The following is a 141,983-nucleotide window of genomic DNA, read 5'->3' as shown; positions in this document are numbered from 1 at the left end:
GTGCCAGACATGAAAATGTACTTTTTACTTAGAAAAATATAATGTACAGCAGTTAGAGCCACATAAAACAAGAGTGATTTTTGAGGTGCAGAATTCCTTGCAAAAATACTGTCATATTCTGCATATGTAATTTAATAAAACTATTTTGGTATTATTTTACAAACATCAAAATATGTTTAGAGACTGCTTGAATACAACAGACAATATTGTATAGTGAATAGTGAAAGATTCACACAACCAGATCAACCACATAAAGAATGCCTAAATGGGCTTTAACAGGTCCTATGTAATCAACAAACCCCCAGCCTTAACTCTCTAAGAAGACGAGAGAAAACTCCCCAAAAACTTTGCAGGAAAAAATGTTGGGAAAGGCAATTCAAAGAGAGGCCCTCTTCTAGATAGGCTAGATGTACAATTGGTGTCAAAGCACGAGGGTAAAACTCAAGAGAGGAAACAGAATGCAAGTAGTCCTCTTCTCAGAGCTAGATGGCAGGAACAGTCTTTGGTCTCCTGTCCGTAGTTCTCGGTGTCCCTTCTAGTGTTGGCTCCTGTCTTGTCCTCTGTGCTGCTGAAATAGGCTCTGTCTCCGGTAAAGTAACACTTGGTTGCTTTTTACCAGGAACCCAATGGGTTTTTAGGTGTTACACTTCATATTGTTAGGACTTTACAAAGTATGTGAGAAGTTCTGAAGAAGATGATCTTCTCTACTTTGGCAGCACTTGCTTTAACTGTCAGTTTGTCAAGATATTTTTGGAGACCTACTCAAGCAGTTCCAAGTGCTCTCACACAAACCTTTTGATCCATAAGCATGAAATGTTAATTTCGAGGTCTTTGTGTTTCTTTAACTGAGACGTTCACATCATCTGTAACAACAACACCGATGAGTAGATATTGCTCTTAGCTTCTGTCATGGAAAACGATGTCTGGTCATTTGTCTTCAAGGGTAATATAATGGTGTTGTTTTCCACCTTGACAACTTTTTTAAACTATGCCAATGATCAGGCACAGGGAGGCCACACTCACAAAGCATTCACCAGTGCAGATAGCTTACTATCCAAATGTGATGATGAGTGCATTCTTTTAACACATGAGCACTGAGTATCCAGCAGCAATATGACTGATGTGCTCTTCTTGTTGCTGTCATTTTTCTGCACTTGCTATTAACATTCATCTTGAGAATATTTTTCTGATGATAGTGTGTGTTAAGTGCCTGATCCTGAGATGCCATGATGAGATTCATGTCTGACCATTCAGTCCATAGCAAAGGTTAGTTTTGTTACACATAATTGTTTGATGTCAGTCTGTGTAATTCACCTTGGAGTGGTTTTAACAAGAAGTTGTTGATTTTTTCATCAATTAGTGAAGTTTTCATCCTGCACTTGATGATCTTGAGATTAGATGCTGTTGTCTGGGGACAAGTATCAGGCTTGAAGTATCGGCACTTGATTTCTTTCTTGATTTTGACAAAATAATTTTTTTGTTTTTCATGTCTCATTATGAGTCTAGTATATTTGTCAGTTCCAAGCTTGACGTATTCGCTTATGTCAGAAATTACCATGTAACTGGATTTACAAAGACAATGTTCAAAACTAGGATACATTACAAATGTTTACAGATACATTGTAATGTCCCAGGAAGGGGGGTGAGAGAAGAAGGAATGGATTCATCTCTCAGACAACCCTGCTTGTATGTGTCCTTTAAAGAAATGTTTATTATTCTGTGTAAACCAGCCTCATCCACTGCCTGCATATTTACACTGCTGTCTCCTCCTTGCACCACTCACTTGGGGTCAGAGGCAATACCACCTGCCTCTCTTTCCTTAACTCCACGAAGTTATCCAATGAAGATCTTTCCAGAGATTTCACACTGGCTGCATACCCTGGCCACTGGATTTTAGCAATGGAGAAGTGCCTGAACAGTTCTTCCAAGTAAGTGCTCTCCATCTGAGTAAATCCACCGCTCCCCTTCCCTCAACTCTCGTGTGCTCCCTTTATGACCAGTTTCTCCAGGTGGCTCCTCCAATTCTGATAGTCCATTGACATTACAAAATATATGCCAAAGAAAAGAGAGAACACAGGAAAAGGATTGGGGGCACTACAGGTTACCCCATCTAATGTCCTGTGACTTCCTTCCAAGGTGGAGATCCTTTCTAATCAAAAGCCAGGTTCAGAATGACATTGCACCTTGCCTTGTACCCTGTGCTACCTGGGATTAGGCTCCAGCCCAATCCCGTGACCCCTGGATTAACCAGGTTAGAAAATGACATATACATATATACATATATATATATATATATATATACAGTATATACATATATACTATATGCCTCAAAGGGGCCGGCAGTCTTGGGATTCAATATGTACATAGGATTCATGACATGCATAAAGCTCAACAACAAAAATGATTGCAGTGTTTTAAGAGGAATTTTTTTATTATAAAATGAGTATTACATGCAGTATGTGCAAAATTGTGGTGTTAATCTAGTAAAACAGAAAGAAACGCCGTCTGGAAAGTTTTTGAGACAAAATTCTTCCTTTCGTGCTTTCAGATAATTCACACAGCCTGACAGAAAGAGATTTAGCATATGCAAAGTAGCAAGGGTAGCAATGCATTTTAGAGAAACAACAAGTTAATTTCCCAAAAGAGTGTAAATAATTTATGAATTCCCTGAAACAATGAAATAAAAGATATTTAGAAAAAAATGGTCCGTGGTAAGTAGTAACTAAACACTTTGTTGACACTGTATGTTGCACTGCTGATACAGAACTGCACAGCAGCGCGACTAGAGACCAAAACGCTAACAGTGTCGCTGTCCTAAGCAACCATAGCAACTGAACAAGTTGCAAACAGGCAGCAAACACTAGTTTCCTCGTTACATTTGGGTTATTTTCATCAAGAGAATCCGAGAAAAGAAAGTATAATTACATATAAAGTTACAACTAAGTGCCGTAAGAAGGTAGTAAAAATATATTTTTATTACGGAATTTGAAAATGAACTATAAACGGGACATTTGGGTGTCCCTGAAAGGTCTGTACAGGGCAGGTGACAAAATGATTAAATATGGGACATGTCCTGTATATAAGTGACATCTGGCAACCCTAGTCAATGTGGTTTACCTTTAAGACAAATCTTTTTGCCCTTTTGTCTTTTTGCACATTTTGTTATTTTCTCCATGTTTTTGTCAATAAATCCCTCTTTTATAAATATTCTCTTTTGGTACAGTCTAGAGGTTGATGGTTATCCCTTCCCTTGTGGGAAATTTTGATTAATTTGGTACATTGCGTATATATCTTTGAACTTTTTAAATGAAAACCCCATTTGGCCCAATTTAAGCTGAAACCAGCCTGTAGTTTAAGAGCTCAGACTACCTTGGAGTGTTCCCTTCTTTGGGCAGGCTGGCAAGTAGTTAGCCCTACTTTATGGTTCTCTTTTTGAGGCCTCACACCTTTTGCCTTTTGTGTGCTGCTGAATCATAATATCAATATACTTTTCAAAATAGAAAAACATATTCTCATTATATTTTAAAACACTAGGAATAACATACTGTAAGATACATTGTACCAGATATATCAAAAACATTTTTAAATATACTATAAATTTGAATAATACTATACCAAATGCTTTAAAGCATATAGATATTTTGATATATTTTAATTTACAGTATTTTTGTTATAGTTAAAAATAGTGTATGTTTAGCGGACATTAAAAATATTAGATGGTTTGCCTCCAATCTCACCTGCTTCACAGAAACTATAGTAGTTAAAAGTTAAATACAATGAAAAGAAATTAGTATTTTAGTGACCATTAAAATGCTGCGATTAAGAGGTCTGTCTAAAAGAGAAGCAGTAGTGACAAACAAGCCATCAAACCAAGATGTTCTGCCACAGATGTAACTGGCAGGCCACAAGAGCAAAAGGAAATAAAGGACTAGATGATAAAATATCAAACCAGAGGGCTTAAACAATTGTGTGACAAAGCCCAATACACAAAAAAAAATCAAAGTCTCAGAGAATTTAGCCAAAAATGTGTCTTAACCAGAAAGAGCTACAGAGAAAGTAAAATTGAATCCACAAACTTGGACAGAAAAAGACACACAATTAAATCTAAATATTATTACACTGAAGACATCATGCAGGTTGACCTCCAGGACTGCACCTTCTAAAAATGAATGTGTACAGCTAGAAATTTGAGCAGCATGAAATGAGAAATTAGATTGGGAAATGAGTCAAGGTCAAAATACCGGAAAATGGTTGTTATTGAAAAGTTAAAACAAGAAACATTAAGTCAGAAGAACGCTAGCAAAACTAGAAGTTCACAAAGAGATTTCGTGTTTATCCAAATCACAGACAGTAAGTGGAGTGTCATGACGGTATTTAAACTGTGGTATAGATGATGGTAGGCATCATAACAAACAAACAATACTCCCCAGCAGCCAAGAGACACATCTTAGCAACACAATCTGTGAAACGGCGGCATCCATAACCAGAACAAACATAGTATCATGGTACGGTAATAATGTAAAATCTAAAAAGTAAACGCTACTCCTGATTAGGGAAAGAAATAATAAATGCCTCATGTATTAGTCTAAAAATAATATTGCCATGAACAAATTTCACAAAAATTGTTGCAAAAAAATAAAAACAATTTCCTAAGAAAATGGTGGTGCCCACTAAAAAAATCAAACAATACAAAAATCATAAGAATACATTTTAAAGTAATAAGTTCTGAATTAAAATACAAGTAAAAAATGAAAGTGAAGCTGAATTCTAAATGTTTCAAAAGGTATTAAGCCAGGAAAATGTATAAAATCTCAAGTATCATAAACAAGGCTCCTATAACAAATGATAATGTTGTGAAGAAACTTCAGATTCCAAAGAACTCTCCTTCCATGACTGCCTACAAAGGGAGCATTTGTAAACTGTTTAAGTAACCCCTGTGGCAATGAAATACCATCAGCCTTTTTTTCACTTCAAATCACGAAATGAGCTTCCCAAAACAGGCAGCAGATGGATCACTGCCCAATTATTTTTCTTGTGAAGCATCCTTAATTCTCCCTTTGACTGGATGTCCTTGATACTTCCACAGGGAATTAACATTGGGGATGGTCAGTGCCAGCCGTACAGTCCTGAAGTGCAGCCATGCAGAGAAATAGGATGGCTTCTAACTCCTCCAGACCAGAATCTTTTGTTTAGTCCCGCAGCCTAGTAATTGTAGTAAGTATTAATATTGTTGTGTGCACCTAGTACATTGAAATATTTTCTTGCATGTCCAAACACCATGCAACACGTCACCACTCACTGGAGCCAAGACATACACAAATGTATTAGAAAGCAATGCATTAAATGAAAGCACAAATAGGTTTTCCTGTTGTACTCTTTAATCTTACTTCTGTGCTAATAATGTCAAAGTTTCTTTTGTCTTTTGGCAGAAGATGCATTTACATATAACAAACTATGTCATAATCTAGTACAGAGATGCAATTCAGGTCTCCATTCCTGGTCCAAGTATGTTGCACTTAAACCAGTGACTCCTAAGTGGTATTCTCTTAAACACGCTATTGGATCAGGTCCTTTCTCTGCCTGTATTAAGTATTTCCGTTAGGCCTCCATAAGCCTGGCTATAATAAGCATTTGGTTCAACTTTTGGAATTATAATTATAAGGACTGTTGACAAAAGATAAAGTTGCCACTGTAATGTACTGTACTGCATACATTTTGCAATATCATGTCAAACGTATTGTCATACGTACATAGTACAATGAAATACATGCCTGTCTCGTCAGAACAAAAAATAAATAAATAAATAAATCAAAAGCATACATATCCTGGAACATATACTGTATATATACTGGGTGTGGTGGAAGAACTGTTCTCCAGGGCTCAAAGGCAGTTGTAGCACTCCCTGGCAGCACCTTTGGATCCCAACAGGGCTGCACCAAACTCCAACTCTCATGAAGCCCTGTGGGAATCCAAGGCACCACTGCAATCGGGATTGGGAGGGGGCTGCCATCTAGTGTTCCAGGGGAGGTAACATTCTGGCCACACTTGCTGTCTCGGTCCTCCCAGTGTGGAGGCGTCCTGGCCGGACAAGGACTCCGGCCATCTGCCACAGTATTTATATACTGTATATATTTTATATGAATTGGCTCCAGCAGGCCCCCGTGAACCTGTGTTCGGATTCAGCGGGTTGGAAAATGGATGGATGGATGTATAAATTGTAAGTGCTACACGGGATGGACAGACAACCAGGAAAAAAAAGATTCCTTACCCGGGCAGGTAAACAGATATGAAACAGAAATATGGAAACCTCAGAAGTTCTTAAATACATAAGATAATGAATATGCCAAGATAAAATGTACTATGTGTTTACTATTTTAAAAACATAATGTACACAGTAGTCTGAAAAAGGATAATAGATCAGCCTGTCTATATATACTTACTGCAGCCTACCCATTGAATTCTCACAACTGATAAAAAAAAATTCACCTGCCCTAAGTAATCTCACAACTGAACAGTTTCCATTCAACAGGCTACAATTTAAACATTCATGTAAACCTGAATGTGCTTGAACAAACTAGATCAAATGCCATTCTAAATCACTATGTGCCACAATCAGTGATAAGGAATTATTTGCTGCGGTAAATTTCAAAATGACTTTGTATGTTCTCAATAAGAAGTCACGGTCGTGCATATATAGTAGAATGTGGAGCTGACAATGGAGCAGCATCTCCTGTTTTTCTCAAGGCTGCTCTTGCTGTTTACTCCCTAGGGCTGCTTCCTGTAATTCTTTTCCTGGTTTCCTGACTGGCATTTGTTAAATAGAGATATTTTACATGAACACTCAGTTACATACTAAACAAATAGCTGCTGGAATTCTTAGCAGAAAGGTTTGATCAAAGTCCATTTCTATCTTTATGCAAGCTGATCTAAAATGCTTTGCTTTTTGCAAATTCATTCACTTTGTATTCATTTATTTATGTAGGCTGTGTAAGACATGTCTTAACTTCTGTTTGTTTTCTAAGTTACACAACATTGGTTGCATTTGTCCCAGCTTGTAAATTTATTAAAGCTAATATATTATTAAAATTCTAAACATTTTCTTGGTCAGTTTTCATTGAAATTCTTAGAGAACATAAAAATCTGAGCATTTCCATGGAATCAAGTGTACTCCACATCACAGAAAGGTTTTAAGGCCTCTAAAAAACATCTGCAACCAGGCCTCACCCCAGGTAGCCATCTCCCAAACTTGGACTACACTGGCCTAAAGTGGAGTCCTGACTTTAAAATTTCAAAATATACTTTAAAATATCAAAAATGTTCTTTAAAGGATAAGGGTAAACTGTGAAAAATACTGGGGAACTCCATCCATCAACCCATTATCCAGCCCGCTATATCCTGAAACCAAAACCAAGTGCAGAAGTGAATAAATCCAAGAAACAAGAAAAATCAAATATATACATTTGTGATGCTCTATGTACTGGCACTTCTACAGAGACCCTCAAGTTGGGGTCATCTGTAGGTATACCCAAATAGACCAGTGATGGAAAAATGGATTTACAGACTCAAGTAAATGTTCAAAAAACAAACATTCTTTATTTATGGTGCCAGCAAATAACAATTCATTGTCATGCACTCCAAGAAATCAAATGTAGTCCCCTGCAAAGACACAATAAACAAAAAATAAATGATGGTGAATATGTATGGTATATACTGTATAACTGCTGAAATAAAAAGTAAAAAAAAGAACAGTTCTCAAAAGCAAAAGTGAAAAATTGCACAAACACAAAATATAGGACAAATCAGTATACTGTATACAGATTTAAATTGGGCAACAATTTTAATATTTTTATAAAAATTAAATCAAAAGAAATAACTAAATTCTAAAATTAGTTCAGCAGCCCATAGCTCTGTGATAAGTGTATAGTACTGCAAAGAAACTTGTTACAAGAATGAGGGAAAGAAATATTATCAAAGCACAATCACAGCATTGGCAGATTGGAACCTTCCTACATTATAAACTGTCTTTAAAGCGATTTAGTTCCATTCTAGGATGTCTAAAGCAAGAGTGAATTGCCATCTCTCTCAATTTCCCTGCCTTTATATTTTCCCTAGAAGAGTGTGCAACAGAAAAAAATCCCTGGATTCACAACTCCTTTTCCAATAGTTCCCCAGAGTTATTCTGCACACATATCACCCAAAAAAGCATGTATTTTAGACCTATTAAATTTTGATTTTAGAACACCCGAGGAGAACAAAATGGTGATATGTAATTCACTACTTGATAAGGCGGAAATCAGAAATGCACTTCATTTTCAACCTTGGGACCATATGCTAATCCTTTATCATTTTGGTGGACAAAATATTGCACCCAAGGAGAAGTTAATTATGGTGCCCTGCAGGGCTCACTACTGGGAATTTTACTGTTTTCACTTTACATGCTTCCTTTCATAATTATCATTAGGAAATATAACGATGATTTTCACATACATGCAGATAGAACCCAATTATACTTTTTTTAGACCAAATTATGTATCTCTGATGCTGCCCTTAATTATTTGTGTTAGTAAGTTAAAAGAGTGAATGGGTATGAACTAGTTGTTTCCAAATACCAAAAAAACAGAAATGTTATTTATTGGGCGGAATGATGCAGATCACAACAGCATTCTGTCACATTTTGACTTATCATTACTGAATCAGCTGGCAATTTAGGTGTTATCTTTGACACAAAGCATCTTATTTAAAACACACATAACAAAACTATTCAAAACATGTTTTTTCCATCTTAGAAATGTTGGAAAATTAAGATTTTATCTATATATTCAGGATACTGAGAAATTAATTCATGCATTTATTTCTTGTATAATTGACTACTGCAATGATTCACTAGATGTTCAAATTGTTCTTTATGCAGCTTTCAGTTAATTCAAAATGCAGCTGCAAAAGTTATTACATGAACCAGAAAGTACAAACAAATAACTCCAGTTCTCAAGTCCTTATACTGACTCCCAGTTTGGTGTTAACGTGAGAGATCCCAACCATACCAATCCCAAAAATCCTCAAAATGCCCACTGGGGAAATGCAACCTTGAGCAAGTCACACAGAAGGCAACAAAGAATCTTTAGAAATACAATATCTGTTTTCAAAAAGGCACTATTAAACAGTGTGGCAGATGGCTGGAGACCCTACGCAGCCAGGATGCCTGGATGGTCCACGAGAGGGACAATACCTTCCCTGGGCACGAGAAAGCAGCCATCCTGGTCTGCTTGGGGGCCACCAGAACAGAGCTGGGAAGCTCATCCCTGTGGGAGGATGTGGCCACCGCTAGGGGGCTCCCGGATAGTCATGGAACCCTAGATGGCTGCACTTCCGCCACACCAGGAAGTGTCATTGGACAGATCACCTAGAGCCCTTCCGGGTAATTATAAAAGGAGTCACCTCCCTCCAGTAGACGAGCCGGAGTTGGGAGGAAGGAGACGGAGCTTGTGAGGAGGGGAGTAAAGGTGACAAAGAAAGAGAGAGAGAGAGAAAGAAAAGAGACAGCTGGTGGAGAAGGCATTTTGGTGCTGTATAAAAATAAACGTTTGTGTTTTGGACATTCTGGTGTCTGTCTGTCTGTGTTTGGGGGCTGGCTTTCCAGAACAGTGAAGCTCTAAAGATCACAAAAAGCACAACAGGAAATACTTGCTAAGACAAGGCAATCCAATGCAAATACCGTAACTCACCAACTCCTAAGCACATTAGAATGAACTGCAAGGGACTGTGAGTTGTCCAGGCCTTTATAAGGCTGAGGGCAGCCCCTTGTGGTGATTTTCATGTGGCCCCACCTCTTGGGGAACCACCCACAAAACACGTGGTACATAGGACAAGGTGCTTAAAAATAAGGAAACTACATAATCAATAATGTTAATATAAACAACAGAATTAAAAATAAATAAGACAGAAATAAAAGTGGCATTTGAAACCCAGCCAGGGGAGGAACTCTGGCTAAAAAACAACACAGTTAAGCTTTTAGTTGACTTCAAACTCCTCCTTTCGACATATAAAGCCTTAAATGGTTGAGACTGTAAAAGAAAAATTAACTGCTTGCAAGCTACTTAGGGGTTAATAGCTGACAAAGCCGTTTTGCTATAACGGCAGGTTATTCACACAGGCATCTGTCATAAGACAGGGTGCAGTAAGCTGACCTAAGACAATTACCAGTTTCTTTAGGAACGCGTCTATTTGACACAGGAAAGATGACCTTTCTTTCCTTAGAGTCTATCTGACAAGTAAAAAAATAGAACAGATGGCCCATTAGTGTAATAAAATAAAATGCTTAAGAAAACAATATTATTTTTTTTGATAAATAAGGGGAAGGAGGAGGAAGGAAAAAATTGTAAAAAGCCAATCAAAAAATGGAACTTTGCTCTTCTGCCTTGCAACGTAGAATCTATGTACTCATCTGTGACTGAATAAAAATCTAATTGATTGAATTATTCCTGCCTCATTCTGAGGGTTCCTTTCACAAGACCCCATTTACTTGTCTGAACTTACCATTACTTACAAACACTGAGATCTCAAGGTGCTGGCCTACTTTTGATTCTAAGTCTTAATAGCATAACAGTGGAGACAGAGCTTTTAGCTACAGGGCCCCAAAGCTGCCAATATAAGATATGCCCCAGCTCTCAGCTTTTAAATCCAGACTAAGGAGTCACTACTTTGGTCTAGAATACCTCGACTAGAGCTGCTATATAGCTGTGCATACTGCATCACTGATTTTTAGTGATTTGTACAAAAATATATGTAATACAACATTTATAAACTGTCACTATCCCTCCTCAATTCTATTTCTCCTTTACTATAGAATGCCAAGGAGAGGGGGGGTAGGCATCAAGTTGGCCGAGGTCTGCAGGACTGTGATTGTGTCTGACTTCTCTTTTACAATTTTAATCTCTTCAAATACAAATATGGTTGTTTTTCATTTATGCTAATCAGTTTCTCTTTTATTTTATGTGTGTTTTTACAAACCTGTATCTTTATATGTATTAATTATGTGCTTAGTAATTAGGATAATCTATACTTGCATTCTACCTGAGAATTTGTTCACAGCGCTCTGAGCCTGCACTCAATGAATAGCACTACATAAAAATAAGTTGTATTGTGCTGTTTAGGCAGGCACTGAGTCTATAACTAGACGCGCCCTTGATTCAAGCACCAGAGGCTACATCCTCTCTTAACAAATCTATCTACATGTCTGACTCTTAAGAGTGGAGGCTGACCCCACACTTTTGGGAGCAAGAAATTACTTTCTTTGGGCATGGAAGCTACTCCCAGTAGAGACCTAAATTAACTAAAAGATCCACTCCTTCAAGCCAATGCTTTACTTCAAGAAGTCAATTTCAGTGCCTAAACTTTTGTGCCAGGAAGAGTTACCCATTTAACTATGAAGGTGCAGAGGACAAAGCAAAGATCCAAACGGGGAACTCAAAAAGACAACACCACAACACGTGGGAAAGACATCGCAAGCAAATACATTACTTGAAACTGGAGCAACGACACGCAGTTCCACACAGCATTCAAATCCTTTTACTATAAAACTGTACCGACATAATTAGAATCCTAATCAGTTAGTAAACAGCCAGCAACAGATCTGCTTCCTCAGGTTTGATTGTGTAACAAATTCATGACTGACAGTGTCAGGTAAACTTCAAGCATTCACAGCCTAAATTGGAAATCAAAGGTTTGAATTACAACATAATTGTTTAGTGCTGTCTTACCCAAGCCTGTTCATTACTCTAAGGATAAGAAGACTATAACATAATGTTCAAATGTCAAAAGTGAATCTTTAAACTGAAAAGCTTGTAAAACTCAAGAAACTCCAGAATATCTTGAAACAAATGATCTTCTGTGTTAGATACACAGCATATGTGCATGTCTGTCCCATCTGTTTTAAATCCTATCTTTCATGTCGATATATAAGCAGTTATCTTATTTGTATGATCTTTGTGTTCATCAACACTGTGCATTATTCTGTTTCTTAAAACAAATGTGCTTCAGTTGCATTGATACAAGTCCAGTGACTAGTGTGATAACACAGAGTCCCTGGATTTATTGTGAGTGACAAAGGACTGGGAGATAATAACATGATCTAGAATTGCAATCAGTGCCAGACAATGGTCAAAGTCAGAGCATCAAAAACTAAAACAAGCAACCAAAGCACTGAGACAGACCAGTAAATCAAAAAAAAAAAAAAAATAGGTTGAAACCGATGCAAACCTGGTGCTTGGCCTACATAGCATTGAAACTAACTAACTCTAGAGACTGTTTATTGCTTGAGCTGGATGACCTGTTAATCCGCACTACAGAGAGTTCAAGAACGGTTAAATTAAGAAGATAAGATTTCCAAACACTAAATGAAAGTCAGTCCAGAGATTTCCAGCATGAGACTATCAAAACGTTTGTTGCTGGGGATGCCAAGTAGAATAGCCTTTGCTGGAAATGAGGGGGAGGAAGATTTGTGGCCAAAGTAGGAAAGTTAATTAACAGGACAGAAGGCAGAAAACTGGAAACTGCCGACCAGCAGACGCTCCCAAAACATATGTAGAGATGTCCCAAGGGCCAATTCTGGCCATAAGAGACAACATTGGCTAAAGGGGAGAAAGATATAAATGATGCACGTAATTGAATTGCACATATTGGTGGTTGGGGAAAACAGACAGATACCTTTTTAAACAGAATTATGAGATAACAAGGATGCTGAAGATAGACCACACTTCCAACTAGAGGTTATTGGTAAGTGTTTGTAAGCTACTTTTGACACAATCTTATGTAGTACTGCCATGGGCTTTAGGATAAGAGGAAGTCCAAGACAAGATTAAAGGATGGAGGAAGAAGACGATTGCAAAACCCCAGACATCTTCACAACAAATCCTAGCTGAAGATGTAAAAAGAAGGAGGAAGAGGAAATACCTAAACTAGTCGTTAAATATCCAGAGCCCAATGCCATTGAAAATGTCCCTAAGTGTTACAATTTGATTACGGAGGCTAATGGAGATAGGATTGCCGCCAATGCGTACAGCTAACTTATGGAATAAAGATGTAGAACTATGCATGAATCCACAATCAGTACTGAATGTTGTTTTTAAAGCAAATCTGTAAGAATTTAACAGGGTCTGGTTAACACTAATGAAATCTGCCCAAAAAACAATCAGATTTTCATTAAGAGATGATATACTAAGTTCTGGAACATATACCAATAATAATCTCACAAATATTGCATTTGGAATTACTAGGGGGCTTTGCCCCTGTTTGCTTTGTTCACCAAACCCCTGGCCAGTGCTATGCACTAGTCTCTTTGCAGTTCTGCTGCTCGCATATGGGGATGTGGATGTACAATTTAAACATTTTAATTTTTATGTGAAGTGTTACATTTGCATCCACGCAACGTATAACTACCCATGATTGAATTTTGTTTCTTTCTCTTGTGGCAAAGGCGCTATATAGGCGTTGACCCGACACAGACTGACACCGGAGGCACGTGAAAAGGACAACAAAATATTTTATTGTCTTCAGCCATGGGACACATCTTCCCCATGTCCCACTGGCCCTACACAGTCCTCAAAACCACACCAAAAGAAAAAACACCACAAGATCACTCTTCCTTCTCCTCCACTCCTCCCAGGCAGCTTTGTTGTTGTTCTCGTCGTCATCCTCCTCCCGACTCTGGCACCCTGAGTTGTGGCCTCAGGTTCCTTTTATAGCCCTCCCGGAAGTGCTCCAGGTGGTAATTGGCCTAGTTAGGCTGCACTTACGGGTGTGGCTGCATTCCAGCCCACACAGGCTTGGTAAGCCATGCAGGTCCTCTGGGTGGTGGACATGGAGACAAACAGGTCTGAGCCCTGAAGTCCCACGCCTGTGGACCCAATGTAACCCAGGAGGGCTGCCACCATGAATTCTGGAGGACATAGAGTGTATCCCATGGCTGCTCCCCCAGTCTCAGTGTCAAAGGGGCATCGGTAGGCCATGGGTCCCAGCCAGCTGCCACACTCTCTATTAAATAAAATAACTTTTTCAAATGTTTGGCTCTGAGATTTGTTAATTGTCTTTGCAAAAGCTATTCTAACAGGAAACTGTTAACACTTTAAACGAATGGCATATCAAGATTGCCTAATGTTATCCCCTGAAGATGTACTACATTACCTTTCTTGGATACATCTTTCTTTCAACAGTAATTTGTGCGGTGGAAGACCAGACAGTGTTAACGGTTATAGATATTCTTTGTGATATTGTAAGTTGTTGTTTTTATCTACTGCAATGATCACCACCAACTGTTTCAGCAAAGTCTATTGATACGCATTTAACCAATTTGCTGTGTTACCGATTGACATTTTTGGCATAAATTCATTTGACTTCATCTTTTCTAGGTGCTAGGATTGCCTGTGTACTCATTTCTTCTGTTGATTTCCCTTCATGATGAAATTCTTCAATAAGATTTGGGCATAATATGTCTTCTTTAATTGGGATCTTAAAGTGAGGAAAACATTAAAATTTAATAGAGCTGAGAGGGCAGGAACTGTGTTTGACAAAAGCATTCACCAGACTGAGAGGTGTGGTTGTGTTTGAAAATGGTTGCTAGGAGAGTGTAACTTTTAAAAATATCATGACAATAGTCTCGTCTCGCAGGACTTGAAAAAATCTTTTCCAAAACATCTCATCTCCTAAAAAGTCTCGTTGCGTCAAAAAAATTTTTTTTTAATAGAGAGACATTAAATGTAAAAATAATTATTTTTCAAGCAATTTTAACAAAAAGTTGTTGGGTCTGTGATACAATTTTTTTTTGTTCTTGAGACTTCTAGTGAATATGAACATAATAAAATGAGAAATTTGACAAACAAAAAGAGACCCTTTAGTCCATCAAACATGTTCCTTTGGCTAATAGCTAATATATCCTAATATCTCATCCAGACGCTTCCTAAAGGTTATGAAAGTTTGTCCTTCAGCAGTATGGCTTGGTAGTTTGTTTCAGATTCCCAGGAATCTTTACGTAAAGAAATGCTTCCTGGCTCCAGTTAACTGCACATCCCCTTATTTCCCACTGATGTCTTTGAGTATGTGATTCACTTGTATGTTTAAGTTAAAATAATTCTGCTTTATTGATGCTTTTGAGGATTTTAAATACCTGGATTAGGTCCCCATGCAGTCTCCTCTGCTCGAGACTAAACACGTTTAATTCTCTGAGTCTGTCAGAGTAGGACAGGCCCTTACGTCCTCCTGGTTGTTCATCTCTGTACATCTTCAAGTGCTGCTATATCTTCCTTATAGCGTAGACACCAGAACTGCACACAAAACTCCAGATATGGTCTTACAAGTGCATTATATAGTTTGAGCATAATGTACTTTGATTTATAGGTAACAGTTTTTATAATATAAAATAGCTTCTCATTACGTCTGCACATTACTTAGATGATGAAAATACTGTGTCAGCATAAACCCCTAAATCCTTTTCAGTGGTTTGCTTCCTGTATGGCAGTGTCTGCCATCTTATATTCATAACTGGTGTTCTTTCTGCCCATATCTAACACTTTGCACTTTTCTACATTTAACTGTATCCTCCAAGTACATGCACAATTCTGAAGCTTATCTAAGTCTTAGTGAATTGCTTTAGCTGCATCCTCAGTGTCTACCGTTCCTCCAATTTTAGTATTATCTTCAAAGTTTACTAGCTATAACAAAGATATATGTCAATATTGTGAATGAGAAAAAGTAACAGCCCAAAGACAGACCCCTGAGGGACTCCACTGATGACCTCAGTCCATGTGGAGCATTCTCTTCTTATCTGTACTCTTTGTCTCCTGCCGGTTCACCAACTTGAGATCCAGTGTTGTAAGATACTTACTGATGCCTAAAGCACCTAAACTTAAAATGATTCTTCGTCCTGGGACTGTCTAAGTAAAATATGTCATATGTTTTGCTTTAGTCAACTATTGCAGTTTCCTGCTTAAAAAATCAATTTCAATGATTTCTCCTTTTGTGTCCCTGAGGGTTCTTAAATTCTTTTTTATCGTCTTTTTGCTACAGTAGTTCTCACAAAATTGCTTGCTGTTTGTTTTGCCTTCACTGGCAATTTTTTTTGGCTTCTCTTTTGACCTTTTCAATTCATTTTTTTTTATCTCTTATGGTGGTGTTTTTTATAACCTTTTAAAATAATGCCTCTATTTATCCATGTCTACTGACTTTTTTGGTCTTTTTGCTTCATTGCTTTTTGGAATGTACTTATTTTGAGCCTGGATCAGAAAGTCTCTGAAGTGACACCATATTGTCATTTATAGCTGCTGAGACTTTACTTTCCCATTCTATGTTTTGTAAATACTTTCTCATCCCAATGAAGTCTGCTTTCTGCAAATTATAAGCCTTTGTCTTGGAATATATTGGGCTGTTTTTTAAGATGACAAGGGGGCCACATGCCGGTCCTGTATGTAGATTTCACTTTCACCAAACAACAAATCTTTTCATTCTCGTGGATACGCCTCTTCATTGCTAAGAAACACTACTTTTCTGATGGCAACACAAATTAGACGATCTACAAGTCTCCGACTTAGAGTTTAAATCCGAACAATATAATGCGATCTTTACTATTATTTTCTGAAACTTTCAAATTTTAGTACTTTCATTATCTCTAACCTGCTCTGTATGAGTTTTGCGCCAGCGTTTTTGAACCTCTTTATAACGTTATACTTTGTCATCTACTCTTTGTCTTTTATTTCCGGCCCCAGGCGTGGTTAAATCTCTTGGCACAAAGTCTCGTCTTGTGGGACTTGAAAGTATCTCTCTGAAAAAGTCTTGTCTCATCCCAGGATTTCTTTTTATATAATAGAGAGATATCAAAATTTATCATGTTGTGGTCAGTGTTGCTTAAAGTATCAATAACTTTTGTTTTTAATTACCCTGTCGTTATTGTTCAAAAAGATCAGATCTTGATAAGCATCACCACATGTTGAACTTGAAACAAACTGAGTGAGAAAACAGTCATTTGCCTTCAGGACTATTTCAGTATCCTCTTCTATATTCCCAATAGGGGCTTCCCAATCAATGTTTAGAAAGTTAAAATCACCCATGACCACTAAATCCTCTTTCATGCACATATGTTTTATTTGATTGAATGATATGTTATTGCCCAAAGTATCAGAATCAGGCAGGATTTATCAAACTCCAATAACCTAACCTGACTTCCATCTTTTCTAGCTTAACTCATTGTGATTTTGACATGTTCCCTTCTTCCATCTTGATGGGCTTGAATATTATCTTTCGCACATACCGCCACACCTCCGCCTTTCCTTCCTGGTCTTTTTCTCCTAAAGCATGTGTAGCCACTAATATTATAGTCCCCACCATTCCTCTCAATTAGCTACATCTCTGTAATTCCTACAGTATCATTGTCCCAAGTCAGTACTGTCACCTCTAGGTCATACATTTTCTTTGCAATGTTCCTATCATTAAGAAGTAAACATTTTAAATAAGGAAAATTGCCTTTTGGGTCAATATTTTTTAGGTCAGGTTGGCCGATTTTTCTCAGTTTCCTCCACACAGTGTAGTTTATACAGTATGTTTGCATGCTTCTCTGAAGATTCTAGCCCATAAAATATTTTGGTCCCTTCCTCTGGTAGATGTTTTTCATCTCATCGGTAAAGGAAATGTTTACAGTAAAATGACATTCTAGTGGCTGAATAGTTCACACTATTCCTTCATTTATGCATTATGATTGAATATTAAATTCTGTTCTTGTGTATTTTTTTCCTGGTACTGGAAGGATTTCATAAAAAATAAGCAGCCATATGGTTATTATTGTACAGGTACAGAATACAGTGAAATTCTTACTTGCAGGTACTAATCAACTCTCCATTGCTATGATCAGAATATTACTATCTTACCTTGAATCTTCTGTCGTCTTTACCTTGAAGCCTCTCTTTCTTTTTTACCCCATCTTCATCAATGCTACATTACAATGAAATAGGAATACCCCAGTTTGTTTTTCCGCATGATGCTTTTTTTATCCATTCTTTTAATGAATAAACTAATACTTCCCCCACTGAACAAATAACATAATACTTATTTTGTTCACTTACTACGCAAAAGTGAGGTAACCTTCACTACCCAGTTTAAATAGGTAGTCTCATGCATGGTCTCAATGACTGGCTCTGCCAGCTTTAGCAGGAATAACTGCAACCAGATGTTTCCTGTCTTTCTTGGCCAGTCTATCACAAAGCTGTAGGAGGATTCTGGCCCTCAACCTCCCAGTGTGGTAGAGGTCCGGGGTTGTTTTCCTTCAACTTGTCTGATGCAGACTTCCTAGTGTTTTGAAGATCACTAACTACCATTTTGATCCACCTGCAGTTAAGCTGACTCGTGGATGTCTGACATTTTCTCGAAAAATACAGCACTAAGAGAAGAATGCATGTTTCCTTCAGTGATGCCAGCTTATCCAAGCTCCAATGCAACAAACATATTCAAATACCTGATTGAAAGTATGGGGCATTTACTCAGGGATACAGCAGTAGCTTTTCCTCCTGGCATAATAGAATGCACAATGGTAAAAACATTCCACTTTTGACTTCTTTTTCTTTTAGAATTTGTTTCTATTTGAAAATTGAGAATAATTCCTATGGATTTTGGCAAACTGGCAAAACACACTCAGGTCGTTTTAGTGAGCAGCTGTTGATAACATTTTTACCCAAAGTCTTCCTCCTCAAGTGACTCGGAAAGGCAAAGTACTTAACCACTCTTAACATAACAAAGAGGTACTGGTAGGATCCATTAACAGACTTTGTGAAGGCCAAAACAGAGTTTAGCACCCCTAATAGACACTGTCAATATCAGGTTCTTCCTTTTGGATTGCATGGGGCACCTACCACCTTCCAGCATCTGGTGGATAAAGTGCTATGGCCCCACAATTACTATAGTGCCGCCATTTGGATGACTTGGTCATCTATTCTGACATCTGGATGAAACACCTAGAGTAGGTTCAAGCTGTGCTCCAGACACTTGGAAAAGCCAGACATATCCATCCTAAGAAATGTTTTTTTGAATTACATGAGGCCAAGTATTTAGGCTACCTGGTGGGTGGTGGTTCAGTCAAACCTAACCTTAGCATTACATGTAAATGCCATATTGAAGAGGCCTGATACGAAAACCAAGGTGCAGGTCCAAGCCTTTCTTGGTTTGGCCAGATACTACCGCTGGTTTGTCCCCCAGTTCTCTGAGACAGTGGGGCCCTTGACTGATTTAACAAAGAAACAGGCCCCTAAAAACGTGGTATGGAATACTAGTGCAGAAGATGCATTTAGTGACCTAAAGCAGGACCTGTTCTAAGGGCTCCTAACTTTTCTCTACATTTTATCCCCCAGAACGACACTTCGGACAAAGGACTCAGTGCCAAAGCATCAACGGTGTCAAACACCCCATCATGTTCCTGAGCTAGAAACTGCTGGACTGGGAATCCTGGTATGTGGCAATGGAAAGGGAGGCCCTGGCAATCAAATGGGCAGCAACAGAACTGAGATACTACCACTTGGGCCATGAGTTTACCCTGGTCACTAATCATGCTGCTCTACAATGGATGGCAGGGCACAAAGAGTTTAACCCACGTGTCACTTGTTGGATTTTAGACATTCAGTCTTATAAATTTTCTGTCCTTTATCGTCTGTGTTCTCTCCAGGTCAACATACCTCTCAGTTTGGCCTGCCTAACTCAACATGTCTGGGCTGGGTTTGGGGAAGGCATGTTACACGCGTGCATATGGGGGGTCAGTTTACAGACTCAAATAGTGTTATTTGTCAGCCAGACCAGGGTTTGGCGTTGTCACCCGATCCCGTTGTTCCTCTGCAGTTCAGTGAAAGACCCTGCCTCCCAATGACATCACCACTGGTCCACCCACTATTGAAGTCACTTCCAACAATTCCTGATGACATTATTTCCAGTACCCAGAATCCATCTTCCGGCCACATCAGTCTCTATTCCGGCCGCCCTGATTCCACATCTTCCTTTAATCCACCATATTTATAAGCCAGAATCAACCTGTTAGTCAGTTCAGTTGTGAACTCCACTTCTGTAAAGACATGTTTCTTTTATTGTACTGATTTTTTAGTACACGGGGTGGCCATCCCCAAACCTTTTTCTGCCTGCTGCTTATTTTTTAGATGGTTAGATTATTTTTTTTAGATAGATAGATAGATAGATAGATAGATAGATAGATAGATAGATAGATAGATAGATAGATAGATAGATAGATAGATAGAAAAGTAGTTATCAATTATAGATAGATAGATAGATAGACTTCTACTTTTTGAGGCAAGGAAACTGCAGCTGTGATGCTGGCACTGTATTAGTGCAGTTAACTTGCTTTTGGGTTGATACCTTTAATCGTTCCCTATGTATGTTCCTGAATTGTTGACACTTAACAATATATGACCTTTGTGTCATTTGCTGAATCTTTATGAATTCAGCACATTGCTAACACCTATGAAAAGCAACAACAGCCCACTGGAGATCCTTTCGGCTTTGTAAACCCATTCTCAGGCATAATCCCAAAACCTTGCTGAACTGACTTTCTTTTCTCAGTGCCAGCAGGAATTTGGGACCATGTGTTTACATATCTCTGCTACCATCAACAAGGATGGAAAAGCAGGTCAGTCCAAAAAATGTTTTTAAGAATTACAATTAGCATCAAGCAGATAACCCTGGTCTACAACAACCCCCACAAGCTCATTTCATAATGGATGGATTTTCCCCCAAGATGCAAATGGAAACTAACATGGCCTGATTCAATTCAGCTTAGTAATTAAAGAGACACAGTGTCTACTCTGGCTTCACAGAATTCTTTTATTTCCATTATATTAATCAATACAACTATTTAGCAGCAGCACAGCACTTTTGCATTGGACACGATTCAATATATGTTTGATCAACTCTTATGCTGAATTTTGTTCTCTTTCATCCACAATTTACTACCTAAATAAGATTACTATTTTTAATATATTCTAAAACAAAGGATGCATATGAATACTTAGCCATCTAACCTGATAATATCTTACAATATGCAAAGCTAATATTATATGTCATTTTGGGAAAATACTCCATTTCATTTGTGAGGTAGAGAGAAAAGTGTAAACCTTCCATTGGAACATTATTTTAATTTTGACCAGAAATCCCGAGTCTTTTTTTACTTGGACCAAAGCCTTTGTTTCAGCCTCTCGGCTGGCAACTTGATTGTAAACCATACTGACACAACCAGACCTCCACCTAACACATGTACTGTCCCTGATAAGTGAACAGAAGGTCACATTCTGTTCTTATACTTAATACCATTAAATAAAGTGTCTCTGGTTAACTCACATTTTAAATTGTCCCAATGCATAGCTACAAAAAACTTACACAACATGTACAGATTGTCTGAGAAAAAGAATTCTTTGCTTCACACTTTCAAAACACACGCTGAAAGAGAAAATAAGAAACATGAGGTAATTAGGAAAAACTGTCATGTTTTCTGAATGTTTGCCCACCGTGGGACATTGTAAACGGACATCTGAGAAATGCTAAGATATAAACAGTGAAAATTGGGAAAGACAATATAAAGTTAAAATGGAGGAACGAACAACACTGGTAGCCAACAGTTTTCAACTAAAGCATTCTTATACATTAGGCATTATTATAAACTAAGTGACATATAAAAGAGGCTAAAATCCTGGAAGAAAAAAATTATGTGAAATAGTCCAGGTGTTTAAAAGTTGGGAACATTACACTTAATACATTATTAGCATATTTTAATTGTTCCCCTCTAACTTTGATTCAGCATCTTAAAGTACACAGTTATGTATGTGATAATGCTGCTGTCTATACAAGTACTGATTATAAGGAGCTGCCAGAGAATGATCTGGAGGCTGCCCAGCCCTTTAGATACAAGCCTTCTCATCCAACAGAGGGTGTTAAAGACCAAGAAGAAGATCCATGAACCTGCTTGCAGTGTACCACATGCCACATCCCCTTCTGGAAACCATAAGATAAAGCATTACAGCTATCACAACCCTCTGTCTTTTCAATGGACTGACCCTGATTTTGCCAGCAGTAGTCCTGATGCAAACATTTTACTGTTTTGCCAAAAAGGCAATAAACAGAGCTTCCTGCTGCCATGAATATCAACAGTTATAAATTTCTGTGATTGTTTTGTTCTTTTTAGGCGTATATGCAGAGTTCATGTTTGTAATTGGATTTCTTATCTTGAGGTATCAGTATTTTAAATTTATTTGGAGTCTTGTGCGCCATTATTTGTTTTCCTTATGGGTGCCGCCACCTTCCACTGTTTTGCATGTAGTCTCTGTGGTACCATGTGACATGAGTGGTCATAACAAGTGACGTCACTGGTACGACAGTAATAAAATTGTCACTGTTGATCATTCATTGTTCAAAATTCTGGATTTATAGTTGCTTTTTTCAGACATTTTGAGAGTGATTATTTCCCAAGAAGTTCTAGTGTGTTATTTTTGTCTTTGATGTCCTGGTCCTGGTATTTAACTCTGTTCTGTCTCTAAACTTTGTTTTAGTGTTTTTCTGTCTCCCAGTCCCATTCACAACTTCTTGGCCTGCCTTGCTAGAATCCCAACCTATTTTACATTTCTGTGGTCATAATTTTGTTACTGACTGACGTAGTCAGTAGGATAATGGCCAATCCAGTGGAGAAAGGAACTATAATATATATGCTACAACTGTAGCTAATAAACCAAAAATATATGTTGATTTAGTACATGCAGAGTTATGAATCTCTTTCCAGGTACTGGAAAAAATACAAGCATGTAAGCCATTGCACAGCCTCTAAATCTTTTCCTGGTGTATACTGTACCTTAAATCAGTCCCCATAAAGACACCATTATGATCAGAGATTTGATAACATCTTTATGCAACAAAAGTAACATGTTGGTTTTCACACCAAAATATATCATCTTATCCGGTGACAAAAAGAAGGATGCATGTATCTTAGTCATAATTATGATATACTGTATCTAAAACTAGTCTGTCAACCAGGTCATTCACTATTTATTAATATGGAGGCCATTTTCATTCTTCTACATCCATCCTTTTTGTATGGATGTGGGTGTTCCTAAAGCAGGAACCAAACCTGAACAGGGCCATGCTGAATCACACTGAGCAAATGTAGTATTATTAAGGTATGTGTTTTTGGAATGTGGCTGGAAGCCAGAAGACCCTGAAGAAAAAAAACAACTGAATTGCTATGAAAACTCCACATAGGTATTGATCTGACTAAAATGTGAACCCACTCTCCAGGGACAGTGAGGAATTAGAGCTAACTCCTGTCCTCCTCACCACCATGGGGCATATTTGTCATCTGAATATAAAATGTCAGAATAGCAAAATAAATGTGTGATTTTGAGCTCCTAGTTACTCGGTAGATAAAACTGGATTGATTTTGGATTCACAGCTCAGACCAAAGGTGTCCCGGCATTTAACATCATTAAGACAGACCTTACAAGAAGCAAGTAAAAGAATTCAAATCATACTGCACATTGCCATAAGTCATAAATGACAGATGCAGCAGTTTCACAATCTGTTTTAACAGTTCATAAGACAAATGCTATTTGAAACACCTTTAAGGAAAAGGGTATTTTATCTAAAAACTAAAGCCAAGGGCAGTTCTGAGTAGTATTAGAAATGTATCAGGGCTGCTAGGATAGGTTTTTGCTCCCCTTGACTCTGAACTAGAGTTAGCATGTTTGAGTTACTTTTGTTCTGAATGCCTTTAAACACATTGATTGGTTGTAGCAAATGTTAATGAGTCTAGTTAACTTCATCTCTTTGTGATTACATGTCATGCTTGCGATGTACATGGACAGTAAAAATGAAGGAAGGCACTGAGGTTTTTTTACTATAAATTATGCTTCTTCATGATGTCTTCAAGTCAATTTAGGCCCCTGAAAAGAAAAACAAGAATTAGATCACTTACATCATAAAATGGAATTTAACAACAATGCATAGACCTCTTACAGAGCTATCCATAAAGTCTTGCTGGTACTAGGAATAAACTGGCCTCATGTTATTAAGTCTGGGTACATGTGAGTGGGCCTTTTGTGACAGACTGGCGGTCTGCCCACAGTTTGTTTCTGCCTTGTGACCAACGTCATGTCATATCATTTTCTAACCTGCTAAATCCAGACCAGGGTCGTGGAGGGGTGGGGGTTGGAGCTGGAGCCTTTCCCAGCTGTCACAGGGCTCCAATCCATCACAGGGAGAACACACACACACACACACCAAACACCCAATAGGGCCAATTTAATGTCGCCAATTCACCTAACTTGCATGTCTTTAGACAGTGGGAGAAAACTGGAGCACCCCGAGAAAACTCATGCTGATTTGGGGAGAACATGCAAACTCCATGCAGGGAGGACCAGGGATGTGAACCCTGGTCTCCTTACTGTGAGGCAGCAGCATTACCACTGGGTCACCATGCCACTCCTATGGTCAATGTTGCCTGTATATTCTCCTGCCCTTCCATACTCCAAATTGGATTAATCATATTTCATAATTGATGGATGCATATTTAGATGTGGACAGTCTATTATCATGATGGTACGTCACTGGAATGATATGAGGGTGACATGTTACATCTAGCAAATTACTTATAATGGCAGAGCCAACAAGAAGACAATAATTGATAGGACACAGAAGTTGCTGCCCATGATTTACTCCACTGTGGAGACCACTAGTTCTATAAACACACCGTTTACTGAATATCTAAGGAGAATATTTTACATCATTCTTAACAACACAGGACATGTTCTTCCAATAAGCCCCTTTTTAAATTTTGAAGTCGTCATATTACAAAATGGAAATTATTCTGTAGTAAAATATAACACACATTTAGTTTAAATAATGAAGTTTTGAATTAGACATGGTGAAGCTAGTGCCTCATCACAGGATGAATGCTATAATTCAATAATTTATTATTTCTTTGGGCTACTCCAATGATATAATCCATATCAAATTTTAAAGCATGAAAAAAAATCTGCCCTAAGTTACTTGACCAATGAAAAGTATTATATGTAGTATTGAAATATCAAACACTGTAGCAGTAGAACTATTAGGGCAGGGAAGTTCTTACTTTGATGTCAAACTGTCATGCAATATATGCAGGTGGCACAACAGCACACCATTTAGTGCTGCTACTTCACAGCTCTAGGGACAGTCCAGTCACTGTCTACGTGGTTTGTCCCAGTGTCTCCTTAGGTTTTCTCACAATATTTTTGACTTCTTCCCTCATCTCAAAAGATATAATTTATGTACAAAATTACATGAGTAAAGGCAGCATAGTGGTGTAGGGTTTGTGTCTTGGCCCTCCCTATGCAGAATCTGCAATTTCTCACCATGTCTACATGAATTTCCTCTGAGTGCTCTGGTTTCCTTTCACTGTCCAAAGACATGCAGGTTAGGTGAACTGGTGACACTTAATTTTACCTACGTGTGTTGTGAGTGTGAGTGTGTGTTCGCCTTTTGATGGACTAGCATCTGGTTCAAGGTTTGTTCTTGCAATCTATGCCAGCTAGGATAGACTCCAGCCCCCATGCCGGTATCCTGGTCTAAAGTGAGCTAGAAAATGACATGACATAACTATATGAGTGAATGTGGATATGAATGCAGGTGAGAAGGTGGGTTTTGATATCATCAGGCTTTAGTTCTTTCTGTAACAATATCAAGGTGGTTGTTCCAGGGCCTTGGATGCAAGGCAGAAACTAATTATTGAATAGGAAACCAGCATGTAGCAGCACACTCAAAAATACAGCTAAATACTTGACCTTATTCTTACTGTGCCAAATTCAAATGTTTTTGATTGGGACAAAAATGACAAATTGAAAGAACAGACTAAACAGTGATGAAAGTGGGCACAGAAGGGTTTTTGCACATACAACTGATCAACAATCTACAGTTCATGTCATGACTGGAAAAATGAAGTTAATCTGCTCTACATAATACTAGAATTTCAAAGTAAAGCTACCTACAGAATTAGACTTACTACAGAGATTGGATTTCAGAACAGCTATTTTTCATTAAAAAAAAGATAATTTTAAACAGATTATTACTGACTTTCAGCCAGAGCTGCATCCTCAGCAACCTCTTGTGTTATGCTTTCTTCCTCATAAGCGATTTTTTCTCTTCAGTGTCTGTTTCAGGAGCTGAAAAGAATACTTAATTTACTCCTTCAACATTAAAAGACAAGGGATTTAAATCAATGTCTTGATTGTTACATCAATGAAATAACTCACAAGTATTTTGCCTGAGCAAGTAAACAAAAAAACAAATAAACAAGTAAACAAAAAAGCCACTTCTACTTTATATTGCACCTGTGGCAGACCCCAGCCGGGACACCTGGACGTTCCACAAGAGGGACAATAACTCCCCTGGGCCACGAAAGGGAAGCCTCCCTGATCTGCTTGGGGACCACCGGAACAGTGCAAGGAAGCTCATCCCTATGGGATGACATAGCCACCGCCAGGGGAAGCCCAGACGATGATGGAACCCTGGATGGCAGCACAAGAGGAAGTGCTGCTGGAAGAAATCCCGGGGCAGCCGGAGTGCTTCCGGGTTCTCATCTGACACTTCCGCCACACCAGGAAGTGTTGTTGGACAGAGCACCTGGAGCCTATCCTGGTTATTATAAAAGGGGACGTCTACCTCCAGTAGAGGAGCCAGAGTTGGAAGGAAGGAGACTGAGCTTGTGAGGAGGGGAGTAAAGCTCAGAGAAAGAGAGAAAAGAGAAAGAGACGGTGCTGCTGGAGAATAAGGCATTGTGGTGCTGTTGATGAATAAAGGAGTGTGTTTTGGACATTCTGGCATCTGTCTGTCTGTGTCTGGGGGCTGTCTTTCCACAATGGTATCCCAGATGGGACTCTCGTAAAAATAATTTTGTGGAGGCAGCCCGCACAGCAGACGAAGGTGCACATGCACCGCAGCCTGCACAAATAGGCCAGCAGCCGGATCTATGACGCTCTACAAGGTCCACGGATAAGGTTGTTCAGTAAGATGGGGAAGACGAAGGGCAGACGTACTCTGAAGGTAGCGGCGCCTACATCACATGTCATCTTCATGGAAGTGCAGGTCGGCGGAGCAGCAGAAGAAGCCACCCGGCCGAAACACACTCGAGAAGATGGGATCCGGGAGGTAAGTCTTGCGCACAATGGCAATACACCTGGCAGGGCTAATCCTGCTGTCCCATGGTCTTGCTTTTTCAACAGTGACTGCCCAGTTCCGCGTAGTTCCTTCCTAGAGGCAGGCAAAGCATGGGACGGGGTGTGTTGTGTTCCTGCCGGTGATTGGTTGAGGGCGGGACCAACGAACATCAATCCTGAGACGGACGATTACCCAACTGAGTGTATGCAGGAGCTCCGTGGCTCACAGCCGGCCGGGAGGACCGAACAAACTGTAGGTCTACCACCAGCTGATGTTTTGGTTGTGTTGGAGCTGGAGGAAGCCCTTCAGCTCGTACAGTCACTCTTTAAGGTCCTGCGATTGATGCAAGAGGTGATCGACTGGTTGGAGAAGAAAGCAGTGACTCCCCTGATGGCCATAAAGGAGAGTTGGGAGTACAGTGTGGAATTCTGCAGCCAAAGCGTCGATGCATTACAGGTGAATACTACCGGTACCGTAAAGGAAAGAGGAAGAAGCCCTAGCGAAGGGAGCCAAGACATGGGTGACCGGACTCAAGTAGCAGGGCGTCCTACAGTAGATCGGGGGACAAGTACCGAGCTTGCAGTGGGAGCTGAGGCATGGGGGTGGTTCCGGCTTGTATGTGTCGACACACAGATCGCCCCGCTCCAAGAAGTCGTAACACTCGTAACCCGATCAAGAGGAGTGCAAACAGCACAGGGCCCCTCTTTGTCCCATAAGGGGATCCTGGCTGTTGCAGCACCACAGACTAAAGGGAGGCCCCGGAGTAAGAAGGGTGGGTCTCCCGACAGAAGGAAACGTGAGCCAGAGAGCTCACATACGGAGAAAGAGCACTCTCCACGGGGATGGAGAGAAGCCCCAAACCTGGCTGGGCAGATGCGGGTACAGGCATCCCCATCCTGTTTTCAGGTCTGGAGTGCACTGGAAAGACAGGGGGGCCGTCAATGTTACAAGTGCCATGGGGCTGGTCATCTGTAGAGACGTTGTCCGTACGGAATGACGGAAGACGTCAGTAGGTGGCGTTGGGACAATGTCCATCCATCCATCCATCCATTTTCTAACCCGCTGAATCCGAATACAGGGTCACGGGGGTCTGCTGGAGCCAATCCCAGCCAACACAGGGCACAAGGCAGGAACCAATCCTGGGCAGGGTGCCAACCCACCACAGGACACACACAAACACACCCACACACCAATCACACACTAGGGCCAATTTAGAATCGCCAGTCCACCTAACCAGCATGTCTTTGGACTGTGGGAGGAAACCGGAGTGCCCGGAGGAAACCCACGCAGACACGGGGAGAACATGCAAACTCCACGCAGGGAGGACCCGGGAAGCGAACCCGGGTCCCCTAACTGCGAGGCAGCAGCGCTACCACTGCGCCACCTGGGACAATGTCTCTCCACCCTATTCTTGTTGTTTTACAGGACTGGACCGTGGACGAAAGTATGTTGGCACCCCACTGTGGGAGAAACCCAGCCCTCACAGGACGGGCCGCTTTGCCCTACGGACTCCAGCTGGTGATGGGGCAGTGTGGCAGATGGCCAGGGACCCTGCCCAGCCGGGATGCCTGGACAGTCCACAAGAGGGACAATACCTCCCCTGGGCCACGAGAGGGCAGCCGCCCTGGTCTGTCTGGGGGCCACCAGAACACAGTTGGGAACCTCATCCCTATAGGAGGATGTGGCCACCACCAGGAGGTGCCCGGATGGTCATGGAACCCTGGATGGCAGCACTTCCGCCACACCAGAAGTGCTGCCGGAAGAAATCCCAGGGGCACCCGGAGTGCTTCTGGGTGCTCATCTGACACTTCCGCCACACCAGGAAGTGTCGTCAGACAGAGCACCTGGAGCCCATCTGGGTTATTGTAAAAGGGGCTGCCTCCCTCCAGTAGGAGGAAGGAGACGGAGCTTGTGAGGAGGGGAGTAGAGGTCAGAGAGAGAGAAAAGAGAAAGCAATGTCGCTGTTGGAGAATAAGGCATTGTGGTGCTATTGATGAATAAAGGAGTGTGTTTTGGACATTCTGGTGTCTGTCTGTCTGTGTCTGGGGGCTGTCTTTCCACACACCCCTCTATTGTAAGCAAAGGGAACTGATTATTGACTTTGGACACTGCAAAGTGCCTCTATGTTTGATTTCTATTCAGGGAGTGGATGTAGAGGTGGTCCACTCCTACAAGGAATTGGGATCCACATTAATGACAGTTTGGACTGGTCTCGGAACACACAGGAACTATATAAGAAAGGGCAGAGAAGGCTCTTTTTACTTAAGAGACTGCATTTCTTTAATGTAGGAAGTGACATCCTTTACATCTTGCATAACTCTGTGAAAGCCACTGTAACCTTCTACACTGTGGTGTGCTGGGCTGATAACATCACTTCAAGAGAGGCCCACCGAATCAACAAGCTAATTAACAGGGCAAGCTCAGTTATAGGACACACTCTGGACCCCCGGGAGGTAGTAATGAAGGAGAGAAAACAAAACTGAGTTCCATTATGAACACTGCCACAAATCCTCTGACACACTAACACTGAGGACTTTCAGCCAACAGATTATTCTGCAGAAGTGTGTCAAGAAACGCTACTGGGGCTTTTTTATACCAACAACAATATGTCTGCATAATGCCTCACTGGGACTGTGAAAACCAAGTCAGAAGTTTTTTTTAATTTTTATTTTTTTCCTTTGTTCAGACCAAAGTGTGTGTATATTTATCTACTTACTTAATTATCTACCTATTTATGTATTTATTTATTTAAAGAGCTTCTGTAAAAAGCCACATTTACCCTGTGGTGACAAATAATGTTCTATCTATCTATCTCCACTACAAAACTAGAGTTGCATGCATACACTTCTGTCAGTTTTGTCAGCATAGGTGGTGTAAATATCATGTGACACTCTCTAGTAACCTACTTACTCAGGAAACACCTTGAAGGCCAGACTATACAAAAAGATAATATTTATTAAGATGAATCAATAAACATAAGGGAGGGAGGCATAAACACATGGAATATATGAAGTACAAAATAAAAAGGACAGTACTCCAAACCCTAGAGCCACTCTTAGCATACATGCACAGGATCAAGTCCTTGTCTGCTAGGAGGTTTGGCTTATAGACATGCTTATGTCAAAACACTTCAACAGTTGTCCCTTCTGCTCCTTCCGGTATTGCAGCAAAGACAACTCCTGTGCTTAAATCCTTACACTGGCCTTCATTCAGGTTTAGGGTTGACTTTACAATCCTATTTCTATCTTAAAAAGCTTCAAATGCCCTAGAACAGTGGTTCTCAACCTGAGGGGATATGGGGTGGTATGTGGGGGAAAGTCAGTAGCATCAAGCTGGAGCAAAGAGAAAAAGAGAAATAGAGAGACACAAAATAAAAAGCTGTTGCAGTTGTACTTACACTTCAAGAAGCATAAAAATCCTGCTACATTTTCAGATAAAAAAACACTGATTATTAACTCTTTTTTACCCATTTATGGAATTGGTTCAAAAATAAAACATACCCAATTTGTTCCTGTTTTGACAGGACGAGTTGCTATTTTTTTAACTTGAGGTACTTGAAGTGATGACCAGATTATTAATACAGCATCATATTTAGCACTGATAAAGAAATGGTGGCTCCACATTCATAAATGTTGCAACAGTTGTGCGTTCAACCTCCCATCTATTTTATAACCAATTTATCCGATGCTGGATCATTGGGAGCAGGTGCCTATCTCAGCTGCACTGGGTACAAGACAGATGCCATTGAAAAATGGCACCACCCTCACATGCATTCATCTACAATAGTGGCAAAATGAACAGCTCCATATATTCATTCCAAGATAAAATGCATTTAGCTAATATTTCAAAATGCCCACATTGCCTAGACTTGTGTGTGGCTCAGCTTGTAAAGCAAGGCAAATCTGTGAAAATATGACATGTGATCCTTCAACAGAAGTGCCTCAGATGCACAACTAAGACTACTCCATACTACAAGACTTTTCCAGTCATTTTCAGCCATAGCCTTCATTTTCATAATTTTAGCGACTCAGAGGTAGTCGGGCAAAAATATCTAATTAGAAGTTTGTGATATTTGAAATTTGCTATTTGACCTTTTCCATTAAACATTACTCTTTTGTAAGTGTTATTGTCCAGCTAATGTCTCATCCATAAACTCATGAACAACAGCAAATTTCACAAACCTAACAAAGTGATGTTCTGAGAGACCTGGTGTGAAAAGGTGCTGTTACTAAAGCAGATTTAAAGAGTTTGTATAAAAGAAAATATCAAGAATTATCTTGGTATTCACTACAACATGGCAATGATATAATTATGTTTGCATTTTTTGTATTGACTTTAAACAGTGTTTAGTTTTTAGTTAATAGACAGAAACTGTAGCTGAATACAATTAATATGTGCACTTGGTAAGATAAATCAGGCAGTCTGTGATGACCAAGTCATCATCATGTTTATATACCAAAAGCCAATAAACCCCAACCTTTTGTTGTTAGCCTGGGGGGGGAAATCTCACATGAAAATACATCTCCATATTATGTTTTGTAAATGAAAAGTATGAAAATGTCAGACTTTCTCATTTTTACTTAATTTTAAACCATGCTATATTCATACATTAAAAAATAATTTATTAAAAAAAAACATTAGATGTACATAAGTAAAAATACACCAAAAACAACTAGTAATAGCTTATTTAAACATCCCCAAATACAATTTTTGGGGTTTGTCACCGCATTAAGAAATATCACATTTAGATTTACCTAATAAGTGTTCAGTACTTAATAATTTAAGACCTAAAAAATGAAAAATGTTACATCTAAACATTTCAATTCCTGAGTGTGGTACGTCAAGGAAAATGGTTGAGAACTTCTCATCTAGGCCCTACTTACTGGTCAGAATTTCATAATGTACTGGAATGTAAATTATGATCCCAAGGTGCTAAAAACCGCAAAAATAAAAAAATGTTTTTCCTTTATATTTCCTCTACCTTCCCATTATGTAACTATCCATCCATTATCCAACCCACTATATCCTAACTACAGGGTCACGGGGGTCGGCTGAAGCCAATCCCAGCCAACACAGGGCGCAAGGCAGGAAACAAACACTGGGCAGGGCGCTAACCCACCGCAGAGCACACACACACACACAAACAAGCACACACTAGGGACAATTTAGAATCGGCAATGCACCTAACCTCCATGTCTTTGGACTGTGGGAGGAAACCCACGCAGACACGGGGAGAACATGCAAACTCCATGCAGGAAGGACCCGGGAAGCGAACCCAGGTCTCCTAACTGCGAGGCGGCAGCGCTACCCACTGCGCCACCGTGCTATCCATTATGTAACTACTGGATTAAAATGTTTTTTAATACCAGATGCAGATATGAATGGCGACAATTGCTGTCCTAGCCCTGTACAGTGCCCCATTTCATCTTAGATATAGTCACTAACAACAGGCCAGTTAAAGAGATCAATTAATTTTGCATTTCAATTCCAGAAAATCTTCTTCCTAATGGGACTGAGCTTTTGAAGTAAACACCCACCTCTCCTGCTGGTCTCGAACAGCAGTGAAATTACCACACTCTGCAATGTTGATATCATGTGAAGCACCAATGCTAATGAAAGACTAGTTACTGGGCGGGACTCTTGGCCAATAGAAAAGAGAGGAGGCGGGTCTTAAATTCAAAAGCTTGTTCTCGTTTTAGTATGCTCCACTTTCGTGCCCATCTTTAACTGGGGGGCAGAGGGGGAATAATGAAGTACTGCTTTAATAACCACTAGACAAACCTTGATGCTCCTGGGCATCTTCTTCATGGCCATCAGCAGGACTTTCTTGTTTCTCGACAGATTTTTCCTCTTGTTTTTCTGAGACAGAATTTTCAGCTACACCTGTGGATTCTGCAAAAGAGGGCTTTATTAGCGATCTCTTGGCCACTTAGAAGAGCCTGGAAATGACTGCTGAAACGAAAGAAAAAACTCTGTCTGCTATGTTTTCCTTCAATTGACTAACTTATAGTAAGCAGGGAGCCCAGCGGCTGTTGGGTTTCATTCCTGCCCATTTCATAACCAAGGAGAAATTCTGTTGAACATTTGCATAATTCTTTTCTTGCTTACAGTGTCCATTTACAGAATTACCCAACACCATGAATATTTTTTAGAGTTATTTGTATGTTTAAAAAATTCTTAGACTATGCAGAGGCCACAAGGAAGCAATGCAAATACCCGTTGTGCTTCAGGAGGAAACAGCGGAGTTGTAAGGGATCAGGAGATATGAGAAGTCATAAATGGAATCAAAGGTTGAAACTAACATACTAACCAGCAAAGACAAAATGAAACTCTAAATCCAAGTCAAGGAGAACAGAAATTGGTTGGAAAACTTTTAGAACACACAAACACACTCACAAACACTTTGTTTTTTCTTTTTAAGTTTTATCTGTAAACTCAGACAATCAGGAAGCCGGGGCGGCCTTTTCATCTTGCAATCCACTCCCCGTGATTGACTGCCCACAGAGCGAAATAACTAAGACACCCGCTCCTCGATGCAATGATGGGGGCTCCCTACCGCCCTACATAATGAAACAACTGAGTCACCATGCGCAGCATTCACCAAGAATGACAAAGCTGGATGAAATGACCATGTGTCTGTACGAAGAAATTATTAGTCAAAAGTAGGATCAACTCCGTGTTAAGAAGCTCTTTGTAGTCACCCAGGGGCGTGTGGGGGTCTTAATCCAGCCTTGTACAAAAGTCTCACCCACAAGTTGTGAGATAGCAGGTTTGTGGCATGTGCATTTTAAATGAATACATAATACACTTGCGTTATTGGACGGGGCGCAGGTAGTGTGGTGTAGCAGCTCAGGTATGGCAGGTATGGGGAACAGTGTTCCCGCATCCACATGAGCATGCATGGGATTGACATTTTCCTTCATTAGCACTGGAGCCTTGATTGCCACACCTGCATCCTACAGAGATTTAAAAGGGAGTCGAAGTGCAAGACAGGAATAACAAAGACAAATAACAGAACTGTGAGTGAGCACAGTATTGGGTGTCTGAGGAAGAAAAGGAAGAGCACTCGGTTCGTCCTGCAGAATAGTGAGTGATTGGCACTCCATGGGGTGGATTGTTCCCTGCTGAACTTCTGGAGTGTTGGGTAGGATGGTGGCGGAATCCTTCCTAGGATTCCAGAAGATGCTAAGAGTGCATGGGGGAAGATGGGAGGAGAGCTGGCTGTGAGCGGTGTGGCAGATGCCAACAGAGGCAACCAAGACAAGAGTTGGAAGTGAGGACGCAGCTGCTGGTGTCTCTGCCTTCTGTGCAATCTGTTGGGTGAGTTTGGGAGATAAGGGAGTAGTGGATGCGATAAGCTCAGATTGAAGGTTGGAGAAAAGAGAGGACCTGATTACTATGTAGTTTTATTCTGGTTTTATTATTAATGTATTTATTAAATTTTAAGTCACAGATTATCATGGATTTTATGGAAATATTTATTTATTGAAGATTTTTTAACTAAATTTTGGGACACTTTGTTTTGTTAAATAAAACAATAAGTACGTGCACCAACCCCTTGCTGACTGTGTGTGTCCTCACTTGTTGCAGCTCATCCTTGGGTACGTTATCGATGATTCCAGGTTCAAAAGACACCCAGAAGCATCCAGGGAGGGTGGAGCAGACCCAGACTGACACACCCGCACCTTTAACTCTGAATATCACACTACAGAGTATCATCCATAGTAACACCCTGGCAACCATCACATCAAACCTGCACAAAATAGCAGTGCTCAGGAAAAACAAAATGGCTTCGCTGAACAATGCAAATCTGCTAATCTGGCTGAATCCAATAAAACAAACAGAGAAATGAATTCAAGGCCTCAGAAAAACATGAAAAGGAGTTGGAAAAAGCAAAAAATACACAAATCATAACAATCCCAGTGTTACTGGGCTCAAGATCATGAAAACCCTCAACACAAGATGACAGTCCATCACAGGGTACATATCCGACACGTTTACTCTTTTTATACTGTGTAATAGTCCTGAAAAGCTCATGCCAGAAACATACAAACTCAACACTGTGACTAAGTCAGGAATAGAACTCAGGGCAATGGAGCTGTGAAGCATCACCGGCCCTAATTAGTGTAGAGGCCTCACTAGGTAATATTACACTCTCTCTCTGTATTCACTGTAGTATTTTCAGAATAATTGTGGTAGCCTTCTACTTGAAGTGACAGTGTGTGCTGTCACTTCTGGCACATTGTTTTTCTCTCTTTCTCTTTCTCCCTTTTAGGACCTCATCCCTCTATTTGTCACACTTTTACTGTCAGGGTATTATGTAGTCATTAGCTAAGCCACCGAAATTTAACTCCTCATTGTAGATTTATGACAAGCAGGCTACCTAACCTAAATATGCACCAACTGTAAGCAATACTTGTGAACAACTGCAGTGAACCTCTATGCTTGGAGACCATAGCCACAATAGAAAGACATTCTGTAAAATAAGCATAATTTGTTTGTTTCTGCATGGCAATCAACGACACATTACACAAATAGCATGTATTAGAATAGAATTAAAACAACATCTTCAGCAATACTAAAGTCATGTTGTTAAACAGTTTTATGAAAGCAGTAAAGACATGTGCTATAATGGTGCAACTGTTTAATCCTAATAAGCTCATAGACCCCCAACTCCAAGAAGCTTTTCAGCACTGTAAGTCAATGCCAATGTTTGCAGTTATTTTAAATATGTTTGCTTTCTTTTTACTGAAAGCTAAATGAGTTGCTTTGTAATTTACAATACAAGCTGAAAATGTTACATGGTAACCCAGATTACTTGATTTGTTTTGATGTGTGAACATTGAAGCCCTCTGCCTTCCCACATTGGCATGCCAAGTTGCTCTTTCCTTGCTGGTATAGATATGGCTCAGGACTTTCCCTTGCTGTATGCCACCCGTGTAATTCTATGCCAGTTTTTACTGTTCACCTACTTTCTGATCCTGGCGCTGGAGAGCATTTTGGTTAGACGTGCATGTAGAAATGTATAATTATTTTACATTTAGGTGACACCTGTATCCAAGGCAACCTATAAGGTTTAGGATACATTAAAACTGGTATCAGATATTTTTTAACTTGGAGTACAGGCAGGTGACTTGCTCAGGGTCTCACAGTGAGTCAAAGGTAGGAGCTGAACCATCAGCCACGGGAAGTCCAAGGCCATTGCCACCATGCCACAGTGCTGCCTTCCAAGACAACTTAAAAGAATAAAAAATTATAGAAGACTGGGAATGAAGTGTTATTACTAAGGGACTACTGAACTTTCCTTTATTGAAGACTTATTTCAGTAATCTATTTTACGGTGGCGCAGTGGGTAGCGCTGCTGCCTCGCAGTTAGGAGACCCAGGTTCGCTTCAGGTCCTCCCTGTCCTCCCTGTGTGGAGTTTGCATGTTCTCACCGTGTCTGTGTGGATTTCCTTCGGGTACTCTGGCTTCCTCCCACAGTTCAAAGACATGCAGGATAGGTGCAGTGGCGATTCTAAATTGTCCCTAGTGTGTGCTTAGTGTGTTGATGTGTGCGTGCGCCCTGTGGTGGGCCGGCGCCCTGCCCAGGGCTTGTTTCCAGCCTTGAGCCCTGTGTTGGCTGGGATTGGCTCCAGCAGACCCCCGTGACCCTGTAGTTAGGATATAGCGGACTGGATAATGGATGGATGTTGTAACACAAAGTAATGAATCAGTGAAGAAGCCAATCCTTCTTCCCTTCCACTACTACTTGCAGGGTTGGATCTACTATAAGATTAGTGAAGCTAAAGCTTCAGGGCCTCAGAAGCAACTTTTGTCCAGATTGCTTAAAAATGTTGGATGTCTACTGTATGAGGAGGAGGGGTTTTTAAAAAATAACATGAATAATTTAGTTTTATTTATCCATCCATCATCCAACCTGCTATATCCTAATTACAGGGTCACGGGGTCTGCTGGAGCCAATCCCAGCCAACACAGGGCGCCGGCCCACCACAGAGCGCACACACACACACACACACACCAAGCACACACTAGGGACAATTTCAGATCGCCAATGCATCTAACCTGCATGTCTTTGGACTGTGGGAGGAAACCAGAGTACCCAGAGGAAACCCACGCAGACACGGGGAGAACATGCAAACACCACGCAGGGAGGACCCAGGAAGCGAACCCAGGTCTCCGAATTGCAAGGCAGCAACGATACCCACTGCGCCACTGTGCCGCCCCTAGTTTTATTTAAAACAAAATAAAAGTTAAAATAAAAATATTAGAAGGTTATTAAAGTATTATACAGTATAGGATAACTGTAAACAAAAAAAAAACATTTAAATTCAGGATGTTTTATTCTAAATATATTTAATATAAAATAACTATAAATAATTTAAAATGCTATTAACATTTATGACAGAAATTAAAAATAGTATTAAAATTATTTATCTTAGGCTAGCCGTAATCGAAAAAATGTAAGCATATTTCATTGCAAAGGACAACATTTCGGTAACTTTTTATTTACATGAATCTTATAAAACCTTAAAATATGCTAAAATGTAAAACTATTAAAATAAATAATAACAATTTTAACTATGTGCAATTAAAATACAGTAAAATGTAAACGGTAATAAAAATATCTTCTTCGGTAGAAACAAACAGTAAATGAAGTGCTGTAACAAAAAGGGGAGCTGTTGAAAAGGTATGTGAATCATATTAGCATTGCGTTTGCCTTTTCAATGTTTTAGCAATCATGACAGCAATCTAGACAAGAATCTATTTCAATAAACATTTCATAAGGATACAATATTTTAAGTACCCATACTCAAAAATAAATGTTATTTTTAGAAAAATATGGTAAGTAATAAAGGTGAAATAGTATTAGATTAGCCTAAGCCTATTGTTTTTATGAACAGTGGTTATCCAGATCTCGTTGCTTGTGAAGGGGTCCTCTTAACAGTTCAAGCTTCAGGGCCCCAAAAATGTAGGTCTGCCAACGTATACTTGAATAATCTTTTCACATAAGTATCTGAGAACTGGCATCAGATTGTGCTGAAATCTTACACAGTTTTAATCTCAGTTCAGTACCCGACTAGGATGCCATGCCTCTAGCTTTTGGTGTGCATGTGCCCTTTCCTTCCACAGTCCAAAGTTTTAGAACTCAGTAGTTAGGCAGATATAAAGTAACCTGGTGTGGTTGAACGTGACTGTTTGTGTTAGGGCATACACTAATGGACTGATGTCTTGTTCAGGTTTAGAGCTTCTGTGTTGAATATAGAGTTATACAATGTCAGAAGAACAGTGAAACAGCAAACCTTATGTTGAACTGTTCTCAAGATCAGGTACAGGCTGCACATCTTAAAAATATTTCTTTGAATCTTTGCTTACATAATGAGACCACACTGACTTTTTGTTCACATGCATCTTTACCAGAAAACCTAAGCTGAACCAGTATTAGTGAGTATTGGTGTGTGCCCACAAATTAAATGACACTCCACCAAGGCCTTATTCCTACAATAATATTTAATGTTCAGAAAGTTGATGGAGCTCTTAGCCAAAGTTATGTTTTTTTTTCGTAAAAAAGATTCAGAATTTTTAATTATATCCATGCAAACCTTCAAATTCCTGAGCAGTTTCTTCCAGTATTTCTGCTGAGTTCTCGACAAATTCCTCTTGTTTTAGCGTGACCTCATCAGTAGTTGATGAAACCTGGGCAACAGCATCTATGACATCTGAAATGCAGAGATAAACATATAGGAAAACACTGAAATCATGATCCTGAAGAACCCAGTACATGTACAGTTCTATACCAATCCCACTTTATGGATTCAGCATCTTGGGTTTGAACAACAAGCCTGGTCACTGACTTTGTGGAATATGCAGATTCCTTGTATGTTTTCCTCCCGCATTCGCCAAGAAGCATGTGTAAGATTGACTGGTAAGTCCATATTTTCCTTGTGAAAGTTTGAGCATGGTTGGGTGTGTCAGAGGTGCCCTGTCCAGCTCTATTTAGTGCCTTGTGCTGCCAGAATAGGCACTGAACAAGACTAAGTTGGTTTGAGAATCATATTATAGTATGGTTTTTGCTTTGGATTATCCAGTTATGGTCCACCACAAATCTGACAGTTCCAGAAAACAGTCTCAGCAAGTTTTTAGTTCAACCACTCTAGGAAAGCTCTTGATACCTGACCTCTAAGGCCGATCCATGCTTTTGCTGGTTAGTTTCCTTATTAACATACATCAGAGCTAATGAAAGTTGCCTGTAAGTCTCAAGGGGATAAATGCAATGCATAGGGTAAGGTTTGTATAAATAAAACTTGTGTGTATATGACAGGGTTTTCTTTTCATGGCAGGCATCATTTTCCATGTTGTCACCAACCTAAGAGACTGACTGTAAGTTATCATGTCCAGAATTCCACATTCTGAAATCTGAACAGCATAAACTGCTGTCTGAATGTACCCCTCTCCACCTTCTGGTCTGGCCTATGTCTTTAAGTCCTTCTAAATTACTACTTTAATTTTTCAACTATTACCATATCTGGATTTTACAACAAAAGCTGTCTTTGGAGCTGTGCAGAGGAGAGCACCTAAGTGCACCCTGGGAACAGGGGTTTAGCACAGAACACTGGGCCCTCTACATAAGCAGTCTCTGTGGGCCCTCTCCTCTCAAAAACAAACTTTTCATTCCAGGCTTCGAGCCCCCTTCCCCAGTGGGCCCTGGGTAATAATTACCCCACCCAACTACAACACTCATTCTGGGACTAATGGACTTGTCCTATTATAACAGACTCAGGTACTTAAACCTCTTTAGTCTTGAGTAGAGAAGGCTGCATGGGCCTTCAGTTTTCTTAAAGGCACCAATAAAGCTGATCCAGAGGAATTCTTTCCAATAAATAGTGAATCACATATTCAAGGACACCGGCAGTAAAAGTCAAAACCATCTTAAGAGACATATAGCTGAAGTGGAAAAAATGGCAACTTGCAAAAAATATCTGGGGGAGATATTTGAAGAACATAGGTATTAGCAAGCCAGATAGACTGAATTGTCTCTTCTCAATTTCATACATTTTATTAGTGAATCTCACTGCGCACTGTTTCATCTTCTGAAGCTATATTACAGCATGGAGCTCCTTAAATACAGGCATGTGCGGTCAGGGAAGGCCTATCATTATGATATTATTAAGTAAAAAAACTAATAATTATAACATAAAATAAATTTGTCCACTGGTCTGTGCTATAAATTTATTTTCTGTATTATTCCAGTAATTTTGATAATTTTTGTAGTCAAAACCACTGAATTGGCGCATTTCCTGTTCAAATACAGAGGAGAAACGTGAGGTGCAGCAGCGAGGAGCCTCACCTCACCTCGGACTGTGCTGTCCCTCGCACACTGGGTTGATGCATGCAATTGGTGCTTGTCTGTTGCTGTCTCTCTGTATGTCGCCAATATAATGTTGTGGACACGTTTATTATACACCCTGACTTTCCCCAGTCTGGCTAATATCTTTAATGAATGTGTGTGACATATTTAGTCTTTCTGATCGGACATAAAACCACAGTGAAAAGCCACAAGGTGAGGCAGACAGTACCGTGCCGGCCTGAAGGGGACGGATGTGAGCCAAACAGGTGATCGTTGCTGCCGTTCTAAGCAGAGGCTCTAGACACCAATAAGTTTGCGATATCAGAAAGTCAAGCGGTGCACCGCAGCGGTCCGTTTATTTTCATTTTTCATTCTGACTGACTGCCAAAATGAAAGATTAAGCTTTTTAAAACTAAAGGAAAATAAGGAGGACTTTTACAAGAAAGTGAGATTTTCATGGAGAAGGATAGGCGCATGAACTTCATTTACAAATAAAGGTAAGACCGTAAACGATTTTCAATTTTGTAAAAAATGGGATCAGACCAAGAAAAAGAAACAATCCAATACTTAAAAACTAAATTTTGACCTTAAAATATTCCTTAGTTTTTCTTGTTATCCCTTTGTTGAACAGTCTGTATTAAAATTGATTAAAGCATTTGAATTAAAAGCTTTTAAAAACAACTAAATATTTCAGTTAAGGTCAAAATTGAAATCCGTTTTTTTTTGCACACCTCTCAATACTTTTATTTGTATTGAATGAGTATGAATTGTGGAATTCCAATGGCAAATTTAGAACACATGGAGAGTAGAGAGCAAATGTGCTCTCTCCACTCTCTCTCTCATCGCTATAAATGTAACGTTTTAGCTTAGCCAAACATGTACCTTACCTATGTGTGTGTGAAGAATGCTGATGAGATATGAAACATAACCAGTAGTCAATGTGCATTATGGCTGCCAAATGAATAGTGAATAAGCTACTCTTTTGGGTTCATGTATTTGTAAATCTGACTCTGAAGGAGTCAGTGCCTCACCAGCCATGAACTTCACCACACGTCACTGCTTATATAATGCACCTTACCTTGCAAGACGGTTTCTTCATCAGCAAGCTGAGTGTTGGGCACAAACTCTCTGTCTGTTGTAATCACTTCCTCTTCCTCTAGTGTTTTTATTTCAATGGGAAGGACAGCTACAGAAGCTTTGGATAAAACATTTGGTAATCATTCACACCAGAGTCACTGACTCTACATTTCATTTTAATTCAAGACCATCGTAAATTGATTAACATGATAATTAACTAAATAGTGATTGATTACCAGTTCTCCTATACAAAACACTGACAAACTAAAATAACTTTTAAAAAATATGGTCCATCATTTATTTCTAAAGACCAGAAGTGGACTTCAAGAGAAAATGTGTACCCAACAATGCCATGCAGGCCAACAAGGATTCAGATATACAGTATAGCCTCAAAGGTGAGAAAGACTGATAACTAATAACAAGGATGTGAGTGATGGGTTCACATGTGGGTGATAAAGCAACTGACCAATTCATAGATAAATTGCCAATAAGCAGATTAAACTAAAAGTGTTTTTCATGATTTGAGAGTTTACTTATGGGGGCTACATTGGTGGTGCATGAGTACAGACTGTTGCCTCACTGCGGTCAGATCCTGGAACCTCAACTGTCTGTTTGGAATTTACAGTGTTTCCTGTGTTTATATGTATTTCCCTCAAATAAACTGATTTTATGCCACATGGCAAAAGTGCACATTGCTAGAGTAACAATACTGTCATGTGCACACAATGTGAAATACTTTCCTGCATGTCCAACTAATATGTTGCAACTCAATGTATTATAGTGATAAAATGTGTTCTAGGTTATTTGGTGACTCTACACTGAACCTGTGTGAGTATGTCTGCATTGACTCTGTGATGTAGTGATGCTAGGTCCAGTACTCTTTCTTGACTTGAACCAAGTGCTGCTAAAACAGACTCCAGTTCTTTGCATCCACACAATGTAATAGGCAGGTACAGAATAATGGATGGATGTAATGGTTTTGTACCTGGTATGTTCTTTCCAAGATAAACTACAGCAAAATGGAATTAGTATTTGGGGGACCTATAGATTGCTAAGTTACTGGAGAGAGGTGATCAAATAAAACAATGTAATAGCAGACAGATAGAGGGAGTGGGAGAAAACTTTAGAGAGGGAGAAGAGAGGGCTTTTGGTGAGTAAAGTGGAGTAACATCTTCAAGTGCATATAGGAAATAGCACAAATCTAGCTTCAATTTGTTTGCTGACTGTGATGTTATTGTACTAACCCAGTTCTCCATCTGCTGCAGGTTCTAAACAGATAAATGCATAGTGAATGTATTGGACAGGTTCCTTAATTAATAATGTGAGAATAGAAGGTTATGATTACACTTTACAGAAAGCCTTTATCTCCTATCCCTTGCTGACAACCAGTCTGACAGTTTGTATGTAGCATCCCAATTAAAGTTAAAGTTAGCTTTGGATTTAATAAGACATAGATCAGTGTTTTTCAACCAGTATGCCGTTGAAATAATAGTGTCGCACACTTGGGTCTGAAACTGAGAGGGGCAAGCTCCTCAGGTGGTCAAGACCCGTCTAAGAATGACAGGACTACCTGGAGAAGCTGGCATAAAGGCAGCTCTGCGAATGTGATGTTGCAGGCACAGCAGATGCATCTCCTGGCTGCTAGAGTCCATCTGCTTGGGTGTGTGGTTACCAGTGATTCTCACAGTGCCAGTGAATACTGGGCATACAAGTTGCCTCTGAGGCAGATAGGGCTGGGGCAAAGGGACAAAGCAGCTGGGAATGCCAGCAAAGCACTCGCTAAGTGCTGTGTCTGCGAACACTGATCTCTGAGCTGGTTAGGAAACACTGACATAGATAATATATAGTATACTGTATATTGTAAATGGGATGTCAGGTCAGGACTAGTACTGCTGCCAACAGATGGCGCTATATCACAGGGACAGTGCATTTTGTGGCTTTAAATAGCTAGCTACACACAGTATGTGAGTTTACATGTGCCTCAAACACATTAAAGGTAATGTGCATTACATACTACAATTACTTCTAGAGCTTTTTTAAAAAGCCAGATTACTCCCACTGGGGACAAATAAATGTCTATCTATCTATCTATCTATGTTCCTTGTGTTTTCCCTTGCTTATTTTTGTTAACCAATCAGTCTTTTTTTATAACTTTGGCCAATTTTACATTTATTCTGGGTTCAGGGGAGTGCATGCATCATTCTCTCTTCCTCTATCTAGCTGTTAGTATATACTACATAAATTTTTTATATACATAAATAAAGCATATAAAATATATATTGTTACCTACCTTTTCTTTCCTGGGTAGCATCTTCAGCTGAATATTGGTCAACAGATATATTGCAGTTGTCCAAAGGTGGCGATACCACTGGGTCTTCAGAAGTGGCCAAGGGCTCCTCCTCCTTTATGACTGCTTCAGAATTAACTGAAGTGTCTTCAGTAATTTCCAGAAATGGAATGGCTTCTATAGTAGGTTCTGCAATAAGCATTTTAGAATGGCTAAAAGTCAATAAGCAGACTGTCCCATTAAAGTCGATTTTTTAAAATGGTTACCATGTACTCAGCCTTTGCTTTTAGTTTAGTGGGTGCAACACCGGAGCCTGTTCCTACTTTTTAAGTGTTATTACATGTTGAAAAAAACAAAACTTAAATAATACCCATTTCACAGACCATAAAACATGCATTTCCCATGACCAATACTAAAGGGGAAGACAAGTCATGGTAGAGTTTTTGATCACTAGAAATTGAATAACATTTTCACAGATGTTTATGCAGAACAACTACATTTAGGGACACTTACACAAGAAACTCAGCTCATTTTGCAATTATAATAATTTTAGTTCTAGGACTGGGGTCTCCAACCTTTTTTCCCCTGAGAGCTACTTTTACAAAATGAAAATGGCCGAGAGCTACTCATGTTTTCTAACGTTTATTCTCATAGCTTATTTCAGCCCAAACAAACTGAATAATGTTGGTGTCCACAACTCACATTTTGCATTAAAACATCACAAAAATATTTAGTTCACCTGCAAGTGCATTTTGTATGTCTGTATGCATTTTCTAGTGTAATCACACTATTGAACTAAAATATGAATGCTATCAAAACAAAACGATGCAATTACAAATATACAGATATTACTTATTCATTTGTTATTTTGTTACATGTCACTGTTTCACTTCACAAGAGTACTTACATGTCCAGTTGCATGAGTGATGTGTTTTTTATTTAGTGAGATGACTTGCACTGCATGGAGTCAACAAGAGAGATGTAAGGTGGAGTGTAGCCACTTAGGTTCACTCTTATGGAGTCATTCAAATGTTCATCCGTCAGTCTTGTTCTGAACTTTGTTTTCATGATATTCATGTCAGAAAAGGCAGACTCACACATGCACGTAGACCTAAACAGAGCAGACATTTTCAGAGCTGCTTGGTGAAGATTCTTATAGTTATCTGGCTCTACTAAGCTCCAGAAATGCTGAGAATGCTGTCCTTATGTCAATAAGGCATTCAAGCAGGGGCTGGACAGAACACGGACCTCGGCGCTTCAGAGGGAAATAAACCTGACAGTCATCTGCATACATCTTGGCCACCATCTTGCATTTTGACTGCTGTCATTTTGGATACTTATCGTTAGGACAGTCGTGAACTACGGGAAATCGATGCGCCAGGTTTAAAGGTCGGTTAATAGGCACTTTTAATTTGAGTGGCAGATTCATTCTGTGTCCTTTGCTGCAAATGTTTCTTGCTTTGTGGTACTGACCTTTTTACTTAATTTTTTGACTATGGTTTTTGTCTCACATCTTGGCTCGATGACTCTGTGTCTTTTAATCTCCCACTTTTAAACCTTTACCTGCCTGTTGTTCACTAAGGTTACTTGTCAGCTTGTTGACATAACACTCACACAATTGCAGTGCAAATAATTTTTGAAGATTCTTAAATTTGTCACTTAGTTACCAACCAACTGACTTTTGTCTACGAGGGTCTCATTTACAGTATGTATAATCTGACTGCTTTGGATTAGTTTTTCATATTGATAATATTATTTTAATGTTATGCCTTCATTATGTTGTTCGCAGCAATGACGTTCATTTGCCAGTCACGTGGTCACCAGAGCTCACACATTAGAACCACTGAGACAAAAAAATGCAATTCAGTTCAACAAGCTTGCCAATTCTGTTCACCTAGATTCTCAAAAATAACATCGAGATTTGAAGGTTCCTCGACACATGATGTCATTAAACTTACCTTTAAAAAGCTTTCAACTTGCTTACTTTTCATCTGCTTATTTGATTGAAGATAAAACTTTTGTTTTCAAATATTTTTGTATTAGGAGGGCATACACCAGAGATCAAGTAATTTGGGTTTTGACTTTTGGTTAGCATTTTGTACATTTGGAATACTGTATTTTACTCTTTTTATTATTATTATTATTATTTTGACCCCTGCCTGTTTTTTAACTATTCTTTGTCTTTCTCATTTAATTTGTCTTCATTTGCCCAGTCCATCTAATTTAGCCTTTATTTTGACTACACTTGTTCCAACAGTCGTAACACTGCTTCAGTACTTACACCTCAATTAGTCAAAACTTAATATTAACCAAAGCTATTTGCCAACCAGTAAAATATTTTCTGTCCTCTTAAGAAGATAAATGTACTTGCCTTTTAAATGTGTACTAAGCAATTTGTTTTTCAAATGTTTCCACCATAGAACATTAACAGTGGGCAGCCTGCTTCTTCCAGAAGGGGCCTGGTTCATGTGGAATTCATTAGAAAGTGTCTGAGGTGTCCTAGTATCCCATCTTGTCTATTATTACAACACAACAGAATGTCTATCGCTGCTGAATTTCTAAGAGGCACTCATACATTGTGATAACATCAGCTTTTGGTGGTATAACACCTCTTACACCTTGAATAAAGTTTTTTCTAGAAATACACCACTCCATTTTCATAAATTAAATGAAATGAGGGAATTTGATTACAGGGCTCTAGGCAAAATGGCTTTTTAAAAATTCTTTTCATAACTGATACATTCAGAAAGCTTCCTCATAGTTAACATACTCTATATGTATACGGTGTACAGGTATAGAAAAATGTAGTACAGCAGAACAAAAGTATCAGCGGGTGATACATTCCAAGACTACCGCAAATGTACAAAACTGTGGAGAGTAGCAGACACAATTTATCAGTCATTTTTCATTTACATACATACCTATGATAAAGTTTAACTGATAAATTACACACAAATAATATTAAAATACATTGTACATTTTTATATTTGTTCTTTCTCTCTCTTGAATGAACAAGATTCTGACATTTTATCTTAACCCTCAAGGGACAATCAAGCAATGAAAAATATCTTGTACACACACACAGTTTAAACACATTTTTACATGTACTTTTAAAAAAATATTTTAGCCTATTGTAGGTACCCGTCCTGGGTATGACATTAATCTTCATCCAGCCCTGCATGTAGGCCCTCCAACCTGCAGGGAAGAACCTGGGGGTCGGTGGCAGAATTGGCACTCCAGTCACCATAAAAAAAGCTCACACTGTTCCATTCCATCTGAACTAGTGTGGTGCTGAGGTGTCACCTGTTTCATGGCTGCACTCGGGTCCTAATCTGGGATCCTGAGTTGGTTTGTCATGTGGAGGGTGCAGCAATTTCTGTAGCAGTGCATGCTCCTAACCTCCTCCTCTTCCTATTGTGGGTACTCACTGGCATCTCCATCCTTCGTTGTTTTCACCGATGGGAAAAACGTCATGGCTTCTCTTAGGCTTTGAAAAACTATCAGCATCACTACATGTACTTTGACACTTTTGGGCTATTAAGGAAAATTAAGGTTTTATTTTTGTAATAACGTGATCCATGACTTCATGGCAGCCATGATAAATAAGATGGCTATTGGCATTAAGCAAGTGCCTGAATTATAACACCTCTTATTGTGAGGACCTGCAAGAGATTAGTGCTCAATCAAAAAAAATATTTAGTAGGGAACAGCTTACAGCAGGGGTGTCCAATTCTGGTCCTGGTGGGCCACAGTGGCTGCAGATTTTCATTCTAACCCTTTTCCTAATCAGCGAGCAGTTTTCACTGCTAATTAACTCCTTTTCCCTTCATTTTCATAGCCCTGCTTTTAAGGATTCAGTCCTCTGATTTGATTTGTTTCTTCATTAAATGGCAGCCAAACAGAAATGAGATGTGAAATGAGCCAACAGATGACCAGCTAAATTAGAATGTCAAACTCCATCCAGTTTCACTCCAACCAGTTTCTTAATGAGAAGCCACTTCTTGCTGTTAATTAAAGCCATTATTGAATATCATGACTTGTTGGTGCTCTCATTCTGCCACAGCAGACTGTTAATTTTTTGTTTTTTCTAAGACCACTGTCAAGATGTTTTGGTGACCTGAGCAGACCAACATGATTGAGACCTTCACTGTTCTTTATTTTCAGGTTAGCTGGTCATGTGGCGGCTTGTTTTGTGTCTCATTATTGTTTGGCTGCTCATTAAAGAAAAAGAAACAACTAAGGGGTCTCAGTCATGTCAATTAAAACTAAGGCAAATCAGCAGCAAAAACGGCTCACTGATTAAGAAGATGGTTAGAATGAGAACCTGCGGCCATTGCGGCCCACCAGGTCCGGAGATGGACACCCCTGGCTTACAGGATAGCACTACCAGATTGAGAAACAGCTTCTTCTTGGATGAACAAATACATCATCACTAAATCCGACTGTACACTCTGTGCGACTTAGACTTCACTTTGTATTTTGTTTCAGTAGTCTCATGTACTAAATTATTTGCTGCTACCTTTTTTACTTGCTGCTAACTACAGGCATGTTGGAATAATACTTTTTTTAGCTATAGTTATCTTACTTATGTATAAATGTTATTTCATTTTATTTTATTGTGTTTTTCTCTTTTACCTTTATCACAACGTTTTGGGGGTTAAGGGGCTACTTATAGGGTACTTTTTATTATGATTTTTTTTATATGGGACTAGCTAATTACCCAGTTGCTTCGCTCACTGAGTGCAAGGGAAAAAAATAAAATGTAGTATATAAATTATTAAACAGTAAAACATTAACATTTAAGAAGTAAAGATACATTGAGCACTACTGGAGTGCTTTAGGGTAAAGTACATTTTAAAGGCACTATAACACAACAGGTAAATAGTACTAACAGCAGCTTAAATGTATTTGGATCATCTCTCTGTAGGAGATCCTTTGTGAAAGGCGCTACACGACCGGTGTGGTATAAAAATTACATTTTGTATGCGATCCTCCACATTTCTGCTTGACAACCTTGCACTATGTGCCTGTGATTTAAGAGAAAAATTATTCTGAAAAATGTGGACGCTGCCCTTCCGTGCTTAACAGGCAGAAGGTTCAAACAATTCCCAAGTCCAATACTTTACATGAAGAGGTGGGTACATCTTCTTAGATGTAAACCCAACATGTTGTTAACAAGAATTTATCACAAAAGCAACCTTGAATGTTGTGGGGTTTTAGTGACCCGAACTCACCTTAAGAGACAGTAAGTAGTCATGCAGCACAATTTACAAAGAGAGTCTTGCTTCGATGGTGCCGATTACACTCATTCACAAAGATTTCCACTCTCCCAGGAGCCGACGGGGCACTCGAAGTGTCACAAACAGTGCGAGAAGAGAGGATGCCGCCAGAAACTGCAAAGTTCTCAACTTGGTGGAAGAGCCTGACATTCCACGCCTTTCAGCGTCCTCTTTGTTCTCACGACCCATCACCGTTGAAGGTGGTCTTGTCTTCACATTGTTTACAGCTCGGCGCAGTTAAAATGTAGAAAGACGCAAAGCTGTTTTCCTCATCTCTTCTACTATCAAGTACTGGCAATTAAAAAAAAGTTACAATGTGGCAGTTTCCGCAACAGTGACATGGACGAATAAATAAAACTTCTCTGTCAGAATGCGCCTGGTGGTGGACGGCTCAGCGCTGGTGTCCAGATAGGAGGGCTGGGAGAGGGCGATGCGCAGCGCACTTCTATGGGATAGATCTGCATGTTTATATTTATTTCTTTTCAATATCAGTAAAATAACTCTCACACAAATAATAACAATTTGTAAAGACGATATAAAAATGGCGTCCACAAACGAAGTGATTAATTTCTGTATTATAATATGTTCTGTGGTCATATGTAATTTCCGTTTCGCATGGTCATAAGTAATTTCCATTATTCCAAATGCAAAAAGAATTGTATATATATAGATTATCATGGGCAGTGTTTAATTACTGGAAACTGAATACCAAATTTCGTTTCTGCATATGGATGTTGAAATGACAATTAAGATCCTTCATCCTTGATAAATGAAAGCTTTGTTGGCTTATTCAGGGGGGCAGTGTTTAGCACTACTGCCTCATAGCTCCCTGAAAATTGGTCCAAATCCCAGCCTGGAGGCTGTTTGTTTGGGCTTCTTAGTACACATCAGTTCATAACATTGCCTCTAAAAGAAAAAAAAAAACAAAAATTGCTACTGTATTAAGAACCCTGGGTTCGCTTCCCGGGAAGTCCTTGCGTGGAGTTTGCATGTTCTCTCCATGTCTGCGTGGGTTTCCTCCGGGTACTCCGGTTTCCTCCCACAGTCCAAAGACATGCAGGTTAGGTGGATTGGCGATTCCGAATTGTCCCTAGTGTGTGCTTGGTGTGTGGGTGTGGGTGTGTGTGTCCTGCAGTGGGTTGGCGCCCTGCCCGGGATTGGTTCCTGCCTTGCACCCTTTGTTGGCTGGGATTGGCTCCAGCAGACCCCGGAAACCCTGTGTCCAGATTCAACGGGTTGGAAAATGAATGGATGGATGGATGTATTAAGAACTTATCCAAATGAAATGCCCCAATGCATATTTAAACTGATCAGTTGTTGCAATGTAGATGTACTTAAAAGATAAAAGTTGCTTTCAGTGTTTCTGCTGTCTTATTTACAAAACTTCTTTTAGTTAATCTTATCAATGTATAACATTTTGGAAAAGACAGGCATTTAGATATAGAATGTGAGTATTTTACTTTTAATATATAAAGCATATTCGATGTATGTATGTTTGTTTGTCCGCCATACAAATCTGCACTGGGCGTCCGATCGCCACCAAACTGGGCATGGGGCACCTTTGTGACCAGGAGGAGGTCATGGGGTATGTTTGGTTGGGAAAAATGTTCGTGGTGAAGTGCGGGGCACCTTTTCACCGACACAACATTTGCCACACGTCCCCGTACTTATCATCAACAAGATGGCCGCACGTTGCAAAAGATGTTCACGGCAGCGCCATCTAGCGGCACGTTTGGTCCCTGTCCGTCGCTCTTTACCCATGTTTCTTTAAATTGCCAAGAGATCGCAGAAGTATGAAAAGGTCGACTGATTTGATCGAGTGAAGGGGAACTGCCATATGAATATAAAACGTCAACGACCCAGTATGCGTGACCGGCTCACACACCCGCATTTCCGCGGGTCACACTCCCACACACACTGATATTGCTGTATTTCATTTGCCAACGTCCGTTATATCGCAGCACGTTTGAACACAGACTCACCTTAAAAAGACAGCATCCTTCCCCCATCATTTTCCCCACACGCACCAGCGGTTGTATGTCACTTCTCTCTGTAGTTTCCATCGCCACCGTCCATTATTTTAGCTCCCAAGAATGAAAGTGTGAACAAAATAAAGATTCACATCCACCAGATGATTCCAGGCAGCCCTGCAAATTACAAATCTATCGACACTGTCACAGACCCTGCTCAAACTGTTTTGTTTCCAATAGAGATTCTGAATTCTCTGGAACCAGCACCAGTTCCCCCGCACAATTTCTGTCTTATCACTAGACCACCTACCATGCTACTTCACAATCTTGATCCTCCAAAATATGCAATATGACTCGCCTTTGTGTCAAGACTATCCAAATATTATTGAAGCAACTATCATGACAGGTTCTGCAAGACGTGAGCATGTTTTTATAACAAGAATACCGCTGATTCCGAATGATTTACCCCTTAATTTCAAACAACTACAATTTCCTGTTTGTTTGGCTTTTGCTGTGTCAATTAATAAAGCTCAAGTGCAATCACCGCAAGTTCCAGTCATCAATTGGGAAAATCCATGCTTTTCACACAGACAACTCTACGTAGCATGTTCTAGAGTCGGCAATCCTCAGAATTTGTTCATTTTCGCACCATAAGTGAAGACAAAAAATATAGTGTATCCAAAGGCTCTAGTATGACCACTTATATTACCTACTATTACAATAAAATGTGACTCTCAAAACTGTTTGTTCTATTTCTATGTTCTGTGTCTTTCATTTGGGAAATTCACCGGTTATAGATTCCCGGACAACGCCGGGTACTCCTTCTAGTTCTTAATAAAGCTCAGTAACGCTCTGCTTTTAGTTCAAGTTGTTTACTGGGCTGACTTTCAAAGAGCTTAGCAATAAGAAATCACTCCCACAAAGATCTAGAGAGTGCGTCTGCTTTCATTGGTTTGCATGACATCTCCAGAGTTTGCCTATGTGACTCATACTAAAGATTTGGACGTATGTATTTGGTAGTCACAAGGATTGTGCCACCACTCTGACTCCATAATTTAAACACAGATCACATACTTAGATTTGCTGCACAGAGTTTTTGCTAAATGTTTAGAAATATACAAATTCTTCTTAATAGATCAATGAATTCAATTATTTAATTTATGACTACTTGGCTCAGCCTTTGCTACCTAACTATGTCATCCTAGCTGTACATTTAGACAGCAGAATACTTCTTTTGACTTAGAATTAATCCAGTTCTAATAAAACGTAGCATCTGTGTATCAGAAAATTTACCCTGAATACTAACTGCACTTAAAATAGAGTCCTATTGTATTGTGTGCAAGGTAAAGCTCATCTGAATATGGAGGTGAGCACATAAATGATACAATGGTATCCTGAAATATAAAATTCTAACATAGAAATAGGGACAAAGTACCAGCCACAAAGGGTCAAAGGCCAATTATATGAATTAAAGTATACAGGTCTGCTTACACCTAATGATTTACTCTGATAACACAAGACTTTTCAGGTTTAGATAGGTGCTTGGAAGAGGAGATGTTTACAGGAACTAGATGTTATAGTTATATTACAGCCTGAATGTGTGTATATTTTATGTTTGATTGTTGTTTTTGTAATTTTTGAATTTGTTTTTTTAATCTTATGTCACTTCTGTTAGGTTTGTAATGCTGTGCGCTTTGCGGCTGGTTCCCGAGGAGGCAGGGCTACCCTGGTGTCACAGCTCCTTAGCCCTCCAGCTGGCTATTTTAAAACCAGAATAAAGGAGCTCAGGCACTGTTTTCAACAAAGTTCACTGGATTTTTGTTAAGTTTTGCCAGTTCTCTGCTTTTTGCTACGGTTTTTGAATTTTAATTTTTAGATTATTCACCGTAGGACTGTCTTTTAAGCAACTCCTTTCTGTTTCAACATCCATCCATCCATTTTCCAACCCGCTGAATCCAAACACAGGGTCACGGGGGTCTGCTGGAGCCAATCCCAGCTAACACAGGGCACAAGGCAGGAACCAATCCTGGGCAGGGTGCCAACCCACCGCAGGACACACACAAACACACCAAGCACACACTAGGGCCAATTTAGAATCGCCAATCCACCTAACCGGCATGTTTTTGGACTGTGGGAGGAAACCGGAGCCAGAGGAAACCCACGCAGACACGGGGAGAACATGCAAACTCCATGCAGGGAGGACCCGGGAACATTCTTTTTGTTATTTATTCTGTTCAAATAACTAGTTTTCATTTATAAAGCATTCTTGGGGCATTTTAGTCACATACCAGAGTTTTGTTTGGCACTTCCTCATTGTCAGGCCTTTCTGAAACATTATGTACATTTTGAACTATATAAACAGCTTCCCTGTTTTTGGGGCCTGGCTAGGCTGAAGCCTGCTGTTCCACTTGGTAAGCTGGACTGAGTGAGCATTTTCAGAATTTTTTTTGCCCATTTTTGCCATGCTTAAGACTCCATTTTATAACAGTTATCCATCCATCCATTTTCTAACCCGCTGAATCCGAACACAGGGTCACGGGGGTCTGCTGGAACCAATCCCAGCTAACACAGGGCACAAAGCAGGAATCCAATCCCGGGCAGGGTGCCAACCCACCGCAGGACATAACAGTTATTCTGGCTATAATCCTCCTTCTTTATTTTGGTACCTAACCAAGCAGATTTTACTAACATGGAATATGTGTTAATACACTTGCACCATTACATTTGTCTTTGGGGATTCAATTTTTATTTTAAGTTAAAACAATTACAAAAATTATCCAGATTTCACAGCACCTCTCATACAGCAAGGTAGGATGTGACATTTCCCATATTAAATGTTCCACCAGATAGACACATTATTCAGTTAAATGGGAGCCACTTTGACCTGTAGCTAAGCCAATGGGATTTAAAGTACAAGGTCACTAGTTAGACCCCTTGCTACATGACTCGCTGTGTCAGCCTCAACAAGCTACCTATTCTACCACTGATCAAAATATAAAGTGTGAAGTGAGTTTTGGGGCTGGAGAATCAATTTCTGACACCATATAGCTTTGAAGCCGTTTTCTAATAGTTCTACATTTTTTACATCTTTTCCTGATGCTACCTTTGTTTTCCTTTCCTTATGAAGCAACCCTTGTAGGACTGGTTTTATCACTGGACAAAAGGTCAGCACCATGCACTTACTGGAATGTGCTTGCACATAAACTTAAAGAATTCTCTGTGTAGCCATTGTTAGTGTTCATTATTAGTGAACTGGCTTTGAGTTTTGGTTTAACAGTTAGTATAGGCAAAAGAAAATACAGATTCTCAGTAACAACTGGTCATGACTTAGGCTGCAAATTGATACTTTGTAGCCTATTTCTTTAAGAGAAGCTATTTGCAAACCATTGTCAGGGTTACGTCCCTCATCTCTAGGGGCAGAGTCTCTGCGGTTGTGATCTTGCCTTGATCAACAACCGGCATATATGTTCAGCCTTTCGCTAAAACTACTTATTTTCATTTTGCTATTGTGTGCTTTCTTTTCTTGTATTGCCTGGTTACAACTTATTGCCTGTTATTCGACTTTGATTTTTGCCTTTCATCTGGGTTATGGTCGCTACTGTTTATGTTTTTTTTTTCTTTGTCTTGGCCTTTAGCTGCTTCTTTTGGGCTTTAATTTGAAATATGCTCCAGGGACACCGGCAAACAATTACAACAGCAGCAGCAATACAGCTGCATAACGCCTGACTGTGACTGCCAGGGCAGAAGTTTTCTTTCTTTTTAAATTGTTCTTCCCTTTTAGTAATTCTAACGTGTGCTCAGACCATAATGTGCATGTATATATATTTATTTATTTATGTATTATTTATTTAAAAAGCTTCTGTTAAAAGCCAAATTCCTCCTGAGAAGAAATAAAGTTCTCTATATTGCACAAAATTTTAAAAAATACAAGGTTATTGTATTATTATAATAACAGATCATGCTTTTCCAGTCAGTTCCCACTAGTAATTTTCACACCCACCACAAAGCAAACCACGCTGAACAGTGTGAGGTGTTTCCAACCCTGCCACCAACTCCAAAGTTTTCCCTGCAAGTTGGAGGACCTGCTTGTAGGGCCGAATGCAGATTAACATCAAACACAGGACGGAGCAATTGCAGGTTAAGGGCCTTGCTCTGGCATTTATGGGATTCGAACCGGCAACCTTCCGATTGCCAGCACAGATCCCTAGCCTCAGAGCAACCACTCCACTACAAGTTATATATTTAAAAAAAAATTTTCATTGGTGACATAAGACTTTTACACAATACTGTATATGCATAATGACGAATAATGTGTATATTGTATAATGTTTCAGCATTGTGTTGTTTTCATGCTGCATTTCATACTTGTATAGTATATTCATAATTATTACATAGTATATGTACATATTGAGCTCACAGGTGGATATGTGCTTTTTAAAAATAAATGAAATTAAAATGATATGACTGCAGATGTTGACCATTTGAGATACAGTATTCCTATTTATGTCCAAGCTTCTGTTATTTTTAACCAATAATTTTTCAGAAAAGTCTATTTTTTTACTTATAGTCCATGTATTTAATGAAAATAATTCACACATTCTCATGTTAGGACAGCATATGTACAGTAACTCACTCAATTTTTCCTTTTTATAGTTTGAATTCTGCTTTCAAATTGTTACTTCTATTCTCTTCTTTAAATGCACCTTTGGGAATTGTCATAAAAAGAATTTTGTTGTGTTACACGATGATAATAAAGAGCTTGAACTAGCATAAATACAGTAATTTTTGCTTATCATAGGACTAGAGAGTGATGATAGGCTGCATAGACATGCAAATAAAAATGTCAGTGTACATGTGACAACACTACTGCAGTTACTACTTTTACTTTAAAAGGGTACTTCACCCAAAATTTACATATTATTTTATATATCTTAATTATCCCTGTAGTTTGTAATGATGGCTGAGAAAGATCTTTAATCTCATCTTTTTAAGTGGAATTGTGATGTAAATAATATGGTGACAAATGCTGTATATTGCGAAACAATGTGAAAATGGAATGTCCACAGAACAGAGAAAAATAAAAGGCTCATGTTACTTGTGTCTCATAATAGACCTCAGCTATCCATTCGTATGCTCACAACATGAAAAGCGCTTGCAACAGAATTTGGGAAAAAAATTTGTACACATTATAAACAAGAAATGCAAGTCCCCTTGCGATTGCCTTTTTAAACAGAAGATCCACTCCAAACTCCCCCGCCCACCCAGCTCTTTGGACAAGAACCTTAGAATATAAAAAATATATTTCTGCGGTGGAGAATTCTTTTAAATTATTTGCAAGTTCTGTCTCTCAGTATGAACACATACTTCAGAATTAAGCAATAATGCAAGTGTACCGAAATTCATCTTGGATCAGCCAGAGCCAAAACCTTCATTTCAAACATTATTTTAATCAAGTCCTTCTTAAGTAATATGGTAAAGGTGTCAACCTTGACCTGTATACTTCACCGTATTAGGGAAATAAGAATGCTGCTTAAAAGCAAGCAGTCATCCTGTTAAGCTAAAGACACATACAGTATGCTCAGTCCAGGAGACATTCACTGCTTTTGACTGGCGTTCTGATGATTCTGCCGCACCTCATACACATTCGCATTAAGTCCTATCACAAACAAATTCCATAATTAGGTAGCAACCACAATGTATATGAAATGAAACGAGTGAAACCTGGGATATAGTCAGAGGGTAGGTAGCCTGTCAATATCTTACCAGTATAAATATAACTTTTCTTACATTGTTTAAAATAATATTGTTGCTTTAAATAACAATAAACACTAATAAAGGACTCAAGTTAATTGTAGTAATATTACTAAATACAAAATGGTTGACCTTTACGCTGTTTTCTAAACAGTGAAAAGAAATTCTGGAAATATTAAGTGAAATGAAAAAGGCAAAACCATATATTAGAGGATTAAAGAAGTCATTAATTACTTGTAATGAGAAGGTATGTGTGATCAAAGTGATCAAAGCACAAAGAAACTCTCCCTGGTATAATGAAAACACTCACGCTCTTAAATTAGAGTGTCAAAAACTGAAGCGCAGATAGAGAACAACAAAACTACATGTCTTTCTAATTGCATGGACAGAGAGTGTTAATAAATATAAAAAAGCCCTCTTTAAAGCTCGCTCAGAATACTATTCTACAATAATAGATAGCAATAATAAAAATCCTCGGTACTGTTTAGAACAGTGGCTAAATTAACAAATGGGAATTCAGATCTACAGTGCAAAATACCAACAGACATTAGCAGTACAGACTTTATGAACTTCTTCAATGAGAAAATTAAAAATATAAGATCCCAGATCTCTGCATCACAGTACAAACCAAATACTAGCTTAGCAGACCCTGTCTCACATTGCATTCAGCACTTTAGTAATTTTAATCCTGTAACTGAGCAGGAAGTCTTAACTTTAATTTCTAAAATGAAGCCCACTACTTGTTCCCTAGATCCAGTGCCAACAAAACTAGTAAAAGTGCCATGGATGTTCTTGCAGCACCTATTCTAAACATTATCAATAGTTCATTATTGCATGGCACAGTACCTGATGCACTAAAAGTGTCAGTCATTAAACCTTTACTTAAAAAGTCAGACCTAGACCCACACATACTAAATAATTATAGGCCTATTTCAAATTTACCATTTCTCTCTAAAATACTAGAAAAAGTAGTTTCCAATCAGCTTCAGTCACACCTTATGCATTACAATTTATTTGAGAAATTCCAGTCTGGTTTCACTGGTCATAGTACAGAAACGCACTAACGGGTTGTAAATGACATTCTGATATCCTCTGATGAAGGAAACTCCACTGTAATTATGTTGTTAGACTTAAGTGCAGCATTTGACACCATTGACCATTCTATTTTACTGCACAGGCTAGAAAATGATGTTGGGCTTACAGGCCCCGGCTTGGTTTAGTTCTTATTTATCAAATCGATTCCAATATGTACAGAAATGTGCTGACAGTACTCCATCATTATACACAGAAGTTCAATATGGTGTCCGCAGGGCTCAGTACTGGGACCTTTACTGTTTTCACTTTACATGCTTCCACTGGGATCTATCATTAGGAAACATAATGTTAATTTTCACTGTATGCAGATGACACCCAGTTATACCTTTCATTTAAATCAAATGAAGTTTTCCGATGTTGTCTTTAATTAGTTGTGTTAGTGAATTAAAGGAGTGGATGATGAGAACTACTTGTCTTTAAATACAGATAAAACAGAGATGTTAATTGTTTGAGGGAATGACGCTGATCACAACAATATTTTGTCATCATTTAACTCAGTTGGAATCCCATTAATTTTACTGAATCAGCCCAATCTAGGAGTTATCTTTGACTCTAGCATGTCATTTAAAGCACATATTACAAAGTTGTCCAAATCATGTTTTTCCATCTTAAAAATGTTAGGAAATTAAGGCGCTTTCTAAATAAACAGGATTCTGAGAAATTAATTCATGCATTTATTTCTAGTAGGATTGACTACTGCAATGCGGTGTTCACTGGCTGTTCAAACTGTTCTCTATACAGCCTCCAGTTAATCCAAAATGCTGCTGCAAGAATTATTACAAGAACAAGAAAATAAACACATAACTCCAGTTCTTAAATCCTTACACTGGCTCCCAGTTAAGTTTAGGGCAGATTTCAAAATCCTCCTTTTAACATATAAAGCATTAAATGGCCAAGGTCCGGCTTACTTGTCTGAACTTATCATGACTTACAAACCAGAGTACATTAAGATCTCAAGATGCCGGTCTGCTTAGGATTCCAAGGATTAATAAAATAACAGTGGGAGGTCGAGCTTTTAGTTACAGGACCCCTAAACTGTGGAATGGTCTGCCTGTACTATAAGAGATGCCCCTTCAGTCTCAGCTTTAAATCCCGGCTGAAGACTCACTACTTCAGTTTAGCATATCCTGACTAGAGCTGCTGATTAACTGTACATACTGCATCTCTGTTGTTAGTCATTAGCACTAAAACATAAGTAACATGATAGTTATAATTTGATACTAACCCTCACCTATTCTGTTTCTCTTCTCGGTACTCAAATGTGGCACTTGGTGCCATGGCCCACCTGCCAAGTTTTGTGCCTGCTTATGGTAAAGTCATCCCTGATGGAGGATCACAGGAATCATGGGAAAGAGGGTCCTTTCATTGGATTGCCTGGCCCAGCACTGTTTCAGCTGTGGAATGGCCAAATGGGGGAGGCAGCTTGATGGATGAGATCTCCAGGACTATAAACCAATCCAAATCATATTATGTGATATCATCTACTGTTAAATTCTGCTCGTACTTCTAAAATTTTTATTTCTATACTGTATTGAGGATTTGTTCTGTTCTGTGTATTGTATTGTATTGTATTGACCGCCTTCATTTTGACACCCACTGCACGCCCAACCTACTTGGAAAGGGGTCTCTCTTTGAACTGCCTTTCCCAAGGTTTCTTCCATTTTTTCCCTACTGGGTTTTTTTTTTGGGAGTTGTTCCTTGTCTTCTTAGAGATTCAAGGCTGGGGGGCTGTCAAGAGGCAGGGTCTGTTAAAGCCCATTGCAGCACTCCTTGTGTGATTTTGAGCTATACAAAAATAAACTGTATTGTATTGTATGCATCGATGAGGGTTCCAGGCACCAATGAACCAATGTTTTACGGACATAATTCCTTTTTATTGTTATTTCTACTGAGGAAGCACAAACAAATAGCATATTCTATTCAGGTCCCATGAAATGAATGTATGTTTAGTGTCACAATTGCTGAAATTCACTCAGTTTGCTCTTACAGCCCTTGAGCATGACGTTTGACTGCCAAGGTCTCTTTGCTCATTATTAAACAGACTAGTGACTCCACAGAGGCCAAGTATTGGAAGGAGTTCCTAAAACTCAGGACACAGTCAATTAAATTGACAAAAAATATTTATAAAATTAATAAACAGGCAGTGAAAGGAAAGAAATGGCTAACTCCACACTAAAATAAATCATCAGCTGTGTACCTAAACTGAATACTGACATAAACAGACGATAGATGGATGAAAATGACAGCAAAGCCAGGCAGGATGAAATAAGGTGTGACAGGATATAAAGGATATGAGAAAGTGAAGGTTACAAGGGTAGTCTAGCATTTGATTGTGCTGGAGTCCTCATGAAAGAACACAAACCAGCTTACAGTGTCTGTGATGAAGTGAAAAACTCCATAAAATAATTACAGATGAACTGGATCCTGACAGCACTGACAAGTTCCTTGAAATGATCTAAAAATCATCTCCATGTTTCACCTATACGAGAACAGCTTCAAAAAGAAATACAGCAAATAAATACATTGAATATTAAAAGATCTAAAGGTAACAAATGTAAGTGTAAAAGAAAAAGATACATACAAAATGATGGTGACAGAATATGTTCTGCGTAAACAGCAATTCTAGCTTATGATGGATGCTGCTAACAAGAAAGTTATTGTGAAGCAAAATTATTAACAGTAGAAAATCCAGAAAAGAAAAGTCTCTTTTCTCCCTATAAAATAGACCAAATGGCAAATGACCTGAAGGAAACTAAGATTGCTAGGGTGGAAGAGAAGAATAAGCAAGATACAATGGTTTCCTTCTTCAGAGGTGACTATTGTGTGGCCTTCTTCTAAACAGACCAAAAGTTATACAGTGTATCTGTCAGCAATGTGAACAGGTATTCTTTCTTGGTAAAACAAAAAATGTATCACATGCAGAGTGCTTTATTATGGAAATCAGTTTCATCTATATAGATTTCACTATGTTTGAAAAGCTCTGAAAAAGAAACACTTGCTCTTCATTGTTTTGAAAATGATGTAAATTTTTTATGTTAAACATTTGCATTTAAATTGCTCTCTCTATGTCTATTATACAAACCCTATTTAAGACACAGTCATCTTTCTTGTCTGCCACCAACAGCCATATTGAGCCAAAGAAACACTTAAGGAATGTCAAACTTAATGGTGAAGGTGAAGGAAACCTCAAGTGGACTTAATGTACCTCATGTCTGAAAATCTGGGTACACAGTAGGCAGCAGGCAGAAAGGCATACTCTAGAAAAAGAAAGAAAAAAAAAAGACTGCTAACATAATCCTTCCTTTGGATTATATTAAGTAACCTGGGGCCTCATGTAAAACAGTGTGCGTAGAACTCGCACTATAACATGGTGTAAGCACAAAAGCCGAAATGCGCTTATGCACAGAAAAATCCAGATGCAGGAATCTGTGCGTACTCCAACTTCCACGTTCTTCTGCTGCATAAATCCCGATCAGCATGAAAAGTAACTCTTGTGCATGCGCTTTATGTAACGCCCCAACTCCTCCCAGAATTACGCCTCTTTGAATATGCAAATCAATATAAATCGCCCTTAAGCGCAGCCTTCTGTGAAAAGACAATGGGAAAAGCACGGGGGAAAATACAAACCGGATTCCAAAAAAGTTGGGACACTATACAAATCGTGAATAAAAACTGAATGCAATGATGTTGAGGTGCCAACTTCTAATATTTTATTCAGAATAGAACATAAATCACGGAACAAAAGTTTAAACTAAGAAAAATGTATCATTTTATGGGAAAAATATGTTGATTCAGAATTTCATGGTGTCAACAAATCCCAAAAAAGTTGGGACAAGGCCATTTTCACCACTGTGTGGCATCTCCCCTTCTTCTTACAACACTCAACAGACGTCTGGGGACCGAGGAGACCAGTTTCTCAAGTTTAGAAATAGGAATGCTCTCCCATTCTTGTCTAATACAGGCCTCTAACTGATCAATCGTCTTGGGCCTTCTTTGTCGCACCTTCCTCTTTATGATGCGCCAAATGTTATCTATAGGTGAAAGATCTGGGCTGCAGACTGGCCATTTCAGTACCCAGATCCTTCTCCTACGCAGCCATGATGTTGTGATTGATGCAGAATGTGGTCTGGCATTATCTTGTTGAAAAATGCAGGGTCTTCCCTGAAAGAGACGACGTCTGGATGGGAGCATATGTTGTTCTAGAATCTGAATATATTTTTCTGCATTGATGGTGCCTTTCCAGACATGCAAGCTGCCCATGCCACACGCACTCATGCAATCCCATACCATCAGAGATGCAGGCTTCTGAACTGAGCGTTGATAACAACTTGGGTTGTCCTTGTCCTCTTTGGTCCGGATGACATGGCGTCCCAGATTTCCAAAAGAACTTCGAATCGTGACTCGTCTGACCACAGAACAGTCTTCCATTCTGCCACACTCCATTTTAAATGATCCCTGGCCCAGTGAAAACGCCTGAGCGTGTGGATCTTGCTTAGAAATGGCTTCTTCTTTGCACTATTGAGTTTTAGCTGGCAACGGCGGATGGCACGGTGGATTGTGTTCACCGACAATGGTTTCTGGAGGTATTCCTGAGCCCATTCTGCGATTTCCTTTACAGTAGCATTCCTGTTTGTGGTGCAGTGTCGTTTAAGGGCCCAGAGATCACGGGCATCCAGTATGGTTTTACAGCCTTGACCCTTACGCACAGAGATTGTTCCAGATTCTCTGAATCTTTGGATGATGTTATGCACAGTTGATGATGATAGATGCAAAGTCTTTGCAATTTTTCGCTAGGTAATACCTTTCTGATATTGCTCCACTATCTTTCTGCGTAACATTGTGGGAATTGGTGATCCTCTATCCATCTTGGCTTCTGAGAGACACTGCCACTCTGAGAAGCTCTTTTTATACCCAATCATGTTGCCAATTGACCTTATTAGTGTTAATTGGTCTTCCAGCTCTTCGTTATGCTCAAATTTACTTTTTCCAGCCTCTTACTGCTGCTTGTCCCAACTTTTTTGGGATTTGTTCACACTGTGAAATTTTGAATCAACATATTTTTCCTTTAAAATGATACATTTACTCGGATTAAACGTTTGATCTGTCATCTACGTTCTATTACAAATAAAATATTGACATTTGCCATCTCCACATCATTGCATTCAGTTTTTATTCACAATTTGTTTAGTGTCCCAACTTTTTTGGAATCCGGTTTGTATAAGAATTTCAGCGAATACCAAGTGGAGGCAAACGAAAAACATACTATTTGTTTAATTAAAACCGTGGTATAATCAACAAAGGGAAGCTGATCGAGTGACATAGCGTGTTGGAGAAACTTGAAAGCTCATGTTCACAAAATCGCACAGTGCCGGAAATAAAAAAGAATTTAAATTAAATTAAATTAAGATATTAAATTAAGTTTATAGACAGGCTGCCCCTGGCGTTTGTAATTTAGTGCCTGCCCATATAAGGCCGTCCGTCAGCGGCAATCCAATACAAACACTGCCGGTAAATATTCACGGGTGAAGGACTGTGCTTATGCAGAGGAAGATGAGATGGTCAGGGTGGTGTTTGGCACAAACTCATTGAAACTGCGAGAGAAACTTTTAAGTGCCGGGTCTTAGCTGACATTACACGAGATGGCACCAGCACAGCTGGGAACCTTCGATGCAAGAACACCAAGCGGCTCACGGAACTGACGCAGTGCACAGACAAAAGCAACAGTTCCAAAGAGTGCTGAACAAAACCGAATTACACAATTGAGAAGGCAGCAAAAAAATATGAAGCGTCTTATACATACAAGCATATTCATAAGTGCAGCTACTGCGGAAACAAAGCACACGGTAGAAAAAGTGAATGTCCCGCTAAAGGAAGACAGTGTAAAAAAAAAAAACCCGTGCATGCAGTTTGTCACATCTCAGATAAAGAGGAAGACGAGCTGTTTATTGATGCAGTAAGAAACTAATCGATGAATGAAACCTGTTATCTTTACAACAATTGACAAACACGGAATGTAACACATCGTACAAATACGACCCTGAATGAAAGAAATAATGATAATCAAATCCTTGATGACAGCAACACTCAATAACACTCACAAAACAATTACTGTATATTGACAATCATGTTACGCTATTTTTAAAATGTTCCCTTTTCTTTTCATAACTTCTACTTCTCCACTGCGATATGCGGGTATATATATATATAAATGTATATATATACCCCGATCTACAGTACATACTCGCATAGACAAGCCACACGCTGTGGCTAATTGTAGAGTCTTCGCCTCCAACGCCGACATTTGAGGTTCGATTCCTGAGAGGGGATGCACTGAGTATGTACGCGCGCTACCGATTCATTTTACCTTCGATCTCCTTGGTTTGGGACGTATGAAAAAATATTTGGTTAACGCAGAATCATGTTACGTTATTTTTAAAATGTTTCCCTTTCTTAGCACAGGCACAGCTGAGAAGCTTCAATGCATGTACTCCATAACGCGCTAAAAATAACGCATTTAATCACACTTTCAATTCCAAGCAAACGGAACTTTTGTCAATGCATGATTTCCTGGTACATCCATTACACTGATGCACACATCACAGCTACAAAAATGTTAGAGTCGGAATAAAGCGCGTTCCTACGACTGATCATTTCGACTTCCCGTAAGCCTTGATAAAAGCATGGTTTTGTGCACACTGAAAAGCAAGCAAAATTAGATGCATTACAGAAAGCGGACTTTGTGGCTCTTACTGGGGATCATTGGACTTCCATGACCGTTAGTAATTCTAATTACATCTAATTACAAAATGTTCAATGATCACACTGTTTTAGCCTAATGTACAAAATAATTTTGGCTAATGTTACTCAGAGTTTAAAGATTAAATTGGTCAAATTACCTTTTATGTTTCTGACTTATTTTTTTAAGAAGAAAACTGCACTTTATGTTGAAATTTTGGTTATTATTATTTAAAGACAATACTATTCTGAAAATCTACTTAAAGTACTTAAACTACCACTTTATTTTTAAGTCTGCCCAATTTTAACCAGGGATGATATTTTTGTTTCTGTTTTGAATTCAAATGCAGTTTAAAAGCTTTTTTTCAGAAATTAAAACAGCTTCAGTTTACAATATTCATGTCCATGTCTATTATTTGATTCTGTAAGCCCACTAAAACCCTTTTAAATTAAAAAAAAACATTTGCGATTTGGGTCAAATTTACGTGTGCGATTACATACGATTAATCAAGATTAATTACACAGCCTCTAATTAATTGGATTAATTTTTTTAATCGAGTCCCACCCCTAATATATATATATATATATATGTAGATATATATATGTAGATTTGTATATATATATGTGTATATACAGTATATATGTAGATATGTATGTGTATATGTAAATATGTATGTGTGTATATATATTTGTATATGTATATATATGTTTATATATGTGTGTGTGTGTGTATATATATATATATATATATATGTTTATATAGAAAAAAAGACTGCTAACATAATCCTTCCTTTGGATTATATTAAGTAACCTGGGGCCTCATGTAAAACAGTGTGCGTAGAACTCGCACTATAACATGGTGTAAGCACAAAAGCCGAAATGCGCTTATGCACAGAAAAATCCAGATGCAGGAATCTGTGCGTACTCCAACTTCCACGTTCTTCTGCTACATAAATCCCGATCAGCATGAAAAGTAACTCTTGTGCATGCGCTTTATGTAACGCCCCAACTCCTCCCAGAATTACGCCTCTTTGAATATGCAAATCAATATAAATCGCCCTTAAGCGCAGCCTTCTGTGAAAAGACAATGGGAAAAGCACGGGGGAAAATACAAACCGGATTCCAAAAAAGTTGGGACACTATACAAATCGTGAATAAAAACTGAATGCAATGATGTTGAGGTGCCAACTTCTAATATTTTATTCAGAATAGAACATAAATCACGGAACAAAAGTTTAAACTAAGAAAAATGTATCATTTTATGGGAAAAATATGTTGATTCAGAATTTCATGGTGTCAACAAATCCCAAAAAAGTTGGGACAAGGCCATTTTCACCACTGTGTGGCATCTCCCCTTCTTCTTACAACACTCAACAGACGTCTGGGGACCGAGGAGACCAGTTTCTCAAGTTTAGAAATAGGAATGCTCTCCCATTCTTGTCTAATACAGGCCTCTAACTGATCAATCGTCTTGGGCCTTCTTTGTCGCACCTTCCTCTTTATGATGCCAAATGTTATCTATAGGTGAAAGATCTGGGCTGCAGACTGGCCATTTCAGTACCAGATCCTTCTCCCACGCAGCCATGATGTTGTGATTGATGCAGAATGTGGTCTGGCATTATCTTGTTGAAAAATGCAGGGTCTTCCCTGAAAGAGACGACGTCTGGATGGGAGCATATGTTGTTCTAGAATCTGAATATATTTTTCTGCATTGATGGTGCCTTTCCAGACATGCAAGCTGCCCATGCCACACGCACTCATGCAATCCCATACCATCAGAGATGCAGGCTTCTGAACTGAGCGTTGATAACAACTTGGGTTGTCCTTGTCCTCTTTGGTCCGGATGACATGGCGTCCCAGATTTCCAAAAAGAACTTCGAATCGTGACTCGTCTGACCACAGAACAGTCTTCCATTCTGCCACACTCCATTTTAAATGATCCCTGGCCCAGTGAAAACGCCTGAGCGTGTGGATCTTGCTTAGAAATGGCTTCTTCTTTGCACTATTGAGTTTTAGCTGGCAACGGCGGATGGCACGGTGGATTGTGTTCACCGACAATGGTTTCTGGAGGTATTCCTGAGCCCATTCTGCGATTTCCTTTACAGTAGCATTCCTGTTTGTGGTGCAGTGTCGTTTAAGGGCCCAGAGATCACGGGCATCCAGTATGGTTTTACAGCCTTGACCCTTACGCACAGAGATTGTTCCAGATTCTCTGAATCTTTGGATGATGTTATGCACAGTTGATGATGATAGATGCAAAGTCTTTGCAATTTTTCGCTAGGTAATACCTTTCTGATATTGCTCCACTATCTTTCTGCGTAACATTGTGGGAATTGGTGATCCTCTATCCATCTTGGCTTCTGAGAGACACTGCCACTCTGAGAAGCTCTTTTTATACCCAATCATGTTGCCAATTGACCTTATTAGTGTTAATTGGTCTTCCAGCTCTTCGTTATGCTCAAATTTACTTTTTCCAGCCTCTTACTGCTGCTTGTCCCAACTTTTTTGGGATTTGTTCACACTGTGAAATTTTGAATCAACATATTTTTCCTTTAAAATGATACATTTACTCGGATTAAACGTTTGATCTGTCATCTACGTTCTATTACAAATAAAATATTGACATTTGCCATCTCCACATCATTGCATTCAGTTTTTATTCACAATTTGTTTAGTGTCCCAACTTTTTTGGAATCCGGTTTGTATAAGAATTTCAGCGAATACCAAGTGGAGGCAAACGAAAAACATACTATTTGTTTAATTAAAACCGTGGTATAATCAACAAAGGGAAGCTGATCGAGTGACATAGCGTGTTGGAGAAACTTGAAAGCTCATGTTCACAAAATCGCACAGTGCCGGAAATAAAAAAGAATTTAAATTAAATTAAATTAAGATATTAAATTAAGTTTATAGACAGGCTGCCTGGCGCTTGTAATTTAGTGCCTGCCCATATAAGGCCGTCCATCAGCGCAATCCAATACAAACACTGCCGGTAAATATTCACGGGTGAAGGACTGTGCTTATGCAGAGGAAGATGAGATGGTCAGGGTGGTGTTTGGCACAAACTCATTGAAACTGCGAGAGAAACTTTTAAGTGCCGGGTCTTAGCTGACATTACACGAGATGGCACCAGCACAGCTGGGAACCTTCGATACAAGAACACCAAGCGGCTCACGTGAACTGACGCAGTGCACAGACAAAAAGCAACAGTTCTAAAGAGTGCTGAACAAAACCGAATTACACAATTGAGAAGGCAGCAAAAAATATGAAGCGCCTTATACATACAATCATATTCATAAGTGCAGCTACTGCGGAAACAAAGCACACGGTGGAAAAAGTGAATGTCCCGCTAAAGGAAGACAGTGTAAAAAACAAAACCCGTGCATGCAGTTTGTCACATCTCAGATAAAGAGGAAGACGAGCTGTTTATTGATGCAGTAAGAAACTAATCGATGAATGAAACCTCTTATCTTTACAACGATTGACAAACACGGAATGTAACACATCGTACAAATACGACCCTGAATGAAAGAAATAATGATAATCAAATCCTTGATGACAGCAACACTCAATAACACTCACAAAACAATTACTGTATATTGACAATCATGTTACGTTATTTTTAAAATGTTCCCTTTTCTTTTCATAACTTCTACTTCTCCACTGTGATACGGGTATATATATATAAATGTATATATATACCCGATCTACAGTACATACTCGCATAACAAGCCACACGCTGTGGCGCAATTGCAGTGTCTTCGCCTCCAACGCCGACATTCGAGGTTCGATTCCTGAGAGGGGATGCACTGAGTATGTACGCGCTACCGATTCATTTTACCTTCGATCTCCTTGGTTTGGGACGTATGAAAAATATTTGGTTAACACAGAATCATGTTACGCTATTTTTAAAATGTTTCCCTTTCTTAGCACAAGCACAGCTGAGAAGCTTCATGCATGTACTCCATAACGCGTTAAAAAAATAACGCATTTAATCACACTTTCAATTCCAAGCAAACGGGAACTTTTGTCAATGCATGATTTCCTGGTACATCCATTACACTGATGCACACATCACAGCTACAAAAATGTTAGAGTCGGAATAAAGCGCGCTCCTACGACTGATCATTTCGACTTCAGCGAAGCCTTGATAAAAGCATGGTTTTGTGCACACTGAAAAGCAAGCAAAATTAGATGCATTACAGAAAGCGGACTTTGTGGCTCTTACTGGGGATCATTGGACTTCCATGACCGTTAGTAATTCTAATTACATCTAATTACAAAATGTTCAATGATCACACTGTTTTAGCCTAATGTACAAAATAATTTTGGCTAATGTTACTCAGAGTTTAAAGATTAAGTTGGTCAAATTACCTTTTATGTTTCTGACTTATTTTTTTAAGAAAAAACTGCACTTTATGTTGAAATTTTGGTTATTATTATTTAAAGACAATACTATTCTGAAAATCTACTTAAAGTACTTAAACTACCACTTTATTTTTAAGTCTGCCCAATTTTAACCAGGGATGATATTTTTGTTTCTGTTTTGAATTCAAATGCAGTTTAAAGCTTTTTTTCAGAAATTAAAACAGCTTCAGTTTACAATATTCATGTCCATGTCTATTATTTGATTCTGTCGCCCACTAAAACCCTTTTAAATTAAAAAAAAAACATTTGCGATTTGGGGCAAATTTACGTGTGCGATTACATACGATTAATCAAGATTAATTACACAGCCTCTAATTAATTGGATTAATTTTTTTAATCGAGTCCCACCCCATATATATATATATATGTAGATATATATATGTAGATTTGTATATATATATGTGTATATAAAGTATATATGTAGATATGTATGTGTATATGTAAATATGTATGTGTGTATATATATTTGTATATGTATATATATGTTTATATATGTGTGTGTGTGTATATATATATATATATATATATGTTTATATATGTGTCTGTGTGTGTATATATATATATACATACATATATATATATATATTGTGACGGACAGCCGGGTCCCATGCCCGGCCGGGACGCCTCTGCCGCATACGTCCCGGGGGAGCCATCATGGACATTGCAATACCTTCCCCGGGGCGCTTGGGGGCAGTCTCCCTGGCAGTGGATTCCTCCTCAATCTCCCCCGTGGCTCCATGGGACATGGAGTCCACCACAGCAGCCCGGTTGGGAGATGGGGTGGCCGCTAGGGGGTGCTGCAGAGATCCAGACACCACACTGGACGGTTTATCAGCCCCACCTGGAGGTGCAATTAAGACCAGCTGGTCAGGCACCTGGATCACTTCCAGGTGGGGCATAAAAGGGCCTGCCTCCCAGCAATCGAGGCCAGAATCGGGAGGAAGAGGACGAGGTTGCCTGGGAGGAGTGGTGGAGCAGGAAAGTGTTTGGTTTCTTTGTGTGTTTGTGTTGGACTGTGTTTGGGCTGTGTGGCACGGGAAGACGGTCACACAGCTGAAGAAAATAAAGATCTTGAGTGTGAACACGCGCTCTGCGTATTCTATGCCGGGTCGGGCGCTATAAAGCGCTTGTTTACACTGGCGTAGTCGTGCGGATCCCGGCCCGTCCATTTGGGTCGGAACCTGCGGTTTTTACATTTGCTGACCCGGCATAGCGAAGCGCAACAGCGCGGGGCACGGTTCTCGGCTCAGCGGCGTCGGAGAGCGCGCTCCCGACGCAGCTACAGAGGCAAGTAGTCAGGTCTACACAGCACAGCGCACTGAAGCGCGCACACGCGGCAGGGGCCGCGAGCCAGCACACGAGGTACAGCGCGAGGAAGGGGAGAAGCGCGACACGCGCAGGGCCGCAGCAGGCACGCGCCACCCAGCAAGAGTACCCAACCAAGCCGCCGAGGAGCTGCTGCAGCGCTTTGTCATGGGGAAGAAAAAGCCGGGCGGACACAGAGGCCAACTGGCAGACGCCGCCACGCTAGTCCGCCGCACGGGTTGCAACCGGAGGTAGGTGACGGGTTGCGGGTATGTTTTTCCGCCTGCGGGTCATCCTACCTCCTGGACGCCAAGGGGCGAAGCACCCGGTGCGGGCAGGGGGACGAGTGTCCATGGCGTGACGGCGAAGCCAGCTCGGGAGAGAACGAGGCGGAGCTTCTTCCTTCGCCTGAGCCAGTGGCTGGCGGAGGAAAGCCCGGACGAGCTCCCTCTAGCGTGGTGCCCCGGCAAGGAGAGCCGGAGCAGCTTCCAGAAGCAGGTAAACGGGGGGGGGACGTGTGTCAATCACCCGCTGAGGAGGATCGGCAGGGGGGATGACGGACGCCCTTCCCTCTCCTCCAGACTACCCGGGGCCCGTGGGGATCCACAGGGTCTTGTTGGCACGCTGGTCGGCGGAGGGCGACACGGAGAGCCCAAATCCACCGCCGGCCGCCACTATTAATGTTTCTTGGGCTGTAGGGGAGGTGAAGTCCATTGTCCTCGCCCTACAGTCCCTTTTACAAGTTTTCAGGTCCCGTCGGAGGCGAAGGAGGGGCTGGAGAAGAAGCTCGGTATCCCGTGCGGGCCCTGGCTGAATGGCTTCGCGGACGGCGGGTGGCCAGCCTCCCACCGGCAGGACAAAGCGGTGCAGGTAAGTGAAGCCGCACCGCAGAGAAAAGGGGGGCGGGACGCGACGGCAGCGGTGTTGGTTAGTACTGCCTGTCAGGCGGACCCGCCCACCACACGAGAGGCTGCTGTTATGACTGACGGCAAGGCGGATGAGCGGTGGGGAGGCAACAGGTGGAAACCGGCTGCCAAACAACCCCACCCCGACCGCCAGCCGGTCTTGCGGCAGTCTAAAGGGACGAGGCGGTGCAGGGTCCCTCCTTTCTCATAGGGGACTCAGACCGCCAGTGCGTCCCAGAGGAAAAGGGGTAACCGGAAGACGAAACCGGGAACCCCGTACATAGCACAGTGTATGCCTGACGGCTTGGAGCCGAAGGAGGGCTGCACTGCAGAGGGGCGGAACCGTCACAAGCCCTCCTCGGAGGGGCTTAAGGGCAGATGTTCCCTGCCTGCTTCGCATGCAGAGGGGCCGTACTGGAGGGGGTCGGCGGTGTTATACCTGTGGCGCGTGGCCATGTCTGGCGGGCTTGTCCCAGGGACGCCGGGCAACGCCCCAGACCTGTTTATTCTGTTTTAACAGGGCGCAGCCGCGGAACCAGGAATGCCGACTCCCCGCCCTGGAGAAGACCGGCCTCGGGCAGGCCGATGAGCCGCACAAGCCTCATCTGAGGGAGGGGCCATGTGACGGACAGCCGGGTCCCATGCCCGGCCGGGACGCCTCTGCCGCATACGTCCCGGGGGAGCCATCATGGACATTGCAATACCTTCCCCGGGGCGCTTGGGGGCAGTCTCCCTGGCAGTGGGTTCCTCCTCAATCTCCCCGTGGCTCCATGGGACATGGAGTCCACCACAGCAGCCCGGTGGTGAGATGGGGTGGCCGCTAGGGGTTGCTGCAGAGATCCAGACACCACACTGGACGGTTTATCAGCCCCACCTGGAGGTGCAATTAAGACCAGTTGGTCAGGCACCTGGATCACTTCCAGGTGGGGCATAAAAGGGCCTGCCTCCCAGCAATCGAGGCCAGAATCGGGAGGAAGAGGACGAGGTTGCCTGGGAGGAGTGGTGGAGCAGGAAAGTGTTTGGTTTCTTTGTGTGTTTGTGTTGGACTGTGTTTGGGCTGTGTGGCACGGGGAAGACGTGTCACACAGCTGAAGAAAAATAAAGATCTTGAGTGTGAACACGTGCCTCTCATGTATTCTATGCCGGTCGGGCTATAAAGCGCTTGTTTACAATATATATATATATATATATATATATATATATATACACTAATAAAAGGCAAAGCCCTCACTCACTCATCACTAATTCTCCAACTTCCCGTGTGGGTGGAAGGCTGAAATTTGGCAGGTTCATTCCTTACAGCTTCCTTACAAAAGTTGGGCAGGTTTTATATCGAAATTCTACGCGTAATGGTCATAACTGGAAGCAGTTTTCTCCATTTACTGTAATGGAGATGAGCTTCAACGCCGTGGGGCGGAGTTTCGTGTGACATCATCACGCCTCCCACGTAATCACGCAGTACATAGAAAACCAGGAAGACCTCAAAAAGCGCTGAAGAAAACATGCATTATATAATTGAGAAGGCAGCTAAACAATAAGAAGCGAAGCGAAAGTGACATATACAACCATATTCATGAGTTCTGCTACTGAAACAAAGCACATGTAAACCTACACTTTAAATTAAGTTCATAGACAGGCTGCGCTGGCGCTTGTAATTTAGTGCCTGCCCATATAAGGCCGTCCGTCAGCGGCAATCCAATAGCAAACTGCCACGGGTAAATATTCACGGGTGAAGGACTGTGCTTATGGAGAGGAAGATGAGATGGTCAGGGTGGTGTTTGACACAAACTCAGCTAAACTGCGAGAGAAAGTTTTAAGTGCCAGGACTAAGGTAACATTAAATACAGCCATGGACATAGCACGAGATGGCACCAGCACAGCTGGGAACCTTCGATGCATGTACACCGAGGCTCACGGAACTGACGCAGTGCACAGATAAAAGGCAACAGTTCCAAAAGCGCTGAACAAAACCGAATTACACAATTGAAAAGGCAGCAAAAATATGAAGCGCCTCATACATACAAGCATATTCATAAATCCAACTACTGCGGAAACAAAGCACGTTGGAAAAGTCAATGTCCCGCTAAAGGAAGACAGTGTAAAAACCCTGCATGCAGTGTGTCAGGTCTCAGATAAAGAAGAAGACGAGCTGTTTATTGATGCAGTAAGAAACGAATCGATGAATGAAACCTGTCATCTTTACAACGATTGACAAACACGGAATGTAACTTGAACACAACACATCCTACAAATACGAACCTGATTGAAAGAAATAATGATAATCAAATCCTTGATGACAGCAACACTCAGTAACACTCACAAAACAAATACTGTATATTGACAGTCATGTTACGCTATTTTTAAAATGTTCCCTTTTCTTTTCTAGCTTTTTAACACACTACTTCTCGCATGATACGCTGGTATATATATATATGTATATATATATAACCCGATCTACATACTCGAATAATGGATACTTTATTCGCCATCAATGATTGTTTTGGTAAAGCCATACTCAGTGTATTCATTAGATGAACGGTAAAAAGTAAGGGCAAGGGGAGGATGACTTATTGAGGCATGCAGGCTGTAGTGCGCGTCAACTCTATCTGAATTGCGCGATCACATTTGAAAAATATATCTTTTCAAGTTCTATTTAGTCCATATGTGTCAAACTCAAGGGCGCGGGCCACATCCGCCCGGCGTAATTATATCCGCCCCGAGATCATTTTATATACTGTATTATTGTTATTAAAGCCCGGTATATGAAGCGCTGGTAACACAATAAACTACAGATCCCATAATGCAGCGCTTCAGCTGCCTTGCCGTAACAGTTACCGCTAATCAAGTCTACCTTAAGATGCTGCAAGTTATTGCGAAGCTAGCTCACACGATGCTGAAGAGAAAAGTTGATTCTGAAAATAGAGCCTTTAAAACCGATGGGAGGCTGAGTATATGTTTACTGAACCCGTGTGTCTCATTTGTGGAGCTAATGTGGCTGTAATTACAGAATTTAATCTAAGACGGCACTATAAAACAAAACATCAGGGTAACCTGAAAGACCTGAATGCAATGCAGAAGATACAGAAAGCAGAAGAATTAAATAAGAATCTGACACTTCAGCGGACGTTTTACCTGCACAATCACAAAGTGATTTCAATTGAGCTGCTTTTATGGGAGACACAACCACTTGCCCCACTTTCCCTATTACCAAGTAATGTTAAACCAAGTCGTCACTACGGTGTTCCCAAACACGACTTTGCTGATAAACTGAGCGCACTGAGTTTGCACGGCGCTTTGGTGACTTTGAAGAACAAAAAGTCCGTCTACATGCGGCTCGAACCTTGTGCATGTTTGGTAGCACATATCTGTGTGAGAAGCTCTTCTCAGTGATAAAGACTAACAAAACAGCACACAGGAGTCGCCTCACTGATGAGCACCTGCAATCCATCCTGAGAATCTCCACAACACAGAACCTCACACCAAACAGAAACGAACCTGTGCCAAAAAGATGCCAGGCGTCCAGCTCTAAAATGACATATGAGCAAAGACAACTGAATGATTTGATTTGTTATTGCTGAAAGGAACACATTTTATTTATATTTCTAGGTTTTGTTATGCAGCATGTTCATATTTGAATTTGTATAATTTTGACAGGATATATTTTTATGGAGAGCAAAATCTTTTGGGATATTTAAAATCTAAGTTTATTTTTTATAAAATATAAAATTACATAAGAGTAAAGAAATTTGAATGTTTGTTCTTTTAATGTTTACTTTATTTCTAACTTGTATAATTTAGACAGGATATATTTTTATGGACAGCAAAATATTATAAGTTGTTTAAGGTTTGAGTTGATTTATTCAGGAATAATATTCCTGTCTAAATAAAAATTCCTTCTATTTAAAATTTAAATAGAACTTGAACAAATACGATAGTTCATAATATCCACGCAGACTTACACGTAAGAGCGGGTGTCATCCGTTTTAACAAACAGCGTATTGCACTGATACGAAATAGCTGTGTGTGTATATATGTAGATATGTATGTATATGTATATATATGTTTATATATGTGTGTGTAAATGTATATATATATGTATATATATATGTGTGTGTGTGTGTAAATATATATATATATATATATATATGACAACAACACTCATCACTCACAACAGTGACAAAACAATAACATTGACAATCATGTTACGTTATTTTCAAAATGTTTCCTTTTCTTTTTCATTGCTTCTTTAAACACACTACTTACAAGCGCTGGTATTTTGCTAGTATATATATATATATATATATATATATATATATATATATATATATATATATATGCCATCAACACTCATATCAATGACAAAACAATTACATTAACAATCATCTTACGTTATTTTTAAAATGTTTGCTTTTCTTTTTCATAACTTCTTTAACACACTACTTCTCCGCTGCGAAGCGCGGGTATTCTGCTAGTTGTATTTATAAGTACAAACGGTTCTACAAGGAGCACTTGATTGAGTGCATTTAAAGTTCTTGGGATGAAACTGTTTCTGAACAGCGAGGTCCGTACAGGAAAGGCTTTGAAACGTTTTGCCGTGGCTGAGACAGCGTGTTTTTGAAGCTGTATACCAATAATTCTCTTTCCGATCAGCTGCTGCTGTGATTCACACTCAGATACAGTGATATAAATACTCCGAGTGGTGCAGTGAGAGTAATATGGAAAAAGATGATCTGCTGTGGCAACTCCTACCGGGAGCAGGTGAAAGAAGAACAAGGCGCAGTTAGAGTAACAACGCTAAAGCAGTTATGGTATTTGGAATACTATGGCTATTCCCTGGACCATTATATTGTTACAAGTTAATTACAATCAGATGCATTACACTAATAAACAATATGAGGTTAGTTTCAGTTAATTTATAAAGCCGCGTCAGGAAATTAAGGAGTAACCACACAGGAACAGTAGCATTGCTTTGATGCTGGGTGCCGCCAGTTTGCAAAATCAAGCGGAAAACTTGCTTACGACAAGGTATGAGGTACCGTGGAAAAGTGCATGGCTTTACGCCAAGTGTAGGCTTTATATATCGCGTTTTGAACATGGAAAACTTCTTACACAACATTTCTGTGCATACGTACCGTTTATACATGAGGCCCCTGGTGCCCTAGGAAAACCACTCACATAAATAAATGGAAAACATGCAAACTCCCTACAAAAGGCACTCAAGCAAAATCAAAGCTTGCACCATGCAGCCTTCAACCAATTTATTGAAGTTAAGTGTGTTAAAACCCATTTTTGTTAAAATGTTAAATTTACAGCATTCAACAGTGTCCTGAAGGGCAGTGCAGGCTTCAGATAGTCAAGCATTATGAACAACAGAATGAAACCACAGTCCATGAATAAACGAAAACAGCAAAGGCTAATTCCACACTTAAAAAAAATAAATAAAAAAACTATATACAAAAATCAGTGGAAACATGGTGTTCATGACTTAAGATGAATGAGCTTCATGGGCCAAATTGATTCTTCTGTACAGTTTCTTACTGTATGTTCACATTTTACCATGGAATTAATTTTCACCATATAATACAAATTTCATTTAAATCAAATTCATTTCTCATTTTGCATGTGTTTACTTACCTACCTTGTTTTTTTGTTTTCAACCATTATGCCGGAGACTGGGGTTCAGAACTGCGTTTTAGTATGTGCTCTGATTTTTCTAAATTACTAATTTAAAATATACTGTAAATAAAAGTATGGTCCATATTTTTGTCACTGTTCACAATAAAATATGGAAATAGCTTGCAAACAACTTTATTTTTGTAAAAGGTGTTATATGCAGCTGTAGTATTGTAGTACTGTGATCCCTCGCTGCATCGCGCTCCGACTTTCGCAGCTTCATTCCATTGCAGATTTTAAATTTAAGCATATCTAAATATACAGTATATCACAGATTTTTCGCTGGTTCGTGGATTTCTGTGGACAATGGGTCTTTTAATTTATGGTACATGCTTCCTCAGTTTGTTTGCCCAGTTGATTTCATACAAGGGACGCTATTGGTGGATGGCAGAGAAGCTACCCAATCAGAGCACGTATTACGTATTAAATAAAACTCCTCAATGACATACGATATGCTTCCCGCGCGGTGCTTTGCACACTTAAAAGCTCCAATAGCACCTATTGATTTTTGATTGTTTGCTTTTCTCTGTCTCTCTCACTCTCTCTGACATTCTCTTTTCCCGACGGAGGAGATGTGAGCAGAGGGGCTGTTTGCACAGAGGCTGTTTGCTTAGAGGAAACGGACGCTCCTCTAAAAAATGCTGAACGACTACCTTCACATTGATCCCTTCATTGCGGCCGCTTTATCACAGTGCTTTGCATACTTAAAAGCCCAACAGCCCTATTGATTTTTGATTGTTTACTTTTCTCTCTCTCCCTGACATTCTCTGCTCCTGACACACACTCCTTCGAAGAGGAAGATATGTTTGCATTCTTTTAATTGTGAGAAAGAACTGTCATCTCTGTCTTGTCATGGAGCACAGTTTAAACTTTTGACTAAAGGGTGTTATTTCATGTCTAGAGGGCTCTAATAATGTTAAAAAAAAGTATTTAAAAGGTCATAAACAGGCTTTCTGTGCTCTAACTGCGAAAATATTAGATTTATAAATAAAGAATCCTGTCTGGAGCAGATTAACCGAGATAAACGAGGGTTTACTGTATAACTGTGCAGAGAATATTTATAAACAGTGTGGGAGAGTTTCTAAGGGCTTAAAATATATAAAAATAACCATACAAACATATGGTTTCTACTTCACGGATTTTCACCTATCGCAGGGGGTTCTGGAACGCAACTCCCATGATCGAGGAGAGATTACTGTACTGTAGTATTATATACTGTAGTTAATGTGAATAGTCAAAAATAATATGACAAATTGTAAAGAGCAATAATCCTTCAGATAGGTTTTTAAACAACTTACATTTTCTACAGGTCAATTACTAAACTAAACAGGCTTTGAATGGGTTTGTATTAATAGCTCAATAGCGAACTTTACTGTAAATCATCTGTACAGTGTCACCTAGAGGTTTAGGAGAAGAACCATAAAGTGCAAGGCCACAAATTAATTTCACACCGCTGCCACCTCTTTGAGTGATCCCTTTGAGCAAAACACCTGAATTCAGTAAGTACATCTGTATAAAAATATAACCAGTTTTAATGGACCTTAGATAGTACTCACTACGACAAGTCACAATATAAACATATGAAGTTTGACAATGCGGTAAGTTTACTAGATATTGATTGCCATAGTTGCGTTGTCTTTTCAGACTCCACAATGAATATAAATCCATTTAATAATATTAATTTAGATCAAGGGTGATGAACGTCAGTCCTGGAGGGCCACAATGGCTGCAGGTTTGTGTTCCAACCCAATTACTCCACAAAAAGTCACTTATTGCTGACGAAGCACTTATGGCTCAAGTGACATGTATCTGCTTAACTTTAGTTATCTGCTTACCTTTAGATTTCGAACTGCTAATTTTACTCTTAAAAAGCTGCATTCCCTGTTTTTAATAGGACTTTATTAGAAATAAGATGTTATTGGCAAGGATTGTTTTCTAATGAAACAACTGGGTTGGAACAAAAAAAACAAAAAGCCGCAGTGGCCCTCCTTGTTAATGTACATCTATATAATAAACATTAACAAATAGACATCACTAATCACTACAAAATTCTAGCAATATGCAAAACCAATATGAACGTAACAGGTATAAATCTGTCCATTTTCACATCCCAGTACAAATGTCACTGGAGTTAGTCCTAGCAGAACTAGGCACAAGCCAGGAACCAAACCTGGATGGCATGCCAGTTTGCCAAAGACCAAATTAACTGACAATTCCTCAGCTCTGGGATTCCAATTAACCCAATATGGGTTTGTCTAAGATGTTGGAAGAACTCTCACTATACTACGAGAAAGCTCATATGGGCATGGGAAAAACTTAAAAGCTGTGCTGTGATTTGAAATCAAATCACTGGAGCTATAAGACAGAAGTGCCAACTAACTATTCAGCTGCCCTGTAAAAGGTATAAATGAACATTGCAAACTTACATACATTGATATGTACAAAATGACGAACACAGTTTTTGCTGAAAGCTGTGAATATCGAAAGTATACAAATCCTTATTGATTTTGCAATGTCTGCAAGTAAAGGCTAAGCAAGACTTTTTTACATGTTTGGGAAGGTTTTGTAACCAACAGTAACACAACATTCTGAAATTCACTTAACCCAGTTCATGGTCAGGGGAGCTAAAGTCTATCCAAGGAGCACCGAGTGCAATGCAGGAAATAATCCTGGATGGGATTCCACTACATCAGACAGTGGCCAGAAATATGGAGTTGTAAGGCAGGAGAACTAAAAACACTGTGCTGCCCTGTTAAAAAAGTAATAAACTACAACAGTTTAGATTACTTAGTCCAATTCAGGGTTACCAGTAGCTTTAGATACAAGGTCAGAATCAGCTCAGTATGGGGCCCCAGTCTATCACAGAGCCCACTCACACACACACAAACGCTCATTGGGACCAATATGGAATCTTTGGAGATGTTATAAAACGTTGTTTTTTTGTTTAGAAAAAGAAAAGAAGGCATCACATTATTTGTATTCTGTATGCTGGAGTGAATTAGTTCTCCTGTGTGGAGTGTTAAGAGTTTGCTATTGTTTGCTGTCTGATCAGTGATCATTTTTAAATTATACCAGAATAATCATTAAAAATGTTCACATAACAAGACAAACAATCCCCTCCATCCACCCATTCTTCCCATAAGGCGGCAAAATAAAAAAAAATGTAATTTATAAAAGCAAAAATTGCAAGATTCATAAGATGACCACAGTACCCATCCCAAATGCTCTTAATAGGGATTTTGTTCTCACTAAATGGGACATCCATTCGCAGGACACCTTGTTATAGCCCTTAAACTTGCTTACAGGTACCTGGATTAGGGTATCTTTAAAAAAAAAAAAACAAGAAAACATATATAAAATTAAAGCAAAAACTGGCAGCTCTTATGTTAAAAAGGTGACATAAGCAGTGGTTTTGCTAAATAAATCTCAAGCTACACTGTAGTGTTGATTCCTAACAGCAGAAAGGAATCATCAGATTAAGAAACAGGAGCAAAAATGACATTTAAAATTTAAAAAGCTGCACTCATAGTGACCCCCTGTAAGACAAAGCTTGAGAACAATTTCATAAAGTAGAGAAAAAACAAAATACTCAAAAGAATTAAAAAGACTGTACCACCTTGTGACGTGACAATTTCCAAAAAAGCATATCAGTGTCAAGTGGCATTAAATCAGTTCTTTCCAGATCAGTGATTCCATACAACTTTTGAAATGTTAAAATGTTTGCTTGCCTTCTCACCCATCCCAACAATAAGCACAAGGAATGACTTTGTTCTTTTAATCTGTTGCTATAGCAGGCTCAGCTTTGATGATTATTCATTAAATATTTCAGGCTAAAGAAACAACCAGCATCATTCATGGTGATGCAGTACCTACAAACAGAGCAGGTCATTTGGCAGGGACTGCAGTGGTGAGCTTGTAGCTCTGTAGACATGGGACTATAAAATGAACGCTTCACTCACCTGTTTTGTGTTCTGTGCAGAATATGAACATATCAATATAAACAAAGCTTTAAGACCCAGAGGAGCAAATTAATAGTTGCGTTAGTAGAAATGCAGTATATTATTTCAATAATGTAAACAAGCAAGTGAATAATTGGTGATACTGCAGACATGGAAACATTTAAGAAATGGACTCAAATGGGTATAAAATAAAAAAATGAGTAAAAACACAAAAAGGAAATGCAAACATGCATGAGATGATAAATATTTAATGGGAAGAAGGGTAACGTGTTAGTGATAATAGATTTACACACATACACCAGGCACAAAGCAATTGATGCTGTATAGTTTTCATTAAAAAAAAAAACAACAACAACAAAAAAAAAAACAGAACAAAAAAAAAAAAAACACACAAGGCTTATGGAACACCAGGGCATTTCTTACTACTGCAATCAAGCCTTATCAGGACATTTGTATACACACAGTTGTATGCATGTCTCAGTCACAGAACATTAAAGTTATTAGAACATGTTTTGATTCTGTAAAACTGAAATATAAAAAGACCCGAATTAATCTATTCAATCTCATCTCAAAGCTAGACCTCCTTCCACTTAAAACAAGCTGGATCCATACCTTTAACCATATGCTGAAATAAAAGGCCATTTGATGGCCTGTGGTTGCTAATTTTGCATCTTTAGAATAACACTTCTAAAAATGGGATGCATCTTTCCTTTTTGCAATATGGCTTTTGTGTCAAAGTATGAAATAATTTAATTCATCAGAAGGCTCACTAGTAACAAAGTAAAACTTGTGGATTTTTTCCTCCCTTATGGACACCTTGGTAACATACAATTTTAACAAACTGCTTATCTAATGGAATATAACAGAAATAGTAGTGTATGATTCGCTTAAATGCCAGCATTGACGGAAACAAGCAGCTACGAGAGCACATAATCATACGCCTATATTTTAAATCAAGAGGGGGCACACGTTTAACAGTTGGGATGCCAGAGGCAAAGAAGTGTCATGTCAGGACTCGTTCTTGGAATATAATAGGTTTTTCAGAATTAAACATTTAGACTTCAATGGACTGCTTTTTCATGAATGAATAGAACGTGCCAGTCTGTTCACTAGTGTGATTAATCATTTAGGAATCTGCCACAAACCACAAAACAATACTTCCAAAAGCTACACTCTAAATGTTAAGGAGATAGATGGCAAAAGGGTGGTGCTTTTGGTAAGAAAATAACTTCAGACTTTAGAGGATATTGTACTGTAACTGAAAGTGTCATAGCATAGCTAATCCAGAAGCATCAGAAAGATGCCAACAATAAATGCTTCCATTGCCACTGGGTATCAGTCCCACCTTAATTTTCAATAGCTTGAAAAACAATTTTAGATGGAGAATCTTACCATCACTATGAACCTATTTTATTAATCTTAGCTTTATTAAATTCATGAACTACCAAACCATGGTCTACACTTCCTAAAGTAGCATCTATTCTCAATAGAAAATAATTAGTTTTATTTATTGTTTTTACATTGTTTCTGCTGCATATGTATAGTCAAACATGATTATTCAGCAGAAAGTGAGCAAAAATATTTAATTAGAGCCAATCTTCTACTGTAACCTGGATTACACAAAATCTGTTTATTACATTTTCATATCCCCTAGCCTTTTCATGGAGGTTCCTGGAATCAGCTGTGAAATTTTGTGGCTTATTTGGTTCCTGCTCACTATGTAGAACACCTTCAATGACGCAGAGGTGACACTGTGAATGTTACTGGCTCATGTCATCATGCAGGTGACTACACCTGTGTGTGAGCAAATTTGCCATTTGGGCAGAATAAACTGTTCAGTGAGACTTGGAATTTTTTTCCCCCACAGTAAAAAAAAAAAAAAAAAGTTTATGGGCAAATACGAAAGAAATTATAATAAAACCGGAGTTATGCAGTAAAAATGAGTAGAGAAAAAAAATAAATTACAACCTAAACCAATGTATGGAAAGGTAGCCATCAGAACTTTGGGAATGTATTTTCACATCCATAAGTGATATAAGCATTAGACCTTATGGTTCAGATTTTTGTATCAATATACACATATCAATATTCACTTTAATGACATTAGGTTCGAAGATAAACAGAATTACAGCATTATAATATTCTTTACTATAGCTGGTATGGTTCTAGGAAATATTGCCAATTGTTAAGAATTCAAAAGTAATATCCTGTTCTACAGTCTGAAACTAAAAGAATCTACTAGTGCTAAGAAAATAGGTCACACCGGAACAGATGATGCAGACTGTACAGAAATGAGCTCCTCACCACTTAGAACCAATTCCAGAAATAATTTAAAAGTAAAATATATGAAAATTAACAGTTATAGATTACTGGATAATTATTTAGAATACATTATTTCTTCTTAAAACAAATAGGTACAAAATACAACTTCCATGTCATCACCATATACATCTTTTCCAGAAATGTTCACTGTATATTGTCATAATCATCTAATTTTCTTTGTTGCCTACTTCTTGTGGTAATTCCCAATGCTGACTGCTCTACAGCACACCAACCACCCAGTCAGCTGTGTTCTGTGAACACCACCTAGTTTGCCTAAACACATTGTTGTCATATATGAAAGAAGAAATCCTAGTCAACAGTTTAAATATATCAGTATGATACTACAATTAAAACAAATGTTTAATCTGCTAAGAACTAGAGCATTTCTTCATTGTTATAAACTGATGAAATGTACAGTATACAAGGTCTAACATGGAAGACTGTGGTTTTGTCTAAAAATTATTTTTGACATTTTTACAAGTGTACATGTTTTAAAAAAACAACTCACATTAAAGTTGAACAGTAGTGATCAGCAGAGCTTAATAACAAGTAAAAGAATGTATATAATCAAATATTTTTTTACAGGTTGCCTGAACTTTGTATCAGTGTGCAGTGTGACCAAGAGAGTCACATGTGCAGTGTGTGGTTCCACTTAAAAGCCTAAAAGTTGTTATACAAACTAGAACACATTTGAAAAGCTAATAAAAGGTGATTCATTTTTATGCTCTGATGTTCACATTTCTAGGTTTATTGCAAATTTTTTTTTAGGTTTAGTAAATATTTATTTGTTTTAATTTTTTATTGACCTTGAACTGTTGTGACCTCCTCTGCACTGACTTCTTCAGGTTGCTCCGTCACAGGAGATAGTTGCTCTGTTGATGGAAGTTCAACTTCTTCAGCTGGTGCAGAGTCAGCTTCTTTTTCAGGTATGATGGATACTTCTGCTGTCACCTCTGCTGCTGCCTCTTCCAGAGCCTCTGCTATTTCCTCAACGTGTGATTCTAGCTGAGGCTCCACCAAAGGCTCTTCTGCAACCTGTTCTCCAGATTCCTCTTGTTCTAGTGTTACATTTAATACAACAATACAAATGAACAAAGTAGTCATAAAGGCACAAGAATCCTAATCTTTCATAACATGTTCCTGATATCCTGGTGTACTGTGCTTTTGGTATAATTACAAAATACTGCATATCAGCCACAAAAAAAGTTTTCCTGAAACTAGCAAAAATGAGAGAACATTTAATCATTTATAACTAATGACATTAAATACAAAATACTGCATTTTGATAGTGAAAATATTAAAGCAAAAGAACACAATAAACTGAACAATTAACATTTTCTCTGATCATCTTCCACATTTCAGAAGTTGTTTTGGGTATGGACAGCATATGCAAGCATATTAGAGAATATTCCAGAATTGACAGTAATATTTCTAATATAATTAAATTTCATCTTTATTATTGTGCTTTATGAGGGACTCTCTTTGAGGGGACACTCAAGTTTCTGCAGCTACATCCAAGTCTGTGAAGCAAGTGCATGAAGATTTTTCTGTTTCTCACATTACATTTTACATTATAAAGCAACATGTAATTTCTTACTGATTTACTATTAACCTTTAGTATTCATATTTCAACTAGCTGCCACACATATACTTTATAGGAAATTGTCAAATTACTTTGTCCCAGTTGATTAAGCCCATGGCTGAAAATTACAAAAACTTGACTGTAAAAGCTCTTTTCAGGAGTTAGCAAAGAGTAAAAATAAAGCGTGCAAGTGCAAAGTGTTAAAACAGCAGATTTACTAGGGCTCCAGATAATCCAAGAGAAATTAAAGGAAACATTCCAGGAAAAAAAGGAAATGGAGAAGAGAAGACAGACAGGAGAGAAACATCAAACACAGATGGCTTAGATTACCATCAGTTCAGCATACAGTAACCAGTATCACTGAATAACAGACAGACAAGACAGCAGGATTTTGTGCAATTTATTGCTTTGTGAAAAATAAATTTTCTGCACACATGGGTCAACAACAGTGCATTAAAGACTAGTCAATCTGAAACATGGATATAAATAATACATTGTAGCACTGTACAGCGATTCGACTTTGATGTAAAATAAAAGCAGAACTAACAGAGACAGATATTGGTAGCCAAGACAGTGAGGTATTTGAAAGATAGCGCACCATGTCCCTGCAAGGTTTACTCTCTAATGCCCTCAAGATTTGGAACGTTGGACTCGCTGGGTGTTTAGTCTGTGAGGATTAGGAGAAAAAGACACAATTAGGAAAGATTTATAAAAAGAAAAAAAGTGTCTGACTGAGCTCTTTATTTTCTATTTTCATAAAAATGTATTCAAATTCATGGAGTATTTAAATTGGAAGTGCACTGTGGCGTTGACCCTCTTTTGAAAGCGAGTTACAAAAGGGTACACAAACCAAACAGATTTGGATTTAGGACAGTGGGTCCAGTGAAATAGGTAAGGAATAAAAGTGAAGATCAGAATAGAAGAAAAAGAGCTCCTAGAACCAATAAGCAGCCAGCCAGCTAACCCCATTATGATTAACATATCGTGATGTTTAAATCAAGACTTGACACAAAAGTAGGTGATACTGTCTTATATACTGTACTATAATCCAAAGCAAAACATTTCTGTTCTAATGAAAACACTCCACATTTTTACAACAGAAGACCATCAGTTGCAGAGTGACACAGTAAGGTACTGAAGCTTTAAATTCTTAGCACAATCCTGGTGTTGATTGCTAGAGTCTCTTAGCTGCTTTCAGACCCCCAAATACAAAGAGGCGCAAAGTCTGCCTGTCCAGGTCTACAGGCCTCAAGAAATGTATTCCCTGCCACTAAAATGGGTCATAAGCAGTTAATGTCAACAAGTAAAGCATACATATGGCTTTCAACTCCAGTTTTAAAAATCATTCATGTTAATCATAAGAGAGGCTGTGCTCAGATATTTTCTATGCATTTAGCTATTTTGATTAGTGATTAGTGGACAAAGCATACATGTTTGTCTTTAATAAAAACAATCAGGTTTCAGAAAAATCAAAAATGTCATTTTGACATGTTCTATTTTGAATCACAGAAAACACTTACCTGCTTGTGTAGGTAAAGGAGCACAACAAAGGAGATTCAGGAGGAGAAAGGGGAAAAAAAAATAATAATTAAACTTTTGTTTGATGTTAGAATGTTTACGGACTTTAAATCACACTTTAAATTAAAATGGTGTATAACTTGTAAGATTTAAAAATTGAAGGCTACTATTTGTGAAATCTGTGCTAACTCAAGTACCTCATTCTAAAACAGCACATGTCGATAATTAAAGTTGATGGCAGGTTTTTCTCTTGGCAAGAGAAATTATACTTGTTTACCATTCTGAGACTATTAATCTGTAAAAGGCATTCAATGAATGTTTGTTTTTCTAAACCTCAACAATATTTCAAGCCTGGATTTCAAATTGATAAGAAGCAAGTCTGCTACCTCACAAGCCTCATATAGCACTGTAAAATAGGAATAAAACATGCTACCCCAGGCTTCCAATCATCTTCAGGGTTGACCGTTAGCTCTCAATTCGTCAGTGTGAAAGTGTGCCCTATATGCCATGTCAGTTCCTCTTTTGCACAAAATTCTTTCCAACACAGGCCCTGCTGAAAATGAAAGCAAAGTCTGATAGATAAAATTAAGATTGAAACCTCTTTACTTTTTTGTTTTACATGTCAGATCTGCAGTTAATAACAATATTTCTTCCATCTGTGAATCCATATTCAAGCCTACTTAATCCAATTTACGTCTGAGGAGGGGGTGATGCTAATCCTGGTAACAGTGGATGAAGAGCAGAAACCAGCCCTCAATACTCAAACACACGCCAAAGCTTACTCACATCAGAGCCATTTACAGTCAGCAATTAACCTAAACTGCACATTTTTGGAATGTGAAAGAAAAAGTATGGATAAAACCTCATATCCACAATATGAGAACATTCAAAAGCAAACCAGATAGTGACTGGCCATGACTTAAAACTAGGGCATTGGAGGATTGAGGTAACAGAGAGTTAACCTCTTCTTGACGGAAAGGCCCTGTGCCGGGCTGACGAAGGTTTAAAAAAAAAAAAATTTAAAACATCTTTTGCCACATCATAAGATAATCTATTCCACACACACACACACACACAGAGACATAAACAATACCTTGTTTGAGAGTCACGGAGGTCTACTACACACTCATAGTGATCATATTGTTATGGTATGCACAGTTGACTTTTAATTTGGCATAAAATCATAGGTGTGCCAAGTCATGCACCACTGCCAAAAAAAAAAAAAAAATTAAACCAGCCTAGTAATTACTCTGAACATACATCAATTGAAAGGTCTTGAACAGTAGATTTCAAACAATGCCATCAACAGTTAATTCAACTAAACACCCAGCCCACACGGGCCCAAATCTGAACAACACTGACACAATGATTGTCTGATTTTTCATGTGCTTGTGCATAGAACTCCTCAAAACAGCAGCAAAAAAATATACAAAAACCATATTACTTGTTTCAGGTTGCCGAGTAAAACAAGTGATTAAACATGTTATTCCATGGAAGCAGCAACAAGTAAACCGAAACAAAGCCACAACACAGCGAACGATGTAGGCACCTACCATCTGGCACTTCTGGCAGGGGTTGTTTTTGCTCTGTTCATCACAACACTTTAAAACTTCACACCATTGGATAGCTCAGACCATGATGTTTCCAATGACACCCAATACACACAAGTTTTCTCAAAAGCTGCCAGCCTACCATGCAAAACTTCTGATGCCCATTGGGAAAAAATGAATTTTCATGTGTTGCAAAAAAACTTCACACTGTGTGACAAACAGTTACTGAGATATTCGCTATTAAAGAGCAGGTGGGTATGTCGAGGTGGGCTCAGTGGCTGAGACGTTTCTAAAAATATATAATATGCCTGTGTTTGAAAAAAGAAATGTGCTAAAGATGAACAAAATAAACAAAAATGTTTTTTTTTTCTTTAATGGGGGTGTGTGTGCACATACATACATACATACATACATATTATATATGTATATAAGAAAATTGCTTATATTTTATAGAAATGTTTTACATTATTTTATATAATTTATATTTATTGAACACCTAGTCTAGAGGTGGGAGGGGGTACCCATGGTGCCAAATGCTGGGACTATTCATTTCTTTGTGTTTACATCATTAAACAGGAAAAGCTAACATGTCTGGGAATACCTCAATGATGAAAAACCTCTCCTGGCATTGCTTGAACCTGAAACATACTGCATTTTATAACAAAAATGTAGAAAAAAAAATTCACAGAGTCCATCTACAACTTTTTGCTATTTTGGCATCAGTTTTTGAGTAAAGGAATGTTTAAATTTGACACAGACATGATTTCTATCAAATTTGATAAGTTATATGTCAAGTTTTAGTTTTTTTAAAAAAATGTGTCCATCCTTTATTCGTTGCAAAATAAGCCTTCATTATAGTGCCCTCCCTTCAGGAAGAAATTGCTGAAAAATGACATCAGGATGTAAGAAAACCCAGCAGAAACAGGGTACCAAATTATGAATGTTCCACCAGGACCTGGTGTTGCTTTAGTTTAAAAGCAATCTTCTCCTGAGATTCACGATCTCATTAGCAAACTGCATGCCAACTACAAATTCACTGCTTTTAAACAATTGTTAGCACAAATCCTAGATTAATATAGAGGACTGTTTAGACTTGAGTTATAGTTTAAGTAAAAACTAAAAATGCAATTGCCATACTGCTTTGCAATGCCAAATACAGACTTATTTTGAGACATGATGTTCAATTAATTAGTAATATTAGGGCATTATTTAAGCCACACACCAAATCATTTTATATCCAGAAGTAAAAAAGGCAAAAACAAAACATGCTTAACATAGCTTGGACTGGGACCTTTTCTATTCAAATGTTGATCAAGTTTACAGAAAGCTGTAATGCTGTTCTGAAACACAAAATCAGCACAGCTATTAGTGTATACAAAATAAAGATGCTGACTGAGGTTAGACTTTACCAACCTACCATACTGGCAGCACTTTCAAGGCATATACTGTGTTGACAGGCAGTTGAACAAAATCACACTGGGTGTGTATAATGACACAACAAGGCATGTTACCAATCAATCTGATTGACAACCAAGTCTTTTGGCAGCTAACAAGTCAGCTTGAGCCAGGGTACTACATTCTCTTAGAAGGCACTACCACTAGTCATACAGAAAAACATTCATCCTGAATAAAAATTCAGGAATTAAAAGATGATGTGCAATACATTTTACTTAATTTTTAAGCAAATCTTACATGCATAAATAAAAAGAAAGTAGAGCTCGGTTTTTAAACAATCAATGGCTATTGATCAAAGGAGGTTCACTTTTGATTATGAAATACAATTTAAATTTCTGTCTCAAAATGTAACAAAGATAATAAATGTACATATGCATTTATTATTTAAAATTTCTGTACTATTTGTCCCAGGGAGGATCATATCAACAAGTTAAACACATTAGCCCAGCTAGTCCTTTTACAGCAACACATTCCAGATCCTCATGGTAAATTCCCAATCCAGATGAAAGATACAAGGACTGTATTGTGTACGTGTGCAATATATCCACCAAAACTCCCTCCTATAAATGAAGAGGAGAAGCAGCTCTTCTTCAGAGTGCTCAGGCTTGTTAAACCCTTCACCTTACTAAAGGGCACACACACAGCAACACCACAGAGAAACATCATCTGTTCTCTTTGCATCTGTGACTATTGAAGCTGCAACACACAACTTCCAGGTTACACAACTGCCAGAGATACAATTAAGAAATGTTCAGCTTTGCTTTTCACTTTTAAGTGTTAGCAGCTCCAGGTTAATAAAATTTTCTTTCAATAGAGTTTACCCTATTTCTTTTAACATTTCAAAGGGGCTAATTTTCTGACCATCAATCATAGTCAGTTTAAATTATAATAACAAAGAAAACAGAAATGAGTATGTGAAAAAAAAAAAGCCAAAAAGAAAATGAGAATTTTTTTTACATATTTCTTTAAAATGTATTCATTAATTTATGGGCATGCAAGTACGAATGACTATACAGATATACAGTATTTCAAACTTTAGTAATTATTTCACCAGGAACAATAGACAGCGCACAATATCACATTCAACTCCTGATAATAGGGGGTTTCAGGTGACAACCTAGCCAGCAAGGAAGAATACAGCAGACTTTCACACTGTTAAACTAACTTGCCACATTAAAATCCTAATGGCTTGTGGGAAAGAGAATCACTACCTAATGTATCCCTTATTTATAACCGTTGAACTTTCCTTTTTCCTTCCTCTGCTACAATTTAGGTTTATAGAACATGAAAACTTTATTTTTGGTAAATGAAAGGTTTTTATACTGTACTACAGAGCAATTTACTTAAAATCAACTTTAATTAAGTAATGTCTTTACAAGATCATCACATTACAAATGGCACATTTCATACTGGTCAGTAGCTACAAAGATCCCAACAATAGAAGTACCATAGTCTCATACATCAAAGCAATACACTGAACTATTCAGGTTCGTTTTGTACCAGGATCAGTGTGAATGTTTATGGTTCTGCCCTTGGGGAACATCTGCTGGCAGAACGAGCATTCCTAACCATCAGCTGTGCACAAGAAAATTCATTCTGACAAGTTAGCTTGTTTAGTATAATCTAATTTACCACTTAGCAAAGCCAATTTATTACACCTAGCTGATTTTCAAAACACTTTTCATTATTGCATTACTCACTTAATTCCCTGTGACTCTTGTCTTCTGGTGATAGGATGATGCATTAGCTAAACAAACAGGTAAAACTGGCAGACATTCTAAGGAAATATATCATTTGCAATTTCTTCTGCAACTGACAAAGACTTGAATTCTACCTAAAGATAGGTTAAACCAGTTAGATCTTGAGCCTAATCCAGAGGAAACCTTGACAACTTTTAGTATGAATCTACAGTAAATGTGATACTGGGACACTTTAGCTCTTAGCTAACCAAACAAGCCCGATGAACTTAACGGTCTTCTCCGATTGTCATAGATCTAATTGTTGTGGTGTGAAATTTTGTATATATGTTGATAAATATTTTGTATTTCTTTATTTATAAGTCAGACAAAGCAAATGTAATATTAGTGTTTTATTCATGAGAACAGCAATGCTCTGATGTTTAAAGAAATCCCCTAACCCAGTGTTTAGGACTAACTTAGAAATTTATGGCAGAGTTAGGAGATGTGCCTCAAACTGGTTTGGCAATTGACCCCATGCAGGACTTTCTCAATCAATACCTACAGGAAAGCCAAACTACCTAGCTGGCAAGCTTCACTCAACAAATTGGTTATGTGGGCAGGTGTGAAAATAAACCAGTAACTGGGGATGTGTTGCACTACGATTCCATCGGTCTAAAGTCGGCTGTTTGGTTTTGAATCAGAGGCCATTCTGTACCACAATGCCCTATTGGCGTAAGGGTTTGGACAGTGAATGTATAAATTGGCTTGCTTAAACCCCCTTTGTATCTCTCTCACATCATTACCATGAAAAGAACAGCACACTGAAGAGAACAGCTCAGCAGCCATATTGAGACAGGCATGCGGCCTGTCCTGAAGAAAGCTAGAAAATGATGACTTAACTAGAGACATTTAAAAGTAACTACAAGTCTGTGTGCCGCCTGAAACTACACATCAGCATTTATCAGGTTGTATGGTTGCCAATATCCACTTGTACTTTGATTATTGTTATTTTATGATAATTATCAACAATGCATTGTTTAAAGTTTTAACTCCTGCTTGTCTTTTACTCCATGCAATTGCCTGAAGTTATAAAGTACAATACCTTAAAAATAGTGGTAAGTCTATAGGATTTAAGGCATTCTGACAAAGGCAACAAATTAAGAATACAAAAGGAGAAAGCATAGTAATATAGAACTCTACCAAGACAAAACACCAATGTTCTCAAATTCTAAGAGAAGAAAAAGGTTGAACTGTAATCAGTAGAGTGTCTTTCATTACATTTATGACATTGAAAAATCCTTTCCACATGCAAACATACTGTCTTGTACACTAAACTCCCCATTCAGAGATTTTTTTCTAGAAATGATAAGAACAGTACAAAAATGTCTGAAATTTGCTGCCACACAACTCACAACCAACTTGAACAGAGACCAATTTATCGGAAGGCTTGCTCTTGTGGTGTCCAGGCTCTTTAAAAGCTGACAGGTTTCAATGTCAATGGGCAGCAGAAAGCCAACTTTCCCTAACCTTGCTTTTAAACTATTAGAATTAACTAGAAAAAAATAATTTTTGCCCTCAAACCAAGGATACTTAATTTCATTTTATTTTTTGTTAGTGTCAACTAAAATAATTATTAAACTATTAATAATAAAGAAATGAGTATTCATAATGTATAACAGAAGAGTGGGAAGAAGTCATATAGTTTTTGTATGCTATACTATATACTATACACATAAATGGCTGAATGACCGAGCATCAAACTGGCCAACTTGTGTTGAAATGTACCAGATTTATCAAGGTCTTTGCAAAAAAAAAAAAAAAAAATTATATAGCAGGATTTACTGTGGTCAACAAGAACAAGCTTCTTCTAATACAGCTAATACAAACAATGGTAGCTGTTATTTTGTCATTCAAAGCTTCAGGGTATTAGCCAAACAACAAGTCAACATTCGCAGCTCACTGTAAAGATCCTACTATGAAGTTTGCCTTTCACACGTATGGAAAACCTTAACACATTAAAGACCCTAAACCTGACTATTTTAAGACTTACATATTCCAATGTTATTTATGGCTATACTGTCTGTTTCTGGGTACTTGACATCTTTTCCTCAGCTATTAACATGTATTAATACTGTAAAACTTTAAGAACTGCATTAGACTATAGAATTCTTATAATTATTTGACAATCAATGATGTGCAAAGTACAATATGCTAGTATACAACCTAACATTCTAAAACACAGTTAATCCAGCTCAAGGGTGGCCATAGTGTGTGTCAGTAGCATCAGGCCCCAGACATTTACAATCACTAATCAATTCAGAATTACTAAATTAACCTTACAGTATATGCATGTTATACTTTTGAGATATAAAAGGAAAAATGGTGTACTCCAGTAGAAAATCCAAGCAGAAACCAGTAAAATAGGAATTTTTCACACAGATAGAGTGGATCTTTTTCCTCTTCACCTTTTCCCACTTCCATGTGTGTTTGATGTGCTTGATCAGCCTTCTCCAAACAACTTGGTCCTGCACCTCCTTTCCAGTCAGACCATTTTCCATCAAATCTTCTTTTACTTTATCCTTCCACCTCTGCTTTGGTCTTCCTTGCTTTTTCCTCTCTAATTCTATTCCCATCACTCTTTTGCCAACATATTTTTTGTCTATCCTCACATGTCCATACCACTTCAATCTTCTTTCCTATACTTTCTTAGATGTCTCTTCAACCTTTGTTGTACCTCCGATTGTCTTTTTTCTTATTCTGTCCTTCCGCACATCCACATCAATATTCTCATTTCTGCTAAATCAAACTTCTCCTGCACTTCCTTTACTGCCCATGTCTCAGCTCCATACATCATTGCTGGTCTTACCACTGTCTTACAAATTTTACCTTTGACCTTCTCCTTAATTCTCTGATCACATTCCATCTTAGGCTACCACTGATCACACATTTTTTAAATTTATACAGTCTTTTCAATACCTTTCCCTGCAGGTTAACTTCTGAATCCTGATCATCATTAAACCTCATATATTCTGACTTCTTCCTGTTTATCAGATATTTAGCGGATGCAAGATGAAAACCCAGTATGATAAATCCATGAGTTAAAAGCAACAAACACTATCCTGCCATATCATCCACATATACCTAAACTGTATGTGTCTGGTAATTGATAAATAGCAAATTATAATTTGTGTCAGCCTCTTAAAAGGATGAGGATTTACTTACCCTTTGGTGGCCAAGGCTTTGGGGTCCATTGTTGCTTTGAACGGCTGTTAAGTTCTTCAATCCTATCATTGAACCTCGCCTGGTCTCTTGTTACAGTTCTATAAGTCTTTTAAAGGAGTAAAACAAAAAAATATTTTATTATGATTTTAACTTTCTGGATATGTATATTAGATATTTTACCCTCAACAACTTTAAACATGCAATTGTTCAGCCCCTGCTGAAGAAGCCCACTCTTGATCCTACAGGTCTTTCAAACCATAGGCATATTTCTAAACTTCAGTTTTTGACCAAAATTATGGAAATGGTGTTTTTTTTTTTTGCAGTTACTTGCATATATGGAGGATAACAGTTTATGTGATTTATGTCAATCAAGTTTAAAAAAAAAACATCACAGTACTGAGTTTGCTTTGTTGAAGGTGACAAATGATATCTTATTAACCTTGGACTCTGGTTCTTATGCAATCTTAGTTTTAATCGGATCTTTGTGCAGCATTTGACATGGTGGACCATGGGGTTCTGTTAAAATGGCTTGAGGATGAAGTCAACCTTCAAAGCTGTACAATGAAATGGTTTGAGTCATACGGCACCTTAAAGGTAGATATATATTTGTTAACATAGATGGGAAGTTCTCTCAGCCAGCACCTCTCATACAAGGCATTCCACAAAGTTCTATTTTGGCTGCTCTTTTATTTTCCCCTTTATCTGATAGTTCAAATCCCATAAAAGCCAGAAGTGACTCTACCCCATTGGGCCCCTGAGCATGGCCCTTAACCTGCAATTGCTCTGTCCTGGGTATCACATTAATCTGCATCCATCCCTGCAAGCAAGTCCTCCAACTTGCAGGAAAAACCTGGGGGTTGGTGGCAGGACTGGCACACCAGCCATTGTAAAAAAACGATCTCAATCCAGGTGCTTCACCGTGTGGTGGGTGCAGCAACATGCGGTAAGCTGCTCATGCTTCCAAGCCCTCTCTCTCTTTATCTGCTCCCCCTGAGGACCATCTTTCAATATTTACAATGTTGTTTACCATTTTTATGCTGATAATATGCAGCTATACCTCAAAGTTAGACCGGACATCACTTATTCAGTAAAAAGGCTGATGGAGAGTTTTGAGAATATTAAATATTGGATGACGTAAAAATTTCTTACAATTAAATGAAAATAAAACAGAGGTCATTATTTTTTTTTTTCTATCACATCCACATTCTACCACAGCCTTCATTAGATTCCTTGTCAAAAATGATTCATAATGGTGTCAGGAACCTGGATATTATCTTTGAGTCATCATTAAGCTTTGATAAACAAAACTTCATCAATAGTAATGGCCAGTTTTTTTGAACTGAGGCAAATTTAAAAACTAAACTCTGCCAAATCTGCTCTGTCGCACCTTCAGCTGATTTAAAATGCAGCAGCTAGATTTTTAATTGGGTCTAGAAAAAATAGGATCATATCTTCCCCGATTAGCCTCTCTCCCCTGGTTACTGGTGAGATGTTACATTGATTTTAAAATGTTGTTGGTTTTTAAAGCCTTGCATTGTCTTGCTTCAAAATACATCTGCAACTTCCTTCACCTCTGTTCCTTCACCCCTTTTTCAGATGTTGCCCTTATTCTTTGGAATGACCTGCCTTTCTACATCAGGGGCCTCATGTACAGTATAAATGGTGCGTACGCACAGAAATGTTCCGTATGAATGTTTCCACATTCAAATCGCAATGTATATAACCTAAACTTGGAGTAAAGCCACGCACATCTCCACGGTACCTCATACCCTGTCGTACATAAGTTCTGCGCTCAGTTTTGCAGACTGGTGGCACCCAGCGTCAAAGCAGTGCTAATGTTCCTGTGCGGTTACCCTTTCTTTCTTGGATCCACATTCCTGACGCGGCTTTATAAATACACTGAAACTAACCGCATATTGTTTTTAGTGTAATGCATCTGATTGTAATTAACCTGTAACAATATAATGGTCAAGGAATAGCCATAGTATTCCAAATACCATAACTGCTTTAGCGTTGTTCTGTCACTGCACCTTCTTCTTTCAGCTCCTCCCGTTAAGTGTTGCCACAGCGGATCATGTTTTTCAATATTACTCTCACTGCACCACTCAAGAGTATTTATATCACTGTATCCGAATGGGGAATCACAGCAGCAGCTGATCGGAAGGAGAATTATCGGGATACAGCATCAAGCACACGCTGCCTCAGCCACGGCAGAACGCTTCAAAGATTTTCCCGTATAAGACCTCACGAATTAGAAACGTTCATCCCAAGAACTTTAAACACAGTCAATCAGTCCATCAAGTGCTCCTTGAAGAACTGTTTGTACTTATAAGTTCAATCACCTCACGGTAAACTTGCACAGTTATAATACTGCACAACCTGCACCACTTTATAAAGCATGCATTTATATATGATGACGATATCATTTTTAAGATGAAATGCAGCAAAATATGTTGATTATACAGATAAAAATTTTACTTCATTTAAATAAACTGTATTGTTAATAATTAAACATGTGAGGACACTGTGCCGCAATGCTAGCTAGTTCACGGATTGATCCTACCTCGTGCTGTATTCTTGCTGGGCTGGGGCGACACTGGAAGGATAGATGGATGGAATAATTAAACACATACTACGAAGATATTTCAATGTTCCTTAAAAGTTTTGAAGAATCGTTGTTGTAAGCTTACAGATGGCTTAACGTCTATTACAGAGCTGATTGTGTGGCGATTGGGTATTTGGAGAAAGAAAAATAAGGACAGGAATTGGAGGTTAGTACGTTTGAGACAGTACTGCTGCATTGATCTACTTTTGTACGACTGTACTCCGTTTTAACTTAATTTTAATACTCTTTTGTACAGTACTTTGCAAAACATCTGTTGTTTTAAATGTGCTTTTATAAATAAATATAACTGACTGACATTTAAACTAAAAATTCGGACGTGCGTGTCAGTGGGCTTTGCGTCCTAGAAACCAAGTTACCCAAACTATTCTATAACATTTCATAATTATTTATCACTCTGATGCCGATCCTTCTGATCATAAAATAGGTCATTACGAGAGCAACTGATGAGAAAAATTCATAATAAATTGCAGAATTACGGTATTTGAGGCTTCCTCTAGAGTGCCTCTTTCTCTTGCACAATTTGTCTCAAAAACTAATCAGGACATCATCATCATCTCATAACAGACTTAAGTTTCGAGTTTAGTATTTTTCTGTCCAGCCATTTCAGCTCTAGACCGTCCTCAAAAAGCTGTGAATCACAGACACAGGCATACACAGGCAGACACACACCCATCAGAGACAGACATATTTAGTATCAGGGGACCATAAAATGTCGAGATCCATCAAAAACCAGAGATCGAAATATTTGACAAATCTAAAGCTTTCGCTCTCCCCAGACACGATAGGTTATGGTGGGAGAGGGCGCAAAACAAAAAATGAAAATTAGTCTTTTTAAAAAGGGTGTTAAAATGACTGCACTCTAAAAATAGCGATGTTCTACAAATTATGTCATTCTTGACAAACATATAAGGCACAGTTAAATGATTCTTCTCTTTTAAAAAACAATGTGTGAAAAAGAAAAAAGAAAAAAAAGCAACTTTATTTGGCTAATAATTCTGATTTTACATAAATGCTCTGATCAGTGTCCTCAGTTCCTAAAATGTAACTAACAGAATTTACAAATCATTTAGGGATGTTTCTGAAATTGTAACGATGTCAGTCAGACTCACAGCAGAAATTCTATATCAGGTGTAACTGGAACCCCAATCATTTTATTTCTTCACCTTTACCCAACTGTTCTTGTTAAGCTATTAATTATGTATACAGTAATTATTTTGAGAGGAGGAAGGAAACTATTGAAACACTTTTTTTTTTTATTTAAACACTAATTACAGCCTTAAATCCCGATGTAGTAAAAATTCATTATTTCACTCATTTCTCAAAGAATAGCAAAATACCCACACTTTGCAACGGAAAAGTGTTGCGTTAAAGAAGTTATAAAAAAGAAAAGGAAACATTGTTAAAAATAACGTAACACGATTGTCAATTTAATTGTTTTGTGAATTTTATGAGTGTTGCTGTCATCAAGGATTTGATTATCATTATTTCTTTCGATCAGGTTCATATTTGGAGGATGTGTTGTGTTCAAGTTACATTACGTGTTTGTCTAGTCTATCCCTGACCATCTCATCTTCGTTGTCAACCGTTGTAAAGATAACAGGTTTCATTCATCGAAGTGTTCACTACCGAAATCGGTACTCGTGAATCTAAGATGTTTAACAGGCATTCCCGGTATTAAGTTGTGGATTTGCCTGTGAATATTTAGCGTCAGCATGTCTATGAACGTAATTTAAAGCTTTACACCTTGCTTTCCTATTCATCTGCATAAGCACAGTCCTTCACCAGCAATTTTAACTCCGTTACAAAGTGATCAAAAGTCTCGTTTATACCCTGCGTCTTCTCATTAAACTTGTATCTCGCGAATATCGTATTCGTTGTAGGCATGACAAACGCCAGTGTGTCTATGAACTTAATTTAAACTTAAGCTTTACACCGTGCTTTCCTATTGATATGTCCTCAAAGGCTTGTTCAGCTTCAGAGGATTGTTCCTCTCTTACTGCATCAACAAACAGCTCATCTTCCTCTTTATCTGAGACAACACACACTCCATGCACGGGTTTACCTTTCCCAGTCCTGCAAACTATAGCGAAGTGGTTCAATTTACCACATTTTTTACACTGTCTTCCTTTAACAGTCCTTCACCAGCGAATATTTAGCGGCAGCGTGTCTATTGGATTGCTGCTGACGGACGGCCTTATATGGGCAGGCACTCAATTACGTGGGAGGTGTGGTGATGGGGGATGCAACTCCGCCTCACACGGCAACCGAGCTGCAGGCCATGGCTGTATATATGTACGTAAGTAGGATTCAGTTATGACCGTTACGCGTAGAATTTCAAAATGAAACCTGCTTAACTTTTGTAAGTAAGCTGTAAGGAATGAGCCTAACAAATTTCAGCCTTCTACCTACACGGGACGTTGGAGAATTAGTGATGAGTCAGTCAGGGCTTTGCCTTTTATCAGTATAGATAGATAGATAATATCTATATATACAGTAGAGAGAGAGAGAGAGAGAGAGAGAGAGAGAGAGAGAGAGAGACGAGAACATATTTAGTTGACATCTTGTCATCAGTGCTGCAGAGGTAGTTTAGTCCTGACAGTTGACAAAATATTACTGCTGCTTGGTTTTATAATGTAGTATGTGGCAATATATGTATGTTTTAATATGTAGTATGTGTGTTTATATGCAAAATTTAAAATCATACTGAAAAAAAAAGATAGCAGTAGCTTGTACTTCTCTTCTTCCAAAATACTTGTCAAGAAAAGTACAGAAAAGATGCAATGAATGAAAGCTGCAAGCTGGCTGGAAGTTCAAAACCACCCATTGCTCAACCATTAACATTGCCTATCATACGGGTGTCAGTCCCGATCCTGGCATCACTTGGTGTAAGACTGGTATCAACCCTAGGGTTTTGCCAATTCAATGTAGGGCATATTAACATACAAAATCAAAATGAGTTCATACAGACTGTAAAATATTAAATATCCGGTTCCAACAGACAACACAACAGCTGGCACAAAACAGGCACAGGTTGTACTCATTTACAGTAATCCAGATGGCATTGTGATAGAGAAAGGATTACCTAGCAGATGTGGCAGAACACGCAATGGGGAATCCTATAAATGCTAGATATTCAAAATGCTTAAATACTTTCAGAACAGGCATAAATCACAGATACACAATTTCCACGGAAGATGTGGTCTACTGTGTAAAGTTTGCACTTAATACAGCAGGGGGATTTGAGTGTTTAGAACTTTATAACTATACCTGTAAACTTGACAGATCTAACACTTACAATGACTACTTCAGGTCAGTTCACCCAAGAACAGTAGGATATGTTGCACATGCATGAATGCACAGACAAGACCAAAAAAGTTTGGTCTGTTTTGTGTTTTTATTTTTCTTTCTAATATGAAAAAAAACATGATTTGCCTTAAAAAAATTACTTCAACCAAGACCTTTCTTTAGACTCTAATTCCATAGGTTTGATGACACTTTTCTACTAGCACTAACAGGAACCAGGCCAATACATTTTTCAGCCACCAACGTTCCTGGCATTACTCATAAAAATTCATAGCTTCCTTGTTTCCTGCTCCACATATTGAACTATGAAGAAAGATAAAAGTAGCGGAATCGTTTTTGGTTAAGCTAACGGAGATTAAAAACATGACTGCAGTTTTTAAAATTAAGAAAGTATCAAGGCTGTTACTTTAAAATAAATTGTTCAACAAGAACATAGGGACACAGCTGGGAACTTGTGCAGTTTTCATATAAATGTTAGAAAGTTTTGTTCAAACAGAACTATAGACACATGGAACAAACAAAACAAACTCAACTTGATGATATTTTGGAGAAATGAGGTGGCCTGAATGGCTTGTTCAAATCAAACTTTTCTAATTTTCTAATACAAAACCTAGATAAATAGTTCTGGCTTCATATCCACTAATAGTAAATCCACAAGCAAATTTCCTAGTAAGGATGGAAGCAAAGAACTAAAAAGAAGGCAGGAGTAAATAGTGTATTTAAGAAAGTATTATAATAGGTATTATATTGATTGTTTCATTGGGATAGTAAGGAAGATATAAAAGAAATTGTGTATAATCAGCTTACTAGGCAAATATTCAGGAATAGGGGATAGTTTAGAAGCAATAACAAAGTAGGCAGCTTAAAATGCATGAAAAAAGCATTGAGTTTAGAAATGTTTGTGGGTTTTTTTTTCTTTTTTAATTGCAAAACACAAGAGAAGCCATTCTAATACAACACCTACCTATGCAAATATTTTTTAACTTGGCTTGATACAATTAGTGAACAAGCACTTCACAGTTCTTACTTTTAGTGGAAAAACAACAGGAATCAGGCTATCACTCCATTTCACATTCCTTATGTTAGCAGAAAAGAGGCATAAGGTAATGCTGGAAACCTACTATTCTAGTAAACATTCCCTATTATTAGTATATCCATCCATCCATCCATCCATCCTCTTCCGCTTATCCAAGGTCGGGTCGCGGGGGTAGCAGCTTAAGTAGGGTAGCCCAGACTTCCCTCTCCCCGGCCACTTCTTCTAGTTCTTCCGGGAGAATCTCAAGGCGTTCCCAGGCCAGCCGGGAGACATAGTCCCTCCAGCGTGTCCTGGGTCTTCCCTGGGGCCTCCTCCCGGTTGGACGTGCCCGGAACACCTCACCGGGGAGGCGTCCAGGAGGCATCCTGATCAGATCTTGCAATAAAACAAAAAACTGCCACAGTACGTAGGTCTTGAAAAATCTTTAATCAAACTTCAAATTTGACATATAAGACAATTACAAATCTTATACAACTCACAAGAGTATTCTAAGGTTTTCTACACTTTATGACTATATGACACATTGTGAATTGCACTATCAAATGGGTGAAGCCTGTGTGCGTGTGTAATATATATATATATATACACATATACATATACACACACAGCAATACACACACATATACATATACACACACAGCAATCCACTCTGCTCACAATCAACCACAGTCACTAGATGGCACATGCATGCACTTTTACATTTTTTCGGCGCTTGCATGCATCTCGATGCTCATTTAAACCAAGCAGACAAATGGAACTTTGTGGTACATGCACGTTGCACATTCACACAACAAGCTACCATACATTTGCCTGAGACAGGTTCCAGCCTGTCCCGCTCAATTTGTGCCACAGCTGCACTCGACTACTAGGACAAGATACTACCTGTCCCGGCTCACTTAGCGTACGCCTCTGCAAGTTTACCAATGTAATAAAACTGCTAGGGAGTCTTTGGGTTGTTTTTTGTCCTGAAGATCACACGCAGCTAGTCTACGTATATTAGTATTTTTTTTTTTCATCATACTATGAATCTCGGTTTTCATCCCTCTGCACTAGAAACAGAAGTAGCTGTGTATACTGTATGATTAGATTTGTATAACAGTTAATAATTACATTGTCCTATAGTTTACCTTGGAAACATCACAAACTTAAAATATTCATCTACTTTGAAAAAGGGTAGAAAAGTAATTCTAGAAAAAAAAAAAAAAATTTCTGTCCATTATTGCTGAGCTACTGAATTTTGTAGCTGTTTTCTTCCTCAGTTCAGTTTGCATCACATCATGGATTTGTTCATTAAATTATTTTCAGATCACTTATCCTACACAAAGCTGTGTGTCATAACAGTGCAAGTTAACATCAGGTCATTTTGTGATGTCAACTCATACTGGAACAATTTAGATACAATTCGAAAGAAGTATGTTTTTCCTTCTGTGTTTTTCAAAGGAGGAAATCAATAAAAACAAACTTAGATGTGAAATCCACGCACAAAGTGCTCTAACTGTCTGCTGAACCGTGCTACTGGCCATCTCTTTAATGCAGATTTAAGTAAACAGTTCACAGACTCTGAGCATCAAAATGTGCAGTGCGATAAAAAAAAAATTCTCAATTAGATTTTTGCTAGAAAAATATAATAAAAAATAGACCAGAATACGCAATGCCGGAAATAAATATCCTGTATAAAGCAATGCTGTATTTAATATTAAGAAGAAATCCCTCTGGATCAGTTTATTACATTCCTAAATAATGAAAACAAAACTTAAGGCACAAAGGTTTCTGTAACGATATAAATACTGGGTCATCAGTATATATGTCTGCATTGCAGATGTGCCTCATCTTAAAATGCAGCCATGTTCAATAAACTATGGTGAAAGGCAAAGTTTTAAATATTTCATTTTAATAATAAATATACTGTACATCACTGCCCAATATTTATTCTTTGTGTTAAATATACACAACAACATGCTACATACAAGACATAATATTTAATAATACATATGGCCTGCCTAATAAATTTAAACAAACAAGATTGAATTAAAAATATTTTAAAATCAAAATGACACATTCGACCTTGTTTGCAAAACTTAAAACATCCCCAGTTATTCCTTGGGGAAATTAAGGAAACATTTATTATTGCAATGTGACTAGCACGCTACCCAAAGCTGGTCTTTCACCTGTGCCCTGTAATGCCAGGATAGGTTCCAATCCCTCTCAACTATTTATTGGATCAAGTGAATATGATAATGGATGATTTAATAGAGCACTGAACTCTGTTCTGGGTTCCTGGTATGTCCCCAATCATGCTCTGGACACCATGACGTTCCACTGGAATAAGAGGGTTAAAAATAATAAATAAATGAACAAATGGCACAATCAATACAGTAGTGTACTGTACTGTACTCCTGAATATAGTCACTTCATAAAGAGAGAGAGGTCGGGATCATTAACTGATTTTTTACAGAATGTTGCCACACCCACCACATGACAAAACACCCAGATTGGGAGCCAGGTGCTGCCTTCATAAAAAAAGGTAAAGAAAATATTAAATTAATTTCATGCTGAACAGAGCGATATACCATTAAGCAGAAAATAATGGCCACGTGCACACTTCCTGAATGTGCAGACCCCATAAATGCATTAATCCCTGAAGACAAAGAATGTAAGTGTGGATTTGGGCGATTATACCCTGCACTGAATGGATGAGGTCTAAAATGTTGGTTCTGTTCTGTGTTTAATGCTGCACAATCCCACTATAGGACTGAATGAAAATAGATGGATGTAAATTATGCTCAGCATCCCACCCAAGGAGGGAAAAAAGCAAAGTTTGACCATATTCACTTAAATGACGCTTTTTAAAATAATGGGCTTTTATAACAATTTCCATATCAAAGAGCATTCAATGCACAGGCTGTTCCACCCAACATAGCTATGTATATTTGGAAAATTAATACTGACTTGATCAGGGTCACTTAGTGTGTCAAATGTTAATATAGAGCAAGCAGCTTAATGTCTCTTAGTCACTGCATTCTGTTTATTAAAGCATGGTGTAAACCATTTTCATGCTTACAGCAAAACAACCATTGATGTAAGTTACTTTTTACTCAGTATGGATGGAATATGTTTGCAACCAAGAAAGCAATAGAAAGAGTAACTGTGTTTGAAGCACATTTCATCTGCAGCTTTTTTTTTGGACTTGGTTATAAAATTTCAAAAGTTAAGATAGAGGAGATGTCAGACTCAAAGCATTTCTTACATAAAAGCCAGCCCCTAAGCAACATCCACCAGTTAGAAGAATGTACATCATGCTGTCTCCTGATGAGCCTGGCACCTGACTGGATGACATGTGCCGCAAAGAGAGTACTGTGGGGGAAAAAGAGATAATACATCAATCAGGCTGGGCAATCACAAACTAGTATTAGGCAAAAATCATTTAAAGCAGCCTTTTATTGTTCTTATTGGTCTAAAAGGCACCACGGACATATGATTTCACTAGAATTCAAGCTATAATAAATGTAAAACAAATGCAGCAGGTATTTCAATTAATTTATTATTTACTTACCAAAATTTACTTTGGAATCAATTAATATCATTAATGATATAAACAAAATTTTGTAAGCTTGGGATTGGCTTTTAAATGCATTTAATTGTTTTATTACAAGCACATATCATTAAACTGCAAATATCTGAGGAGTTTTAACGGTTTATGCTTTTTTGCCTCCTCAAGGCTCTGAAGCTTCATTCTGAAATTCAACGCCCATGCAAAGCTTGTGTCTGGCAAGGGAACAACAACTTTTCTAATGTGATTGTCAAAAGAAACAATGAGTGAAAACAGGAAAAAATGTAGAAAACATTCAAAGAAGAAAATAATGAAGTTCTAACATCTATGCAAAATATAGTAAAGTCAGTGCAATGACATGGGAACAGAACCTCCATCAATAAATGTGAAACCAATAAAAAAGGTCTTATTAAAAATGCATTATCCTCCTTTGTTATATCTGAAACAAAACTATTGTTGTTAATCTCGAATTAAGAATCAAGGGAATTCTTCAATTCTTCATCCAACCAGTCACTATGAAACCTTGCTTTGACACATCACTAAACAGGACATCTTTTGACATTGCCATTTTTCTGGATAAGAGGTCGACTGAATGAAGTTCTGTGAAATATTATGACTGCCGTAACTGCAAAGGACCCTCTGAACTGCTAGTCAGGGACATACGCTACAAATCCTGCACAAGTCCAAATGTACAGTAGGTCAAATCAAATAGCCTTTTATTGTCAATTTACTATATGTACAGAACATAAAGAACCAAAATACTGTTTCTCTCTCATCTTCATAGTACGATAATAAATAAAAAAAGGATATAAACATATAAGATAAATAAAATTAGAACTTCTAAAGTAAACCTAAGTACAATATGCAATAATCAGTAGTGCAAAAGCCACTTACAGTAAAAAGTGAGAAGATGCATTATAGAGTAGCTTATGAGATGCACAAAAAGACAGACAGTTAGCTGCAGATGTAATATTGAACCTTTATATAATACCAGCTGAAGTGGGATACTTGATAGATAATGACTCTTGTTATGACCATGGAAGTGTTGGTCATTACACCAAATTCACTTATCCACTTTATTTTGTGTAGCACCAATTGCACTGTATTTTAACATAAGGAACTTCAGAAACCAAGAGAGAATGCTACCGACAACCGCCCCTTAATATTTGTAGAGGTTAGTTCCTTGGACAAGCTAAAACTCAAAACACAGATGTACTTCAGTGACAATAAATAAATAAAAACTAAAAAGTGCGGCACTCCGAAGAAGTGGTTCAAACCAGTATGGTGGATAACTCTGTGCATAGCTTTTACTCTTACATCAGTCTCTAGAGGGCTATGCAGCAGGTTACCAATATAAAAAGGCAATCCCCACCATCATCAGTCACTACACTACTATTCCTGCCTATGTTCCCTACTTTTCTCTGCTTGTCATCTGGCATTTAAAAAAATTTTAAAAATCAGAATCCCAAGGTACAATGGGAAAAGGATCTTTCAGTTAATATCTCAGAAAAGGAGTGGAAGGCAGTCATGCATTGGATACTCTCTATCCCTATATGTGCAAAGCATTCAATCATTCAACTTAAAATATTTCACCGATCACATTTATCTTACTTAAAATTGTCCAGTTGTGCACCAAATTAACATCATTCTGGACAAGACTTCTCTTGCTCAACTGGAAAAATCCTAACCCACCGCTCATATGTCAGTGGGTTAACAGATGTTCTACACTAATTGAAACTGCAAAAATCAAATTCTTACTTGGAGGAGCTGTTTTTTTTTAAATATGGCAACATTTTATTAATTACAATTAAAATTTTAGTATAAGCATAGATATGAAGGGAAAATGACACGTTCCCTTCCTTATTTTAGCTCATGCTGTTGACTCGCATCTCTTTCTCTTGGAGTGGGGTTGAATTGTGTTTTTTTTTGTTCTTTTAAGTTTGATTAAGAAGTCATTTGTTGTATAATTTCAACTTGATTGTTAAAAAAAAAGAAAGAAAAGTAAAGTAAACTCAGAATCCAGTTGCAGGTGGAGTAAAACAGATCTGGAGTAAATCTCCAGGTCTGAAGACCAGCTTAAATGAAACAATTCACTAATTATGTATTTAATAATGAAGAAATGCAAATTTTGAAACAATGTATAACTAAAGAATTGTTAATAAGTTAGTTTTATATTTTATTCCAAAAAATGTCGGAACCTCTTTTTTTTATATATAATCAAGGCAAACAAACAATTTATATCTATTAACAGCGGATTATGGGCGGCACGGTGGCACAGTGGTAGCGCTGCTGCCTCGCAGTTAGGAGACCTGGGTTCGCTTCCCGGGTCCTCCCTGCGTGGAGTTTGCATGTTCTCCCCGTGTCTGCGTGGGTTTCCTCCCACAATCCAAAGACATGCAGGTTAGGTGGATTGGCGATTCTAAATTGGCGCTTGGTGTGTGGGTGTTTGTGTTTTTCCTGCGGTGGGTTGGCACCCTGCCTGGGGTTGGTTCCTGTCTTGTGCCCTGTGTTGGCTGGGATTGGCTCCAGCAGACCCCCATGACCCTGTGTTCGGATTCAGCGGGTTAGAAAATGGATGGATGGATAACAGCTGATTATATTAAAATTCTTAACAAGTAAAACTTTTTAATGTTATTAATTTGCCTAGAGTTTTTCATCAGTTTTAAAAGATTCACAAAACAACTAACTAATCAACAACTGATCAGACTGTGAGACATATAAGATGCTATATTGACTGAAACACAAAACCTGGATTTCCTTTCAAAGGCATAAACATTTCTCAGAACAATTGGGACTTGTATACAATAAGTGTACAAGCTGAAAATAATTTTCTTTACAAAAATCATAATCTAGTGGGCTTTATGGCATCAGTCTCCTTTGAACAAATGTTTACAGACTAAAACAAAGGAGAAAATTCTAGTAGGTGACCTTCAAAATGTCATCCAGACAGCCAGAAGCTAAGACTTTATCAAATGACATTGGACATTGTCCCTTGCCTTGCTTTCCTTAGCAAATAGAAAAGGACAGCACCTTTATGACATCATTTGGATACTGCATATATGTGAATCTCTAAAGGTTTCATCACCAACATGCTCCTCTCTTCCCTTTGCTTTTTTTTTTTTTAAACACACAAATGCTAAAATATAGGCGTGCTGTACACATCCCAATGGAGTAGAATAATAAGATAACAATGCTGGCCACCTGAACAACAGTGTTTCTATAAAGTTTAAAAAAAATGTTAAAAAAGCACGTTTGTACTTGTTATATTTCCTCAAAAAAGTCTTTAAATATAGTTGGCATGGTTGCACAGGGGTTGGCAGTACACTACTACCTTTCAGGTCCAGTAATTCAGTTTAAATGTCACACACTTGTTTTTTACTCTGCATTCTGTCTTTACTAACTTCCCGTGCACTATGGGTTTAATAACATTTGCTAGGTGAGCAACCAGTCACAAAACAAATTCTTGTCTAATATGAGGCAGTGAATTCTGTTGGAAATATTTAATATAAAAAAAGAAAAAAAATGTAGACTTCTTGTTAAGCACTGTCAGTATGCACACTATAATCAAGGAGTAGTGCACTAAATTAGGTTAAATACCAAGGGTATTTACTGTATGATGTAAATGCCGAACATGGTTAAATGTTGAGGCCTATCACATATGTTGTGACCAAAAGGGCAAACACTTTGCCCAGTTGTCCCAGAGATGCACGACCATATTTAGGTGGTTACACTCAAAAATAGAATACATGAAGAGCCATTGTCCAACTTGCTGCATTTGGGTAACTTAAAAGTTTCTCCAGCTTTCGCCTACCTCTTTGAATATAATGTGTAAGGTCGCCACCATACAAGAAGAGTCCTACCTGAGCTCTTTAAATCACCACGGACAAAACATACTGCAGCAATAGAAACCAAATTGTAGGGGGAAACATGGAAAAAAGGAAGTGTCAAAAATGGGTGTGAGGTGTGATAGCTGGCCAGCACCTTTAAAAACACTACTTAGTGAAAATGACATGTGTTTACAATGAGATACATACAGTGTTTGATCAAGCAAATCACCAAGGTTTTATCTGAAACTTTGCAGCAAAATAACATGAAAGGTGAACAGTGACCTAAATGACATAACAAGTGAACAAAATCTCAATTTGCAAGTGTAGCAAATGGAAACATTATGTACCAACTCTGTTCTTCTGCTACTTGAAGTCCAGTCAACTAATCTAAATGATCTTCATAAAAGCATAAGTAAAAAAATGCAAGCAAGGAAAGCAAAAAGTTACTTAACTTATCTAGAAATGAAATGAAGCAGAAACAAACTTTCTAAGGGATGCAGTCCCAGTACTTATGATACATTTATAACACTTATTTATCAGCTGTACTGCATGGTGAGGAAACCTGATGTTCACAATATTTTCATCTGATGCCTGTTAGTTTTATACTACAAAAAGAGAGACTTTGTCTTTCAAACTCATAAATAAATAAATCAATAATAAGGGCACACTTAATCGTCACAGTCTAATACCAAGACAACCAATTTTACCTGCTTTAGTGCAAATAAAAGTGACAACAGGTGCACTGGTGAGGCAACAGCAAGACAACCCCCCAAAAACGGAATGCTTTTGTAAGGTGGTGGCCACAGACAGTTGCTCTTTCCTTATCCTTCCTGACTGATTCTTCTCTAGTTTGCATTTTGCTAGTGCCCTTGTCACTACCGGCAGCATGAGGCAGTACCTGAAGCCAGCTCAGGTTGCATGGGTAGTCCAGTTCTTCCAGGATAGCACATCCATACATGCTCTCGCAAAAAGGTCTCAAGAGCATGGAGGATGTACCAGGAGATTGTTCATTAAATTAGGAGAGCTGGATAGGGCCGTAGAAGGGCATGTATATGTATATTTTAAACTGTAAAAACTGGCAAATAGATAACCTTAATTTTCTTAATTTCAGAATTCTAAGTAATAGTGATACTGTACATTACAGCTGGTATTTTCATAACTACACATTTTCTGTACATTTAAACCCTTATTAAGTCTTATCTAAGGCATATAATTTTACATATTTTTATTTTGCATTCATAAAAGTAATTACTGTTTCCACAAGTAAACAATTCATGCATGATTTCACATATTAAAGTACTTTTGTAATCAAGCCATAAAATAATGTTCACAAAATGGCAACAAAACTGTTTCTTATAATTAATTAGAAATATTTTATTAGTTATTCACTACTAGGTTTGGAGATTATCCAGTTATTCTTGCAAGAGTAATATGATGTACTTACTATGTAACTGACGTCGGAGTATGTGGTAGTTAACGGTGTAGTCGGGCATGGAATAATAGAACCGCAGCTTGCTGACAAGCAGTTCTCAGGTACATCACCCATTAATTCAGGGCTCCACACTCCGCCCCTTCTCTTCAGTCGCCCAGCCCACCCATCCACATGCCTGTGTTCATTTCTCACGTACCCGCTTCTCCTAATTGACCTGTCGCAATGACACACTGGACTGGTCGATCCAAAAAAAAAACTACACTACTCCAAGCGCATTACATTATACATGTATGCACTGACCGATACACGGTTCCCACACAATGACGATTTTGAAGCTTGAAATATCTTGCGAGCTGACAAGATTACAATTCAAGGGTTTATGCCAGCGAGAAGAAAAAATATATTTTTTCTGCAAGTTTATCATAATGCTGTTCTTGGGAAAATTCTGGTGCGACTTTATTGTGCCAACCAATTTAAAAGTGAATACTGGTTTCTATATTTAATTGTGAATTGATACTGTTACGAGGAATCCATACCTTTTTTTATTACTATTTAATTTAATATTGTTTCTTTGTATCAGTATACTGCTGCTGGATTATGTGAATTTCCCCTTGGGATTAATAAAGTATCTATCTATCTATCTATCTACCTAAACTCCAGATAATGCGATTATTTCATTTAGGATCGCTCAGCTACCCCATGGCGTTACCGCATTCTTTGGTTACGTAAGATCGAATCGGACGCTGGCTTACCCGTGTTCGTACTTAGCCAGACATAAGTGGGGGAGAAAGCGTCACCAAAATTGTACTGATTCAGCGACTGTTAATAAAGTGAAAAAACAAAACAAATGCACCGTTTAACACGACATCATTGATTTATAACAATTATGCGCCACATCTGAGCTGTTCATTCTCAACACGAATGAATGACCTTCAAGTCTCTGTCACATTGCAACAGAAATGTAATGACCCCATTTCAGGTTAGACTGTAGACTACCGATATTCAATGTTCAGCGCTATTTATTTAATATTACATACTGAACTATTATGATTAGAATTAGGCTTAAGTCGGGGATTCAGTCGTTGTTTCTATTCCTTTTAAACCCCATACCACCAGCCCCGTGCTTTTCTTCCATAAGGTACTCACCATTCCTCGTAAAGACAGGTCTCCGCACAAGCAGCGCCACTCTTTGCCAGGCAGTCCACCACAGATGCATGGTCCCTAAAACAGCAAGGCAGAGTCTGTCTTAATAAAGAAGAGCCACACCGTACGACCCGACCGGCGAATGTGCTTTACAAAAAAGCCCTGTTGCAACCAGTCTGATTCGCCACGCCCCCTTCTTGACGTCACCTTTCTACTACAGGAGAAAGGTCGGCGTGGAGAACACGTGGTGGACACCGAACCTGCAAAACTTATTTTCGGGTTAATTATTTTGTCACATACCGTAGTTAAAGTAACTTCGTCCTAAAGGCAGAGAGGCAAGTGTGCAGAATTTGTTTCCAAAATAAATTTGAAATCAAGGTTCAATTTTTTATTTTCCACGTATGAGAAATAATACTATTAATTAGGTTGCGTGTGTGAGTTTTATTAACAGTGAGCCTCAACTTGGTTCCAGGTTTTCTCTCCAGCCAAACATTGAATCATAACTCGGTTCCATGCATCTTTTCTTTAAACCGCTTTTCATTTATTTCCGTTCACTTTAAATCATTTGCAGCTAAGTAGTAATGGAGGAGAAAAATGTGAAAGTAATTCATTTCCACAATGAGAATGAAAGGAATCATACTACAAAACGGTGTCTTTACTTCCATGCCAATGGAATTAGAGATGGACTCAAAAATCACTATCGAGTTAGGGTCTAATTCAGATTCAGTAATGTTCAAAACGCAGAGAAAAGTTGATTTTAGCATGGTTTCTTTCTGTGTGACAGTGGGAAGCACTGGTGAGCCAGTACAGTAATTGCAAAGTGGTTGATCCTGGAAACAACCTACCGGGAAAGAAATACGCCGTTTCCATTAAGTTGTGTGCGATGCTGTTTAATATCCATCGGAGTTTTGGTAGGTTTGAGTCTTGAAGTTTTGAACTGCGCGTTTTCATGGCGATCAAAAATACGGAGTGGTCCTCCCTTACGATTACGCCACAGAGGCATTTTTTACCCTGTGCTTCTGAGCTGGGGCAGCCCCCAGAGCTACGACCCTGCTAGAAACCTATGTGTAGAGATAACTTTTAAAAAATAAAACCTGTCTTTTACAAGCTAATCACTTCGTTTTTGCGTTGTTACAGGCTCCAGATCTATTGTTTTTGGCCCAGTACTTATTTCGATCTCCTTCAAAAACCGTTTGACCCATGTCCAATGATAACTGCCGCAAAAGTTGTTTAATTTAACGGGAATTTTTGCACTATGTTCCGTTCAGTCCTTTGACCAGGCTTATTGGTTTGCTAAATTTTTTGTAAGAGTAGTTTTTCAGTTACATAATTTACTAGAGTCTAGAGGGGATGCTCTGGAAAGACAATGGGCTTAAAGTTACAATGCTGTCAGTTAATCAGGTGTATCAGAATTAAAATTAATTATCAAAACCATCATGGCATTTTTTAAGATTTTGGGTTATTTTATTTGTTATTGTGGAAGAGGCTCCTCCTAAACATTAATATGCCAACCTTCCTTAGCGTGTTTATATATCTATACTAATAAAAGGCAAAGCCCTCACTCACTCACTCACTCACTCACTCACTGACTCATCACAAATTCTCCAACTTCCCGTGTGGGTGGAAGGCTGAAATTTGGCAGGTTCATTCCTTACAGCTTCCTTACAAAAGTTGGGCAGGTTTTATATCGAAATTCTACGCGTAATGGTCATAACTGGAAGCAGTTTTTCTCCATTTACTGTAATGGAGATGAGCTTCAAGGCCGTGGGGGCGGAGTTTCGTGTGACATCATCACGCCTCCCACGTAATCACGCAGTACATAGAAAACCAGGAAGAGCTCAAAAAAGCGCTCAAGAAAACATGCATTATATAATTGAGAAGGCAGCGAAACAATAAGAAGCGAGCGAGTGACATATACAACCATATTCATGAGTTCTGCTACTGAAACAAAGCACGATGTAAACCTACACTTTAAATTAAGTTCATAGACAGGCTGCCGCTGGCGTTTGTAATTTAGTGCCTGCCCATATAAGGCCGTCCGTCAGCAGCAATCCAATAGCAAACTGCCACGGGTAAATATTCACGGGTGAAGGACTGTGCTTATGGAGAGGAAGATGAGATGGTCAGGGTGGTGTTTGACACAAACTCAGCGAAACTGCGAGAGAAAGTTTTAAGTGCCAGGACTAAGGTAACATTAAATACAGCCACGGACATAGCACGAGATGGCACCAGCACAGCTGGGAACCTTCGATGCATGTACACCGAGAGGCTCACGTGAACTGACGCAGTGCACAGATAAAAAGCAACAGTTCCAAATAGCGCTGAACAAAAACCGAATTACACAATTGAAAAGGCAGCAAAAAATATGAAGCGTCTGATAAGCATATTCATAAATCCAGCTACTGCGGAAACAAAGCACACGGTGGAAAAGTCAATGTCCCGCTAAAGGAAGACAGTGTAAAAAACCTGTGCATGCAGTGTGTCAGGTCTCAGATAAAGAAGAAGACGAGCTGTTTATTGATGCAGTAAGAAACGAATCGATGAATGAAACCTGTCATCTTTACAACGATTGACAAACAAGGAATGTAACTTGAACACAACACATCCTACAAATACGAACCTGATTGAAAGAAATAATGATAATCAAATCCTTGATGACAGCAACACTCAGTAACACTCACAAAACAAATACTGTATATTGACAGTCATGTTACGTTATTTTTAAAATGTTCCCTTTTCTTTTCTACCTTTTTTAACACACTACTTCTCGCTGCGATACGCGGGTATATATATATATGTATATATATCCCACTCTACATACTCGAATAATGGATACTTTATTCGCCATCAATGATTGTTTTGGTAAAGCCATACTCAGTGTATTCATTAGATGAACGGTAAAAAAGTAAGAGCGAGGGGAGGATGACTCATTGAGGCATGCAGGCTGTAGCGCGTCAACTCTATCTGAATTGCGCGATCACATTTGAAAAACATATCTTTTCAAGTTCTATTTAGTCCATATGTGTCAAACTCAAGGGCGCGGGCCACATCCGCCCGGCGTGTAATTATATCCGCCCGAGATCATTTTATATACTGTATTATTGTTATTAAAGCCGGGTATATGAAGCGCTGGTAACACAATAAACTACAGATCCCATAATGCAGCGCTTCAGCTGCCTTGCATCAGGGTAACCTGAATGCAATTCAGAAGATACAGAAAACAGCATAATTAAATAAGAATCTGACACTTCAGCGGACGTTTTAACCCGTGCACAATCACAAAGTGATTTCAAGTGAAGCTGCTTTTATGGGAGACACAAATGCACCAGTTCACCTTGCCCCACTTTCCCTGTTGCCAAGTACTGTTAAACCAAGTCGTCACTACGGTGTTCCCAAATCGCACTTTGCTGATAAACTGAGCGCACTGCGCACTGAGTTTGCACGGCGCTTTGGTGACTTTGAAGAACAAAAAAAGTCCGTCTACATGCGGCTCGAACCTTGTGCATGTTTGGTAGCACATATCTGTGTGAGAAGCTCTTCTCAGTGATAAAGACTAACAAAACAGCACACAGGAGTCGCCTCACTGATGAGCACCTGCAATCCATCCTGAGAATCTCCACAACACAGAACCTCACAGCAAACAGAAACGAACCTGTGGCCAAAAAGATGCCAGGCGTCCAGCTCTAAAATGACATATGAGCAAAGACAACTGAATGATTTGATTTGTTATTGCACGTAAGAGCGGAGTCAACCGTTTTAACAAACAGCGTATTGCACTGATACGAAATAGCTGTGTGTGTATATATGTAGATATGTATGTATATGTATATATATGTTTATATATGTGTGTGTGTATATATGTATATATATATATATATGTATTTGTGATTGTATATATGTATATATATATATGTATTTGTGTGTATATATGTGTGTGTATATATGTAGATATATATGTATGTATATATGTGTATATGTATAGATATGTATATATATATATATGTTTATGTGTGTGTGTGTAAATATATATATATATGACAACAACACTCATCACTCACAACAGTGACAAAACAATTACATTGACAATCAGGTTACATTATTTTCAAAATGTTTCCTTTTCTTTTCATTGCTTCTTTAACACACTACTTCAGCTGGTATTTTGCTAGTATATATATATATATATATATATATATATATATATATATATATATATATATATATATATATATATATATATATATATATATATATATACTAGCAGAATACCATAGCGAGAAGTAGTGTTAAAGAAGTGAAAAAGAAAAGGAAAAATTTTAATAATAACGTAACATGATTGACAATGTAATTGTTTTGTCACTGTCATGAGTGTTGCTGGCATATATATATATATATATATATACATACATACATGTGTATATATATACACACACACATATACTATGGGGTGCCAAATAGGCAAATAAATTGATTTTGTGAATATATAAAGTCAAGCGTCAGAATATATAAAGTCAAAACTTGAATATATAAAGTCATTCCCGAATATATAAAGTCAAAACTTGAATATATAAAGTCACTGTCGGAATATATAAAGTCAAAACTTGAATATATAAAGTCAGCGTCAGAATTTATATAGTCATTCCTGATTAAATAAAGTCAACATCGGAGTATATAAACATACTCCTGAATATATAAAGTGAAAGTCAAAATCTATTGATTGTAACGACTCTGAACTGAACTAAGTTAACAAAAACGTATTCAGAAAAATAAATTAAAAAAACACTGTTTTGAAAATGATGCATGTGTCCTGCCCAGGATTGGTTCCTGCCTTGCGCCCAATGTTGGCTGGGATTGTCTCCAGCAGACCCCCGTGACCCTGTGGTCGGATTCAACGTGTTGGGAAATGGATGGATATTCCAGCACTGACTTTGTATATTCCGACGCTGACTTTATATATTGAAGTTTTGACTTTATATATTGCAGCGCTTACTTTATAGCCTGTATTCCGATACTGACTTTATATATTCAAGATTTGACTTTATAGATTCCAGCGCTGACTTTATATATTCTGAAATATTCCAACACCATCTTTATATACTCAGGTTCTGACTTTATATATTTGGGAATGACTTTAGGCTATATATTCAAGTTTTGACTTTATATATTCCAGCGGTGACTTTATATATTCAAGTTTTGACTTTATATATTCGTGAATGACTTTATATATACAAGTTTTGACTTTATATAGTTAAATTTAGTCATCATTGCATAACTTTTTCTTTACCATAGAAATTTAAAGACTAAATTCAACTTCCATTCCTAACAAAGATATTTCTGGCGACTAAATAGAAGCTACTTATATCCATATTAAAAGCTATTGAGCTGTCGCCTGCCTGCCTGAATAAATCACCCTCGCTTCGCTCTTACTTTTTTATCGTTCAGTAATCATGGCTAGTGGCGGAAAAATTATAAAATGGAAGGAGGATTACACTGAGTATGGCTTTACCAAAACAATTATTGATGGCGAATCGATTATTCATAAAGCTTCAATTGGTGATCTGTTTTTCTGTGTTAACCTCATATTTTTTCATACTTCTTCTCAAACTAAGGTGGTGCGAGGGTAAAATGATCCGGGAAGTGCTGATCAATGTAATCGGTGTACCAGGAAATCATGCATTCACAGAAGTTCCACTTTGCTTGTGATTAAATGCGTGATTTTTTAACGCGTTATGGAGCACATGCATCGAAGCTTCTCAGCTGTGGTTGTGCTAAGAAAAGGAAACATTTTAAAAATAACGTAACACGATTGTCAGTATAACCTTTTGTAAGTAGTGCCTGGAGGATTCAGTGTGGAGAAACTCTAGACAGCGTGTGTATTAACTTGTGGATTTTTCTGTGAGTATTTGGTGGCAGCATCACAAAGTCATAACACTGCGTTAGTTGCGGAGCGCAGCTCAGAGCGAAATGAGGTGAATGGGAGGGGAGATGATGACGTGACTCCCCCATCCGCCTTAACTGTCAATCCCCCACAAACACAGTCTCTCGGAATTTGCATAAAGCACAGCCCCTCACCTGCAATTTTAACTTAGTTACAAAGTGATCAAAACTCTCGTTTATATTCTGCGTCCTCTCATTAAACTTGTATCCCACATTACCCGTGGGCATGACAAACGCCAGCGGCAGCCTGTCTATGAACTTAATTTAAACTTTATGTTTGCACCATGCTTTGTTTCCGAAGTAGCAGCACTCATGAATATGGTTGTATATGTCACTCGCTCGCTTCTTATTGTTTCGCTGCCTTCTGAATTATATAATGCATGTTTTCTTCAGCGCTTTTTGGAGCTCTTCCTGGTTTTCTACGTACTGGGTTGACAGTCAGTTCACGTGATTACGTGGGAGGCGTGATGTTGTCACATGAAACTCCGCCCCCCACGGCTTTCGAGCTCAACTCCATTACAGTATATGTAGAAAAATAGCTTCCAGTTATGACCATTACGCGTGGAATTTCGAAATGAAACCTGCCCAGCTTTTGTAAGGAAGCTGTTAGGAATGAACCTGCCAAATTTCAGCCTTCTACCTACACGGGAAGTTGGAGAATTAGTGATGAGTCAGTGAGTGAGTGAGTGAGTGAGTGAGTCAGTCAGTCAGTCAGTCAGTCAGTCAGTCAGTCAGTAAGGGCTTTGCCTTTTATTAGTATAGACTAGCAAAATACCCAGCGCTTAGCAAAGGAGAAGTAGTGTGTTAAAGAAGCAATGAAAAGAAAAGGAAACATTTTGAAAATAACGTAACCTGATTGTCAATGTAATTGTTTTGTCACTGTTGTGAGTGATGAGTGTTGTCATATATATATATATTTACACACACACACATAAACATATATATATATATACATATCTATACATATACACATATATACATACATATATATCTACATATATACACACACATATATACACACATATACATACATACACACACATATCTACATATATACACACACAGCTATTTCAGTATCAGTGCAATACGCTGTTTGTTAAAACGGTTGACTCCGCTCTTACGTGCAATAACAAATCAAATCATTCAGTTGTCTTTGCTCATATGTCATTTTAGAGCTGGACGCCTGGCATCTTTTTTTGGCCACAGGTTCGTTTCTGTTTGCTGTGAGGTTCTGTGTTGTGGAGATTCTCAGGATGGATTGCAGGTGCTCATCAGTGAGGCGACTCCTGTGTGCTGTTTTGTTAGTCTTTATCACTGAGAAGAGCTTCTCACACAGATATGTGCTACCAAACATGCACAAGGTTCGAGCCGCATGTAGACGGACTTTTTGTTCTTCAAAGTCACCAAAGCCGTGCAAACTCAGTGCGCAGTGCGCTCAGTTTATCAGCAAAGTGTGTATTTGGGAACACCGTAGTGACGACTTGGTTTAACAGTACTTGGCAACAGGGAAAGTGGGGCAAGGTGAACTGGTGCATTTGTGTCTCCCATAAAAGCAGCTTCACTTGAAATCACTTTGTGATTGTGCACGGGTTAAAACGTCCGCTGAAGTGTCAGATTCTTATTTAATTATGCTGTTTTCTGTATCTTCTGAATTGCATTCAGGTTACCCTGATGCAAGGCAGCTGAAGCGCTGCATTATGGGATCTGTAGTTTATTGTGTTACCAGCGCTTCATATACCCGGGCTTTAATAACAATAATACAGTATATAAAATGATCTCGCGGGCTGGATATAATTACACGCCGGGCGGATGTGGCCCGCGCCCTTGAGTTTGACACATATGGACTAAATAGAACTTGAAAAGATATGTTTTTCAAATGTGATCGCGCAATTCAGATAGAGTTGACGCAAGACTACAGCCTGCATGCCTCAATGAGTCATCCTCCCCTCGCTCTTACTTTTTTACCGTTCATCTAATGAATACACTGAGTATGGCTTTACCAAAACAATCATTGATGGCGAATAAAGTATCCATTATTCGAGTATGTAGAGTGGGATATATATACATATATATATATACCCGCGTATCAGCGAGAAGTAGTGTGTTAAAAAGGTAGAAAAGAAAAGGGAACATTTTAAAAATAACGTAACATGACTGTCAATATACAGTATTTGTTTTGTGAGTGTTACTGAGTGTTGCTGTCATCAAGGATTTGATTATCATTATTTCTTTCAATCAGGTTCGTATTTGTAGGATGTGTTGTGTTCAAGTTACATTCCTTGTTTGTCAATCGCTGTAAAGATGACAGGTTTCATTCATCGATTCGTTTCTTACTGCATCAATAAACAGCTCGTCTTCTTCTTTATCTGAGACCTGACACACTGCATGCACAGGTTTTTTTTACACTGTCTTCCTTTAGCGGGACAGTGACTTTTTCCACCGTGTGCTTTGTTTCCGCAGTAGCTGGATTTATGAATATGCTTATCAGACGCTTCATATTTTTGCTGCCTTTTCAATTGTGTAATTCGGTTTTGTTCAGCGCTATTTGGAACTGTTGCTTTTATCTGTGCACTGCGTCAGTTCACGTGAGCCTCTCGGTGTACATGCATCGAAGGTTCCCAGCTGTGCTGGTGCCATCTCGTGCTATGTCCGTGGCTGTATTTAATGTTACCTTAGTCCTGGCACTTAAAACTTTCTCTCGCAGTTTCGCTGAGTTTGTGTCAAACACCACCCTGACCATCTCATCTTCCTCTCCATAAGCACAGTCCTTCACCCGTGAATATTTACCCGTGGCAGTTTGCTATTGGATTGCTGCTGACGGACGGCCTTATATGGGCAGGCACTAAATTACAAACGCCAGCGCAGCCTGTCTATGAACTTAATTTAAAGTGTAGGTTTACATCGTGCTTTGTTTCCGAAGTAGCAGAACTCATGAATATGGTTGTATATGTCACTCGCCGCTTCTTATTGTTTCGCTGCCTTCTCAATTATATAATGCATGTTTTCTTAAGCGCTTTTTTGAGCTCTTCCTGGTTTTCTATGTACTGCGTGATTACGTGGGAGGCGTGATGATGTCACACGAAACTCCGCCCCCACGCCTTGAAGCTCATCTCCATTACAGTAAATGGAGAAAAACTGCTTCCAGTTATGACCATTACGCGTAGAATTTCGATATAAAACCTGCCCAACTTTTGTAAGGAAGCTGTAAGGAATGAACCTGCCAAATTTCAGCCTTCCACCCACACGGGAAGTTGGAGAATTTGTGATGAGTCAGTGAGTGAGTCAGTGAGTCAGTGAGTGAGTGAGTGAGTGAGTGAGTGAGGGCTTTGCCTTTTATTAGTATAGATATATATATATATACATATATATATATGGTGGCGCAGTGGCAGTGCTGCTGCCTCGCAGTTAGAAGTCCCGGGTCCTCCCTGCATGGAGTTTGCATGTTCTCCCCGTGTGTGCGTGGGTTTCCTCCGGGCACTTCGGTTTCCTCCCACATTTCAGACATGCCGGTTAGGTGGATTGGCGATTCTAAATAGGCCCTAGTGTTTGTTTGTGTGTGTATCCTGTGGTGGGTTGGCACCCTGCCCAGGATTGGTTCATGCCTTGTGCCCTGTGTTGGCTGGGATTGGCTCCAGCAGACCCCCGTGACCCTGTGTTCGGATTCAGCGGGTTGGAAAATGGATGGATGGATATACATATATACACTGCTCACAAAAATTAAAGGAACACTTTAAAGAAACACATTAGATACATCAGATCTCAATATGAAGTTGGATATCTATACAAATAACGACAGGGCAATGTCTTAGGAACAAAAGGATGTCAAGTCTTTTAATGGAAATAAAATTTTTCTGCCTACAGAGGGCTCAATTGTGTAGACACCCTAAAATCAGAGTGAAATGAAGATGTGGCAGGCTAGTCCATTTTTCAAAAACTTAATTTCTGCTACTCAAAATGCTTTTCAGTATCTTGTGTGGCCCCCACGAGCTTGTATGCATGCTTGACAACGTCGGGGCATGCTCTTAATGAGACGACGGATGGTGTCTTGTGGCATTTCCTCCCAGATCTGTATGAGGGCATCCCTGAGCTGTTGTACAGTCTGAGGAGCCCCCTGGCGGCACCTAATGGACCGAAACATAATGTCCCACAGATGTTTTATTGGGTTTAAGTCAGGGGATCGTGAAGGCCATTCAATTGTTTCAATTCCTTCATCCTCCAGGTACTGCCTGCATACTCTTGCCACATGAGGCCGGGCATTGTCGTGCATTAGGAGGAAACCAGGACCTACTGCACCAGCGTAGGGTCTGACAATGGGTCCAAGGATTTCATCCTGATACCTAATGGCAGTCAAGATGCCGTTGTCTAGCCTGTAGAGGTCTGTGAGTCGCTCCATGGATATGCCTCCAAGATCATCACTGACCCACCACCAAACCAGTCATGCTAAACGATGTTACAGGCAGCATAATATTCTCCACGGCTTCTCCTGACCCTTTCACGTCTTTCACATATACTCAGGGTGAACCTGCTCTCATCTGTGAAAAGCACAGAAAGCCAGTGGTGGACCTGCCAATTCTGGTATTCTATGGCAAATGCCAGTTGAGCTCCCCGGTGCTGTGCAGTGAGCACAGGGCGCAGTAGAGATTTGGGCCCTCAGGCAACCCTCATGAAGTCAGTTTCTGATTGTTTGGTCAGAGACATTCACACCAGTGGCCTACTGGAGGTCATTTTGTAGGGCTCTGGCAGTGCTCATCCTGTTCCTCCTTGCCCAAAGGAGCAGATACTGGTCCTGCTGATGGGTTATGGACCTTCTAAGGCCCTCTCCAGCTCTCCTAGAGTAACTGCTTGTCTCCTAGAATCTCCTCCATGCCCTTGAGACTGTTCAAGGAGACACAGCAAACCTTCTGGCAATGACACGTATTGATGTGCCATCCTGGAGAAATTGGACTACCTGTGCAACCTCTGTAGGGTCCAGGTATCACCCCGTGCTACCAGTAGTGACACTGACTGTAGCCAAATGCAAAACTAGTGAAGAAACAGTCAGAAAAGATGAGGAGGGGAAAATGTCAGTGGCCTCCACCTGTTAAGCCATTCCTGTTTTGGGGGTCATCTCATTGTTGCCCCTCTAGTGCATCTGTTGTTAATTTCATTAACACCACAGCAGCTGAAACTGATTAACAACCCCTCTGCTACTTAACTGACCAGATTAATATCCCATAAGTTTCATTGACTTTATGCTATACTCTGATTAAAAAGTGTTCCTTTAATTCTTTTGAGCAGTATATATATATATATATATATATATATATATATATATATATATATATATATATATATATATATATATATATAAGCAAAATACCCCTTTGCAGCGGAGAAGTAGTGTGTTAAAGAAGTTATGAGAAAGAAAAGGAAACATTTTAAAAAAATACCCCTTTGCAGCGCAGAAGTAGTGTGTTAAAGAAGTTATGAGAAAGAAAAGGAAACATTTTAAAAACAATGTAGCATGATTGTCAATGTAATTGTTGTAGGCTTATTTTAGTATTGAGATTGAATTTGATGATTGTAAAGAGTTTAATTTATGATTGTAAATGTTGTGTATGAGAAATGCACATTTTTTAGGATGTAAGGATCTCTTTGTAAACGACTCTATCCTCAGGCTGTAAAATGACCAAGCTGTCTGCTGAGCTTACTCTTGAGCATGCAACGTACAGTTGGCCATGTAAGAAGCAATCTTGTGTCAAGCCAATGGCAACCTTTTTTTAGAGTCTGGCCCTTGTGACTTATTTATTGTCATAATGAAGCACACCCTAAATGGAAATTGGAGGTATTTGAATTGGAATGGAGGTTGGCGGTCCTTGTGTGCCTCTGCCGCAAAATAAATTGCCTGTAAATGGAAATAAGAAATGAAACCACCAAAAGGAGAGGTCAGTTCCGAAAGTTCCTTACGGCATAATGGTGAAAACCGCCAAAAAGAAGGCGTTATTTTCGAAAGTTCGTTACGGGCCACGTCGTGAAATGAAACATACTAGACATTTATAAGTACAGTGTAAAGGATGAGCATGGGAAATTTGGGCATCCTACGTATATTGGAAGTCGCCGAAATAGTGAGGAGGGGTTTCCCCTATGTATATACAGGTAGTCCCCAGGTTACGGACATCCGACCTACGACTTACGAACGGGCCGCAGCTGCAACGCATGCGCCTCAGTAACTGCCACTCCGTCATCTTCGGCCTGGGGACGCTCTAAGCAGTGGCTGGACGGAGGCTGAAGGGGGGCTATTTAGCTGCTAATGCAGTGTAGTGTCCCTCGGGCAGATCCTGGTGGCAAGCGGTTTCACTGCCCGCCCATCACACACAGGTGTTGGGTGTTCGGTGGGCGGCTGGTAATGCTGCAAGCAGTGGCTGCAGGGGGGCGATTTTGCTGCTCGCGCAGTTTAGTGTCCCTCAGGCAGCTCCCGACAGCAAGCGGTTTTTACTTCCTGCCCACCATACATGGCTGCCCCGTTCGTTCTCGGCAGCTGGTAATGCTGAACGGAGGCCAATGACGGTGAACGGGGAGGCGTGGGGTAGCATTGTAGTGTGCATCGGTTGGCTGCCTATTGAATGGGGGCAATTTACTACCCGCCTTTGGCCGCACTGTGTTCGTTCTCAGTGGGTGGACGCTGAAGGCAGCATACTGTAGTGGAGGTGACTGTGAGGTGGGCTGGTGATGAACCGCCCGTTGATGCCCCCATTCATTCTCAATAGCAAGCCTGCTTGTACTGTTATGTACACAGCAGAAAGTTGTCTCTTGTCAGTACATCAGATGTGTTGACGACTGGTGCCTTCCTCCTGTGATAACATGTACAGCGCTGTGCAGAAGAGCTCATCTTCAAGAATGACAAGAATGTCTCTGAAACACAAATCTGATGCAAGTGCTGGTGATACGGTAAAGAAGAGAAAAACCATCACCATTGAAAATAAAGTAGAAATTATAAAAAAGTCAGAGAGAGGTGAAACTCCATCATTCATTGGCAGAGCACTTGGTTACACTCGGTCAACAATAGCATTTTTTAAATTTATGTACCTGTTCCGACTTACATTCAAATTCAACTTAAGTACAAACCTACAGTCCCTATCTCGTACGTAACCTGGGGACTGCCTGGTATACAGTTTAGGGGTACACCCGTCCCCCCCCCCCTTGGTGTTGCAATAGGACGTGAAACATACCTAACTTTTGTAAGTAAACTGCAAGGAATGAGCACGAGAAATTTCAGCATCCCACCTATATGGAAAGTAGGAGAATTAGTGATGAGTCAGCGAGGGCTTTGCCTTTTATATGTATAGATATATTGTATATGCACCTCACACACACACACATACTCAAAGAAATGTATAAGTGAAGATAACTGACAGCTTGTTTGACCTACCAGAGCACATGCTGGATGAGGAAGAGAAAGAATGAACACACACACTCATACCACAATAAAAAAGGCAAAGGTTCACATGGATCAAGGCATTAAGCCACCTCTGTAACAATTTGTCTGTCCATGCAACATGTTTACTTCATTTATTTTGACCCAATTTGTTTAGTTTTTAAATTAAATATTATTGAAATTTTCACTTGATTCAATTTCCTGTCCAGTTTATTTGTCCACATAATAAACTTTGTATAGTTTAATGTACTTGCATTGTAAAATCTTCATTGAGTAATTTCTTATAGTATCATTCAAGTGAAATTTACATGGAAGTACTATATGGACCATTCAATACCAATTTTGTTTTTAACTTTGTTTTATTGTGGAGTTGATTTTTACCCTTCCTCCACATATGGCTGTTGTTTTCACTCATTGTGAGTAAAGCAGCCAGATTCTTAATTTGAACCTCCTGATGCAATACTTCATTCATAGTAATGGCTTGTCCCAGTATGCAGGCTGTTATTTGACATATTCTTACCAGTGAATATTGGTATGAGAATAATGACTTTGGTCGATGATGGGATCAGGTTCAGGTTTGGTTCTTGATTTGATGTTGAAATATTTACAGGTACCCCATGATGTGGATACACTGGTAAAGGAAATGCATGTTTTCTAGGTGAGAATCCATCATCTTACTTCTCTCATTAATTTTTTTAAATGTTGCTTTGGCTGGTTTGTTTATAAACCCCCACCCTTTAAAAAAGAAGGAAGAAAAACTAAATGAAGCAGAAAATTTATTTGGAAGCTGAATCAACTTTTTAATATTAAAATCAGTGACACAAATAATCATTTTTTAGAATTGTAGAGAAGTAAAAGACACTGTCATTAATTTCTGAGACTGAGGGCTGAGCTAGGGTACACCATCTAATTAAACAAGAGGCTCATTTAACAACAATTATTAACCTCATATTAAGAAATTTTATAGAACTTAAACCAGCAGCTTACCAGGACCAATGCTGCTTACATCTGGACCAAGTTTAGATGACATCAGATAATTCTACACAATTCCATCTATTTTCTGGAGCCGTTTGTTCCATTAGAAGTTTATTGTCCCTTTATTGTCATATGTTCAATTAAATTCTTCTTTGCTTGTGCTAATCAACATGAAACAATTTGCCAGGATCTGGGGGCCATCATTAGTGAGTGTAACTACTTTACCTTAAATAGCTACCTTTACCTCAAACACTTCTCCCTTCCTTTAATTGAGAAACCTCACAGAATAAAAGCACAAGATATGATATATATTAGGGATACACAGAATGTGTAAAAAGTGTTGCATTTTTTGCTAAATGTATTAAGCTGTTTCCGTTTTTCTCCTGCACTGGTTATGGATGACACTTTCAAACTGTGCCTCCTGTTCTATAGAGAACTAGAGATATGTCACATTGTATTGCATTGTGGGGCATGGATTCCATCTATAGAGGATTGTACTGGTGCGTTTGTAACAAATAGTAGTGACCTGAAAAGGGAGAAATGAATAAATGAATGAGACATTAACAACATGCAAGTAGAATTAGCTTGTCAAGGTGCTTTCTCCATTTCATATCGTTGGGAGTGTGAGTCTGTTACTCCAGCATTGGGTACAACAAAATAATAACCTCTTAAAGAGAAGCATGACTTTCACAGGGAACACTCATACCCACATGCACACTGATGCAGAGCAGGGACAGTTTAGCAGCCAAGGGAAGAGGAGAATCCCTCACCTTGTCTTCTGTCATTGATTTTATAAATATTTATTCATGAATCCAATTTACCAGCAGGAGTGCACAATGTGGCAGGAAGCTAGAGTACCCAGATGGACGTTTTGCCAAAAGAGAAAATGCAAAGTATACCCTGTGCAAACAGACCTTGTCCAGTCTGAAAAACAAATTCAGATATCTTGAGGTTCTAACCACTGTGACTCCATAATGAGCAATGATGTTAATATTGTATGTTTAAAAATAGGACGTGTTAAATGAAAACGAAAGTAATTTAATTACCCATTGCTGTAGTTGGTTGTAATGTAAAAAAAGACACTTCTTTGGTATTTTATTAGCATTTTTTAATGATTTGTTTTTCATGAGTACCTATGTTACTGGGTATTTACAAATGATTTATTTTCAAAATATTAACTTTGAATACACAAACATATGAAAATGGCTGCCATGGAAGTGCATTTCTGTACGCTACTCTGAGTTGCTTCAAATAACACCAACTTTAATGAGCCAGGATTGCAAGTATAGCAAAATCAAGCAAATGTTGCCTTTCTTTCCTGCTTAAGATTTGTCGTAGGCACACAATGTTAGCAGTTATCAATGGATAGTGACAGCTGGGAAGTCATACTGCAGAGGTAAATCCACCTAAATACCCTTCAGGCCTGATGTCATTGAACAGATGACATAATTTATCAGAGTATGCACAGCAAAGAGAAATGAAAACAATACCATTGCATTAAAAGCTGAGCATAAAACAAAGGAGGTGGCACAACAGCTCAGTGGCTAGTGCTGGGGCTTCATAATCCAGCATCCTGGGTTTACTATTCCTGATTACTGAATGAATGTAGTTAAAATATTCTCACTCTATCTGCACAGGTTTTCCTCCTACTTACACTTGTACTTAGTAAAGATATGCTGCTTGAAGGGTGTAATATTAAAAGCAAGACAGATTGATTATTATTTGAACTAGTGGTCTGTAGAAGCTCCAGTTCTGATTGTGACGGGCAAACTCTGAAGGGAATCAAAGCTGGAGAGATGGGCTAAAGAAGATTTGGTTTGGTAGTCACTGATCAAGTTGGATAGATATTTACGTGTTATTGAAAATAATATTTTTATTGTAAGAAAACTATAGTTATACTAGACCATGTGTTTTTTCATAAAATCATATGAACTTCTGACCCTGTGAGCACCAATATGGTTTGTGCAGTGAGGTGCTTCAGCTTGCCAAAGAAAGAAAGCACATTAGATGCATTTTTACTTAGCAAAGTCCAAGTCGAATACTAAGGGGTCACTGATAAAGAATAAAGAAATATGTTAAAAACCAAGGAAGCAGCCAAAAGGGCCACACTTTGTCAAATTTCTGTACATTCCACATCTGAAATGTCATCAGAAGCAAGAAAAATGTCAATTAGCATTGGAAGGCATGTCCCAAAGGAATACTGGGACTGTGCTATATCAGCCTGTTTTCTTTTATGAAATTAATCCCATAGAGTGCTGCTGGGATGCCCTGGAGATGTGATCCTCTGCCTGTCAGGGGCCAGCAACTTCCACATGCAGTGAAACAGGACTGGAATAACAGAGGAGCACTGACTCAATCCATCACAGGTGTCAAGTAGTAGAGGCAATCACATAAGACACTGAAGACTGGAAGGCATCCATTGTTAATGTTCAAAATTATTGTTTTCTTATTACTGTATTATCATTTGTCATTTCAGCAAAGTAGACTAAAATTTCTGTCCACCAATGCATTTCTTTACTTTATCAGTATAATGTAAAGGTTTTTGTTTAACACTGTTTTAACCTCTAAAGTATATTGTATTTGAAGCTAATGTAAAGTGTGTTTTATGGAAATACATTAATGGAAGAAAAGGGAAAGTAAAATTAACCCTTTTTGCCTGAATGCAAAGTATCACATTTGAAGAAAGTGCAACTTAACACCAGCATATTTACAATTGTTTTTGGAAAGGTCTCGCTTGTGAAGAACATTGCATACTATTCTTGAGTCATTTGACTGTGGGTCTTTTTTAAGATGAAATGAATAAATGTCTAGTGAATTTATGCTAAATTATCATGCATAGCAATTTCATGATACAATACACTCAAGACAACCTAAGCCTACATTTAACCTTTCTGGTGTATAAGCATGTATTTTCTGCAATGCACAGGTTGTTGGAGGTAGATGCCTAAAAGATTTAATAGTGTGAAAGCTTATCTGCAGGCAAAATTTGCACATAGAAAGCTTGTAAAAGGAGTGCTGAGGTTGCAAGTGTGAATTTAGGCATTGGCTATGTACTTGTTTTGGAGGAAGTAGGGAAATTCTACTACTTAAGTGCAGGTACAGCAGTGATGGCAACAATATGAGGTATAAATTGGATTTTCCGAAAGCTTTCCCCCATTCTGACTTCAAAAGGAGTCTCTCTGAAATTGAAGGGTGAAGTTATAAAAGCTGTGTGGGTGTAGTATGCTCTAAAGAAGTGAGATGCAGATGACAGAGATGTAACATGAAGCAAAGCTGGAGAGAAAAGAGGCAAGAATGATCAGGTAAATGTGTGTGTAGTGTCAGAGGGTGAAAAGAGGATGTACTGTATGCTGAGTTAAGAGAAAAACTTTGTGAGGAGGCAATAGGTGTGGTGCTGAAGAAAAACGAAACTAAGAAGAAACAGACTAAAGGTGCTTTAGGAATATATAGCAATATATACAGCAGAATGACTGGGTAAGGAGCTGCAACAAAATGGATGTGGAGGAGATCAGGCTAAGAGAGAGGCCAATGAAAACCTGGTTGGAGGTAGTGTTGGAAGATATGAGAAAAATCAGACTCATTTCAAAAGAATGCACATTGGACAACCCAGAAAATACTTGTTAAACTAGTTATAAACCTCTAAATTACAGTGATCATTTTATACTACCAGTGGAAGCTTCAACCCATTAAAATTATGCCATTTCAACACAGTTCCCCTTTGTAAAGCGTGGGAGAGGTAGCATTTTATTAGTAGGCAGTATTTTTCACAACAGACACTAGGGCACTTCTTAGACAAAAACACAGATTAAGTAGAATATTGAGTTTTAATGAAATTCTCATGCTATCTGCAGTTAAGGTGAATTTGAAAGCCGTAAAACAGGTAAAGCCAAACTGTACACATTGAAGAGTATAGCTCCCCGAATGACCTAGTCACAGCTCAGGTCTAAAGCATGTTGAAATATTGTGGAACCGAATGAAGAACACCATCCATCCAGAGTCTCCATTATAGTCTGAACTGAGGTTGAACAGTTCTCCAAAGAAAAATGGCTTATTTGGAACATACAGCTGTGTTACGTTTGTGCAGGCTTATTATATAAATAAAGTATTATTTGGCTTTAATGATTGTACAAATAAATTCATAATTCAACATATTAATTTATCCAGGTAGTCTTATGTATTCTGAAGGAGCTGAAGTCCACCCTAGGACTACTTCCATCCATCCATTTTCTAACCCGCTGAATCCGAATAGGGTCACGGGGGTCTGCTGGAGCCAATCCCAGCCAACACAGGGCACAAGGCAGGAAACAATCCTGGGCAGGGTGCCAACCCACCGCAGGACACACACAAACACACCCACACACCAAGCACACACTAGGGCCAATTTAGAATCGCCAATCCACCTAACCTGCATGTCTTTGGATTGTGGGAGGAAACCGGAGCGCCCGGAGGACCTAGGACTACTTAACTGTTTTTTTTTTTTTTTTTCTTCCTACACAATACTATAAGAGAAATCCAACACAGATCTTGTGATAATGTACAAATTCCGCAAAAGTGACACTCCAGCCATAAATGCACCCAGGATCCAAATGCAGTTAAACAGATTAAAATAAATGATTATATCATTTCATCTGTTGTTACTATGTGTGAAAATGCCCAATACACAGAGGATTAATTTACCCTTTTTTTTTTTTTTTAAAAAGTCAACAGCAAAACTTTTTTTTGTGTTGTATTAAAACCAACAGTATTAACCACACCATCATAGATAACTATTTGTTTAAAACACTTTTTTATGCTAATAATTTTTTAATGCATCTCTTGTTAAATTACCAAAAAGCATTAATATTCATATAAATATGTTTATTTCAATTTATAAGCGAAAGATTTCATACAGTCTAGATCCTTAAAATAATGTACATGAAAGCTCTTTTAATCTTCAGGCATCCGTCCAAAGACATACTATAGTCTTTCACTTTAATGCCGTATCTGGCCAGGTTACCTAGGAAATAAGCAACACAGGAGTGAACAAACCAATATCAAAGTCTAATAAATGTAGCACTTAAAATGCACAACTGATTTTCAAGAAATATTTTTCTCCCACTGTACATTTCCTATAACAAAAAATATTTAAGAGATCATGCCATTACAGGATCTAAGTTTAATTTTTGCAGCAACTAATAAATGATAAAACTATACTGAAAGCTCCATAGCATTTCATATTGTGCTACTTCTCCATAGTATGGAAGAAATTTGACTATCATATTTAATAGATGAGCACAAAAAAGAACTTCAGTGGAGTGGAAAAACATGCATTACCATTTACGTCTATAGCATTTGGCAGTGCATTAAAGAGGCTATTATTCACATAATGGAAAAGAAGTCCTAATAAAAGGGATCTGGTCTTTGTGCAAAACAAATTTGTTCTCAAGTATTACTGTACACATTTGCCACTTATTTGTGCTCATTAAAATTTTATCAAAATAAGTGACAAAATGTTTTACTGATAGTTGCACCTTTCTTGGCATAGGCTTCCATCTGGCTTTGAAAGCCTACATTGAAGAAAGATGAGAAGCTCTTACATCAATCAGGATTTGACTGCATCATCCCTTGATGAATTTTCAGCTGGACCATTTTAAATAGCCCACACCAAACCACCCAAAGTAGTACAACTAACCATTTAGGACCACCCAGTGACAAAGCTTTCAAAAGAAATGATAAGATTTTATTTTCCATAAAAAAAAAAAAAAAAAAAATGAAAATTTATTTTTTTTTGTTTTTCAAAAGTCTGCATCTCAAGCCAAAAACATGTCTAGTGATTCTACAAGAGGAAGATTCTCAGAGAAACCTCAGAGATGTTTGGCACGGAGGAGCGAGGGCCAAAAAATAAAAATGACCATAAAGCAATTCCAGAAAAATGGAGTGTTCAAAGTAAAATGCCATTAACCCCCAAGGTCACTTGGGAGTCTTTTTCTGTAACTTATCCTTTGACATCACCTGTACCTCATAAAATAATGTTTCCTTTATTTGAAATGATGGTTTACACTATTTTTTGTCTGATGCCACTTAACTTATATCAGTAACATTTGGTACAAGAAGTGTTAACTTTGTTTTTCCTCTTTTTCTCTCTTCATTAGTTATGAAAAGCACACACACAAACCACAACTGCAAGCCATTTACGACAGTGCAGTGCTTTGTTAATTCAACTGTTTCCACTTCCACTTTAAAAAAAGAGAATAGCATATATGAGTTACAGTTCCAAATGAAGGGTTTGAATCCTCATCCATTCACTGTTGTTGCAAAGTCTACATGTTCTCCTGTTGTGTACAATGTAAGTTGATTGTTGACTCCCATCTGACCCTGTACAGGCGAGTGTGGAACTGTGCTCCAGTGTGTTCTGTCAAGGATTCTTGAACCTTATGCAACTCTAAGGGCCGATTTATACTTCACGCTCAGAACGCGTATGCGCCCACATCATGGCTGGCACACGTTCCCAGCGTTCATTTCACGCGTCCTCTGAGCAGGTCCTCGACGCGTGCGCGAGTTGCAATACCAGCAAAAAGTCGGGGGGTGCAGTGTGCTAAAAGTCGGAACAGGACGTCAGTGTCTCTGTTTACTATCTACATGTGACAGAAAGCCTCTATGCAGATCCTACGGGATGAATGCTTCGATGTGGTGAAGCAAAATGCCAAATTACAGATGCATTTGTGGTGCTTTTATATTCAAGCGTCGCATATTCCCAAACTTAATGATATGATACATTTTAATAGTCTCATATACCATCTTTTGTGCCGTCTTTTTTATTTTTGCAACTTAACAACAGCAACATAATGTATAGCATTATATTTGAGCCACTGAGAAAAAAATAAAAGGACACGGTGAAAACGTGTATTTTGTGACTAAAGTGGAAATTTCAGCTTTAATCTCAAAATGTCCACTTTAACCTCGTAGTTTACTTTATCATTAATGCAGACCATCGTAAACGTCATCCCAGTTTTTAATCGCTACGAGCTTCTTGGACCCGACAGCAGCGGAAAGCATGATATTCCAACTCTCTGCACATTTAGAATCTTTAGATGTATACTTGATATCACTTTCATGATGAAATGCATTAAAGTGTTTATGTTACATTTTACATATAATTTCGTTTAAATAATGAATACTGTTAATAATTACACACATGGGGAATAATTACACACATGGGGGTGTCACGGTGGTGGAGCGATAGCAGTCAAGGGACTGTTTCTCATTCGTGCCCAATGCTTGCTGGAATGGGCACATCCCTGGATTGATGGATTTAATCAATAAACATCCTTTTCAGAGATATTGCGGTAAGGTGTCATCGTAATTTAATAGGCATTCTAGGCAATTCGCAACACAGAGAAGCCGAACATGTTCTCACCGTGATAATATCTCGCACTGCCACCTGGTGGCTTCCTCCAGATTTACGTAAAGTACGAGCACAAGTATGAACACTACAACGCTTGCGTAGCAGGAGCGTCCGCTGCAGCATGCGTCGCGTGAAGTATAACTCCGGCCTATATGGAATTAAGCAGATACAAGTATGTCTGGTTGGGTGTTGAGAGCTTTCTTTATTGATCTTTTATCTGGCAGTGTACTACATGCAATCTTTACGGTTCCTTGTGATTATATAAAAAAAATATACTACATGAAACATCTTATCCTCAAAGGGCATGTGCCCTTAGAGGCATCTAGTTATGGAAATAAGGTCATTTTCTACTACAACAAACTTTTCAAGTTCACTAGGACCTCATCTGACATTTGTGTATCTCCTTCTTTAAGTGGCTCGCTATCATACATGGTTTCCAAGTATTTGCAGAACTGGCTACATCCCTGTTGAAACTGACCAGAAGGAACATAAAGTAAAACATACAGGTTTTGTCATTTTACCATAAAACACTTAATCAGCAAGTTTAGTATACATACACATGGCATGTTCATTTCTGCTTATTCTTCACGACAAGTTATTCCTCCTTTTATATTCTTCAACATCATTACTGTGTTGCTTAATAAGCTGTGAAGATTAAAATGAAAAGGTTATAACCATCCATCCTGAATTAATTAAAAAAAAACAAAAAACACAACAAAAAAAAAAAACAAAACACAAGTGCTTCAAGATTGAAATGAAAAATGATGCAAGCGTAATTTATACTGGAATCATCCATAATATTGTAAATGAAAGTTAGAAACAAAGTAAAGAAAGAATGTCTTTCTTGACGTGGGGAGAGGGGTGTTGCTAAAAGTGTTTTGTTTTCCAGTCTCACCATGTAAATTAGAAATGCATTTTGGATAGATAAAGTACAGTGACTAGCTAGACAGGCGTTACTTTTAGTTCATCTTGAAATTCAAGAGACAAAGTACTTCAGGAGGTATATTTTCTGGAGGTGTACAACTGAGTGATAAATGTGATAAATTACTAAGTACTCTTTAAAAAATATGTGCCAAGTAAAATACACATTGACCTTTTTATATAAAATCTTTGTTTAAACTTGTATTTAAATAGTAAAAAATACGCTGCATATCTTAATTAACATGAGATTATGCTCATGTTTATTTAATAAGGCAAATGAAATCCTAAAGACAATTTTGAAAACCAAAATGTTGGCATAAATTCCGACCCCATCATATGATGAAATATATAATTTCACATTTCTAGGTATATATGGTGTTTAGCTAAGAAATTAATATGTGGGGTTGAAAAACAAAGGGTTCACAGATGCAATTTCCAATTTCATTGACTTTCATTTCTCATCAAAGCTAGTTATTTAATTCTTGGTTTTAGGCTTCTTAGCTAGAGTCCCCCCATTCCAGGGGGGCACCTGGACACAATTTTTATTTGAAATGTTTAGGCTACATAGTTGAGTGTAGCTGAAATACTGCCAAAACTTATTGTGAGGCTACAGGGTGGGGACAGCTGGTCTGGTCTGCATAATGGAGTGTCTGATTGGTTCCACTAACTAGGTTCCCATCAACTGTGTTTTGGATTAAAGTATCTTTTGCTGTTTGGTTATTACAAGGTGAAACCAATAAGAAGTACCATATTTTAAACTTTTATACTACAAATATGATACAAGATGAAATAAATTTCATTACGACACAAGAAAGGGTATACAAAATAGATTTTTTTCACCGTGTTTTAAAAATGATGTTTTCAAGTTGGTAGCTATCATTAGCAATACACTCTTCAAGATTATTTCTGAATGCTCGCATGACTTGTTCAGCTATTTCAAGGGGAACAGCGTTGATTTCGTGGTGAATAGTGTTCTTGAGGGCTTCAAGGTTTTAAGGTTGGTGTGTGTATACCTTTGACTTGAGATAATCCCACAAAAAGAAATCACACGGAGCAAAATCAGGCAACTGTCAAGGCCACCCAACATCGCCGCGCAGGGAGATCAACATGTCCTGCAAAATTTGCTTGGATCTCTGCGCCATATGACCTGTTGCTGCATCCTGTTGAAACCAGGCCTATCCACCACATCCATTTCTTCTACTTGGGGCAGCAAAAAGTTCTCTAGCATTTCAATGTAACAATCTGAAGTGACGGTGACTTACACCATCCTCAAAAAGTAAGGGCCTACAATGCCAAATTCTGCAACGGCACACCAAACTGTAGCATACTTATTGTGTTTTTAGCCCAATAGCAAAAGTTCTGCTTATTTACGCAACCATTCAAATGGAAATGTGCCTCATCGCTGCATAGGATGATGGTATCTCGAACGTTTCCAGAATGTTCGCGTACAACTCTCTATGGCTCTCCTAGTCTCTCTCAGCGAGTTCCTGCACTGCCATCATTTTGTATGGACAGACATTAAGGTCTTCATGCAAACTCTTCCTCAAAGACATGTTGCAAATGCCTAAAGCAGAAGCCTGTTTGCGCGCTGAACGTCTAGGAGACTACAAAATTGATGCCCTTACAGCTTGGATATTTTCATGTGTTCGTACAGTCCGAGGACAGCCTGGAGATTTTCTGTTCAATGTTGTGCCAGTCTGTCTAAATTTAGCCACCCACTGAAGAATCATTTTCTGATTTGGAATATCACCATTAGGAGGAATGCTGAAGTGCTTTCAGAAGGTGCACTGCATAGTGATGATGGATTCACTGTTTTTTGAAGAACGCTTCAACAGCGAAAGCATGGTGTGCAATGGACCAAGGTATGTTCCCAACTGAAAACTACAAAGGATCGCCTATCAAAAGGACCCCCATCCCAACTCACTCGGCTGCTTCTACCTTGTGCAATAACCTTGAGAAATGTGGTACTTCATTTTGGCTTCACCCTGTATAAACTGGTTACGTCAGCTGCACCTCAAATGGAACACTTTAGAACACAGGTTACAGTATGTAATTAAGCTAGAACGTTGACTCCATAGGTTAGGTAATACAGTGCTGCAGGATTAAAAGTTCCAAAAACACTATAACCATATAATCTTCAAAATTTGATGCCAAAACCATAAGCAAATGGTAAATAATGCACCAGCTAGCTAGCATTCAAATCAAAGGGAATTTAGGTCTCATGCAATGTTTAAAACTCAGATCATTCCAACTGCTGTCTTAAATTTATATTTACAAATAATATAGCCAATTTTTGTAACCATGAAAGTTTTACTTGTTTATTTTAGTTATCTGGCTATCTGTTTTTTGAGATTTTATGCATATTTGGCTTATCATGGAAGACATTAATTGAGAGGCCTAATGTCCTCCCTCTATTCCCATAGTGTCTGCCGCAACTACGTTTATTGACTACATCATTTTCATCTATTTATAGTTTTTATTTTCAGGTCAACTTGTCCTTTGAATTGGGTTATTGTTCCACCTATTCTACCTTACAAGGTAAACAATCTGTTTACTTGTATTATTTGTTTCACTCAGGCTTTGCTTTTTCCATTTGGCATTTTTCTTCTACTCATAATTTAAAATTACTACTGTTAAATGCCGAGTCTGTGAAGGACTTTCTCGTGTTATTAATCATATTATCATATTTTAAAAAGTTAGTTTCATATTTGGCTTTTTTGCCCGTGTCTCTTTGGGGGGTTGAAAATTGTTTTGCTTTTTATCTACTTCGTATTAATTTTGATGGCTGTTTCGGTTAATTATTGTTATAGGACAATAAAATAAATATTGTTATTCTCATTTTTGTTCTTTAGACAAGTGTGTGTAGTTACACTTACCATTCTGTTCATGTATTTTCAAATATTTAGAACTTTAGGGAGTGGTGTTAGCTTACCTACCTGTATATGGTAAGTAAAAAAAAAAAAAAACATGAAGTTTACACATAATCAACACTGATAAGATATATTCCATTTTGGTTTATACGTGTATGATTTGCTTTGTCATTCCATGTCAAATCAACCAATAGCCGACGCACTTCAGACTCAAAAAAAATTCTGGAAAAAATATCAGGTGTTAGTCAGGAGACACCCCGTAAAAATTTTCTGAAGATACAGCCAGTTTACCAAGGAAGGGGCGTCAATTGTACCCAGCCTCATTTTTCCTCAAAATTTCACATAGCTCAAGAACTAAACCACCACGCAAGCTCAGACTTTGTATGCTGGTGTACTAATTAGTACATTTGGTCCAGATGACCCTGCGTGGTCAAAGCAGCATCTTGTAATTGAACAAAACTTGAGTTTTTGGCTTAGCTATGGTTCTGAAAAAGCAATAAACAGAAAAGTAACTATATCAGGGTTTGAAGAGCACACTTGGATTTCATTTTCAGAGCACTCTTAATGGAATGTGGGAATGTACAGAGATTTTTTTAAATACTTTTCATTTATTCTACATTTTCCTTTCTCAAAACACAAACCTTACTTTTCTTACGCAAATCTTTCATGTCTATTTTCAATCTTAAGCATAGGCTGAATGCACCATGTGTGAATAATGGTAATCATTGAGTTTTCAATCAGCAAGTTATCAAAACCGTCAAACTTTTTTTCATACCAAATGACGTTCTCTCTCATGTTGCTGAACAGAGAATGTGATTCTCCATAGTCAAAAGAGTACCTAATACTAAAGAATACAGAAGATGGCATACTCAAAGTCAGTTGGGTGTCTGGTGAAGACAGTCAATGGACTGCCCGAATATTCAACACTGAAGCAGCAGACGAGATCCTGCCCTCTCACTATCACACGCATCCCTCACATTAGACCAGTGTCCTACTGGAGGCTATGTTGGGTGCATGATAAAAAATAAGTTTGACTGGTATGATTTTGTGACAAGAGTAAAACAAAATCAGACATCCTGATGTTTCATGCATCCAAATTATCCTGCACTGTTCTTCCATTAGCCACTCAGAGACCATTACAGTGTGCCATTGCACTGCTTGGTGCACCTACAACAGTCAGTGGGAGGCAGTACTATCTTGACCTTAGAGATAAATGCACTCTGTGCTTCAATTGAAACAGAAATTAAATGGGTCACATTTCTGCTGCTGTAATACCAAGATGTTAACATTTCATTATAACTACTGTTGTAGTTAATGATAAATCGAGCAGCTATTGTTCATGTGTTGTGCCTAATGTGCCTTTTGCAATTTATTTTTTTCCATTAATCCTATATTCAAGTTAGTGATGAAGAACTTGACAAATGGTGAATGTAAACATTGTTTAGAATGGAAAATAAAAATGAGAGATTCACATAAGAAAAGTAAGGATTTCTTTTTTGAGAAAGAAGGGACCGTGCAGGATATAAGAAAAATAATTTTAAAAATGTCTGGACGTTACAGCATATTAAACATGCCCGAAACTTACACCAAAAAATATTTTTTCACATCTGAGGGGTCTGCTGATCAAGCCCTGATGCAGCCAGTTTGTTTAAATCTTTTAGAAAATTCCTGTGTGGCTATCTAAACATGGAAAAAAATCAGGTGGCTGTATCAGTTAGAAGTATGCTTTCTGAACACCCAAACATGGCACAGCCAAAGACGCAATTTTATTCCCATTTTTGAAAGTCTGCTATTATTATGTGGTGTCATCTGGACCAAACATTTTGATTTTGTCACATACTATAAAGGTAAATATATGCAAAATCTGAGCCTGCTAGGTGGTTTAGTTCTTGAAATCTGGTCTGTTGAAATTGATGAAAAAAATAAAGCAGTGTTCAATTTGACACCTGTTTAACCTACAATTGTTTCATCCTGGGTATGACAGTAATCTGCATCCAGCCCTGCAAGTAGGCCCTCCAACCTGCAGGGAAAAACCTGGAGGTTGCTGGCAGAATTGGCACTCCAGCCACCATATAAAAAAAAACCTCACACTGTTTCATTCCATCTGAACTAGTGTGGTGCTGAGGTGTCACCCATTGCATGGCTGCACTCAGGCCATAATCTGATTTGTCACAAACTTGGCTGTATCTTGGAAAGTATGGATCTTGCATCAAAATAATTTTACAGGGTGTCTCCTGGATAACATGGGTACATGCACTTGGTACTTTTTCAGAATTCTTTCAGACCGAAGTGCGTGGGATTTCTGGAAAATTGGTTGAGTTGACATGGAAGACCCTGAGCTCATTACTGCTCCAACTTTCTGACTTGCCCAAAGCAGATCTGCTTATACTTGGACGTCATATAACAACACATGGGATATTTTGAACCATGCATTATTTTAGGGCACTTGACTACAGCTTCAATATTCTTTACATACTTTGGTTTGTTTACATTTTGTCATCGTCCACTCTTTTTATATGTTGCATAGATATGTAATAATTGATTCTTATCTTTTAATATTATTCATTTCTTTTTCATTCTTAGTTATAACACAGTTTTGTTTTTGCAAACAAACGGGCATCAATCTTTTTTTTCTGGTTAAATGAGAATATATTCATTCTTCTTTTATCACCTTCCTGGCTTTGTTTATTTTACAAGACTGTTGTGTTGCAAAAGTTTTTATTTCTGTTGAGCATCTTTTTTCTATTTACAACATTTTATTGTAGTATGTGTCAAGTACAGTTTTAAATATAAATTACTAAATATAGTTTACTTGAATATTAAAAAAAAAAGTTATGTTTTATCCATTTATTTATGTTAGGGTATCAATGGTCTTGCACATCTGGTGCAAAACCTTACCTTGAGCCCCAAAAAGACTAGGGACCTTATTCTGGCCATACTGGGTGCCAAACCATTGTGGCCACTTATATAATGTATGTATTTTCAAGCCTTGTACTGTGCAAAAGCAACTCACCAGAATCCAAATGGCTGCACTGCTTCCAAAGGTCAGCCCTACTCGAAACCAGTTTGGGGTACTGTAGTCAGGCTTCCTCGCAGTAAAAGCTGAACGTGTCAAAACTACAAGAAAAACTGTGCATTAGAAAAATACCATTCTTAAAGGGAAAACATTTTATTCTATTTCGGTCATTTATTGATTGCTTAATGGCACCAGCTTCAAACTACAATAAAGCAAATAAGGATTGCTCAACTTAACTGCTCTGCTAAGCAATAGAAAAAATGCATAGCGTTGCTGTTTTATGATTATTAACACAATAATAAAATAACATATTCATATGGACATGTCACTTTAAGAAATGGGCTCCGTGACATCAACAATGCCAAGGTCTCCTTAAAACCAGTTTAATTTTGAACACTGAACTGAATTTTTTTTTTTCAATTTGGTGCTACAAGCCAATGTGTGAACTGCTTAAAAGGGCATTCTTATAATTTGTTTTCAATCAACACGTCATTGGTTCCACATCGAGCATATCAGCTTTAAGGTCAGACTGGGGCCCATTAGCAAAACATAAAACCAATACTCGGTAAAAAGTTAAAAGGACAAGCGTAATTAAGACTTAAGAAGGAAAAAATAAGCAAGAAACTGACATCGTACTTACATTTGTTAGTGGTCAGAGACCTAAAAAAAGACGACTTAACACCATGATGAGCCCTTTTGCAACAAAATACAATGCTCGTAACGATCATGCGACACTCGATTACGAAAACATACACAGGCACATCACCCGAGAACAGATAAATGGATGGGAACCAACCCTCGCGACCACTTGACGGCTATTGGCCAATGACTGGCTTGAAGATTTGTGCCAATAGCGTCCCAGATGTGAAAATATAGCTATTGGTTAGTACTGTATATCTTAATGTGTGTTGTAGGTGTAGGTGAAGTGTAAGTTGTCTCCTTTTACGTTAATTGTTCAGTATGATTAAAATTCAAATTTAAAGAGAGTATTTTATTGGTTATGAAATTAATATAAAATTCCGAACAAAAACGACAAGGAATGCATCCACTTTAAGTGGTGTTGTTGTAGAATATTATTTCAAAATCGGCGTGATTTCGTTGAAATGTATTCATTCATGTTGTGAAGCTGTTTTTACGGTCACAGCCTGCTGAATCGCAAATATGACACCCTGCTAATGAGTGAAATACGCAGTCCAGCTAAACAAATCGCTTTTACCCATCATATATTTTCAGTACACGTTTTTCGTCTATAACCCGTATGTTGTTTCAGTTGAACTTAAAATGCAGAAACGTCTAGGGTGATCATATTTTTACAGTACCAAACCTTTTGTGTATGTGTGTTAACTAATGATAATTAGCACCCTCATTTATTTAATGATTGCTTTGTCTTTTATCAACAGAGAAGGATCAGGGTAGGGGACAAGCAAATTTCACATATAAACACATATACTTATACATCAAATCACCACATATTTAAATTTAATTTTATATTTAATTAAGCATTTGTTACATTTCTTTGTGCATCTCGGTGCAGTTAATAAGTTACATTTATAAACTAACTGCATGAGCATAGTGCACAAACGTGAATGAACAAACTCGGTGCATTTAACAGTGCATCAACATTTACTGTTGCTTCTTTAACAAACACTGTACAGTTTTTTCTTTGTTTTCAAAGGTCCATATTGAATGTTAATGCACTATTGTATGCATTAAGTTATGTCCTTTTGTAAACATCAGGTTTATTTGTTAACTTCATTTAAGGACTGGTCTGGTAGAATATTTTCCTGAAAAATGGATACTCCTTAATGGCTTTTATGGGTGGGAGATGGACAGGTTTTCTGACTTTTGTGTGTGATTGAAAAAAATGCTTTTGAGATGAGTGCACAATAGTCGTATCACTAGGTTCTGGTTCAGGATCACTTGCTGCAGCTCCTGATTAAAAACACATTTTCTTTAAAGCATAGTTATTTTGTGAGATTCACAGCATAGGTTAGCATTTTTTTTCCTGGTAGATGAAAAGACCTAAAGCCAATATCCAAACATCCTAAGAGTGTAAATGACCAATTTTGCTTGACAGCTGAACAAAGCATAGATGTTGTTGCTTTTCTTTGGTGTTTGTGTTGGCTGAGCTATGTTTGCTGCACAAACTTTTTCAAACGGGCAACGTGTTAAAACTGGGACATACTGTCATTTTCCAGTTATTTCTCA

General features: G+C 38.6%; 2 protein-coding genes across 5 annotated transcripts; both read right to left on the bottom strand.

Annotated features, from left to right (window-relative positions):
- Window positions 1-20,833: 20,833 nt before the first annotated feature.
- Window positions 20,834-111,441, bottom strand: mgarpa (mitochondria localized glutamic acid rich protein a). 4 transcript variants are annotated; one of them, XM_039751665.1, is made up of 11 exons: window positions 111,265-111,441; window positions 104,557-104,663; window positions 94,345-94,450; window positions 86,441-86,443; window positions 84,145-84,396; window positions 43,920-44,105; window positions 41,631-41,747; window positions 38,808-38,924; window positions 32,986-33,096; window positions 26,122-26,210; window positions 20,834-23,954 (listed from the first exon to the last, which is right to left on the bottom strand). In XM_039751665.1, exons 1-10 carry the CDS (start codon window positions 111,332-111,334, stop codon window positions 26,158-26,160), a joined length of 1,122 nt encoding a protein of 373 aa, XP_039607599.1. In that variant the 5' UTR covers window positions 111,335-111,441; the 3' UTR covers window positions 20,834-23,954; window positions 26,122-26,157. The 4 variants fall into 4 exon arrangements, with proteins under 4 accessions (XP_039607599.1, XP_039607602.1, XP_039607600.1 ...); XM_039751668.1 differs by lacking the exon at window positions 32,986-33,096; XM_039751666.1 differs by lacking the exon at window positions 86,441-86,443.
- A 19,081-nt stretch (window positions 111,442-130,522) lies between these two features.
- ndufc1 (NADH:ubiquinone oxidoreductase subunit C1) lies at window positions 130,523-140,555 on the bottom strand. Its single transcript, XM_039751664.1, has 4 exons — window positions 140,416-140,555; window positions 139,773-139,876; window positions 133,526-133,613; window positions 130,523-130,580 (listed from the first exon to the last, which is right to left on the bottom strand). Exons 1-3 carry the CDS (start codon window positions 140,501-140,503, stop codon window positions 133,554-133,556), a joined length of 252 nt encoding a protein of 83 aa, XP_039607598.1. The 5' UTR covers window positions 140,504-140,555; the 3' UTR covers window positions 130,523-130,580; window positions 133,526-133,553.
- Window positions 140,556-141,983: the final 1,428 nt, after the last annotated feature.

Source organism: Polypterus senegalus, chromosome 4 (genome assembly GCF_016835505.1).
Source record: "Polypterus senegalus isolate Bchr_013 chromosome 4, ASM1683550v1, whole genome shotgun sequence".
NCBI classification, from domain to species: Eukaryota; Metazoa; Chordata; class Cladistia; order Polypteriformes; family Polypteridae; genus Polypterus; species Polypterus senegalus.
Note: the sequence above shows the minus strand (reverse complement) of the source record. Positions and strands in the feature narration are given on the sequence as shown.

Coding starts and splice junctions, on each gene's coding strand:
- ndufc1 (XM_039751664.1), bottom strand. CDS start 140,503: ATGATCGTTACGAGCATTGTATTTTGTTGCAAAAGGGCTCATCATGGT. Junction 139,877..140,415: donor GTCTCTGACCACTAACAAAT/GTAAGTACGATG, acceptor TTTTTCTTGTAG/TTTTGACACGTTCAGCTTTT. Junction 133,614..139,772: donor GTGCAGCCATTTGGATTCTG/GTGAGTTGCTTT, acceptor TAATCTTCACAG/CTTATTAAGCAACACAGTAA.
- mgarpa (XM_039751665.1), bottom strand. CDS start 111,334: ATGCATCTGTGGTGGACTGCCTGGCAAAGAGTGGCGCTGCTTGTGCGG. Junction 33,097..38,807: donor AACTGCTCAGGAATTTGAAG/GTTTGCATGGAT, acceptor CCTCTTTTGCAG/AATCCACAGGTGTAGCTGAA. Junction 26,211..32,985: donor AGATGCCCAGGAGCATCAAG/GTTTGTCTAGTG, acceptor TATTCTTTTCAG/CTCCTGAAACAGACACTGAA.